At 40.2% G+C, this 138,277-nt stretch overlaps 2 protein-coding genes across 4 annotated transcripts; both read left to right on the top strand.

Annotated features, from left to right (window-relative positions):
- Nucleotides 1-26,694: 26,694 nt before the first annotated feature.
- FBXO30 (F-box protein 30) lies at nt 26,695-44,991 on the top strand. 3 transcript variants are annotated; one of them, XM_080615221.1, is made up of 4 exons: nt 26,695-26,834; nt 31,332-31,436; nt 38,094-40,185; nt 41,039-44,991. In XM_080615221.1, exons 3-4 carry the CDS (start codon nt 38,110-38,112, stop codon nt 41,240-41,242), a joined length of 2,280 nt encoding a protein of 759 aa, XP_080471347.1. In that variant the 5' UTR covers nt 26,695-26,834; nt 31,332-31,436; nt 38,094-38,109; the 3' UTR covers nt 41,243-44,991. The 3 variants fall into 3 exon arrangements, with proteins under 3 accessions (XP_080471347.1, XP_080471349.1, XP_080471348.1); XM_080615222.1 differs by lacking the exon at nt 26,695-26,834 and adding an exon at nt 27,247-27,391; XM_080615223.1 differs by lacking the exon at nt 31,332-31,436 and having other exon boundaries at nt 26,696-26,834.
- Nucleotides 44,992-56,132: 11,141 nt separating this feature from the next.
- On the top strand, nt 56,133-101,675 carry EPM2A (EPM2A glucan phosphatase, laforin). The gene is made up of 4 exons (XM_080616523.1): nt 56,133-59,613; nt 77,430-77,604; nt 99,496-99,737; nt 101,126-101,675. Exons 1-4 carry the CDS (start codon nt 59,352-59,354, stop codon nt 101,404-101,406), a joined length of 960 nt encoding a protein of 319 aa, XP_080472649.1. The 5' UTR covers nt 56,133-59,351; the 3' UTR covers nt 101,407-101,675.
- Nucleotides 101,676-138,277: the final 36,602 nt, after the last annotated feature.

The following is a 138,277-nucleotide window of genomic DNA, read 5'->3' as shown; positions in this document are numbered from 1 at the left end:
GTTTCTGGTTAAAACCATACGGACATATTTTCTCCTATGAGATTCTGTCTGGCTTAGTGGCTGAGGTTCGGTTAACAACTCTCTACTATACAGTCTTTGCTCACACAAAGAGTGCTGTCCTTTTCCATACCATTCTGCAATCCCTATGACTACATTATGTTTTCCAGGAGTCCCAGAATGATGTAATTAGCAACTGGGCCTCAGTTAAACTGGCAGGGGAAAAGTCTATTGGTCAGTCTTGCAGTGACCAATGTAAGAAGAATCAATCTTGAAATTTATTGTTCCCTCAAAGCAAGTAATTAGATGAGTTTCTAAATCTGGTTGTGTGGTTGAGTTTTTCTTTTTTCCCTGGATATAAATAGAGCCCATTTCTGAAGCTTAATCTGAAGAGTTACTGCTTAAAATCTGTGTGATAACCTTTTCTATGGAGTGAAAGGCTATTTGCAGAGCTGCTGTACTGGTGCTTTTCTTCCTTTTTTTAGTTGCCTGAAACAAGGTCTTTACAAGACTATATACTATAAATGTAAATTAAAGGAATTTTATAATGGAGGAAAAAAGGAGGTCCAAGACATCCCTGTCTCTCCCTCTGTGTGTCTTTGTGTCTCCCTGTCTCTCTGTTTGTCATCTCATCCCATTCCATTCCCCCCCAGCTCACTCAGAATGTTACAAAGAACATTTGTGTTTGATTAGTAGAAGTAGAGGAAGAGTCAAAATCCATGGAATGCCTACAGTAAAACTCACAGAAAAAGTGTTGGAGATAAAGGGAATTTTAGCCTGGTATGAACTCTTCTTTTGTACCCATAATGTCTTAATTTACCATTATTCTTCACCACTGTAGAAGCAGATGTTTAATTTCAGTCTGTTAACTGGTATGTTTCTGGGTTTATATTGTACAGCTGACATAAAAAAAAGGGGCCTGGTAATCTACTGAGCAATCAGTGAAGCTTACAAGTTTTTAGTTGTAAAGTTGATAGATTTTGGATTCATAAAGTGCACCTGAACTACTATCACAAGTTCCAGTGCAATCAGTCTTGTCTTCTCTTCTTTAGAGAAGGAAGAAAGAATAGGTAATTATTGACTCACTGTAGTACTGAACTGAAGTTCCAAGTAGATATTCTACATATTCAACAGTCATACACCATGTAAAGGGGACAGTTAGTTGTACTTGTAGCTTTCAAGCACCAGGGTGCTGGTTGACAGCAGGTGCAATGTGAGTCAGCAGTGTGCCCTGGCAGCCAAGAGGGCAAATGGCATCCTGGGGTGCATTGAATACAACAGAACCAGACAGTCAAAAGAAGGGATTATCCAGCGGCATTCAGTGCTGCTGCAGCCTCACCTCGAGAATTGTGTGCAGCTCTGGGCCTCACAATTTAAGAAAAATGTGAAGGTCCTTGAATGCATCCAGAGGAGGGCAACAAAGCTGGTGGAAAGGGTGGAAGGGATGTCCTTTGAGGAGAGGCTGAGGACTTTGGGCTGATCTAGTTTGGAAAAAAGGAGGCTTTGGGAAAAGGGGTTTCCCAAGTCCTATGAATGGCAAATCTTGGTGGCAGAGTTTCTGATCTGTTTATTAATATAAAATCCATTTCCTGCTCAAGAAAGGATATTTGCTCACAAAATGGCAAATAATTATACTAATTATTTTCATCAAAAGGAGCGTGACCAGTAGGTCAAGCGAGGTGATTCTCACCCTCTACTCCACTCTCATGAGACCCCACCTGCAGTACTGCACTCACCTCTGGGGCCCACAACAAAAGAAAGACATGGATTTGCTTCAGTGAGTCCAAAGGAGGACCATGAAAATGATCAGAGGGCTGGAGCACCTGAAAATTGTTCCTGAGAGAGATCTTTGAATTATGTTTGAATTTTTAATTTTTAAAATGTTTATTATTTATGTTACTATAAAGTCTATAAATTGCTTTTTGATAGAAAATTATTTCTTTTATATAATTACATATTGACAAATACTTTGTCAGGTATTTGCAAGCAGTTTGATGTCCTTTAATTCTAGATTTCAGTGTGGAAACAGGGAATAATTGAATTGTTCTAGTAGCAGAATAGTGAAACCAATCGGCTTTGGCAGTGGCAAGTTAATGACTCTTAAGAAAGCAACCCATGGAAGAGAAAAGAGCAGTTTTCAGTTGTGTTCCAAAACTGAAATTTGTGGATGATAAGCCAAGAAAGAATATTATGTTTACCTGCTCTGTTCCCTTACATTATATAGACATTGTAATTTCAATGAGATAATTTATGTAGAAAAGCTGTATTTTTATTTGAAAGTTACCAGGGATGGCACTAATCACACTGTGAAGGTTTGCAGCTATTTCAAAGTCTCTGTGAACGCAATATTTTGTCTTTTATTATCCTGCTACTGAAATAATAATGATTGTTGTAGTAGTCATTAAATATCCTTTTCTTTTGGTCTTTCTGGTTTGTGGAAAAGCAGCTGGTGCCTCTTCTAACAGACAGTGCTTAAAAATTTATGTTCCTGTTCCTTAGTGTGTAACTGAATTGTTTGATAGATGTTACCTGTTATATAGTACCAATTAGTAGGAATGCTCTGCACATGTGAATAATTGTTATTCAAAATTACACTTACAATATAGAATACAAATAGAAGCCCAGGAGTCATAATCATTCTTTTCAGTGCGGTTGGTTGAACCCAGCTCCAAAACTGCTGCCTTCTGGAAACAGCTAACACTTCTCCACAGCAATTCTTCACTGCTCCCTAGAGACTGTGCCTGTGACATCTCCTCAATACAGTCACTTCTGGGATCAGTTGTATCATATTTTCCTTCCTCGAACTGTAAATCAGTCCTGGTCAATCCCAATATACATAGAACTATTTTTAAAAGTGTGGTATAATTGGGAGACCTCTTTGGCCCAATGCTGTATTGCATTTCATGTGTTACTAATTCCTTTTAACACTGTCAGAAATGAATAAAAAATTCAGATTGTGTTCAGTTTGTTATACCTAGATAGAACCTAAAAAATTATGAACATAGATGATGTGTTTCAAAAAAACAAACTTCCTGACAAAACATGAGAAATTGTATTGAAAATAAGGTACCTGAACTTAAAAGTCAGCACTCCAGCAGGTCTTTATTTTTCTGGACACTATACAAATGCTTGGGGTATAATCCAAAGTCCAAATCCAAAATGCGAGATTTTCTATCAAGTTAAATGATCTGTGGACCAGTTACACAGGGAGAGAGAACCTGCAACCAAAACACACAGAGGTTGCAAAGGCTGTGAGGGCAGTGGAGGTGCTTGCCCAAAGCCAGATGCCAGCAGAGAGATGAGAGCCCTGGCCTCATGGGCAAGCCACCTGAGCCTGCAGGCAGCTAGCTCCAGCATGCTGGCACCCGGCTGCCTGTGTCATACAGAGCTGTTGGCACGGTAAGTGTTGGAGCCATTCAGCACAAGTTGTTGTGCGTGGTGCCTGCTGGCACACAACAGGATCCTGTTCCTGCTCTTACTGTGGTATTGTACATTGATGCAACTCCACAAAGGCTCTTGTGACTCTCTGGGTTGTTCCTTGTAATGCTCCCTGTTCCTAAGTGTCATGTGCAGGCAGAGCAACATGGTCTTCTGTGTCCCCAACACCTCAGCTGACAACTTCCAACAGGCATCCTGCACTGTGCAGCAGGTCAGTCTTCCTCAACAGATGCCAGTTCTAGCAATAATGTGGAAGAAAGTGTGACCTTGGAAAAAACACATTTATTAGAGCACCAGAGCATTTTATGACCTGATTGCTGAAATATTTATGCTGGAGATGAAGTTTTTCTATTGAAGGGCAGCACACCAATAAAAATGCTGTGAGCATTGATCAAGTGTTTTACAGATCCATTTTACTCTGGAATAAACAAGTAACAAAGTGCTAAGTATGTTAGAGGAAGGCACTAAGGCTCTTTGGGGTCCATTTATTAAAGGATGATCTTACAGAAAGTCCATGCTGGGGTCTCATTGAATCAAAAGGGAAATGGCTGGTGTGAATGACATACAGACCTGTTTTGATGACACTATCTTACAGCTTCACCTGTACCAGCACTTGCACAGAGGAAGTAGGGGGTGTGTGAGTGTCTTCTTTTTTATTGTTTTCTGCCTTGCCAGAGAGATATCTCTTTGGTTTTAAATACTGTAATGTAACGTACATGGTGAGAAATGAAAGGTAGGATTTCAGTGGAGTCTTCCTGAAAATATCTGTTTCACACTGAGGTTTCACGGTGAAGGAGTCAGAAGACCCCTCTGGCTTTGGAAGCCTTTGCTGGCCAGACCTGGGGCTCATGGGGATGTGGTACCTGTAAGCATATGACCGAAGGCTGGGGAAGAACCTGGGCAGTGGATCCCTCCTGGCTGCTCTGCAGGGATGTTCCCTGTTCCAATTCCACAACCTACTGCCAGGAGACCCTGGTTTGAGGAAATGTGGGTGCACACTGGTGATGACTAGGAGCTGTCATCTTCATTCAGGAAGGCAAAGAACAAGGGAGTGTGAAGTAGAGCTGCAATGAGAGAACTAGGAATGCATGCATAATGCTTTGAGGGGCACCTTTTTCTTCCTAACATACACACAAATAGAAATTATTGTTTATTTCCCTCCCTTTGCTTAGCTATCCATGGTATCCTGAATAAGGAAGATGGTGTGTTAATAGAACAAAAGTTGTTAGGTGTTCGTGTGGCAAGGAAAATGAGAAAATCTGGACATCTGACAGCTAGAAGCTAAACAGAAGTTGCAGCTGGACAGAAAGGTCAAAAGTTAAGGTGAGCCACTGGCCATTCCTGAGATGTTTAAACAAGTTGGTTCCTTTGGGTAAGTTTCAGTATCTGGGGACACGTTTTGCTGTCAGTCAGTCCACTGTAAATCTGGAGCTTTAATGGAGTTTTTCTGTGCTCGTGCCAGTACAACTCAGAGTAAACTTTGGCTCTAGTTACATCCATCTAGAGCAAGCTGCAGCTTGCCTTATCCACAGAAGAATTCCTGTTGACTTCATAAAGTTTTTCATGAGTTGGGACATCTGGATTTAGTACAGTAATACTTAACATTGAGATGTTGCTGTAAATGTTAGGATGTTTACAGAAATGAGAGACAAATCAGACCCCTGCTAACTATTTCAGGTTAGGAAGCATAAGGTTTCTTCCAAGAAAAATATCTGAGCGCTCTAGTGCAGCATCTGCTCCCAGTATTCTCTTCTGCAGGAAAACCTGCATTCAGGAAGATTAAAATTAGCTTCCCTGGATTCCTGCATAAAACTGTCAGCTTGAGAATCTCCTGTGACTAGCAATTGCTAATTGCGCTAACTCCCTTTAGTGTCAGAGAAACTGTAATGGGCGCTGAGCAGCTGTTTCACATCCCTTGGGAGTTCCAGCCTCAAGTCTACCCTGAGTCAGGGCATGCATAGTTTGATAATTAAGCCCTCATCCTCTGTTCCAAGCTCACAATAAGTGAGAAATTGAGGACGGCGATGATGATTATTTAGCAAGGGAGAGGTTTCTTTTAGACACCCTTCCCTTGTACCTGAGTCTGAATTTTGGAGACTTTCTGAATTAGATGCACTGTATGGTTACACTTCTGTTCCTCAGTTAGACCCCTCTTTAAATACAAATTGTCCATCCAAAGCAGAAACTGATTTAGCCTGTTTTTTCTACCTCTGGCAGCTCATGATCCACTCCAGCGTGTAAATTTAAAATGAATAGCCACCATGACAACTTGGAAGGTATTAGCACATAAAAACCTTCATGAGTTGCTTCAGTTACACTAAGAACTTGTCATAAACCAGCAGGAACTCACTGTCTGCAATGTGGCAAAAGTGTTCGCAGGTCTCTGTGCCAGAGGTTAGTTGGCAGAGAGTGAACTGCTGCTGCTGAGGTGGAATTAACTGGCTGCAGCTTACATGGATTGGTCAAGTGGATGCTAAGCCAGTGACTCAGTGGTAAACAGAGAGCTGGGGCTCTCCCTTTGCAAACCCTGTGAGCACAAGAAATTATATCCCCTTCATTTTGCAAAATACCAAAGGTTTTATGAACAATTTCAAAGGCCATATAGAGAACAAAAGGTTTTCCTCAGCCTGGCTGGTGTAATTAAAATGCTCCCTCACATGATTCCCTTCTTGGGATCTTAGCATTAGCCTTGAACCTGAGATGTTGCTGGAGCTCTGTCCCTGGTTTACCCAGCAGTGGAAGGACAGTAGGACTTGCTGGTGCTGTTTTCAGTAACCCTACTGGCATGGCTTCACTTGCTTGGGAACTGAGCCCCAGGTAACAAGTCGCATTCAGGTAAAAATCTCCCCTGGCTGGAGATCACCTCTTCCACATCACCAACTGGACGTATTGTTAACAGCAATGTGAAGCTGAATGTTATCTATCTGCCTATTACTAATCCAATATTCAGCATTTCCTTGTTACTTTCCAGAAAGACTTCATATATACACTAAAGGACGAGAAAGACACAGCAGGACCTTCCTCTACCATATAATTTTTCAGCTTAGGGGCTGCTCTTCCTGCATTGCCAACAGGAGGAGAGTACTCCAGTCTTCTCTGAAAATGTCTGTATGCCACCGATCCAGTGCTTCAGGAGGTGTTTTTCAGATCAGCTCCTCTGGTACTCAGCATTGAGCTGCCTTGCTGCTTGTTCACCTGTGAAACAGGGTGAGCTGTGCATGGGAAGAGGGTATTTCAGAGAGGTGGTTCCAAGGCATCATGTGCTGTCAGAGTAGGCACCTCCAGACCCTTCTGGTTCCAGCAGCTTTTTTTGGCGGTTCATCAAAATTAGCATTTCATACTGAGGAGTAGGAATGCCTCTTCAGTACCCCAGTCTGTGCTAAACATTGCACTCTTCCCTATCCCATCCAAAGATGTCAGTATTTACAAGCTTCTGGGGTCTTTTGGTATCTCTGCATGTACCCAAGTCAGACTTTGCACTGAAATAGCCAAGTGGTGCACACTACCTTCAGCACCAAGAGGGTCATTACAAGGAAGAACCTGAAAAACAAACTACACTTTCCCTAATACAAACTCCACATAAGGATTTGTTCCTTGCACTGTTTGCTAAAAGCTGAGCAGAAGTGTCCTGCATCTTATGGGAAAAACAAAGGATGTTCCTTTCCATTCTGTCTCCTTTCTGGGGACACTGTGTCCCTGTGCTAGGCACAAATGTGAGGGGAGAGGTGCTCCAACTCTTGCACACAAGACATTCTGTATCTCCACGAGCCAACTTCCAGATCCCCAGAATCTATGTTTAGCAGCACTAATGAAACCGAAAATAAACACCTTGAGTTACATTTAACAGGGTTTTTTTGGTTTTTATCCTTTAACTGTTTCTCAGGCTGATGCACTTGTTCCCTCATTAGAATTCCAGGGCCACAGGGTAGCTGAGCTGTTCCTTGGTCAGCTGCTGGTCTCAGCCTTAACTCTGTGCTGTGGCTGTGATGCCCATTGGTAAGCTCAAAGAGAAGAACCTGTGGCATTACTAATACTGGAGTATAGTGCAGGCCTGGCTTCTTGCTCAGTCTTCACTCAGGCTGTTCTTCTCAAGAAGGAATTGGCATTGGAGAGGTTTGCATTGCTCCTATTTAACGTAATATCATTCATTAAGGAACTTGCCGGTGGGTGGCTTGGCTACTGAAAAAGAAGACATCAGGCCATAAAAGTTGCTTAAATTATTTTTCAAAGAAAGTTTTTGGAGGTGCAAGACTTGCCTTCAGGTATTTCACAACTTAAAAATTGGCCTATGTTAAAGAAAAAAGATACAGTAACAGAGTTGTTTCAGTGATGGAAGTTGTTTGCCATCATGTATAAAAGGTTTATTGTATCTCTGTTGATACCAGTGGAACAGGCACTAGGCTGGTCCCTAATTTCAGTGACCATTAACCAGCCGGGTGTGATAAGGTGTGAGGCAGTAATTACTGGTTTTCTGACATATTGTTCCAGTGATCTCTGAGTTAGTGAACCGCTCAATTAAGTTAAAGCATGATAAGATTTCATTAAGATGATCTGAATTACCTACTCAAGCAACCAGAGATGAAGGCTTCCAAACCAAGCTTTGTTCCCTGAGATGTCCATCCCCACTGCATTTGTTTCCATGAATGACAAAAACTGCTAAGAGGTTGGCAAAACAGACCCAAGGAAACATTCCTATGAACTGCTGACTGCTTCCCTCAAAGGGTACATGTTACACTAGTGCTGACAGCCATGCACATACAGATCTTAAATACCTTTCATTGATATAAAACGCTTCATGCAAGTCCAGACTTTGGACTTTGGGTCAGAGATTGAACCAAACATGATCCAAAGGAAATAAGTCTTTTCCTAAAAATAAAACCTGTGTATGACCTGGACTTGTTCTGTACTACATACAGCATCACACATTAGGGGCTCATAAAGCGTAACTTGTAAGTTGAGAGCAGAGTTGTTACTCTACTCCTGTTTCTATAGATGACCTGGGACTTCTAGGAAAAATACACTTTAAACATCATATCCAGTTTCTGTAAAAGTTTTTTCTAGAGCCATTTTCCTTTGAGAGTGCTAATCTAAATGCTTTTTTACTGCTAAATATCCTTTACTTCACAGTAAAGGATTTATGGGAAAGCTGCAGTGAGTGGCAGGAAGTACATCACAGGGAAGAAAACATGGCTTACAGAATAGAGTGGAAGCATTAAGACTCTAAAGAAGAACATTCCTGAGGTTCTTGCTGGAGCATAATCCCATGTTAAACTGACTGGGAATAAAATAAAATAATTCTTAAATTTAAATTTTTTTTTTTTTTTTACTTTTTTTTTTTTACTTTTTTTTTTTCTTCAATCAGCATTTTCTAAAACCTTCCACTTTTATAACGAAGATGCTATTCCCTATTCAGGATGAATATAAAAATCAAAATATTAGGACATTATGAAAAATTGGCATTCTGGCTCTTTTTTTCATTAACTGTACTTATTTCATTGTACTTTTTGTATCTGAGCCTCAGAATAGTTGTGTTTCCACGTGAATTTCAATGCAGCAATCCTTTATTGATCTTTAAGTAGACAGGATTTTGTTACATCTGAATTAGGATATAATATGATGAAGAATTAACCTGCACTAGGCTGTACAAACTCAAATGCTTAATTTTTATGTTTATACAGAAATCAGTGAAAGCCTGCTCTGTACCAAGGATCTGACTGAGATAGAGATTCCAAGTACCTTTTTTTTTCTGAGAAAAATCCTCCAATTCTAGTAAGTTCTCATTCAAATTAAAAAAATGGGTTATTTTTATGCCTTCAGCTGTGGGGTTTTATGCTTGTAATCAGTTTCCTTTAATTTCATCTCAGTAAAAATTACATATTCCTGTAGTCAGGCTCACTGTAATAATGTAAAACTTACTGAATTTGGACAGACAGATCATGCTAGACTGTGGATGTCACAGGAGAAGTGCCCCCACAGTACAGTGGGCCCTCTAGGCTTTAATCTGAATTCAGATGTCTCACTGGACACCTTCATGTCAAAGGAAAGAACTCAAATTATAAACCATTTATCTTTAATTATTTCTTATCCCTCCCCATCCCCCGTTAAATAGTAATTAAAATAGAAATTGGTAATGTTAATGCAAAGAGACTCCAGGCTATCAACATGGCAAAACACCAGAATATGTCAGAACAAAAATAGCAAACCAGCATCCATCCCATCACTTTCAGCTGTTCAGCTGCAAACATCTTCAGCTTAATGTTGTCTGATCATCACAAGGGCTTGACATGACACAGCAAGATCTGTTTCCCATCTGACATAAATCAGCAGGGGCCCAGAGAAGTCAGATGAGGAAGATCTTCCCTGATGGCTCTTTCCAGAATCAGTGATAAGAGGTTATTCTTGTCATTCAGTATTGGTTTCTGAAGGGCTGAGGATGAACCAGCAGGCCTTTGTCACTGTCCCCTCCAGCAGTAGCTGGGAATTCTACTGAAAAACAAAATTTTGTGTGGCAAGAAGGGGAGCAGAAATACACAACTTCAGGTTGAGTTTTGCAATGTGCTCCAGTCAAAACTAAGGAGAACAGAATTGTGAAAATACAGAAATATTTTGCATTGATATTTCAATGACTTGTTTCATGTTGGAAAAGTAAAAAAAACTATTTCAATGTAATCAGAAATAAATACATTAGTTGGCTTTAAAATCACATTTCTCATTTTGCAGAGGAAAAACTGAACATTCAAATTGATTCAAAATATTCCTATTTGTTAGTCTGCTTGTTTTATAAGAGATAAAAATCCTACTAATTTCTATCCAGACAAATTCTTTTTGGTGATTTTCTTTCTTAAGTTTAGAAATTGATTCATAAAAAAGTCTTTAGTTGCCCAAATATGCTGACAACACTGAAGTTACTGGAAATGTCATCTGTTATTTAAGAGTCATGGTTTGGCCTCAGCCAGCAACTATGCCCCACGCTGCTGCTTACTTGCTCCCCACTGGTGAGATGGGGGAGAGGATCAGAAGTGTAAAAGTGAAAAAAGTCGTGAGTTGAGATAGAGAGTTTGATAGGTAAAACAAAAATACCAACATTGTTTTCAGCACAAATCCAAAGCACAGCCCCATACTGGCTACTATGAAGAAAATTAACTTTATCCCAGCCAAAACCAGCACAGTAAGAAAACAGCTTTGCAGCATAAACCAAACAGTAAAAAGGGAGCAATGTTTATACTGGAGCTCTCTAAATCAAGCTCAGAGGATTTTATTATGGCTGCCTTCCAGCTCGGAGGATCCAGGAAGATGATTAAACACAAGAGATTTGCTCCTCACAATTCAGCAGCGAAACTCCGCAAGAAAAAATCCCAGTGCTTCTGCCTGCATTACTCCAGAGCTGTGTACAGAGCCTAAACAGGAGCTCTACTAAGCTACCAAAGAAATTCTGGGTAAATTGGGATACAAATCTCCTGCTACTTAGTGTTCTCCGTCAGTGCAGGTCCTATCCATCAAGTGTGCATCGTGTGCTTCTGCAAGCCAGAGTTCTCCATGCCGTGGGTGAAAGTTTGATTCTAAGAAAAGACCCAAGCCGCCATTTCAAGATTTTGGATCCATGTTCTTTCTGCTGTAGTACACAGCTCTTTATTTACTTTATTCCTTAGGACTGAAATGTTCTGTTTCAGACCCTGGAATACATGTATAGAAGGCAATGACCATCTAGCTATAAAATGAGCTAATGCTAACACATTAATAGGCTGCTAAAAATGATAATTTCATTCCAGATCTCTGATTTACACCTGAATGACCCTGAAAGCCATAGTACGGAAAAAGGAAATATTTACGTGCTCAGCATTAAAACCAATTTGACAGACTGCAGAAGTAAAGTAGTAGAATGGGCAATGGCCTGCTGTTGAAAAGGAACCTTTTTTCCCCCTGCATGCCATGCTTATGTCTTCTGGTGCTGCAGCTGAGGTGGCTTAAACTACAGAATAGCATACATATTTGCCGATGAAGTACAGGTTTCTGTATTTTCTCTGGCTTCTATTGCTGCTGCTGCTACTAATCCCTTATTATTCACTTGAACATCTGTGAGGACTGCAGATGTGCCCAGAAAATTTTATGACCGTGAAGAGTTAGTGTAAACTTCATGTACCATTTGAATAACTAACATCATTAGTAAGATATTAGAAGCATTAGGCAGTGAACGCAAGTATGCCTGTTCTACAAAACTATAAATTTTCTTTAAAAGACTGACAGACACTAAGCAAAAAGCTGATGTTGCTCAAAGTCCATGGGAATAGATATTTGTATAGACAAGAACAGAAACTTCTTACATGTGCAATTTCATCATATACATTCAAGAAAGAATCTCACAGGTATAACGCCAAATTGAGAAAATTTACCAAAGGTGTAACAAAAGAAAAATAAAACAAACAAGGCACAGCAGCTTTCTCCACTTACATTCCTTGGATTAATAGCCATGATTATAATTTGTAATGTGAATTAATGAAATGTGGGAAAAAAACAGGATAAAGAAATGTGTGTCGGGGAAAAGAAGAGGAAAAACACTTTCCCAGAAGCCAGTGCATTCTGCATGTGGAAGGAAGAGGCATGTGAGACTGAGTTTTAGTTTTTGAACACTATCAACAAAAAGTGATGTGTACTTTTGGCTCCACTACCTTACACAGTGTTAGTTTAATCATGTCTGGCACCAACTGTTAGTTTGAAATTACTTTAATGAATGCTCATTTTCTCCTCTTGAGGTGATCTGCTTTGAGAGCCAACAAAGCCTGGCTCCTTATGGATTTGCATGTCACCTGCCGCCAGTCCGCTGCCATAGCACTAGCCTCTGTCAAGCACAAAGTTTTGTTTCCTTTCAGGTTTTCTGGAGCATCTACCTTCTGCCAAGCATTCAGAGAATCCTCCCCAGAGCCCTTGGGCTGGAAAGAACCCTGGAGACCAGCTGGTCCCAGCTTCTGTTGAAAGCTGGTGCTTATCCAGGACCTCATCAGGATAAGCCTGGAGTGTTCCTTCCATAGACATTTGCACAGTGATAACCCCAGCAATCTCTCGTATCTCTTTTGGTACTTCACCAGCCCTCCACGCATTCGCCACCCACACCACCATGATCTGCTGCCACATGGGAGGCAGCATGAGGCTGGCAAGATGCATCTTCACTGGGCTAATGTGCCAATGGGGCTGCCAGCAGCCCACTTCCAAGGGGGAAAATGAAAGGGAGAGAAATGGCCCTTCTCCCTCTCAGCACTCACAAGGTTTCCCTTGTCCATCTGGGTGCTGTCCTACACATGCCATGTGTGGAACCTCACTGTCCTGGGAACTACACCTCTCTCAAAGATGGCTGAGGGTGGGCAGCAGGCCCAAAAGCCACCAGGTACTGGCAGGCTCATGGTGTGGTGCTCTACACAAACTCCCTGTGGCTCCTGTCTGTGTCTTTGGGTGCCTCGCTGCAACATACTGAACTGCCCTTTCAGGTGTACTAGGGTGAGAGCCAAGGCAAGCCTGGAGCCTGTGCCTAAGACCCCCCTCAAACTACCCCATTCCAAACCCAAGCTGTGCTTGCAGAGCCATGTCTAGGCTGTGCCCTAAGGCTGGGGGCCCTGATGAGCAGAGCAGGCACCTGCAGCTGCTGCAGTGCCTGGCAGGGGGAGGAGAGCTCTCTCTTCCCATTTCTGTGCTAACAAAATAAATGTCATTGTTATTAATAATGATTGCTTTTAATGGAGCTGTGTAGTGCACAATGATAGAAATGTTCCCATTATGAAGGTCTGAACAAACAGCCACTGCTGACAAATCTCTTTGTCTCCTAATATTTCTTTACTAACTTTCAGACTTCCGATGATGCACATACTATCTTTGTAAATTCTCCAATATAGTTGCAAGAACCTTTATGAATATTATGTTCGCTTATCAACACCCTATTAGCTACCTGGCACAACAGCCTGATGGGGAGAACAGAATTGTTATTGACATCAGATAATTTCATTTTTCCTCCTAAGCTGAGCTAATGAACTGTTCTGTTTAAAGATCCACTAAAAGAACCAGCAAGATTAATTCTAGGGATGTTCCTCACCTAAAATGAGTGCCTTTGCACATGACCCCTGTAATAAAGAATGAGGCTAGCAGAATTTGTTTTGGTCTGCTTCAAACTGTAAGATCTCATGTTCGATTTATGTACGTATGATGCTTAAGTGTCTTAGCTTCAGTTGTGGCCTCTCTCCAGGCCATGCAGCCCTACAAATTTGGAACATATTTACTGGGATCCTGTAGATCAAAGTCTTGCAGTCAGAAGGCTCTTGAGCTTTGCCTTAGTTTGCTGCAAAGATTGTGACAAACACCTACAAGCAGCGGGTCAGACAATGTCCCTAGGGAAGGGCAGACAAGCCCCACAGTGAAAAGCCTCCCTCACATCCTCAGCATGGCTTCTATCAAAATGCACACACACACTGGCTGCTGCTGGGCCACAGACACTAGCTGGCCTGCGTTAGGCATTTCAGACATGAACAGTGACTCAGACTCACGGGACAGGCCACTTCTTTTTGTGGTGATCTAGTGCCCTGTGGGTTTGAGCAGGGAATTTCTAGGTCATGTGTTGGACAAATGGCCATTGGTCAGACATGAAACTGTTGTACAGCCCATGCAAAACACACTGGGGGCAACTGGCTGTGCCAGACCTACCCTTGAATCTTCAGTGCTGAGAGGACACATGCTTGCATGGACCAAGGGCTTTGGAAGCACCAAACCCAAGCACCTTACAGTGCCTGCATAGAGCAGTTACATGGGGACAGAAAGGTTATGCTGGCTGTATCGCGTTTGACGTGACAGCGTGAGCAGGTCTGGGCCAACTTCCATGTTTCTGTGAAAAGTTCAGCGTAGCCTTTCCCACCACAGATCCTGACTCAGCAGAGCACTGAACTCATGCTGCAGTTGATGTGCACGTGTCCTAGTGACTGGAGTAGGATTTGAGTTTTAGTTTCTGTCTTTGCTGAACTGGGCTCTGCAGCAAACTCAGTTTCATGTATCATCTAGCAAATAGTGGTATTAGAAGAGTGTGGCTGGCACCACTATAGTTTGGAAAATACGCTGGTTCGTGTGATTTTAAAGCCGTAATTTTGTTTCTTAAAATAAGAGACTCTTCAAAGAAACAAGACAGAAATTAACAATTAAAAAATTAAAGCACCAAAATACGGACAGATATAAAGCATGCAAAGAATGACTTTTCAGTTCATGGACTATCTCACTCTAACTGTGTGACTGATCTGAATCATTCACAGAACAATTACATTGAATGCAGAAAAAGAGAATTTCTCTGTCTCAATGCTGCTATACAAAGACCTAAAGTTTGAGGACATATGGACACTATATTCTTTTTAACTGTGGAGGACAACTTTTTTGTTAAAATCAACTTGGTATGTTATGTGATTGTATTGGGTTTCTGTGGCAAGGTTTTGGTAGTGGGGGAGCTACAGGGGTGGCTTCTGGGAGCATGTGCCAGAAGGTTCCCCTATGTCTGACAGAGCCAATGCCAGCTGGCTCCAAGACGGACCTGCTGCTGGCCAATGTTGAGCCCATCAGTGATGGTGGTAGAACCTCTGGGATAACATAGTTAAGAAGTGGGGGAACAAACCAGCAACTGCAGCCAGAGAGAGGAGTGAGAATTCAGTTTTTGCTATACATTCCCATGTAATTTTATTCCAGAATTTAAGAATGCATTAAAATAGTAACTAGCTAATGCAGATGGGAAAGAAACTTTAAACACATTAAGTAAATGTAGATTTGCATTGTGATACCTCCGTAAACCTGCACAGAGCACATACATCTGCAAGGATCTTGCAGTTCATCTCTATGAATTAGTAAAATGAAGATTGATAATAATTTAAATATATTACCTTTTCACTGATGATAATTGGAGCGGAAATGCCAAGCTAATGTGTTTATCTGCCAGTAATGAACGGAATGACAAGCCAGGGATGAGCAATAGCTGGTGCTGCAGACTGCAGTGACAGGGACGTGGGCTGCTGTCTGACAAACTATCAGCTGCTCTTGATCCAGGTTAAGATATTGCTGAATTACTATCCCCCAGCTGCTCATAACATCTTCCTCTCCAAACCCTCATCTCTACCAGCTCAGCTGAGAGCTCTGAGGTTACAAAGGGAAACAAGTTTTTTAGATAGCAAAAGGTACACTGAATTTAAACCACTGTGTAGAAGCAGGTTACTGACCGATAAGCCAGACAGGCAAGTTAACAGAAGCTGTGCCCACCAGCAGGTTTTCTTACAATGTATGCTCTTTCCCTTAAGGCTTGCAGCTGCAGGCATGTAAGCCTTCGTGTAATTTTTGGTGGGAGCACTCAAATACTTTGTGGAATGAATCCAGAAACATGCATGCCAGTAATTTTAGGGTGGCCTATCTTGCAATTTTATTCTTCAATTTCAATAAAATGATCACCACAGCTTTAAGGGACAATTTTAAATTTTACAGTGTGCAGAAAAGCTAACATATAAAGGCTTGAAAAATAAAAAGAGAACCTGACCATTTGAGATACTGAAAAACTTGTTCTCTGAGGCATATTTATTTAGAATAGACAACAGTCACTCTTCCCTGCCCCTCTCCAAGTATACTACTTGTTTCCATATTTCATTAAAAATGCTAACCCATGAAAACTCAAATCCAAACCATTTTGATGCAGGATGGCACCATGTTTCCTGCAGCTACAGTGTGATTACTTTGTAATTCAATTGTCCTCTATAGATAAGATTTTCTGGCTAAGCTGCATTTTTGGGGGAATATGGAGCATATCATGAACTCTGCAATAAGGCCGGAGGGGGTTTATACCTCCCATTATGAGTCAGAGTTGTCAGTAGTCCACCTTCTGATAATATGCCAAGTAGTAATATATAAAAAATATTTTGCCAATATTTTTCCATTAAATATTCTTTCTTTTGTGTCAATCAAATTGTCCCAACAATAACAACTCCCCCTTTTTTCCCATTGATGCTGAGAGCTTACAATACTGGATTCTTCTCTATTGACATGCAATGATGTCAAACATGCTTTATATTTGTACAGTCAAATATTTGCAGCAAGTCACATACAAGAAGTGACTGCAGATAAAATTAACTCAGCATTTCACTTGAACACTTTTTTTAACAAGTGTTAAACCACTTCTGAGGTCTTTGTTCACTCCTAGCATTAAAATATATCAGTATCAGCAGTGCAGCCTCAGGAATGACGCCAAGGAGATAACCAGCTCTAGCCCCTGCTGCAGGCCCCTCAGCCACCTGGCTCCAAGTAAAGGCTGAGTGCCTGGGAGGGATCTTTGAGCACCAGGCGAACAACAGGCAAGAGAAGATGCAAGAAATACTGTACAAACACACCTGAGACAAGCTGTTATACAATAACAGCTGATGGCCAGCGCCGTTAGAAGGATGTTGTACTACAGAGACCACTTTCCCTAGCCATCTTTTATCTAGCTATTCCACCACCTCAAATTCTGACACCCCATGACTTAATTTACCTTAGGCTATTCTTTCTACAGGCAGACACTAGTACTTGATTCCTTTTGGATGTTCCACCTGAAAGGCCATATTTACAAAGGTACATCTTCCTCTATCTGAGGCTGAGCTGGTGTATATTTAGATGCCTCTCAGTTCTTAGAAAAAGATTTTCTAACCCTTCCTCAGGAATTTTCTACTTTTGTTTTTCCATTTTATTCTAATGCTCACAGAAGAAAGAGCAGACATAAGAATGGGAGAAATCGTTTTCTTTGTAGTCCTTCACTTTTTCTATCCTCAGCAGAAACAAAACCGATGAGCAATCAGCAAAGCCTTTATTTCAGCCTTACATTCACAGCTGGATAGCAAACTATTTAACCATGATTAAAGAGGCAAAAGTCCCATCAAAACCGATTTGTGTTTTGCCTGCATTATTTGGACTGATTCTTTACATTATTTCTAGAGCAGCTTATCCAGTGTTGTGCATAGAAAAAAAAAGATCTGTACTGATGGTACCTTACGGGATAAATTACACATTTGTAGTCCCAAAGGAAAACAAATCACAAAGACTTTGTCTCTCTCTGGTAAGACAATGTAATGCAGTACCAGAAAGCACACAAAGCTACTTGTTCCTAGAGGAGTTATAACTAGGTGACATTTACAAGCATTCAGCTAATGAATCATGGGCTCTTGAAACAGGAGAGGAGTTTTCTAATGGGAAAACTGTAATATTCCATCCACGACAGATTCTTTCATGCTGTGGAATACTATATCATTATGATAATAGCAAGAAGATTTGTTATTCAAAGCCCAGAGGGGAAATATTCTGTAGATCAGAAGAGAAAATATTGTATCATATTCTCAATGTTTATGAGATACCATGCCACAAAATACAATTATCTACTTGATAGGTTTCAGGTGGTAGAAGTTTAGATATTAATGACAGCTACCTCATGACAACAAGGTTTTATGAACTAGTTTGTTTCTTTAAAGACATTCCATTGTCAAATGCCACCACACTGACATTAAACAAGGGAAGAAATCAAAGCAGAAGGCAATACAACATTTTGGAAACGGACTCAAAACCAGATGCTAGGTCTAAAAGTCACAAGATTGCAAATGCACTCAACAAGCAAAGTCTGACAAAAGCAATACTAAGGTTTGCTTCTACTTCTGGATATAAATGTCAATTATTGCCGCAGACTTACATAAGTTGTTCCACACAATAGCACAGACTTCCATTAAAAAGACAAAACCCCCAAAACTTTAATATGTGATCCTATTAAATCACTGCTTAGTTTGTCTTGTGATTCAAAACCTTGGCAACCCAATGTCATCTTATTAATAAAATACTTTTGAAGGGCATAAATGAGGCATTTACCATTGCACCAGATTTGTTTTTCCTAACAGGACCTAACCTAGCTTCATCTAGAACTGAGGAAAAGGAGAAGATTATGGCACCATAAGGAGGGCACATTCCATACTAACCATTGCCAATGTGAGAAAAAAAGCCACCTCAGGACACATATAGAGAATTGGTCTTAATTTGATAATAAGGTGTTGTCCAGAAGTGGTTGTCTTAAAAGAATTTGAATCTCTTTTTGTGTGTATGAGCACTAAATGTGTTGTGTTTACTTATCCATATGAATAAAACTGATGGGGGAGGATAAGAAAGCCTGAAAAAATCATGGCCAACCTTAGATCTTCTTCAAAATGTGCAGCCTAATAACATCAGCATCTATTTGCTGTAGTTGATTCCATTTTCTCTTTGTGCAGTAAAGTAAATTTTTGCCACACAGATTTTTTACGTTTTGGAACAGTGACATTGAGTTCTTAGACTAACATTTTGGCAGAGGCTTTCCTCAGCCTTACCCAGTTGTTAGCACTTATGAAGTCTAATGTCCTTGAATTTAAGAGGATTCAGCCCTCCATGTCCAAGCAAGCAATTGGCCTGCTGTAAGAAAATCTTATGGCTACAAATGAAGTCCTGCCTATTGACTCATTCTTCAGACCTCTTTCTTTGGTATTGCACAGTATCTTTAACTGGGGCATTCCCAAACCTCCAGCACATGTTTTTATGAAGGGGAAGAGATAGCTACAGCCCTAGTAACTTTCCTGCACAGCTGTGACTGGAGGAAATTATGGGCTGAGAGCCCGACCAGTGAAGCAAGGTTTTATTTTTGTCTCTGCAGCTGACCTGGATGTTCAGTTCTGGGTATGTTGCAAGGGTGTGAAAGGGGTAGAATTTCTGAATCTAATCTGTTTTATTACAGATGGTGAAAGTTTTTCTTTTATTCTCAGTCTTGTTTTTGAAATTCACTCTTTTTGGAGAACTGGACCAGGACAATGCCATGCATATCAAGATCTTTCTCCAAATGACTGAGCACTTTCAGAATACCCTTCCCCATTCCAACCAAGATGCTGAGAGATTCACTAGTGTTGCCCACTGGAGTTTTCCAGCATCATTTGCAAGAACTTGTTTGCTATATATATATATATAGGCTGGACAGAGGGAAGGCTTTGTTCTTGGAAGAAGGGAGTGTGCAGGATAACAGATTTGATCTGTAATTGGAGGGAGAAGCATTTAATTGAAGGAATGGCCTATCTTCTCTTTGCAGAGAATCTTGGTGAAATCAGCCTGTTTGGAAAGAGTGGAAACTAGGGAAATTACCATAAAAGGCTGATTTTACAAATAGCTTAAAAATATACTGTCACTGTACTTCATTTTAAACATAAACTTCTAAATTCATTGCAATATGAATGGTAACACCCTCTACCGAGTAGAATTGGTCTCTTCAAGATCACATTGACAGCTCTGTGTCTTTCACTGCTATGCCAAAACTGCCTCTGATTTATCTGCTTATGTTACATCTGTCATTTTTATCCTGAAGAACCAACAGTGCACTAGCCATTCTTTGAAATAGCCACAGTAGTTGTCTTGCAGCTGCCAGTCACCAAAACATAATCCATAACTCAGAATTTCTGATGTGAAAATTTGCTCCATCTGAGAATAAGCTCTGACAAACAAAGAATTATCTTTCCATATAACATACAGAAATTCTATGTAATTCTATACAATATATAAAAATTTTATATGAAAAGATATTATATAAAATATATAAAGTAGACAGAAATATAAGCCTACATAAGCAAATATGGGTATTTCTTTTTGTCATATCTACAAATACTAGGGACCAAGAAACAGAAACTTTCAGGCTCACAAAGTGAAATATATGTTTCAAGCCTGAGCTCAATTCCTAAAGTACCTTCCAGTATGTCTTTTATCATCCTAGCATTTCACACCAATATGCACAAGTAACTTTTCCCATTTTCGATATGACCAGCACTGCTGGTAACAGCTCTGAAACATAAGTATGGTCGGGAGAGTCAATACAAACCCCACGGTATAAGAATAAAATGCCGAACTTTAAACCCCATTAACTTACTTTCATTGTTCTTTTGCTGAGTGTATCCCTTGTATAACTAAAAGCACGTGATTAGAAATAAATTCTCAGACAAACTGCTAGTACCTCTTTCTGAATGAAAAACTGCTTAAACACTTTTTGCTAGAATTACATGGATTTTCAGTGGTAGAAAATGAACTCTGGTATAGTTGTACTTGTGCAAGCTGAGCCAGGCTGTCTATAGCTCCAGGTCTCTGCCTGCAGGTTCAGGCCACTATTGACCTCAAATGACTCTGAATGAGCCTGTCTACAAAAAAGTTAAATGTTCCACTACAAGTTCTCTGGTAGCAGATAGTCCTGCTTTGGCTGCAGGACAAGCTATGTCTTGTGTCTCTGGGGTACAAGATGTATTGGTTTGCATATATAGGTGTCAGAGCTGTCTCTTAAAAGAAGATAGTTCGTGTGTGGGGCCCCACAGAGTTGGTAGAGCTGTTCCTTCCTCTATTAGCTTTTGTTTTTAAGCAAGAAGCTTTGTGCATGAATTGATTTTTTTTTTTTTTTTTTCAGAGAAGCACATACAGGCCTGATAATTTGCCATTTCTTTTATCAGAATGGTACTAACTATGGGAGTACAGAGACTTGTCTCCATTCCCCACTCATATGATCTCTTATGGCACTGTTAAGCGAAAGCTAAGGACCAACAGGGAAACACCTCCAAGAGAGTGATTCATAAAGCAGTTCATTAGAAATAAAGAAGTTTTATGTGGCCTGGTGCAAATCACCAGTATGTTTTTAAAGTAAAAAATGTGACACTGCTTAAAAATTTTATTCTTATCACTGTTTGAGGAGACTAAAACTGAAGTCTACTGTAACCCACACAACTTAAATGTACTCATGCACACACATCATGATGAGCTTGATTTGCTTGCCAGTGTACTCTTTTGGATTAGCACGTATGTGCAGAACCCAACCAGATGTTCCTGTATGATTGATAAATATACTGCTTCCTCATCTGTCCTAATGACTGGGAGCAACCATGCCTTCCTGTCAGTAAGCTGTGATAATGACTAAACCTAGGAGTTTTGAGACACATAGAGTTGATAGCTTACTGGGGGACCAACCAGCTGTAATTGCATTGCAGTTAGTCACAACTCTCCTTCTGCCCTATCATGATGCTGCCAAAGCTAGAAATAAGCTATGGGGTTGCATAGCAGTCAGTTGTGTGTAAATATTTTGACCCTTGCTTCCCCTTGTTGCCCTCCATGGCACCCCTAAATTCAATCATCTGTAGTAGTATCACTTGACCTTCAGCTCCTTTCCCCTCTCAGATAAAACACTGAAGTGGCATTTATCACACCACCAATTCATTTTTGTAAAGCAAAAATTAAAAGAAATGAAAAGCACCAGTGGCTGACTGAATCTTGGTAAGTCTTCTGAACCAATCACCTGAGTCACTGCTAGCTGATATTTTACTTTCAAAATACCATAGCTCTCTAATAGCATCTTTATTTCTAAAACAAATGATGTAGTTTGGAATCACTGAAAACAGAAAGGTCACGTGGTACAGCAAGGCTGTCTAATAAGAATGTACCCAAACATATGGAATAAATACAAATATTAATAGATAAAAATTGCTGAAGTGTAGCTATACAAAGAACTTGTTAGTGCCAAAGTGTTAGAAATCCAATAAATGAGTTACATCTTTGTTATTTTTATTTGTCTAATGTAGAACTTCATGTCCCCTAAACCCCAATTTTGTGCTATTAATCCCAGGAGATGCAAGGACCCTTCTAAGCACTGCTGCTTCCAAGCCAAACTTTCCATAAGCTCACGGAGGTCTTCTTGGTGCTGTCATGTCAACAACTGCCACAGCTCCTTGCAAATGTGGCCTCAGAGGGCCCAGCTCTTCCTTCTTTCCACTACTTAGACACAGCTCCACCAGGTTCCCTCTGATTACACTGTTATAAAACCTATGCAGCTTAAGGAAGAATTCAGTCCTAAAGTGATGTCCAGCCTAGCTGCCATCCATAATGAAAGATACAACACCACATGGTGCAAAGTCTTCCCTTCAGACTGGAGACTTTGGACTGGAGGCAACCCCAACCTCAAGAGGCAGTGCTATATCCCAGGTGACTGTATCCTGCATGTGTATATGGCACAAAACCATTCTGGGCATCTTTTATTTACAAGACCATCACTGTCCTTTTAACAATCCCACTCTTTCCTCCTGCCTGAATGACAACTGAAAGTAAATTGAAAAGTAAAGAGAATGTGGTGAGACACAGATAATTTTTGTACCAACTCACACTCTGTCCTAGATTATTAACTGTTTCATCAGAGTTTCAGGTGCAGCAACCCTTCTCCAAGTTAAATGAACTACTATCCATTATTTCTGTACTGTCATTTTGCTTCAGAAAAGGTCTTTTTATAAATCCATTTGAATTGGAGAAAACTGATCTATGCTAAGATCATTTACTATCATTTAGATCTCATTGGAAGAGGCTCCTCTCTAAACAAACACTGCCTATTGTTCTCTCTCCAGATAAAACCAGACTTCTGCCAGTTGACAGCTTAGTCCCTGGGGCAGTAAAACTGGTAGCAGTTTTAATCATAATGGGACTCTTTGGAGAACTTTTATTTCAGCTAAGAGGAGGAAACCTTCTACACCAGTGCAGCTGACTATGACATAGTTTCACAACTCAGAAATAGCCTCATCATCTGCAGATTTCTCTGTAATTTCTCATAGTCTTTGGTTTAGATTATCACAAGAAATCAGAAGATGCCCCCTCTAGTTAACCATTAAGTTTATGGTTTTCATTTTGAGATAGTTGAAAATGCCACAGAACTAATGTTTCAATATTTTATTTCCTTTCAATCAATGAAGTTCACTAATAGCTGAAATATATCACTGTAACTTATTACAGGTATATTGTGGTGTGGGTTTTTTACCTGTGAAAAACTCCTCCAAACATAACCACCATCTGGCAGTTTTCATTTTTGTCTTAAGAAAAGGGTGGTTTTGTGTGAATTCAGTGCTGAATGACTGCTTAAATCCTGGGACATTGATTCAAACCATTAACGGCATTACATTTCAAAGATTGTAATGACATATTGATGTATTCATTAATGCATCCTCTCACGAGATTTGCAGACAAGTTGCCATGCAATAGCACATTATTTTTCTCCACTCAGAGAAAGTATTGATCCTTTCAATCTTGTTATTTCATAAGTCTATACCAAACCAAGGGAGTCCAATTTGTCAGGATTAAAAATTTATTAACTTGAAGGTATTTATAGCCCAGTACCTGGGTCAGAGCACCAAGAATTTCCATAAAACGTATGTGGCACCCACCCAGCACAGCCTTCATAGTGATAACTAGGTAGGTGGGCAATTATGTTGACATTGAGACATCTGACCTGCTGTTGAGGTTGATTTTCCTACTGAAAAGCCTTCTCATGTTAAAGAAAGATGGAGTATGACAAACCACCGCCAACCCCCAAAATTCACATGAGCTTCTTCAGCAGCTTCTTTTATAATCCGTGTTGCAGATGTTCTAAAAGATCAAATGTTACTATCAAAAAAATTCGCAAAAGAGAATCTGATTACTATGCTACTTCAAGACCCTATGCTATTTACGGGCTTTTTAATGACAGGAGAGGTATCTTGTTAGAGAAGAGAGGCTTTTCTTGGAAAGGTATAAACATAAAGGCATTAAACTCAGTATGAGATTTCTTAATGGGCCTTGGTTGAAAACACAAACCCAGGAGGTGCAAAAAACTTCTCTTGAGGTCTCTGTTGTGTGAAAACATCCTGCTCTCAAACTTGTGCAGTGCAAATGGCGTATGTGGCTTTGTGGGCAGATCTCAGCTGTTTATTTTTACACACTGCTAAATACGAACACTCACATATTTGTAAATCTACTTGCAAATGCATTTCGGAAACATTTGCAATTTTTTCCCTCTATATCTCCATGCAAAATGAATTTCCAGACACAAATGCCTGTCAGTGAAAAACTGCAACTGTCAGAATTTTAAACTAGAAAGTGCTTAAATAATTCACATTTATTAGAAAGTGACAGCAACAGATTGCACCTTCTACAACCTTACGAACAAATGTGGTTTATTTCACATACAGGTACCAGCTTACAGGAGATTATCTGCACAACTCAGCAGATGCCTTGGCATTTGATACAGGCTTTGCTTCAGGTGAGAGGAAAGACCTGAATTACATTGCCAAGAATCAATTTACACTTCACTCTTCTGTTGAGTTCAGTGATAGTGTCATGTACAAAACAATACTGGACCAGACACAGACATTCATTTTCCATTTATGAGTAATCAGAATGAAGTTTCATTCATTCTGGATTTAAGCCAGTAGAAAATAGCCTCTCCAGTTGTTCACCCACTGAATCCTCAAAGACCTTCTGGCTTGCAGGTCAACGGTACTAAGCCAAATTGTATGATTACAGCTTGCCCGATTACCTTAAATAGCAGTTCATGAATGGTTGTCAGGTAGGTAGAAGGGGGAGTTTGGGACTATGAGCAAGTGTATGCACTAAAGCATTAGAGAAGCAGCAGATTCTTCCCTAAGTGACTGAGTGACCCGAGGAGTCTCAGCTGAAGTAGGAGAAAAGAAATCCAAGCCACAGGAATTCATTTTCCTCAGTCAAAAGAAGCAATTAAAATAAAAAGCCCCACTTCTGTCAAAGAAGCCCAGTCCCGGCACAGAGTCAGAGACAAAAGCATTGCAACACCCTTTGTAATTAATACTTTACAGCAGGTTGCTCTCAGCTGGAGAGTATACTCCATTGTGGTGAGAATAAGCAGCACAGCAAATTTCACCTGTCCTGCAGAAGGTATTTCCAATAAAAGGCAGTTGCGAAAGCCAGCAACTGTCCACATGGATTGTGCCCAACAATCTATATAATTGCCTGCTGACCAGATGGAATTATTTTGCTTGGCTTCTCTGAGTCACAGAGCCAATCCCTACCATCTTCTGGAGCTCACCTGGCTAGATGATTATGTCCTGATCCTGTAATCAAACCTATGAAGGAAAAAAAAAAAAAGGGCCTGTCCTCAGGATCATGGAAGATCAAGGATGTAGAATAAGGGTGGGGCAAACCTGAGAGTGCTTATTATAGGAAGAGCTGGCAATGATGCCTCATATTAAGGTAATCTTATGCTTTGTCTTACATACCTAACATGGAAATGATGGCTTACAGCTTCCTTTTGTGTGCTCTTATTTTTAGAGTAAGAAAAGGTAAGACTCTCCTAAGATGCTAAATATCCAAACTTCCAACAGGCACTTTTTACTTTCTCCTCACCAAACTTGGGTTAAGTCCTAAAAGATTTTGAGATTATTTTGTTCAAGGCTAGGCTGGATGGGGCTTTGAGCAACCTGGTCTAGTGGAAAGTGTCCCTGCCCATAGCAGGGGGGTTGGAACTAGATCATTTCTCTCAAACAGAAATCTACACAGATGGCAAGGAAATAATGTCTCTGGAAACTTGGTGCAGACAAGCAAGATTTTCAACAGGAAGTTAAATAATACTATTTATTGTGAATTAACAAATTAATCCTCACAGTCTCTAACTTCAGGGGGAAGAGAAAGGGTGAGAAGTTTACACTAGTATCTTCTGCTTTACTCGCAGCATGACAAAACACACTGTACCCCTGCAAAACATGTCATGCCTATCAGGAATATAGACCCTCGCAGCTGTAACACCCTGAGTAACTCCTGCCAAGTTACAGCCTTCTAACCAGCTGGCTTCCATAGTCTGAAAATTGGAACCTGCAAAGGAAGGCTCAAACCCTGCACCTCTGACCTCTGGGAGCAAGTTCAAGTTTTTGGCAGAAGAAACAACATTTTGCTCAGTGACATAGAAGCCTGCAGGGTCACCATAACCCAAACACATTAAGGAAAGTGTTACGCAAACGCTGACAATAACACCGCAGTCCTCATGGGGCCCTAAGTGAGCCGAGGGTGCTGTTCACACACAAGGCAGCAGTTGTGCCCCCACCCGGGACACACCGGGTAACCCTGCTAACATGACACCGCCTGAGCAAGTCAGAGCGCGAGCCACCTTTCCCTAGGACCACTCCCCGCCTCACACCAACGGCAGCCAAAGGAAGCGCACGAACCCACTTCAATCGCTGACACCACCGCGCATGCGAGGACTTCACAGGGGGGAGTAGGCAGCCACGCGACATCCGGGTATTCCGTCCTCGCCCCTCCCGCCGAAGAGCTGCCGCCAGGGAAGAAAGGCCGCGCGGGTGTCCCGCGCGCTCCCTCAGCCTCTTGCCCCGCCCCGCGCGCTCGCTCACTGGCCCCTGCGCGCGCGGCCGTTGGGGGCGCGGCCGTTGGGTGGTGAGGCACGGCCGGGTTGGGAGAGGCGAACGGAGCGCCGCGGCGGAGAGCCGGGCGGGGGGAAGAGTGAGGCGCAGCCCAGTCTTCCGCAGCCCTTCCGCGCCCTGCTGTCTGCCGAGCGACGGGGACGGGTGAGCCTCAGTTGTCTGGGACTGGCGGGGCGAGCCGGGGCCTGCGCCCCCCGGCGGGGCTGTGTCCCGCTCCTGGCCGGCGTCGGCTGCCTGGCAGCCGGGTGATAAACAAATGGCGGCCCGGCGGGGGCGAGCAGGGCCCGGCGCCGGCTCGGTCACAGCCCCGCCGGCCTGACAGGTCACGGCTGGGAGGTAGAGAAGGCCGCGGGGGGCTTGGTGTGCTGCTGCTGCACCCATGTCTAGTTCTCCCTGCCCGGCCCCCGCGCGGCCCTAGGTGCTGAGTGTGTGCCGGTGGTAAAGTGCCATGTAGGGTGACCGGCGTCTGCCCCGCCCCTGAGCTTATTCTGTCCGCGGGCCCGCTGCCGTCGGGACCGGACGACGGCGGCGGAGCGAGCCTGCCGCTGCCTCTTAGCCCGCGGTGCGGCCAGCGCTACCCGGGGTGTTGCGGTAGCACGCTGGAAGGGGTCGGGCCGGGTTCTGCCCGATACTGTAGAGACTGCAGTCGCAGCGTCTCATTCTTCATGGAAGGAGAGGGGAAGAGGGCAAATAAGCCAGAGGTATTGCTGAAATCCTTCTATAGTCGTTCCTGTATTTCGAGTAGCTGTGTCAGACCATACAAGAGGTGGTGGTTTGTCGTCTGGCAATGCTGTTTTTGATGGCTGTTAGTGATGTGCCTTGGAACCTTTTTTTCTCTCCTTTATGAAGATAAAGAAGGTTGCGTAGCTGTAGTCCGGTAACCCCAGGGGTCGTAGGCAGAAGCGTATAGGGAGATGACAGCAGCTTGTTGAGCAGCATGCATGTTTAAACAGTCGTGTGGCCTCACTTCTAAAAGTTCTAGCGCCACTGTTGTTCCCAGCAGGTCTTCTGAATTCTCCAGGGAGAAAACCCGTGGGCTGGAGAGACGGTTTGCTTTTGTTCTGTGAAGTTCTACTCGGATTTGGCTGAGGAGCTTTTCATAGTCCTTTTTTCCCTTTGGCTGATTATGTTGTTAAAATGCCAAAGTAAGTGTGTGTTACCTAGTAATCCAAAACTGGGCCTGTGCTGCTGTAGGAACAGCATCATTTTTGCAGCCACTGCCTTCTGCTGTGAGTTAATGCCATACACTTTAACTTGTGTCGTGGGAGGGTTAAGGTTCATGCATCCCTGCTGATAAGGTTGTTATGCTTATTTATGATATTTCTCTCTCCAACCCTCTTGCTGAAGGACAAAAATATTATTAAAAAAATTTTGTTGGTAAGCAAGTCGCATACCTAGAAGACTGAAAAATGTGCTGGCACCTTTAATCTGTCTTCCAGTCCATATATGTGTAAATATTTGTGGATAATTTCTCCTTAGTGGTCAAATTTCATCCGTAGAAGAAATAAATTGAAAGGATGAATTTGGGTTGTGTTGCAGGCTCAGACTTTTTGTGTGCTCTTTGTCTTACTCTTTTCCAAAGTTAGAAGGTGTTAGAGAACAGGAATCCCAGTAGAGCAGGTGTAGGCTATCCAAAAGCAGGGTTTTACTTTGCTGCTTAAATATTGGTTCTTTTGCACAAAAGTCTCCTTTTACTCAGTTAACTTCTTAAATTTGGATTATATTTCCCTTGCCTCCTACTTTGATGTTAGAAGTCTAATAGACAAAATAAGTGCTTAGTTTAACTAGCAATATCTGGTTGGAAACTTTCTGGTAAGATTTCTCTACAATTTTGGACAACCAATTTTTGACCTAAGACCTGAAGAGTATCTTATAGTACCTTTGCACTTGGAGACTAGTAAGTCTCCACTCCCATAGCTGCTATGGATTTCAGCTTTGTAACAAACCTATGCTTTGTATTCAGTCCAGTTGAACTAAAAATAACAGAATTTCCTTCATACTGATAGACTCTATTTCTTTGGTGAGATCTATCCCAAATGGGACAAATGCTGTTTGCCTCTGGCAGTGAGATCCAGTGATATAGATATGGGAGGAGGGAATAATTTATCTAGTGATTATTGTAATGGTGACAATTCTCTTTTTGTTTCCTTATGCACAATAAGAATAAAGCTAATGAAAGTATTTGATGGTAAGATGGTTATATTGTATAAGGAGTAAGCATTCCTAAAAAGAGCATAAATAAACAAGTAATGACATTATTGACGGTTACAGAAAAAACCTATGTAGGCTGTCCTAAGTATCTCGGCACCATCTAGTCTCAATATTGAATAAAGGAAAAAGACTGAAAAAATCTTGTAATACAGACTGGTCTAAAACAGGCCAAGAGAATTAAAATTACAGGGGAGCTCTAGGTTCTTGACTGATTTTGCAAGCTGCTGTTTTTAGTAATTTCTGAGGTGAGGCTTAATGTCTTGTTTTAAATATGTTGTGATCTGCTAATGCTGCTTGAATCTACAATACCATGAAAGTAGTAGAACATCTGTGTACAAGTCAGTCTGTAGAGCATCTCAGTAGACTGTGCTGTTGTTTACCAAATGCCAAAGATTGATCTAAGCTCTTAATGTGCAATCATGATGGTAAGTTTAAACTTTGGGCATGAGAACAAGAGGTGCAGTGAGGTAAAGTTCTAGTTGGCTTAGATAGGTGGTTCAGGCAGGTCGTTGAATAATGATAACTGATTCAGACTTGGTTACATAGGTGCTGGGAGGTGGCTGGTGTTTAGTTTGTTGAAGTTTAAGCTTTGTATTTGTCTGTTTAGAATCATCTCTAGTAGAAGCTGTAGTTTTACACAAAAGTCCTATGTGACAGAAATCTGTTGGAATGACAGATTCTTTGCAAGCAGGATCTTTTTAGGACTGTGCTTTATTGATGTAGCTGTAATTGCTCTTTCAAAACCTTGTTTTAGCTGAGTCACTATTGTCATCGACTATGGAATGTGTTCGGATGGGAACGTTCAGCTGGAGTCTTCGAGGGAAAAAGTAATAGCATCAAGCCTGTTGACATTTGAAAAAGCAGTCTTAAGTGATACTAGAGATCAGAAATTGATGACTCATTGTGCATCTTAAAATCCTACACAAACTTGTAGTGCAGATCTTTTTTTCTAGTTCTTCATTCAAGTTAAAAACATAATTAAAGAGCTGGTATAACATGCTCATTGAGATGTATTCCCAGCTTTCTATCATCAGCTGTTTGAGATAAGTGAGGTTTTTGTTTAGAAAGTAGTTTTGCTTTTTTAACTGGATTTTTTTTTTTGTTTTTTTTACTATTTTCTTTGGTTTTAAAGCCAAACAGCCTGGAAGGGGAAAAAGCTGAACAGGTGCTGCAAAAAACATCTTGTATTTGATAGGAAAGTAAAATACCTGCAAATAGAATAGGTTAAAGTTGTTACTACTGTCTTTGTTCTTGATCTCCTATTCTTTCTGCTCTACTTATAATTTGTCAAAATATTTTAGGACAAACTTTATCTTTTCTACTTCAGTATTATCTGGTGCAGTATATGTGTGTGTGGGGTGTCTTAAATTTTTTTGCCTACTGTCTGCTACTGCTGTACAGTGGTCAGGCCATCAAGGGTGTATTTTTAATAGAAAATATAACCTTATATGTACAGAGTACATGAGATCTACATTTCAGTCTGGGATCTTGTGGAGAAGTTGGGCTTGTGTTCCATTTACTTTAAAGTTTTCTAATTTTGATGTGGGAACTGGTTAAACTTGTGTAGTAAGACCTGAAGCAGTGTATTAACAAGATTTTTGGCCTGTTCTCTGTAAATATACAGAGGTCAGGAATTCTGTGGCAACATGTATGAATTAAAATATTATGTAAGAAAAAGGATTTATTTTGGGTTTCTTTCAAGTGGCTAAAATTACCTTTTGTAATACAGAATGCATTATTTTTTTGCAGTAATTCTGTTTTTGATTTCTGAGAAGTGGCTTATTTTCTATCTTTCTGAAGGATTTGTGAGACAATATCTGGAAATAAGGATAGTATTGTTCCTTTGGGTATATCACTTTGGTTTCATCTTTGTTAAGTTTTGATGATAATCCATGAGCGTGAACACATAGAAGAAGTTATAGTAAAGTAGCTTTTTACTATTAAGCAAGTACTTAATAAGTTCTTCTGTCTGAAGACTGAAGCTAAACAAATTTTACCTATACTTAAATTGTTTGTTGTTTGCTCTTTGGATTTTTTTGTTTGTTTGTTTTTTTTCTCCAGCTGTTGCAATCTTTAATTCAAGTTTGGGTTTGTTTTGTGTTTTTTTTAAGTGGTTCCTGGTAGGCCAAACCAAAGAATGAAGGGAAGTAGGTCAGAATAGTAACTTTTAATAATCTATTGTAGCCTTGAATATAAATAGGTAATCATCGAGTGTGACTAACAGCTAGCTATAAGCTAAAATGACAGAATTTAGGTTGCACTTGCAAAGGATGTTTAAAACTTGTTTATTTTTCCATAAAACCCGCAAAATATTTTGACATTTGTAGCTCCAGATAGTGTAAGCACATGACCTTTTCAGAGGATTGGGCCATAGGGAAAGCAATCTGTACACCTGAAATGAAACCTTACTTCTGATCTCCTTTCTTGCAGAGCCTGCAGCAGTTGATGAGTTGGACTGAGGTCAAGTTCAGAAGTGCTTTACACATGAAATCTACTGGCTCTATAGCTGATTCTGCCCTGTCACCATCTCAACAGGTAGAGTGCTTTTGTGCCTGAGCCATGCAGTATGTGAAGCTGTTCCTAGTGTGGTTGTCCTGTGTCAGTCAGTGTGACCAAAGGCACACTGAAGCCTTCAGTTTTCTTTGGGGAATGTGTCAAGGAGACAAGAACGCATGGCAGATCTGTCACAAAAGTACTCTAGGGAAAAGCCTCGTAGGTTTGGTTTTGATTTTTAACACTCACAAAGTTTAGTGAGAGAAGAAAGTTTTCTGTCATTCCATCAGAGCTTCTGTTCTAAAATGGAACAAAGATATATGGGGCATTGATGGAGTGTCTACTTCAGTCAAAGCAGTGTTTTGCTTTGGGTTATTTCCCCTTCTGAAGTTCTTCCTTTTTTTTGTTTTTGTTTTCTTGCAGCTTCTGTAATAAGGTGCTTGGGGCAGGAGTAGACATGGAAAACCTTTCCTTTATAAGATTGACATAAAAAGTTTGCTTCCTTATAATTCTAATGCTCACTATTTTTGCTGTAATTAGAAGTCATCTTGGTTTGGTTTTGAGGTAGATGTATAATTTACACTTCAAAAAGCAGTTAGTATATACTTTTTCAATGCTAGATCACAGTTAAAACTACAGTCTTTCTAGAAGTATGTATCTCTCTGAAGTTTTTGCAATGAGAAGCTATGTTTTGGACCTGACCTTTTTCTGCTGCTCTCATGTAATACATACAAATTGCTGTAGACTTATGATGATAATGGTAGTAGTAGCGTACTACTTGTATGGTAGTTTGGTAATTGAAGCTCCTTCTTGTGTTATGTGATTAACAAAAAAATAGACTCATTTTAGCATGTCAAATATGTGCAGTCGTTACTGGGACAGCAGATGCGCTCTTTGTTGTAGATGAATTTATGTTTGAGAATGCAGTAAAAACTCATCTATCCAAAAATTTTGGATGTAGTTTTAACTTTGTTGATCTGCTTTGTTGTAACAGAATTCAGGGCTGTCCTGATGAACCTGACGCTATGGGGCGGTAATTTGTATCCTGTAAGGTTGAGATTTTGTGTGGCGTTGGAAAGAATTCCACTGTGTGACGCAAATTAGCGTAAAAAATATAAGGCTTCATAAAGTTCCTGTCAGGAACTTCTCTTTCAAATCAGAGGAGAAAAAAAAAGACCAATTGCCTAGTATTTAAAATACTAAATTATGGTCACATGTACTACTCTATTAGCTGTGCAACTGAAGCATATGCTTTTAGTCACCTCTTACTCATGTTGTTTCACATTAATGACTAGCAGTTTGTAATGTTGTCTGTTCTTATGAATTTACCATTTTAGAGTCATTGGAAATTAGTGTAGCATTAGGTTAACTTCACCTTATGTCCCTGTTTCTGGCCTTCCCAATGCTATGGAAAGACATTTAAGCAGGATTTGAGGAACCAAGCTCCCTAATATGAGGATAAAAAGCTTCACTGGCTTTGGAGAAGCCTCAGGATGGGGTTGCTTAACCTCAGATTTTGTAGAATCTTGAGGATCAGAGTTAGAGCATCCTCAAGCAGGGATGCCTACTAGTGGTTACACTTGCCATTTACCAGTTGAAGTGGTGTGTGAACCTCCAGTTCATGTTTTTCACTGATTATTTTGAAACTAGTGAAGTCAAAACCACCTCAAACCAGTCGACCCAAACACCAGTATAGGGATGTTGGTGCCAAAAAGGGACCCAAAAAGGCAGCATAACCTGAATAACAGAAAGTTAATGTGACCGTGCTACTGTAGTAATAGACTGAGGTATTGGTTTTTTAGGTATAAAAATGGTCACACTTTTTGTGCAGGACAGGGATGACAAGAAAAGCATGCATGCTAGGATATAGAAAAATCAAATAGCTTGTTCAATAATTATCCCTAGTGCTGGCAATTCTATTTTGGCAGAATATTCTACAGCGCTTTTTTTTTTTTAATTTATTTTTTTATTTATACTGCTCTTTACCTCTTGCCTTATTTTTCCATACCCCATTTCTTTCTTTTTTTTTTTTTTTTAACCACCTATCACTTAAATGACTCTCACTTGGCCATTTGCTCTCTGAAAGTTTCTGCAGACTTTTTAGTCACTCTTTTAGCCAGACTTGGGTAAAAGATGGAAGATTTAGAAATCTGGCACTCTTCTACAATCTCCAAAACAAAAGGGTTTTTTTTTTTAGAATGCTTTGCATATATTTGGCAGCTTGTGGGTGGATTTGGATGCTCCTGGGAGCTTAAACCTGTAGTACTGCTTGTGTCTGTCTCTTCTACTTCCTTGAACATGTAATTTAAGAACCTGTTGGCCTATTTAGTCAAATTTGAGAAAAGGAAGAGTCTCAAAGATACTTGAGCTTCATAGGTTTGGTGAATAACAGGTAGCTGAGTAATAGAGGGTTCCAGGAACAGCAACAGTTGCTGTGACTGCATATCTTATTGGGACCAGAGAATTCATATAGGCAGAGTAAGTAAGCAGAGTTTGGGTTTGATAACACTAAGTACAGCTCCTTATACTTTGTGGCATAGAAGAAAGAGAGAGCTCTCACTTGCAACTGAAATATTGTGTAGTGACTGAAACCCTTCTTATGCTATTTTAATGTTTGTGTTACAACAGCAACTGAAAATCATGTGCCTGTAGCAGCTGGAATTTTAATCCTTTTAATTATGATAGATTTTCAAAGCATGTTCTGGCTGTTTTGGTCAGCTGACTGTATAGTATGTACAATAACATCAAGTGATTGCACAAATTCTGAGAGCAGTGGTCGCCTCACTGGAACGGGATGTATTTTTAGGTCTCTCTGCTAGTAACAGTCAAGTGCATGTACTTAAACATCTCATATGAACTGAAGTTACTTGCTGACACTACACAATCAGAAAAGGACAGCTGTTCATTCTTGCTATGGTCATTGATCCGACACTATCTTCTCACCAAATTGTGGCAAGGAACACAATGGGGCATAAATACATGTTATTGATACGTATATTAATGGCAAGGTTTTTCTTCAGGTCAGTAATGACACTTTGCTAGTTCTTTAAATTCTCTGTATTGGAGGAAATTAAAGCACTTTGTTACCTTCAGCAAGAATTTTCTTTCATCTCCCCTTTACCCAACAGTTTTTTCCTTTACAAGGCAATGTTTAGGAAGAGGGTGTAGTACGACTGTTATATTGGTTATGGTTCTTCAAAGGAAAATGATTAATGTGTGGATGCTTTTAATCAATGAATCCAAGAGGTGCTAAGTTCCATGGTTCAGAAAGTTAGCTTACAAAATGAGGTGACCATTTGTAGATTAATGAATGTGCTAATTCTTGAGGTCTTATCCATTTATTTCATCAGTTTGATAGGGTCTTATTTTCTTTTTTTTTTTTTTTTTTTTTTTTTAGCCTTTGGACGATTTGCAATTTGATAATCGGGTTATATCAAAAGACTTAACTAGTTTAAACAGTCCAGGAACTCATGACTGCCCAAAACAGCTGTTGAGCTTGAAGCCCAGGTATTAAAATTAAAAATGCAGAAGAGGACATTTAATATATATATGAAAGGACTTTGTAGTAATCTATAAATAAAATGTGACATTCTGAGTAAATTGAAGTTCTGCAGCAGGTGCTGTGAAATTAAGGCTTGTAAGCAGGACACATAATTTTACTGAATGTCCTGTTGATGGCCTACTGTTGTCCAAAGATATTTTCAATTACATATTTAGTTAAGGAGTCAAAGGATTTGAATTTTAAGAGGAATGGCAAACTAATATTAAACTTCTTAGTGACCAATAAAATTTGTATTTTTGGAAACTGAAAGAACAGGTTACTTGAGCTATTTAATGGAACACACATAACTTCATAAAAACAATTACAGACATCTGTTAATAGAACTAAATTAGCATCTACATATTGGTAAAACATGGTATTTTAGTGTCTGCTCTGGCTTTCTTGTACTGTCTGTTAGTGATAGATGATGTTTTGGTCAGGCTTTGTCTTCCACACTTCAAAATTCCATTTGCTTGTATGAAGTCATTAAGTTTTGATGAATATTAGCTTATATCTGAAAGGAGTCCAGGAGCCTGAGAAAAGCCAGTATCATCATGCAACTCTGGTTTCACAATCTGACTTGTAAAGACCAAGATAGTGTGGTAGGGAGGAGGATGTTTTACTGTCTTCATAGAATGTTCTTCTGTGTAAGCTCACATAGGCTATTTAAAGGTAGTAATTAATGATGGTTGACTAATTTAGGGTATGTTTACACAAATGGTGCAGGCAAACACGAGCTCAGTTGACTGCATTCTGAGCTGTCTGTATACAGGCCAGCTTTGGCCTAGAAGCAATAGAACAGTGCTAGCATAACATAGCAGTGTGTGAGCTAACACACCTGGCTTCTGCTCCAGAAGTGGTTCACTTCTGGCCATCTTAAAAGTAAGCAGGGCACACAGCTTTTTGCAAAGTAAGTAAAAAACCAAACCAAACAAACAAAAAAAAACCCCAAAAAACCCGAATCCCAAAAGTGAACCACCAAAAAAACCGTTGAAACCACTGAACATATTTATGGATAACTGATTAAATTAAGCCTTAGTGATACCAGACTAGGCTCTGTGAGGGCTCTTTCATTATGAACTAGCAATTGTCTTTGTCAGGGCTGTTTCCATTTTGTGTTAAGCACTTTAAAATACGCACATAACCTAAGAGCTTCCTTTTGATCTCTGCTTACCTGTTGACTTAAGGAAAACTAGAGTTTGGTTTCAGTATTGATGTAAAAGTCTGAAATTTTCTTTGGTCTAGCAACAGATAGACTGCTGTGTTTGGCAGGAATTACATAGAGAGGGCTTTGCTGGAAGAAGTAAAAATATCTCCAGATAAGTCAATTTTCTCATTTTAATTCTTTACTGAAAACATTTCAACTCTTTGCAATAGTTGTTATCTGATTTAATATGCAAGCTGAAAACAAGTTATGTGCCAGAAGGGTTTCATAAAATGTTTATCCAGTCAGTCAGTCACTGAGTTCAGTAACTGATGCACTTGACAATTTATTCAAATCTTACTAGGTATATAAACATTAAGGTGAGGTGAGGAAAACTCAGCTGTGTTTTGCCTGCTAAGTGTATCACATATGCTTCTTTGTTAGAAGTGTTCAGGAGAGTGGGTGGCTAAAATATTTGAGTTATCCAAATTATGATGGATGAGGGGGGATGATGCTACTTAAAGTTGGTATGAATTTCAAAGCATTAAAAAAATACGAGTGAGTGAAGTGTCACATAGATTTCTATTTAAATGCTTTAAATTAATTAAAGAGTCTAAAAGGCAATTTTGTTTCCTCTTACATTCAGTTTGAACAAAAGGAATAATATTAAGCAGTTTTATTTTTACAGTTTAGATTCTGTAAGCATTTATTTTTCAAGGAAATTGCTGGAGGGTGGGAAGTGAGGAAAAGATAGAATTGAGCAATATATTTTTGACACAGTGTTTTGAGATTTGGCTTTGTGCAAGTCATTCTCTGATTTTTTTCTGAACTGCACTCCCTAGTGCTATCAATTCTGAGGAGTTTGTTGGAGCATAGGGAAGAGATTGGTCACTTGTGTGAGCCTGCACTCCAGCTGATGACAGTTCCAGAGCTTCTCCAAGTATGTTACAAAGACGCAAAGTTTACTCTCTTCTCCTTCACCCCATCCCTCCTCCCTGCCTTTTTTTTTCTTTTTTTTTTCCTCCCATTCCACCACAAAGGATTGAATTTTTTGATTGTGTCAGTACGTTTTAATATTATGCAGTGAGTTTTGTTTGGATTTTTATTGCTCTTTGGTCTTGTAGAGTTGTTGAGATACCCTTACACTCAGAACTGCTGGTATTATCAGTACAGGTGTAGGATGCATTAAAAAATTCACCTTTTGTGGGTTGAACTGGACGTATAGATAAGACCTTGTTGGGCAGTAAGTTTTATGTAAAAGATTTCAGTGAAATAAGAGGACTTAGTTAATGCATAGTATAATTGCTACCCTAGGGCAGTAGCTACTATAAAAATAAGGGAGGAGCTATAGGCTATGGATGAAGAAGAATGAAGAGCTGTTGTAAAGGACTTTGTCAGAAGCATGGAACAGGGGACAATGGGACACAACAGGGAACCGAGATACATTCTGAGGGCTGCCGATTGCTTTCCACAGAACTGCATGAGGAGGGCATCAGAAGTTTAGATGGTAGCAAGCAGATCAAGGAATAGGTTGCCTCTGTTTCATTTGGAGAGCTGGAGATGAGGATGAATCTGGCTTCCTTTATTTTGTCTCCTTACTCTGTAAAACTGTGTGGTTTATGATTTTAGGTAGTAGGCCACAGAAGCAGTAGGGGAAAAACAATATTTTGTTTTCATTGAGTCTTCCATTTGTAAGGGGAAGGGGAAAAGAGCTATTCCAGAGGGATGACTATACAGCGTTTTTACCTAATTTGCATGTATTATACCTGGTGAATAAATGCATGGACTGTGTCTTGAACTCTGGTAAATGCGTATCTTTAATTTTCAGGTGAACCTTTAAATACCATTTCTTTGACATAAAATGTCACATTTTCTTAAAATGGCTACTGATCAGCTCACATTGTGTTAATATATATCTTTCTGTACATGCAGAAGATGAAAAACTGCAAATAATAGTAAATATTAACAATATTGAGTTACATTCTGTACTTCTGTCTCCTTTCTTTTTACTCAGAATTGGATTTACAGTCATGGAGGAACATCAGCAACATTTACACTGTGTGAACTGTGTCAGCCGTCGTTGTATGACCAGACCAGAGCCTGGCATTTCCTGTGATCTGATTGGCTGCCCATTGGTTTGTGGAGCAGTTTTTCACTCATGTAAAGCTGAGGAACACCGCATGTTATGTCCACTTGAAAGAGTGCCTTGTTTGAACAGTGGCTTTGGATGTCCCTTCATAGTAGCCCGAAATAAAATTGCTGATCATCTAGAAGTTTGTCCTGCAAGTGTGGTATGTTGTACCATGGAGTGGAATAGATGGCCAGTCAGTTACGCAGACCGAAAATCTTACGAAAATCTGAGTAAAGATGTTGATGAAGTGGAGCAACTAGATATGGCTTTAGCCCTTCAAGACCAACGAATGTTATTAGAATCACTTAAAGTAGCAACTATGATGTCAAAAGCAGGTGATCAAATACCAGAATCCAGAGAGCAAACCTCTGTCAAATCAAGTGCCCCAGATACAGTGCATTCAAATGGTTTAATGCCTGTAGATGAAGAGTCTTATGGTGCTCTTTATCAAGCTACTGTAGAAACAACAAGGAGTTTAGCTGCTGCTCTGGATATCCTGAACACTGCTACAAGGGACATTAATATGTTAAGTTCAAGCCTCTGCAATTCACCACAGGAAATTGAAGAAGATACTGAGATTAAAGAGCAAGCTTCTAATGGCATTATTAAGGATAAGAAGTCTGACCATGAATATCCAGATGAAGATAACATAGGAGCAGTTGGGGGGATAAAATTTGACAGCCTGAGTCAAAACTCACAAATGGAGCAAAATGGTTCTAGTGATATTTATTATGATGTAGTGCAAAAACATGACTTAAATCTAAACCTCAATAACTCCTCGGTTTTGTGTAATGGCTTTCATGTAGAAAATGAATGTTCAAAGGTGTTGGACCAGAATGAAGATCTTGGTGTATCTAATTCAAAACCATCCAGTGTAGCAAATGGTGAATGTACTGCTTCTCATGATGATGAAGCATTACAGTCTTGCAGCTCCCTCCCTGTAACAGCACAACTTAAAGAAGTAGTATCAGCTGATCACTTAATTAATGGCAGTGTTAATCATGTACTACTTCCCCATAATGCTAATGAAGAAGAAATGTTAGAAAGACAAGTGGAGCAAGAAAGATTGAGAAATGTAGATGCATTTTCCCTTTTACGGCATCGATCATACAACTTCATTGTTAACAACTATTGGTCTACATTAAAAGAAGACAAAGCTGTTGATACATCAGATTTGGAGATAACAGAAGATCCTATGGGTCTTCAAGGGATTGATCTAATCACTGCAGCTCTGTTGTTTTGCCTAGGAGACTCTCCCGGCGGTAGAGGGATATCAGAAAGTCGTGCTGTTGATGTGTATCGCATTGACTTTGGGACCCAAACGTTTTCTCTCCCATCTGCTATACTGGCCACGAATACCATGGTGGGGGAAATAGCGTCAGCTTCTGCATGTGATCATGCCAACCCACAGCTCTCAAATCCAAGTCCATTCCAGACCCTTGGACTGGATTTGGTATTGGAATATGTGGCTAGATACCAAACAAAACAGCGTTCAATGTTTACATTTGTTTGTGGACAGTTGTTTAGGAGGAATGAATTTTCATCGCATTTTAAGAATGTGCATGGTGACATTCATGCTGGCCTTAACGGCTGGATGGAGCAGAGGTGTCCTTTGGCATATTATGGGTGTACATACTCTCAACGAAGGTTTTGCCCTTCAACACAAGGGGCAAAAATTATTCATGACCGCCACTTACGGTCATTTGGAGTTCAGCCTTGTATTTCCACAGTATTAGTAGAACCAGCAAAAAGCTGTTTAATTGGACTACACAATGACCATCTGAGTACTCTACCTTTTGAGGTTCTGCAGCACATTGCTAGTTTTCTAGATGGTTTTAGTTTATGTCAGCTTTCCAGAGTGTCGCGTTTAATGAGAGATGTATGCGGAAGCTTGCTTCAAGCACGTGGAATGGTGATACTACTATGGGAGAAGAGAAGGTATGCAGATAGAAGTTCCTGGCAGATAAAAGAAAAGGTAAGTTATTTAATTCTGAAGGTGAAAGGGAAAGTGTTAAATTGGTCATGTCTCTGCTTTTTGCCTTAATGTTTTCCTTGATCACTGTTGTTAGTCCTGTTTTTTTGATGCAATATCCCTTCAAGAAAGAGCTTGTTGTACAGAACAGCAATTTGTTAAAATTGATAGCAGGTTTGTTCAGTCTTTTCCACACTTGAAGAATTAGAAGTACTGCTGGTCTAGTTTCTGCTTGATTTAAATAAATGAACTTCTTTTTCCCAAGATTTATAAATACTAGGTGATTACTCTTTAATATCAATATTCCATGAAAGTGCAAAAGTTGCCTACAAAGTTTGCTTTTTTTGCCTTACGCTGTTTACAGCAATTTTAATTTTTGCTATCCTGTTGAGATCCTGTCCATTGCTATGATATTGAGTGCCTTAAGGATGTAAATAATTCTTAAAACCTTTGGGTGACCTTTGTACAGTGCAGTTTTCACCATCCCAATCTCCCCTGACCTGCAGTGTTATCTGCAGCAATCCTTTAGAATTGCAGAAACTGATCATTTCAGAATGATTGTTGTGACTGGTCATGCAATACTTAGTCATTTAACTCCTGATTGCATCTACTTTGTAGATGGTAAAATTACTGCCTGTCTTTTTTTGCCAGTGTTCAGAGTTGACTTGGAATCTGACTCGGGCAGAGACTGATAATACAACATTTAGCATTGTATGTTTTGGTCATGCTGGTTTTTAGTATCATTTATAGTAGATGTAAAGCATTGCCTGAAAGCATTACAGCATAAGGATTTAAATCCTGCTCTGAGTTCAGGTACCTTAAAACATTGTGAGCCTAAGTGCAACTTATTTTCTAGGTTTGGCGCTTCAGTACAGCCTTCTGTACTGTGAATGAGTGGAAGTTTGCTGACATCGTAAGCATGGCTGACCACTTGAAGAAATGTAGCTATAATGCTGTAGAGAGAAGAGAGGAGGCTGTTCCACTGCCATGTATGTGTGTAACAAGAGAACTCACTAAAGAAGGACGTTCACTGCGCTCTGTTTTGAAACCAGTACTTTAAATATTGCAACCACTCCAATTGCACATACACTCAAGCACCTGATATAACCTCGGTAATCTTATGTGACACTTTATTAATGTACTAAAGATACTTTCTAGCTAAATCTACTCTTGTCACTGTGTATATAAAGTTTGAAGTGACATTTATTTTTTATAATACTGTTTAGCTGGAAAGTAATGAAAGTTGCCTTAATGTTTGAAAAATTCGGAACTTGCTGGACAGGGTAGTTTTATCTAACTTATATAATTTAAGAACAAAATCCTAAGGTGTGTTTTCTGGTTCACTGGTGCCCATGTTGCTGTTGACAACATTTCAAAAATGGCCTCCAAATGGTATGCACATTTAGATAGGAAACACTGAATTGTACTTTCTGTATTAGGTCTTTTTTTTTTTTTTTTTTTTTAACAAATTATAATCCAAATATTTGAAAGATAAGGAAGAATTCAAAACTTTGTAATAGAGATCTCAAACACAGCTTTTAAGCACGTCTTTTCTCATTACATCAGTGTTCTAGTGCTCTTCCTAGTTGACAGGTGATCTAGGATGAGCTTTTTTCTGAAGTTTTTGTTCGTTGTTTTTTTTTTTAGCAGCAATCTAAGCAAACTCAGATTTAAAGCAGCTCAATTTTTAGTACAACTTTCTTTTGACATGTCAACAATGATTATTTCTTTTCTGAACTATTAACAAGTTACTTCACTTTTGGGAGCAAAACTTTTAGAGCTAAAAACATGGAATACTAGTTCTGCTCTTGCACCTACAATGATAACAATTTAAAATGTTTTTCCTTGTCCTGCAGTTGGCTGAGGATTAAATTGCTTGAGGATTCAGAAATTCAAAGTATGTGATGAACTGTTACGAATTTATAATGCAGCTAATGAAGCAGCTTTACTTGTTCTGTGGTGTTGTGAGATATATTGTCTCCTTTTCTGTTAATCTGTCTATAAAAATGCTGCTTTTTTTGAGGAGCATTTTAAATTACTGGCATATATAGCAAATGTATCATCTTCATAAGATGAGACATAATTTGTTAATTGCATAAGGCATATCAGAAATACATGTTCAACCACATCTGTTAAGCAAACAATTCCAATTTGCTTCCAGTCTTCCGTAATAAAAGATCTCACAAAGTGTTTGCGAACAGAGAAGACATGCTATGAAAAATGGCCTGGTATAGCAAATCTGTAATAACTTGAACCGACTTTCCAACTTGTGTATTAATTTTGGTGTCTGTAGCCTGTTGCACTTAGCAACTGTGCCACAAAACTAAAACAGAAACAGACCAGAGCTTGGAACAGAGAAATACAGATTGTATTTCCATTATAGGACAAAATAAGAGATTAGTAACGAGGAGATGTTTACAAAAATGGCTAAATTTATTACTCATAATTTCTGTACTGGACACTTGTTTATGGCTACTCTGGCTGCAGTTCGCAACTTTGGTATCTGTGCATTTCCCATTCTGGGTCCAGTCCAGCTAAACATTCACTGCCTTCTATCCAGAGTGCTACAGGTGCCCAGAAAAAAATCAAATCTACAGTGCCATGAGTTGGAATTAGAAGAGCTTAAACAGCCTTGGCCTTCAAACTACATGTTCTTTTTCCACAATTTCTCTTTGTTTATTTTGTTTGGAGAGAGGAAAGGAGAGTAAACCCTCTACAGAAGTTAGCAATATTTGCAATAATTCTTAGCTGTTACCACAGCTATCTGGAAAGGAGTATCTAGATTCATGTGTAAATCTGACTACATCAACTGCGTTTTAGGTAGGGATTTTAAACACACACCCTACCCCCATGCTTGTTGTCTTGGTAAAATGCTCATTACCCACAAATTCTTTCATATGTGGCAGGAGGGAGACTTTCATCAGTTCTGTTCTTTTAGCTCTAATGGCTCCTTGCTGCTGCTGTCCGGTGTTTAAAAGTGGTTGTGTGACTGGAAGGATCCTGAATGTTGAGGAGTTTATGCTTGCGTTTATGGCTAAATCTACTTTAAAACATCTGTTTTGGGTTACTGGTATTTTTTAGTCAGCAGGGTGGTGGTTTTGGTACTTGGCGTTCTTTGTAACTACCCAGAACCCTGGTAAGTATGGTAGGCAGGTGTGTGTCAAGGTCGCTTGGGGGAAGAGGGTGTTAAGTTAGAGGAACTAGCGTTGATAGAATCTTGCTTGTAGCACAGTGCAGTTCTACATCTAAAGTGTCATCAGTTGTTGATCTATTAAAATGATTTTTTTAACTACTTGGTGTTCTTCTTAAGAAATAACACTATTTCTCAATACATGCACTTTTGTTTTCAAATGTAGATACAGGCTTTTATGTTAAATTAGTTTATTTTTTATGAGAATCCAGAGCTATTAAAATACCAGTGTTGTAAACAAAATCTCTGCCTTGTAAACCGCTCCAAATGCAGGAATACAATATAGTTAGGATAAAAACTTTTTTTTATACTGCTATGCAGTTTGTAAAACATCTGTGATATATAGTCTATGAAAATGTGGCTTGTTCACATTTGCCCTTCAATTTTAAAAATGTTGTATCCCCTTCCTGGTACATCTTCCTTACAGCATATATAGACAGCTGTTCCAGTTTTTCTTTTACTTGATACCACATTGCTACTTTGTTTAAAATACTATGTTTTCAATCATTATGCAATATTTTTTTGCAATGTCTGTTGAAATCCTAATAAAACTTTTGGAGTTTCTCTTTTAGTATGATTGTACTTCTTGTAAAGCTTAACGTCAGCCTCCCAGTGTTCAAACATGGTGCTCAGTGTCTGTCTCTAGGATTTCACTAAGTACTCAAAAAATCAAGTTACACAAAGGAATCTTATTTTCAAACACTTTAAACATTGCACAGTTTGGAAGTGATAAATATATGTTCACTTCAGTATGAAGATCAGTCATTCGTTTTTATACTGTACACCCATTTCTACTGCTTTGGTCCATTATGCAGCATAGATTCCCTTCCACATTTAAAGATTTAACTATAACACTGAAGACTTATATTGTGCCTTGTAGGCTTGTTTTAATTGTTTTTTTTTTTTTTTTTCTGAGTAATAAATTAGAATATCTGATCAATATGAAGAGAACTGTTATGCAAAGAACATTTCCAGTATGTTGTCTCATGAGTGAAGTTTTCTACAGAAAGTTGTTGCTTAAAATGGTACAAAAGATAATAGTTGTAGTTCAGACTGACTGTGGGATGGCAAAACCAAAACCTCATTAAAATAGAAGACTGTCCAGAAATTGGCCTTTTGCCCTGCCAGTTGCTAGTATGAGTATGCTAATAGCCTTTACAAATAAAAATGGACCTATAATACATAAATTTGATAATAAATTAATCTAAACTCAGTGTTGTGGTGTGACTCATGTTTTTATTTCAGCTGTTGCAAACTTGTGACTATTTTACTTATTAGGCCATGTTAGCATTTTATTTTTCTCTCTCCATAAGTGGATTAGATATTCTGCTGTACAAGGAAATATTTTTTTGTTTCAGTTTAACTTTCTTGATGCTTAAAGTGTTCTAGAGGATCTGCATGTGTGCTGTAGCTTGGTTTTGTGAGAGAACTGCTGCTAAAGCTATATTCATAGGCTCTTACCTGCTGATTGTACTTTCCTAAAATGAGATTTAAGTTCAGTGGAGAATTCAGTACTTGCTGTAGTATCAGAAAGGTGATTTAAATTCTTTCAGTCAGTATTTTTTCCAGATGGCTTTGGTCATCTTCAGATGAGCAAAATCTAGTGCTTATTTACAGCACTGAGGGGAAAAATGGCATTTGGGTAGTGTTTATAAAGAGTTAAGTCCTGTAAAGCAGAGACACTTTGAAGAATGGAGTTCTCAAAGTATGACTGTGCGGCATGTGGTGAATATTGCAGCAATAATCCAGACTGGAGGGGAAAAGTGAATGGAGAAGTAGGCTTAAAATAATGAAGACATCCAGTCCTAGCGTAGAGATGCTTCTGAGGGACCGTGTGTGTGCTGGAAGTTTGACTTGTGCATGCTGCAACTGTGTTTTACTGATTTATCAGTCTTTCCATGATAGCAAGAGTTATCATGTTGCTGCTGATTGATCTCTGATGTACTTTAGTTGTAAACTGTTTCCAAGTGCTGCCTGCATTCCTGAATCAAGTATTGAGTAGGATTCAGTCCTCTTTACTGAATGTGAGATATGTTTTCGTTGTAGCTTCTACATGCTGGTGGTGTCAGAGGCAATATTTGCTAAGAATAATATTAAAATAAGGTCCTTTGGATATGGAGGATTCATCTGTGTGGTTTCCATCAGTATTTGCCTGAAAAAGGGAGCAAAAAATGTGTTAGGGAATGCAAGGAGCAAAATAAGAAGACTGCTAGCATTCAGTACAGCTTGCTAATGGCCTGGCAGTCAAGAAAATGTTATTAATCATCATTAGATGCAATATGAAATGTGACAGCAAAACTCCATGCCTCTGCCATTTTGACAAAACAAATTCTGCAACACATGCAGTAGTAGGTATGCAAACATAGCCTCAGGAGTAGAAAAATGCATACAGAATGAGCATGTATGATTTTAACAGCAAAATATTGGGGAGGAGGGGAAGCTGGAATTTTGTGAGTATGAGTTCACATGAGGCTAGATTTGTACAATCAGAAAATGTGATTTCTGCCTTGAGGATATTTAAATGTTCTGGTGCTTAGTTTCATACTAAACTCTGCTGGTATTTATTTAGAATAATACTATGAATGAACTGTAGAAAAATAGGAAAAGTTGCAATGACCATACAAAATTATTTGCTTGACAGTGTCATCATGTAGTATCAAACTGAGAATTTTACAATATAAAAAACAGAACACAAGAAATAAAAGCATGTTTTATAATCTAAGATTTACTTTCCCCCCCCAAGATATGTTTTCAAGCATGTAACAAAAAAGCTATCTTCGAGCTTATTGTGATTTAAACAGAATTCTGCTAGCAATACAAAAGCTGGGTTGCATTAGTATTTTCATGTGAACATCCCAACAAAGGGGTTGGCTGCAGAACAGAACTAATCTGCTTATGTGACTGGTTAGCAAATGAACAGTCAACGACCTGGCAGGAATGTGTGTTGGACTTTGTTCAGAAGTGTTAATGTTTGATTGTTATGTGTTGTGTAATCTTCTGAATATTGTGTACTCTTTAGTATTGTAATTATATAGTTGTGTTCCACCTGTCATTCCAGAGGCCTTTGCAGCAGACAGGAAATAACGTGCTGCTTATAGAGTTTTGAACCTTGGTTAAGGTAAAATATGACTGTTATGAACTGTGGCAGTTGTTCATGAGCATCAGCCATCTGGAGTTTCACATCATTGCATATCTCAAGAGTGAGGGATGAGTTGTTGCGTAAGCAAGGTGGCTTACTTCTAAGGAAGACTAATTTTGTGTGGTATCTTACTGTGCACGTTTTTTGTTCATATGCAGGTGAATAGGATGTTCTGGAATTAATGGTGCCATAACATTAACTTATCAAGTAGGATACTTGAGTGTTCACATTTCAGGTAATTTGGAATGTGTGCCGGATGGGTATCACAAGCTAATGTTAGCCAGTATTGAAACCATTATCTTTTCTATCCAAGGTGGGGGCAGATCTCTGGATCATTAAATCTGTTTCTGATCATCTGATTAGGATACCTGAAGGAAGTCTCTTTTTTCAAAGTGATAAAGAAAGAGGCAGATTGTAACAAAAAAAAAAAAATGTTCTTATTCTGGCTGAGGCAAAAAACCTCTGCCTTATCTGTAGAACTTCCTCAAGTCCTGCTCCTTAATTTAATCCATGAGTTCTTCTGTGGGTACTTCTCTCTGAGCTCAGCTCCTCTGGAGAGTGAGTCATGGCAGCTGAGCTCATGTTGAAAGAGTTAAGTATGCCTGTTCTTCGCCAAAATTATTAAATGGAGACTAGTAGCTTGGTTTACTTTGGTTAAATTGAAAAGTTTCTCTTCAGTGCTTAGGTATGATACAGTCCATGTGATCCTTGGTTATTGGTTGTGGTCTAAGAATGGGAAGCTCGCCAAAGAGAGGTGGAGGTTAGGAGTGGGAACCTCTGTGAGAAGAGACTAGAGGCTGCCCCATGCTAAACACAGTTGGTTCTAGATGACTCTGCAATGGACCCACTACTGGCTGAAGCTAAACCCATCAATGAAGCTGGTGATGCCTCTGAAAATGTATTTAAGGAAGGGTAAATAACAATGTGCTGCAGCTGTGAGAGAAGAGTGACAAAAATAAGAGCAACAGCTCTGCAGACACCAAGGTCAGTGAAAAAGCAAGAGGATGAGGTACTCCAGGTACTGGAACAGAGACTCCCTTGCAAACTGATGAGACTGTGGTGACTTGTTTCTCAGGTGTGGTCATCTGCAATCAAAAGGAGAAATGTGTATGGAAAAAGGACTCTACTGTAGTCACTGGAAGACTCCTTGAGATGTATTGTCCATATGCATGTTTATGCCATTTCCAATGGGGCTTGGAAGCTGGAAGGAACACAGAAGGGCTTGGGAGGCTGACTACTGTGTTGATTTGCACCATCTATGAGATGAGGAGGTCCTGTGACTCTGCAAGGTAGGTGGGCACCACCCCTGCTATGTGAGAGAGTAGGACCTGACCATGTTATGAAGGTCCTAGCTGAGACTAAAAAGTACTTGGTTTTAAATTATTGAATGCATATGCACTCACATTAATAATTAACAATAATAGCAAAAAAATTTGCTTCTAATAGCCAAATTTCTTGATTCCTCTTAAGTGGTTGAACAGTTTTGACTTGGGGTTTTGATCCAGAGTACGTGTTGAAGCCTTAATTGGATCTGTCATCAGGGTTGCAGTGTTAATAACAAAGCGGGTTGTGTGGTTTAATGTCATTGAGCAACATCATTCAACTGGAAAGCTGTAATTCTGTTTTCAGGGAAAAAAAACAGGTTTTCATCTATATTTTCCTTCTGCTTTGGAATGAAACACAAAGATTTTGGTAGGGTTTATGAACCCTAGAAAGCAAGGAAGCAAGATGCAGATGTTCAGAGTAACAGCTGAATGGTCAGGTCATTTCATATGTAGAAGATCCAGTCTCCAAATCATGCAGTAAAGGAACATTCAATAGTAAGTTGCTGTTTCTCACATCATAATCACTGAGAGCTGCTTCTGAGTTCTTTCTTGCTTTCACCTTTCTCTCATCATAGAATTAATGATGTTAAATTATTCCACTGCTGTCTTACACAGAGAAACCTGTCTGAAATAGTTACCATATATAGATGTGTTAAACAAGGCTGGACAGAACATCCATAGGTGAAATAACAGTAAGAAATCTTCAAATTTGGCAGAGATTATGGAATAGTTTATGCTTTCGCAATTAGTCAAGATAAATTTTAAGTGGTCTTTAACTTTGCTCTAACCACAGGTACATTCTCAGCAACAGTGGGCTTGAGAAGTACTACTAAAGTAGTTAGAGACTTACATTACAGCCGGTGTTTGGAGCATTCTGTTTGAACTTTGAGCTGCTCTTACTAAGACAGAAGTTAAATGAAAAGCTTTAGTGTTAATTAGTTCCTCAGAACAGCACACAATGTGGTCGAATATTCCCTGGCAGTTGTGGTGACCTGACAAGAGCGCAGGGAAGAGTTTACAAGTGGTCAACTGAAGCATGCTGTGCTACTTTGGATCTTGAGCCAAGTACCTGATGTTTGCATGAAGATCATATTGAGAATGTTTTTCCTCAAAGTTTGATGCAGTGTATCAGGTTAGAGCAACAACTTGTATCCATGGAGGTAAAAGTTTAGAGTTGCACTAAAGCTGAAACTAAACTGAGAGACCAAAGAAAGCCGGGAAAACCTTAGCAACTGCACATCATTATCTGGAGACTCATGCTTGATAAGGCAGTTAACTTCTAGACACACCTGACTACATAGTTTATAATTGCAAGCTATTGCATTATAATGAGTTACCCATTAATCAGCTGAGACTTCATGGTAGTGTTAGCAGATGTGTTATACTTTGCAGCTGGAGCAGATTGAGAGACTTTATCTGGTTATTCACCACAACTTGGCTAATGATACACTATTCAACAAGTAATTTGATTGAGGAATTGCCACATGGTACCCTAGGAGCCAAAATCTGGTCTGCACTGTCAGTGATCCCATCGTTGCCAAATGCAGTCTCTCACCAGATTCACTGCTACTTCTGTTTCCCTCTGTGGCATTAAATGCTAGTCTTGGTTTTTTTTACATCACTGTAAATGGGATTAACAATAGAACTAATGTTGGTTTGTTGTTTTTGGTTTTTTTTTTTGTTTGGTTGGTGGTTGGTTTTTTATTTCCCCAAAACCACTTTGATACTGATATTAGCAACCTTTAAAGTTACTGTTAGTCTTCAAGTGAATGTTCTGAGACTCATCCATAATGCAGCTTGGGTGAGGAAAAAAAAACCAACCCTATTTATTTATTGCTCCCTATGAACCATATAGATGTAATCCCATTGAAATGAAGCGAGATGCTAAAGCTCTGAGTACAGTAATTCTGTGAAATTCATGTAGAGTTAATTACTTGCATAGTTGGATCAATATATCTAACGTTGCTTTCTACTTCTTTGAATTTATGCAGGTAGTAGTGTTTGAGCAAAGGTGTGCAACAGCAAAACAAGTATTAATAAATACAGTGTAATAAAAGCAATACAAACCCACTCATTCTCTAGCAGTATGGACAGAAACCTTACTGGAACTTGTTTGCTTAGGAAGGACTACCAGCAACTTGTTTATATGACTTAGGAGCACTGCAGTGAAAACTGACAGCTGGATTTGTTATGTAAACACAACTTTTACAGAGTTTTTGAGTTTTTTTGGTCTCAGGAGAATAGTCTGAAGTTTGCTAGCTACAGGGAAGTAAGTGCTGTACATACTCATGTTCTGGCATGAGGTAACACTCTTACTAAATTTACACAGAAGAGGTATTTGAGGGAAAATTACTAGATTCAGTTGACTTTCATGTGACTTTCAGATTGTTCTAATCCAGGTCATGCTGGTTGCTGCTTAAAATGTCTCAGTGTTATAAAAGTATGTCTCAGTTCTTGAACAGAGTACTAGTTCTCCAAGTCTGAAATAAGTCCTTCTAGGTGATAACGTGCAATTCATCCATCACTCTGCTCAGCTGCCAAGTAACAATTCAGCAGCTTTCCCTTTTATAGTTCTCTGGTTGATTACATGTCCCGACAGAAAAAGTTGTATTTGCAAGCATTTGTGAAAGGCAGAGAAGAATTGCAATGTTAAAAAAAAAAAAAAAGAGAAGGTATAATATCCAAATCAGCAGCTGAAGTTTAATTAGACCTTTAAAATTCAAACTGATTGTATGTGAACTTCAGTGGAATTCAGAGAGCTTTGCAAAGCACATGGCTGAGAGCAGCAGAGGAATGATTAGCCTGTCTTGAAGTATACATAGTCTGGACAGTGAGCAGTTTCTTTGCAATATTCCTTTTTTCTTAATTTCTATTCTTTTCCTTGGAACATTCTAAAATAATATCCCATTGGCTGTCCACAGTGAGAGTCCTAATTTGCAGTTGTATTAGCCTAAATTACCTATGTGAAAGACCATTGTTTTTTAATAGCTTTATAAAGGGCAATTAGTTTTGTTTTCATAAAGCCTTAAGTTCAAACTTGCACCAATACCCAAATAGATGGTTTAAAAGGCTAGAAAATGAAAGGTGTATTTCCAGAGGGACTTAATACTGTATGCGCTGATAAAATCAATAGAGGGTTTATCTGTTGGTTCATCTGTTATCTAGTTTATCTGTTATCTCTAATAATTAAAGTTTTAGCTTTAGGCTTCCAAATTTGAATGCTTTTGCTAGAGATAGAATCACTTTGAATCATTTTACTGGTAATTGAAGGCACTGACACTCAGTGGTTTCAATTTTATGCTTTTTAAAGATGAAAGAAACACCTGCCTTCTAAGGTTTAGTGTTTAGAAATGTTGGAGAACCTTATTTGGTAAGACAGATTGATTTAACTTTCCTACAAAGAGAGGGAGACCAGAATGATACAAACACTGGTTTGTGCTGTCTTCTTAAAATTATTTAAAGAAAAAGCATTGGAAGATAAATCTAATTTAGTTGTTCCAACAGAATGTGCCACCTTAGCTCAGTTACTTTGGCAGGCAAACAATGTTGGGTGCAGCTTTTGCAGTATGAAGTCTAAAAAGATGTAAGTCTTATGCTTGTTTGGCATATGATCTTTCTGGAATAAAATAACACTGAACGTGTTCTTTTTCAGATGGTGATTGTGTATGAACATGGATAGGGCAGCGATTGCTATCTTGCCTACAAGGCTTGGCTTGGGTATGCTGTACCATGGATGATTCTACAGGTCACACGTGGCAGCACACTTGGGGTTTTTTAGAGGTATCAAGGTTGACAACTTTGCCAGACTGTTTACTTCTGTCCCACAGTAGAATCGTAGAACAGACAAACTAGTATCTGTAGTTGCTAAGGGAGCATGCAGATCAACATGCAAATAGTGAATATGTCTCTTGTGTGCATAATCACTTCAAAATACAGTTGAAGAAAGCCCTGTGAATTATTTTAGCTTGTTTATTATTACATATCGATAGAGTTTATGTAGCTTGGAAGAAATGGGTGTATAGTTGAGGTAATTCAGAAAACCAAAGTAAAGTAAATTGACTGGTCTGTTATACTTGAAAGGCATGGTCAGTAGCTCACTTAATGAACTGTTCCTGGTGTGGAGGAACTGTGCAATAGTGTTCACTAGGTCTGGGCTCATACTCTCAAAAGCTCCCATTGTGGAAGCAATTGATTATCACTCTGATAGCTTTTTGAAATGCTGAAGGACAGTTTATTTTGTGTGCCACTTAATGCAGTCAGGGTAGTAAATATTTACAGTATCAGTGATCACAGAGGTAAAAAGTTACTTTATTTGTAGATTCATACTTACAGTAGAACTGAAAATACAGTACTTAATTGTTGCTTTCAGTTTAAGTAATTAGAAATGTGGATGCTTACAAAGGAAATCTAATAACTGCTGCTCATCAAGCACTTCACTGTGCTGCCCTATCAATCCAGGCTGGCCATCATGCCAGTTTAATAGCTCTATTCCCTTTCCATTTTCCACCTTAAAAATATTTTAACCACTGGGATAGCTGTAATCAGTGATAAATTAAAAATAATCATAAATTTATGCAGTGTAAAGAACTTTATTAAACAAGATTAAGCTCTTGAGCATTTGGAACAGGCTATTCTACTACATGTGTTTATTAAAGAGCTGTTACATGCTGCAAAGAATAGTTGGTTGGCTGGCAGGAAGTAAAAGAGGGCTTGAAATTTGCATTGAACAAGTTCCATGCAAACTAGTTCCAATAATTCATATATAAATATATCTTTAAACACTCCATTTTATTGTTTTATGGGTAGGAACCTGAGAAGTGAGAGATCAGATCAGGATTTACCCTGCAAGATTCCCCGACCATGAATTTGTTGTCAAGTAAATACCAATTCTAATAATTTATGAAAATAATTCCACTTGCCTGGAATTTGAGGTCATCAGTGACACACTCAAAAACTATTAAAATTTTGGCCAAATCAGTGCCTGTTATTTATCTATGAATCTATGAACTTTTCTATTTAGGTTTATCTCAGAATAGGAAAGGCTTTTGGCAACATTTTATATAGCAGTAAACCTTCCATAATGATCTTAGCTTGAGAAAACAGTGTCTGTGTAAGCGCACAGATGACTTAATGTCTACAAGTAAACCAAGAAGGAATATAAGTGGGACAGTTTAGATCTAGGTGCTAACTTTCAGTAAACTTAAAAACACTTTGGGGGAAAAAAACACAAGAAGTTTCAAACAGCTTGTATATTTTCATGCAGTAAGGAGCAAAAAGTACTGAGAAACATCATGTCATTTGAAGATGGAAATGCTCACAGCTGTTCAAGACAATGCAGTATGCATGTGTAATACAAGCATAACTAACTCTACAGTGTGTGCCACTGTACTTCAAAGGCTATTGTAATGTTGTTTGTTAACATGACCGATCTATTTTTAGGCTGATCTCCAAACTCTGTTATTCCTTCAAAACAGGTGAAGAAGGAACTGCAGAGTGGTCAGCTGGTGACTTTGGGGCCAGCTGTGGCTTCCATGTTGGCATTGCCTTGAGGGATGGGCTGTGCTAATGGGAAGGCATCTCTGTGTGACAACTTGAGCTCCAGTGGAAACAGGTCACTATGGATCTCAGCAACATACACACACCAAATTAAGTAGTCGGAGTCCCCTGTCTATGATCTAGTCTCCAAAGTATGTCATACACATCTTCTGGCTCTTGGCTGCAGGCTGTTGCCATGACCTGTGGAAGGTTGCTAAGCTGCAGGCTGTTTACACACTCGCTCTAGCCTCCAATCCCTGTTTTCAGGGGTTTCTTTGTGGCTGGATGAAAACAGTGTTTGTTCCTCAGCAAGGATTATTTGTGTCAGGTAAGTGAATTCAGTGAAGCTTGCTAAAGCTCTTAAAAGAAAAGCAAGAAAGGTACAGTTGAAAAAATGGTAAAGACATGAAACCAAGAAGATGAGGGGGCAGCAACAATGCACTGGATTGATACAGTGATACAGCAAAATATTCATACAAGGAAATAAACTATTTCTGAAATATTGTTGATCATACATAAAACACTTGCAAGAAAAAGTCTCTGTAATGAAAACTAAAGAATATATTTTTCTTAAAGTGGTGACAGGAGTATAGCATACTAGAACTTTGTATCAACCAAGAATTTGGTGGGGGTCCAAAGAACACTGAAACTGTGCTTGATTACAGACGGTGCACTAGACTGGAGGCACAGTTACTTGGGTCTGAGTGCATCTGTTTTTGAAAGTGGAAGGATTATGTAAGTCTCCACAAAGAAGGCACATTCTTCTACTTAAAACTTCACCTGTCATGTTGCACATCAATTTTGGGTCAGACTGCACCCTACAAACTAATGGAATAAGTTTTTGGTATTCCACACAGCCAAGTGTCTGGTTTTACACTAGGTCTTGTTTCGAAAGGGCTGAAACACTTCCCCCCCCTCCACTCCCCAGCAGGTATTTTAATGGGAAACTTAATATGTCATTGGTGGTAAAAAGCTGTTTTCAAACAATGTACCGTATAATGAGTTGGCATTGTAACAATTTACAGTTACATACTGTTTTTCACACAAGCAGCACAGTGCAAGGTACTCTGCAGTCACTGAATCCTTCTTCTCCTATAGGAGTTTATGCAAGCCCTCTTGAGTAAATCCTTGGTCCCTCTTCTGTCCCTGTGAGCCAGACAGAAAAGCCACATTGCCAGAACTCTAGTTTGCTTGGGCACATACTACCCTCATGAAGGCACTCCACAGATATGTGAGGCTGGCCTGGAGCACCCTTCTAAGAACTGTGTAGGTCACTTTGAAGCAGGGAAGGAGCTGTGTGCTGGGCTTGTCTGTGGTGTTTGTTGATACCTGGACATTGATTGGGGCTGATACAGCATACTGAAAGGGCCCTCTGTTTCAATATGTTGGGACTTTCTCCAGCTCCCAAAACATTTCAGGCTGGGGAGGATGAGAAATAGGTTTATGTTTTTATTAGGTTTTGAGAAAAAGAAACCTACCAGAACAGTTATTCCTGTATGTGTTCTCATAATGTTTACTGTAATGTTATTGCATACTCATGCTGCCTAGTTACTTCTAAAAATAACAAACTTATTTTTAAGGCAACAAGCTATATAGAACTCCGTGCAAAAGTGAAAATAATCTCCTGTAGCATCCCACCTATTGTTACACTATAATTTTCCAATGCAATTCCTAAAATGGTCAGTCATGTCAGAACTTCTGTAGCTTTGTCTGCATAAAAGGCTGCTACAGGCACTAAGCAGCTAAAACAGTTCATGCAGTTATCACTGCTCTGACACAGCACCGCAATCTAAAAAGTAAGAACAGCAGTGCTTATCTGATAACAGGTTGTTAAATTGCTTAGTCTTCACGCTATAAAAATAAAATCTCAGCTTTCTTTTTCTTAGCTGCTGTACTGTCCAATTAGAACAAACAGTGGAAGTATTAGTTCATACTCCTCTCTGAATTATCACAAGGACAGTTAGGCTTGAATTAGAAGGTTTGGATCCACACATCACTGATTAGATTTACTAATCATCATAATAACTTTCACTTAAAACAGTGGTCTTAAATTATTTGCATTAGACTAGCTGGTTTTTTATTTAGTTCAATCTGAAGAAACACAGGCTGTGTAAATTTTTCAGCAATGAACATTTTGCCTGAATCACTAATACACCTAAATCAGCTTATCACGATACAATGTTTTTCCTTTTTGCAAGCAAGTCTTTACAGTATGCTGCCTTTCTCTCTTCTATAATTAGCACAAAAATTTGGAAATTGCAGTAACACTTTGTCTGTATCTTCGTAAGAAAGAAAATTACCTAAAAAGGGAAGAAAGGCTAGTCTAGGAAGGAGCACAGCTAATCTAAACATCACCCACAACTGGCAATCAGGGGCACTCCCCCACTTTCCCTCCCTCCCTTCTCCAACCAGATCCTTTCAGTATCTGTGTTTTGGTTTTGTTTTTCAAACTCTGTCTTCACTACACATTTCCCTACTTGGAAATATCATTTGAAATCACCGTACAGCAACAACAGACAAAGCTGTGCCAAGCAGCAAACCGGCCCACAGTGTAAGAAGGTTTGTCATCGGTAAAGAACATGTACTCCACAGACATAGGCTACCCCAGCATGGAAGTATTAAGCTCATTGGTCGTTTTAGTTGTATTCATGCTGTTCTGTGTGCTATTGCTATACCTAGTAGGCACTTTCCAAATAACAAAATTATGAAGAAAAATATGACTTTCCACTTGGAAAGCTGAATTGTGGACTCCTGCATACTGTTTAACTTCTTAATTAGGATTTTTGTTGTAATTTCAGACAGCAGTATTTTATCCAAGTTTCCTGAATGTAACAAATAATTCAAAACTCTTAAGTTTACAAAAATACCAGAGCAATTTTATGGCAGGAAACGACAGTATTACAGGGACTCCTGTAGCATATGAAAGCCATAACCATATCTTTCCTGACTGGTCAATCATCCACAGCAACGAGATTTGTATGAACGCCGATCTCACCATTAGCATTTCAGTAGGGCCCTATGCAGAAAGTTAGATTTCTGATTCTGCAAAAATTTAGCGCACAGTAATAGAAAATGCCTTTAAGCATGTTTTATGTGTACATAAATATAATCACAGCTCCGATTTTTGTACATTCAAAGTTTTCTTTAGAACCCTCTTATCTACAGCAATTAAGCAGAAAGTGAAGATGTAACTGTTAATGTTAAGTTGGTACACAGCCTCAGTGATTACTACTGTGAAATCTTCACTGCCTGCACACAATTTGGATAATAAACCAGACATAAAGGCTAATTATCTGGAAATTACATAAGGCTAAACCTCTCAGTACGAATCAGGAGAAATCCCACAAAGCAATTGATTCTTACAGAGATGCTAATGCTATGGAAAAATAATCTGGTTTTTCATACAATTCCTCCTATGTCCCTGCCCATGGCAGGGGAGTTGGAACTAGATGATCTTAAGGTCCTTTCCAACCCTAACTCGTCTGATTCTACATAGTCAGTTAGAAACATAGTCAGAATTGCCAAATAGCTGGTAAAATACCAGGGCAAATAAATTGAAGGCTTTAAAATATATCTGGCACTAAGCATCAGTGCATCATTTACTTAGATTTGTGGTGATTTGAGGCTTCCACTCCAAAGATGCTGTAGGTTAAGTACACTGCTAGACCCTAAACAGCTGTCAAGGATACAAAGGCACAATGTTTATTATTACAGTTCAGTCCTACCACTAAGATGGTAGCTTGTTTCTTCCCACAGGAATGAACAATTAACAGTAGTTTGAACAGTTAACAGTAGTTTCTGGAACAGTTAAAAAGCAGCTTGATCACTGGGGTTTGGGCCCCTTTATGCTAGATCTTTTTGATGGGACCTGTAAGGCTTGCCAAGTTGTAAGCAGGACTTAACAGAGGAAAAAACTTAGAAAAGGAAATGGTTGTATTTAATTTTGTGGCTGTAAAAGATGACTGGATTCTAGGGAAGGCTTTTAGGTTTCAGAATTTTGTTGAGGACTGCAGGGGAAGAGCAGAACACTGGTCTGGCAGTACTAGGATAAGGAGTCACTTCGACAGAGGAAACTAGCCCAAACCTTATGGTAATTACAGCTCACCAGTCTCAGATGTAATGATAATCCGTTTTATCCTGTCTACAGCTCTCAGTCCACTATTTGATCAATAAAAATTGCTCTTCTATTCCCATTACCCCACAGCCACGGGACTTCTGAGTCCTAAACTAATATCCAGTTCTAGTTTTTAATCCCAGTTTTGCAGGATCCAGAATTAAATCCAATTTTTCAGCCGTTCTTGTTTGATCTCTCAATGCTAACCCTAATCTGAACTAGGGTTTTTTTTAGGAAAGAGCAGGAAGTCAAGCTTGTCAGTTTCTGTCATCTTTAACTGTAACCTAGCACTCAATGTCGGCAGGCACAAAATGGATTAAGGCAGAACCTGGAAAAGAAATTGGCCAAATTATTTATAAAGCTAGTATTTGGCACATCAGAGTCTAAAGAACAATTTTTTATATCATTCAAAATTGTGTACAGGTCTAAGATGAGGACTTGGTACTTAAGGTTTGACTAAAGGTACATAGGTTGCTGGTTTTATTTTACATTGAGGCTTAGCAACAGCCAGGAACTAAACTATCAATCAGATGTATTATTGGATCCTAAAGTTTCTTAGCTGAGACTGTGACTGGAATGAACAGAAGCATATGGTTTTATCTAGACACAATATACTGGGGTGCTTTTATTGCTACTGGCAAGCTTGAACTGTGGGATAAAACCCCATAGTTTGTAGTTACATTCTGTATTACCCATAACACTAAAATTAAGGTGTATGGTAAAGTGGTAGAAAGACAATTCTAAACAGGTTATCTGTAACTCAACTGTCACGTTATGGAAAAGGGAAGACAAAAATGTAATGTTCTGTTCCACAAAGACAGCAGTGCTACAGTGAGGGCTGGTACTAGCAGAAATGCATGGAGCACAGCCAGAATTCCCTTAGCTTTGGTGATGTCTGAACAAGCAGTGGTGTGTCGCTCACACAAGTTCAACGAGGGTCACTGAAAATGAGCTAAAGCACTCTTAGAAATAAATTTGGCAGTACATACACTTCAGTGTGTCATTGCCCCTGAATGCAGGAAACAAGCAGGCGTCATTTGAGGCAGGATTCCTTTTGACTCTTTGAAAGGCCTTCATCCTGTTCACACAACTTGACCTGAAGTTACCACTCCTCTGTTTCTGCCCTTAAGAAGTTCGTGAAATGGGTGTATTCGCACAATGGACCTATCAATGGCTGGATTGCATCCTCTTTCTCAGTCATTCTTTGCAAGCCCTTAATATTGCTGCAAGTAGCAGCTGCCAAATTACAGACAGAAAGGCAAAACAGAGTACTTGGGAGTTAAAGAATTCTTTAAAAAGCTTTCTAACCTTCCCAACATTTCACGTTTCCGATCTCACAATTGGCTTCCCCGCCTGCCGAGAAGATACAAACATCCTGCATACCCAAGCGTTGAGGCTAAACCTTGTTTGTAACGCTGCACATATGGTGGTTATTTAATGACATTTGCTGTGCTAAATTAAGTCTGGGCTCCCTAGAGTAACTGCAGTAGGTTCATTTAACGAAGCGGTAACACATGCAAAAGCCCGTATACATAACGTGCAGCCACTTGCAACCTGGAATCCCAGTGTGTACTCGCAAAGGTAATCTTCCACTCCAGTCCCAACTTTAGGACCCTATCCGGGGTGGGTATCGGTGTAACTGCCAAAAGTGTTCTGGGAGGGAAGTCCCCTCTGCTACTTGCGCGCACACACGAAAACCCCTGAACGACAAAACGATACGAACCTCAGCCCAGCCCCACCACCACCGCCGCCTGCCCCAACAACCGGCGCTCCGGATCCGGCCGGAAGTGCGGGCCCGACACGACCCCCTAGCGGCGGCGCGCCCCAACGGAAGAGGCTCCGGTCAGACGGAGGCCGCTGCCCGCCATGCTCTTTCGTTTTGGTGTGGTGCTGCCGGCGCGGATGACGGAGGGTGGAGGCGTGCTCCTGGTGGCCGGCTCCCGGCCGGAGCTGGGACACTGGGATCCGCAGCGCGCCGTGCCCATGAAGCCGGCGCGGCCGACCGCCCCGCTGGCCGGCCAGGAGCCCGCGCTGTGGCTGGCAGAGGTGATGCTGCCGGACCAGGACTCTTCTGACCCCTTCTGGTACAAGTTCCTGCGGCGGCAGGGCGGACACCTCATCTGGGAAGGTAAACACGCGCACTCGGGACGCGAGAAAGTGTTTGCGGGCCCCGGTGGCTGAGCGGTGCCACCGCCTTTGTCCCGCCCAGGGGAGGGGTTTGGCCTGGCAGGCTGAGGCGGTGGCGCTTGGTCGTTACCTTCACGTCGTAGGGCGGGATGGGCCTCAGAGCTGGGCGGTAGGCTTCAGCAGCGCCGCCTCGTGCCCGGCGTCCAGGAGCATCGCTCAGGGGCCTGCTTGTCACGGGCAAGCAGGCCGTACTCTGTGCCTCCGGCTGTCGAAGGAGACGGCCTCCTCCTGTACAGTGGGTGGCCTAAAGCCTGCTTGCAGGTAGAACCTCCTAGCCTATCGTGTCGCTAATAAAACCGTTTTTAACGATATGATGCGGGAGAGTGAATGTGGAAGGCAGCTGCTGTTCTAGGTTAGTAAAAGGTCTTGGAAACGGTTTCATTATCTTTTCGTTACTTTAGGCACCCGTTGTCATGATGAAGTTTTGGTTCTTTTTCCTCTTTGTTTTCCCACAAGTAAAGATGTCAGAAGAGCCTACTTAATACATTAAGGTGTAACTTTATTTCAGTAAGCTGAAATGTGCTGGTGGCATTTTTGGGCTGGTTAATTTTGCTATTGGAATTGATTAAAACAAAAAACAAAAAAAAAAAAAAGGAGAAGTTCGAGCCTTTGTGCTGTTTCAGTAGTACTTCCACGGAGATTTTCTCCCGTGTTGTCAAATGTTGAGTAGCTTTAGTCAGGTGTATTTAAGTACGATAAATAAAAGAGAACATGCATACAACTGAATGCTAAGTCAAATAAAGCGCTAAATATACCTCTTGTCACAGGAATGGATCTAACTCAGTGAAAGGAAGACAGATGACTAGGTAATTTGTGAGTGGGTTTTTTTTTAACTTACAAAATAGTTTTATAATCCATATACAAAAATAAAACATTGTAGAGCAGTTGCTCTTCAGCTGTTTCTTAGGAATATATGTCACACTTTTAAAGTGCCATTCTGTTGCATAGACTAAAACATGCATGTCATCTTAACTGTTCCATTTGTTTTTTCTTCTCTATACTAATAAAAGACTGTGCTAATAGTGCATTCACAGAGGTTTACATCATGAAGTACTGTTTACACCATGCATTAGTAACTATTTTATTTTGCAGCTAAAATAAATAGCGTACTCTGCCTGTTTAAACCATGTTTTTCTTTTGCAGAAATGCAGGAAAAGTGACTTTATGGAATAGAAATCTTTACATCTTTCCAAGGAAGCAGAATTGGGTCTCTTTTGAAGGTGCTGTTGTACATAACATGCCAATGATACTGGTATATAAAAGAGGTCCTCACCATTCAGAGTATAGAATTAATAATAGAGTGTTCCAGTCTGTAGGGAATCTGCAATTGTAAGGTGATGGTTACTGTATAGTTTGGAAGCAATGATACCTCAAGGTATTGTCCATACCTGTGACTGCGTTTTGTAAATGCGGTCTGAATAATAAATATACTCTGTTTTGGCAGTAGTCCTACTGCTGCAGCTTTAAGATTAACCTGTGTGGAATTTTGTTCTTGCCATGGTGAATGCTTAGCAGTTTGAGCTTACTTAGCTACAATGATGGAACACAAATGGGTGTATCATTCAAATGCAGAAGTGGTTTTTAGGCATTCATATCAACTATTGTTTTCTAAGTTGTTATTTACAGGAAAAAAAACAGTGAAATTTGTTGTTCTTCATGTATTATATGACGGGAGCATAAGAATGTTTTTCTGTGCAACAGTTAAGCAATATCTTGCAGTCCTTTTCTTATGTTATTTTAATGATTTTTTAAAAATTATTTTTTCAGCTGTAGATCAATAAAAGTTTTGGCTGTCATCTGTTTGTTCTTGAAAAACTCACAGTTTGCAAAGGCAGTTGCCCTTTCTAAAATAAGAAAACATTTTGGTGATACACAAATGCTCTGCTTTGACTTTTTAGTATCCTGTGTGTTTAGGATTAAGATGTGCTTTGGGAGACGTATAGCAGTTATGGAACATCTGCAGTTTTGAAGACATGGTTGTGAGGGATAGAGGAAAGTGCAGAATGATACTTGCTCTAAGTTTATGAGTTGAGGCATTCATCTGCAACCAGAGAAACTCCTGTCCAGTTATGGATATCAGGTGTTTACTTATATGGATGTGAAATAATGTGCCATGTTTAAGAAAATTACTCCCCAAGTTTTTTATTAGTATGCCTTGTGTGAGAATTCCACTACTAATGCATATAATTTTTATAATACTACAGTGCATGTTGCATCAGGTGTTTTGCATATAAATTTAGTTTGTCCTTAGAGCCGTTCATGTGCAGTGGGGAAACTGAAAGATGAAGTGAAGGTATTTGTTTCTGTGCTCTAGAAGAGTCAAAGTCATGGGTCAGTGTTGTGTGGCTTTTGGGTTCTGTCAGGTGGTTTGGTAGGAGCCTTCAGGTGAGGCTTGGCCTGTGGGAGGGCTTTGTTGCTTGTGTCTGGAGGGATCTAGTTCTATAGGAGGAGGAGGTGGGAGAGAAAACTCTTGTCCTTCTGAAGGGTCACGTACTTACTCTGCTGCCCCAGGTGACAGTGCCAGTCTTCGTCCAGAGCCTGTCACTTACAGCCATTGGGCTCTTCTGGCTCAAATCACACAATTTCTGTATGGGCTCTGGCCCAAGTGATGTTTCTTCGGGTTTGGTGCTTTGCTTACCTGCTGAGAGTTAAGCTGAAAGGCCTGTTACCCAGGAGGGTTTTCAACTGCTACAGTATCTATGGAAAAACAGGTTATGTTGAACTTCAGAATCCAGGAATAGGCTTGCCCATTAGAAAAAATAAATGAATGTATATACCCTGGTTTTGGTGTGTGTTGTTTTGTTTTGTTGTGTGTTTTGTTTTTTTTTTCCCTCTAGCTACATCCCATGTATCTTTCTGTGTGCTTTGTTTTTGATCTAGATTCTTCAGAACTGGTTTATTTCTCCCTTCCAGCATGGAAAGTGAAGGTATATTGTTCTTACTGTCAAACCTAATAAACACAAGATGAAACTTATGTTTAAATTTGTTTTTGTGAGTTTGTTTGAATGCTTGTCAGTGCCTTTAATCCCCTTTAGTCTAGTCTAAATAAACTGCAAGTACTATACAAGATACATGCTCCATAAAAGAACAGGAGAGTTACTAAGGCTATGCCACAAACTGTATTTTGAGATGCTGGAGTAGAGTCTGTTGACACCTTATGTTTTGTGAAGGGGTAAAATATATATATATATATATATATTTATATATATATAAAAACAAGCTGATATTCTAAAATATTGATCCACTTTCACATAACGTAGTTTGATGCAGTTGGTGCTTTCTTGAAGCTAGACAGATGCCGTATTGCCAGTTAAAGATGAAAAACATGGGCAGCCTACCTTGTAGTAGTTTGTACAGGTGAGCAGAGCCTTATGCATTCCAAAAGACCCATCTCTAGTTTTGGGTGGGGGAAGGAGAAAAAAGGTGTTTTGTTTACACTGACCTGCTGTTGGGTTCTTGGGGGCCCAAAACAAACAGTACAACACAGTTCAGTTTAGAAACAGCTAGGTTACGCAGCCTGTGGCTTGGTATCTTGGCTTTCCCACATCTGCAGTTCATGCTTCTCTGAGCTCATTCGTTACATTTTAAGCTGTCTGTTGGACAACAAACACTTATGATGGTAGTTCAAAAGACTTGTACATTTATGGAGTAACAGAGCTTTTAATGATACTGTAATTAGTGAAAATATCAGAAGTAAAATCTGATCATGGCTTTCAAGGGTTGAGCACTTGATTGGCTGAAAACATCTGTGATAGTAAAATATTTCATTTTTGAAGTGGCAGTGTGTTGAAACTGAAATCAATCTTGTTTCTTGGCCTCAATGTGAAACTAAATGTGTATAATTCTTTGAAAGCTGTATGGGAAGTTAATACAATGGTGAGATTGTAACAGAATAAAAAATTATCTATGGCTAAGCCATTAGCAAAAAGTAAAAACCCTTTAAGGCTGTTTTGGAGAAGTACAGTTGGATGCAACATTATTTTTCTGTAACTGAGATACATCTCTCTTTGTTTCTCAAAGCTAATGTACAGATACTCAAATTAGGTAGCAGTTCTATTATTAAAAAAATGGAGAAAAGAACCTGAAGCAGATAACATTTCTTCATACCTCTGTTAATGCAGGTATTTTATGTAGTGTTGTTCCCACTGGGTGTCGCCGTTTTACCTGCCGATAGCCAGTGAGTGCCTAGGATTTTGCAGCTACTTCTGCGTTTCATCAGTATCCAGTGTAATCTGCTCTGCTTTTGAAAATAATGCAAAAATTGCTTCCCCCATCCCAGTCTTTTTCCGAAGTAGGTAGTGACTAGGAAGGAACATAAAGCACAACTGGGTGTTGATAGCTGAATAATTGTGCGTAATATCCATCTTATCCATGCAAGGCTGTTGCTTTGTGGACAATACTAGATGTTTAACACTTTGTGAGTGAGGAAACTTTGTGCGTAAAAGTGGATTACTTTGAAATTTACTACCCAATATGTCTAATGAGTAGATAGAAACTTTTGTTTACGAAGTGCAGTAGGTCCTGATGTTTTGTCCTTCAAGCCCCTCAAGACATATACTTATTGTGGATTATAGTATAATTAATTGGGAGCAAGTTTTTCATTACTTCCTTTCTGTGTGTCGACATCAACCAGTTTATACTGAGCAGACTACTGAAGATCAATAAAGCAAGAGAGTTGCCTATGAAACTGCAAAATTAGAAAAATAAAAATAAGGATACCTACCAAATCCAGAGGAATGCATGTGCGTATGTGTCGTTTCCTACCCACAAAGATAATAGGAGGCCTGCTCTGACTGCTGTGAGAACCTAATTAGAGCACTTGTCGTTATAATGGTAAGGTTAAAAGAAATGTGTTATTTATTCAAAGATTTAATTTACCATTGTTCCCATCCCCCACTTCACTCCCTGCCCTCACTTCCAAGTGCCAGCAGCATGCAGTATGGGTTGAGAGTTTATTTTCAAGGGTGAGAAGCACTAAGAAATTATAAGTAAAGTAACTGGGATAATATGTTGGTTAAGATTTTTGTGATGGTTACTATTTTGATGTAGCTTGTTTCCTGCCTGTAGCTCAGGTCTTTTCTGGTATGGTAGAAAGTAACAGTAATAGACAGTACAATGCCATAGACTGTTTCAAAGCAGTTAGGAAGACTGTATTACATTAAACATTTTGTTGCTATCAGGCATTTTTCTATCATCTGTTTCCTTTGTTATTATTTTCTACCATCTCTCTGAGAAGAACCTCTTTCTTCTGTCTGTCTGTTGGGTTTGGGTTTTTTTTACACTTTTACATGAACTGAATTCCCTTTAATTGCTTTTCTCTGTCTTAATCTACATAATTAGATTGGGCATTTGCTTAAAAAGTGTTAGTACAGTAGCAGCTCCCACTCAGAAACACCTGTGTCTAAGCAGACCTAGAGAGAGGAATTCTTATTTTCTCATCTCTGCTTTAAAAAAAAAAAAAAGCCAAAAATGGAAAAAAGGCCTTGATTAACAGCATTAAGCACTGAGGAGGGCTTTCTTGTAAGCAATTTAGTTATAATTCTGGCATACTTTTGAAAATCCATAAAAAGAATTCTCTTAGGAGTAGACTAATAGACTAAAAATCTTGAATTCAGCCTGGATTTTCGTACAAACAAAAAAACTTGTTTCCTTGGTTATATATATCAGCCCTACCAAATGAGAAGTTGAAAAAGTCTGCTTTAAGTCTGGCAGAAAATAAACATGCAGTGTATGATGCGACTCGTCTTCTGCTTTTTGGAGATCTCTTTTGGGCTGGCGAATGCAAGGAAACATTTCTGAAAATCAAACCAGTCATGAAGGAGGAGTTAGTGAATTAGGTGCTGCGAATTAACGATTTTGTCTTATAACAATATTAGGTATTTAAGTAATACAGTAATTTCACTTACTGTGCCAGAATCTAATGGGAAGATGGTTTATTAACAGCAGGAAAAGTAGCATTAAAAAGCAAAATAAGTACGCTTTTATTAAGCATGCAGGTAAGGGTTAGTACATGGCATACAGAATTCAGATGTGTTATTTGGCGCTATTTATCTGAGGTGTAAAAACAAAGGGCAATTATTCAGGGGCTTTGCTGAGACTTTGGGAAGTGGGACTCCAGTCTAAGAGCCTGTGGCAGACTCACGCTGCTAAAATATCTGGCCTCACTCAGTTCCAGTGAGGGGAATCCAGCCTCCCCTACTTCTTTTTTTTTAACAATCAGCAGCAATTTGGCCTTTGTGGGATTGAGACAGGTCCCATTTCAAGACCTCAGAGACTGAATTTCATAAAGACAGTTAGGCAGCAGGGAGACTTCTGTGACAGAAGCTGGTGTAAAGGTTAAGTGAATTTTAATATTTTGAGTATAGTGAAGGAATCTCAATTAATGTCTGATAATGACACCATGCAATAGCACATTCAGGTAACCGAGCTGTGTCCAAAATAGGACTTGAGGATATTCTTCACTGTAATGTTGGTATGAAAGATACGTAAGCTAGCAAATACTTACTCTTTTAAATCCTTCATTTCTGAGATTTTTTTTCCACGTGTTTCCTTTAGTTCCTGTTCTATTACTTTTTTTTTTTTTTTTAAAAATCTTCTATTCCTTGAGCTCTCCCCTTTCCTCTGCCCCCAGAGTGTTGATAGTGCTTATGATGTTACTAAACACCTCCAGGGGAATTTCTAAGCATGAACTCAAGCTGTTCGTTTACCTCGTTAAAGGACCTTGTTTAATACTGCAAATGTAATTATGTATAATATTTAGGCATATTTAAAAATTTTACTTGTCATATAAAGTCTGCTGCAAAATGAATGACAAGTATTGTAAATTTTTCCTCTTACTGATTTGTAAATAAGTGATCTGAAAATTGCCTGGATACGTGCTGTTTGGGTTTCTTAGTTGCCATTGAAGCTAATGTACATATACAAGGTTATTTAAGTAGCCACCTGGTTTTTCGAAGGTAGCAGTGAACTGTGAAACATGCTGGCCTTCCTGGCGTTTGGAGGTTTGGAAGTTGTACACCTGTGGTTTAGGGTCTGCTTAAGGCAGGGATAAGATACACATCAGCTCTGTGGCTGTTGCTGTGCCCTGGAGTTTCTATATACCTTCCCTCACACAGTAGAAAACAGACAAATATTAAAACTTCCAGCAAGGTATGCAACCAGCCAGTGGCTGAGCAAGCTGTGACTGAGCAGTGTACTAGTGCACTCTCTGCAAAGGAGACAGTGAAAGAGGCAGTCTTAGTTATTTTTTCATTCATTTTTTCGTTCACACTCAATGGTGCTGAGAAATTTCATTGACCCAGATTTTGCTCATTGTCTTTAAGATTAAGCTGATAATTTCACCACTGAGTCTTCTATGCAATCTGTGTGCAGCTGTCCTCTCTGTCAAGATGAGTCTGTGCTGTTGGCAGAATGCTGGATTATACTTTTTCATCACTGCAGTAGAGCTGTAATAAAATACTAAGTGAAGGTTTTTCTTTGCATTCTGTAACTGTGATTTGATCAAATTTCAGAAGAGCCTCTTTTGGTCCCTGCTTATCTTTCTTCTAGTCCTTGGTCTTTGGACATCTTTTTCTTTCTTACTGTATCTTCATGTTTTTCTTCTGTTTTGTTTTCGTCCCTGTCTTTTGCCTGTGCCATGTATCAGTTATGTGGTGATCTTTGATTTTAATCTTTTTTTTGGTTGTTTGTACAACCAGATTCCTTCTTATGCCACTTTGATCATTATTCATATGCATTAAAGCAGGAGCCATACGTGCAGTCATGCAGGTTTTGAAAGAACCCTCTGTGAAGCTTGAGCTGCAAGTGGGGCTGCTTGGTTACTTTGAACTCCATCAACAAGTGGGTTGAAAAGCAACGAGAAACTTTATATTTTAATACCTAGAAACTTACTTTTGTGTTTCTCTTTTAGATAAGCATTTTTGCTGTGGAGAGTCACAAAGATAGAATTTAAATAAAATCATTCTGGGCTTTATTGAAGGAAAAAGGTGATACCCTATCGATTAAACTAGGACCTGTATCTTTTGACAAACACTTATGAATTCTTTCTGTTCTTTACTTAGGAAAGTCGACATGATCAATCAACAAGAGAATTAGTACTGTTCAGATATTTAACTTACCCTTTTTTATCTTTGAATTTTACATGTTTTTAAATGATTGTGTATTTGTGTCCCCAAAATAATTAAACCAATGTTTTGCTACTTGGAATGATATGAATAAAAACAAGATGAGGAAAAAATACTGATTTAGAAGTGTCTTGAACTGTAAAAACTTGTATTTCCTGTTGTGTATTGCCCTTTCTCAAAGGGCATTTGTGCTTGTTTTCATTTCTGCAAAGGTGAACAGGTGGGTGGAAAACATTTGATTTTCTTTACTAGGAAAGAGGAAAGTTGAAATGCTGTTGAAATTCCTCCAAATCTTTGAGGTTGCACAATGATTTCTTGACTACTAAAAAAAACCCCCAAGCTAATCATGCAAATAGTTGTTTATTTCATATTAGAAGTGCCTGGATGCCTACCCAGTGGTCTTGTGGTATGTGCTGTGAGCAGCATGTGAGTTCTGAGACAGGAGATCTTCCTGTCTCACAAGATGCAGGTGAGGAGGTGCACAGATGCTGTGCCTGAGCAAAGTGTTTAAATGGGAGTTGTGATGAATTTCTGCTCTGGAGAGTGGTAGAGTCATGGAGGGTTTATTCAGAGTTTCTTGAAGTCTTTGTAAAAGGTTTGGGTAAGGTTGGGGACAGTATTCAGTGTAAGGGGACAGATATATTTACATTAAGAATTTATGCTTCAAAGGGTTCGTTTGGGTGAGAATTTGCCTTGCAGCTCCCTCAGGGATTCTGCAGTACATCCTCACATTCAGCACTCTCTGTTTCAAGCTCTTGCCCTCCTAATGAAATCTAAAGCACCCAACTTGTAAAAGGGATGCGAATCCCTCCAGCCGTTCAATCTCTGCATGAGTGTAATGTGCCTGGGACTGCCAGCGGTGCACGCTTTGTTGTTGGTTAAGATGTGATGTGCATTTGTGGTCCTGGAAGCATGTTGAATTGCAGCAAATTATACCCTGCACCTTCTCTGTTTGCGCTATGCCAGACAGTGGTGTGGAGGCACCATGGCAAATGTGGTTTCCTGGCACAGTCAGGATAGCCTTCCCAGCTTGTAGGTGGGGCCGTTTCCAAGCTTCAGGTGCAGAAACTAAACTTCAGCGCTAGGTCTTTAGTTTTGGTAACATACTTTAGGAAACACTTTGTGCATTTGAGAAGTGAGCAATAAAGATGAGCATGGTTTCTGTGAGGAAGGGCTTCTGTGTCTGACTTCTTAGCAAAGTCACTTAGAAAATCCATAGGTGCAGTGCCTTTCCAGATAAAGCAGATAAGGGGGATTTTTTGAGTACGACAAATGTAAACTTTAAGTGGAGTTAGAATCATAGAATCATAGAATAGTTAGGATTGGAAAGGACCTTAAGATTATCCAGTTCCAACCTCCCTGCCATGGGCAGGGACACCTCCCACTAAACTGTGCCACCCAAGGCCTCATCCAGCCTGGCCTTGAACACCGCCAAGGATGGAGCATTCACAGCCTCCTTGGGCAACACATTCCAGTGCCTCACTACCCTAACAGTAAAGAATTTCTTCCTTATATCCAATCTAAACTTCCCCTGTTTAAGTTTGAACGCGTTACCCCTTGTCCTGTCACTACAGTCCCTGATGAATAGTCCCTCCCCAGCATCCTTGTAGGCCCCCTTCAGATACTGGAAGGCTGCTACGAGGTCTCCACGCAGCCTTCTCTTCTCCAGGCTGAACAGCCCCAACTTTCTCAGCCTATCTTCATACGGGAGGTGCTCCAGTCCCCTGATCATCCTCGTGGCCCTCCTCTGGACTTGTTCCAACAGTTCCATGTCCTTTTTATGTTGAGGACACCAGAACTGCACACAATACTCCAAGTGAGGTCTCAGGAGAGCAGAGTAGAGGGGCAGGATCACCTCCTTCGACCTGCTGGTCACACTCCTCTTGATGCAGCTCAGGATACGGTTGGCTTTCTGGGCTGCGAGCGCACACTGAAGCCAGCTCATGTTCATTTTCTCATCAACCAACACCCCCAAGTCCTTCTCCGCAGGGCTTCTCTGAATCTCTTCTCTGCCCAACCTGTAGCTGTGCCTGGGATTGCTCCGACCCAGGTGTAGGACCTTGCACTTGGCGTGGTTAAACTTCATCAGGTTGGCATCAGCCCACCTTACAAGCGTGTCAAGGTCCCTCTGGATGGCATCCCTTCCCTCCGGCGTATCAACCGAACCACACAGCTTTGTGTCATCAGCAGACTTGCTGAGGGCGCACTCAATCCCACTGTCCATGTCACCAACAAAGATGTTGAACAAGACCGATCCCAACACTGATCCCTGAGGAACACCACTCGTTATTGGTCTCCAGCCGGACATCGAGCCATTGACCACAACTCTTTGCTTGTGACCATTCAGCCAGTTCTTTATCCACCGAGTGGTCCACCCATCAAATTGATGTCTCTCCAATTTAGAGATAAGGATGTCATGTGGGACAGTGTCGACCGCTTTGCACAAGTCCAGGTAGATGACATCAGCTGCTCTGCCCCTGTCCATCAGTTCCGTAGCCCCATCATAGAAGGCCACCAAATTGGTCAGGCAGGATTTCCCCTTAGTGAAGCCATGCTGGCTGTCACTAAGCACCTCCTTGTTTTTCATGTGCCTTAGCATGCCTTCCAGGAGAATCTGCTCCAAGATTTTGCCAGGCACAGAGGTGAGACTGACTGGTCTGTAATTCCCCGGGTCATCCATTTTTCCCTTCTTAAAAATGGGGGTTATATTTCCCTTTTTCCAGTCGTCGGGAACTTCACCTGACTGCCATGATTTTTCAAATATGATGGCCAGTGGCTTAGCAACTTCATTTGCCAGCTCCTTCAGGACCCGCGGATGGATTTCATCAGGTCCCATGGACTTGTGTACGTTTAGGTACGTTTGGGAGTTGGGAATTGGTGTGGATATGAGCGGCTTCAGGTATGAGCAGGCATATCTGGACTCTGCATACAGGCAGTCTCATGTCACTTCTGTCTGCACTGGCTGCTTTTATCTCTGGTGCCTAAGCGGAAGGTAAGAAATAAGAAAGGGCAGCCACACATTTATGAAGCACTGAGAAGAGTCAGATTCTGCTGAGCTTGGTCCCACTGCCTTCATCACTGTCCTGGTTTAGCAGTAGCAGTCATTTTTTTTCTGCTGGTGCAGTGCTGTGGTTTTGACTTTTGGCCTGGGAAAAATATTGATAAAGCCGATGTTTTCAGTTGCTGGTCAGAATGTTTACCCTGACCAAGGACTTTGTGAGTCTCATGCTCTGCCAGGGAGGAGGAGAAGCCAGGAGGAAGCAGGGACAGGACACCTGACCCAAACTAGCCAAAGAGGTATTCCATACCATAGCACGTCATGCGCAAGATGTAGAACTGAGAGTTCCCGGAAGGGCTGGATCATGGCAGGGTGGGGGTGAGGTACCAGTTGGTGAGCGGTTGTATTCTCTTCCTTGTTATTTCCTTTATCATTATTACTATTAGTGGTAGCAGTAGTGATTTGTGTTATACCTTAGTTATTAAACTGTTCTTATCTCAACCCGTGGGAGCTGCATTCTTTCGATTCTCCTCCCCGTCCCTCCAGAAGCAGAGGGAAGAAAGGTGGGGGGGGAAGTGGACTGTATGGTTCTGATTTACAGCCTGGGCTTAAACCACGACATTTCTTTTTTGGCGCCCAACGTGGGGCAGGAAGGGTTGAGATAATAACAGATCTGACTGAGGCACAATGCTGATTTATGGGCTCTCAAAGTTGTTCGTTTTGATGTCACAGTTTCTGTATGTCGTAGCTTGCTTGGAGCCGGTATTTGCTGTGTTAGTGTTTATCAAGTGTGGGCCTTGGGCTAAGGTTCTTGTTTCATTGTACTTTCTGGTAATGGCTTGCGATACGGGGGGGCTCCGGCAGCAGGGCGGGATGGACGTGGCTGTGGACTTGTACCTGGCCGTCCTGCTGCTCTTCACCGTCCTGGCCCTCATCCTCGCCTCCGTCTGTGTGAGGCTGCGGGGAGCTGAGGGGGAGCGGCCCCGGGAGCCGGCGGCGGCCGAAGCAGCCCGGGAGAGCGGCCCCGGGGACCAAGCGGCGGCGGGAGCGGGGCCGGAGGCTGGGAAGGAGGCGACTGCCGAGGAGGGGAAGGAGGCGGCCGCGGAGCAGCGGGAGGAGGCGGCGGAGGAGCCGAGCCCCACAGCCGAGCCCAGCCCCGCGGCGGCCGAGAGCATTCCCCAGCAGACGTCTGCCGAGCCCCGCGAGCCTGAGCCCCAGGAGGATGCAGGAGACCCCGCAGCGCTTTCCAGCAAGGCAGAGGAGGAAGATCTGGACTCGGAAAAAGAGAAGCTGGTGGTGAGAGAGCCTTCAAGCACAACAGCTACACCAGCCCCAGTGACAAGTACAGCAGCATCATTTGAGAGTTTTGAAGGTTTTGAATGGCCTTTGGGTACCCTTGGGACCTGCCTGCTGATTGTGATGGGGATCACCATGTTGGCACACACACAGAGTGTGTTCTACCCACGACCATTTTGTCTGATCCCGAGAGTTAAGCAGAGTCAGGTTTGGGTCTTGTCTGGGTTTAGACAATACAAGGGGACCGAGAGGTTTTCCCCAAGGCTGGACAGTCATGAGTGTCATGGTGTGTGGGACAGTATGGGCGAGTATCTAATCCACTGGGCCCCTCCAGTGCTTTGGAAGCGTCGGAGATGGAAGGCAGCTGTGTGGAGTCCCCGACGACAAGTTGCAGAGACTGCTGCAGGGGAGGGTGAATTATTTTGAACCTGATGGGCCCATGACACTTCAGGCCATCAGGGCAGAGATGCAACATAGAGATGGACTCATGATCGAGGGGTGGACTTTGCAATGGGCCTCTCCTGCTCTGAAAGACTGTTACAAGAGATGGTATATTGAAAATGTGGGATCTGAGCATGACGTGAATGGTATGGAATAAGGGGTGGATACTGTCCTGGTTTAGCAGTAGCAGTCATTTTTTTTCTGCTGGTGCAGTGCTGTGGTTTTGACTTTTGGCCTGGGAAAAATATTGATAAAGCCGATGTTTTCAGTTGCTGGTCAGAATGTTTACCCTGACCAAGGACTTTGTGAGTCTCATGCTCTGCCAGGGAGGAGGAGAAGCCAGGAGGAAGCAGGGACAGGACACCTGACCCAAACTAGCCAAAGAGGTATTCCATACCATAGCACGTCATGCGCAAGATGTAGAACTGAGAGTTCCCGGAAGGGCTGGATCATGGCAGGGTGGGGGTGAGGTACCAGTTGGTGAGCGGTTGTATTCTCTTCCTTGTTATTTCCTTTATCATTATTACTATTAGTGGTAGCAGTAGTGATTTGTGTTATACCTTAGTTATTAAACTGTTCTTATCTCAACCCGTGGGAGCTGCATTCTTTCGATTCTCCTCCCCGTCCCTCCAGAAGCAGAGGGAAGAAAGGTGGGGGGGGAAGTGGACTGTATGGTTCTGATTTACAGCCTGGGCTTAAACCACGACAATCACACACTCGTTTCCTCCCAAAATAAACAACCACATCAACAACCCTGGACTAGAGAGAGAGCAAGGAAGTGGTGGTCTTTGGACTGTGGTGCTGCTGGTCACTGCCTCAAGCTTGCTGTCCTAGGCATGGGAAAGTCCCCATGCTCCCGGGATCCAAATCCAGCAAGATTTTTGCATGGCCTATTATGGTGATGGAGGGGAGAGTAAATGTTTCACTTTGTGTGCCAGATTTTTGTCCTGCCTCTGAAAGCTATTTTGCTTTTGGCAGGAGCTCTTCCAGGGCTTGCGAGAAGTCTTGGGCTGACTGTTCTCAGTCAAGTCTGACGGAGTCACATAACTTTACCACAGATGAGATGTAAGGAGTCTACTCCATCAGCAGAGCTAAAGGGGCTAAGATGAGATTAAAGCATATCTTGCCTGGATGTACATCATACCATGAGGTTGACCGTGTCTTGCTTCAGACAGAGGAAACTGGAGAGTAAAGTTTAAAAAAGGTAGGGGCAGACCAGCTAATGATTTCTGCTCATCAGCTGGGCTGTGCCCATTTTCCTAGCTGTATACATTCTGCAGATATATAACAGAACATGTAAGTGATGCTGATTGTTTTCTATTTGAAACATGGTTTATGATTAGTTACCCTGAATGAAAGCTGGTTTCATTGGGTGGCTTTTATTTTTATATTAAATGGTTCTGGAAGGTGAAAGAATGCAGTCTTTAGCTCTTTTGTAGCAGCTCGAAATTATTGATGAATTCTACATTACTCCTCCAAACATGTCACCTGGCTATACTTATGAAACTGTTTTCTTGCATTGTGTTATGGAGTCCAAAATATTATGGTTTTCCTGTGACAAACTGTGCTAGCAGAAGCCTGATATGAACTGATACAACAATTTCCTCCGTTTTTAAAACTTATTTGTTAAATGTGTGTTGTGAAACATGCTGTGTAGAGAAGCACCTATGTATCATTTGGATGATACCTGGGTAGTGAGATCTTGATCATTTGTGGTAATTGCCTTCTTTCATAACTCTTGCAAGGGGAATAGAGAATTTGGCTTCCTGAACACAGTTCAGTGTGATCATACTGTTCTCTAAATTAGTATTTCTTTCAGATGGTAGCACTCTCGCCTTCCTGTCTGAAATTATAATGTTGTATTTGTTGAGTATATATTTAACTATATATATTCAACAAGTAAATGTCTATACAAAATATATATACACAGCATATATATCTGTATGTTGAATGTATATTCATATACATTCTGTTGCACAGACATTTCAGTAAGAGGGTTGTTAATTTATAGATCAGTATATAACATAAGGAGTAGTGAAAAGCTATGCAATTCTCATTAAAAATGTTAGGAATGCAAGTAGTTAATCTTTACCTGAGTATCACAGGCAAAACAGAAACTTAACTTTTTGAGATTCCTGTTTGAATTTAGGCCACAGTGGCAAGGTGAGGTTGAGTGATACAGAGTAATCAACATAAATACCAATTTATAAATGACAATTAGAGAAGGAAGCTTTTCAGAATGAGATTTGACAAAACCTGTTTGAGGGAACAAATCAAACAAGCATCTCTTGGTAATTTACTCTTGGCCCCGCTTTTATGGGGTGTTGTAGGCTGGGTAAGGAATGAATGGTGGTGAAGGTGAAAAGGTTACAAAGCCAAGAGTTTTCTGCCATTTAAGAAGGCAGATGATAGAGAAGGAAGGGGAAAAAAAAAAAAAAAGCCAAGAATTAAAGCTGGAGAAGGAGAACGGAGAGTAAAAGTGCCAAATGATAGAAGTACAAGCACCTCAAGCAGCCCCAGTTGTAAATGGGAAAGTAGGAATTATGTACTGGTGCAGTTGAGATCATGAAAACAAAAGAGTGAGGCTTTGTTGTCTTGTAGGACTGACTAGTACCTTGAGGAAGGAAGAAATTAAGCAGGAGGAAGAGGTCATAGGTTGTGATTGCTAACATTTATACAGGAACCCTTGTGAGAGAGGAGGAAGAGCTGTGAACAATGGAAGGAGCAGTCCTTGAAGGAGCCAGAGTGGGTACAAGGGCACCCACATGCAAGATAAAATAGGGTTGGGAGTAGCAAAAGAGGCAGAGATCCTGAGAACATGGTTCAAAACTGCCAGCGGGCAGTGAGGGCTGGCAGCTGCGTGGGGGCTGCAGGACACCCCGTGGGGCTGGCAGTCCCAGGCATCAGGCCACCTACCTGGAGCCTGGGGATGGGACCGCAGCTGGGATGGGATATCTGCCCATCAGCAGGTGAGGGTCAGGGTCAGACACAGCCTTGTGATGACAAGGCAGGGCCATGGTGATGTGCGCTGCTACAGACAGTTGTGAGAGAGTAAAATGAGGAGGGCAAGATGTGTTATTTGTGGTTGTAAAGATTTTGAATATGACAATTATGAATATTATTTATGACAAATGTCATAAACATCCATAGGTTTTGTTACACTGTTGTATTTATCAATGTAAACTGCTGTCTTTAAATACTGTTTAGAAGTGCTAAGAATGTGCAAACAATTAGAAATGTGAGATAAAAATACAACGGTGATGTTTGTAGCTTCAGGAGGTATATACTTACCTTGCTCACCGTATTTATCAAAAGCTGTGTCCTACTATTGCATATGATGCCTAGTGGTTCAGCAATACAGAGAAAATAGTTTTCTGCTAAGTATTTTTTTTTCTTTTTGGTAAATAATATGTCACAATTATGATAAAACACTCTGTGTGTCATTTGGAAATAAGGAGGTTGAGCTTCAGTATTTAATATCAGTCTTATTCTCTAATCATTGCATTAATACGTCTCCCAAAATACACTTGCTCTAGCAAATTTCCCTAAATGTGGTGCTTGGAAGCGGGTCATGTATTCACGTGCAGTGTGAAATCGAAGATACTCCTTTGGGCTTAATTTTACTCAGAAATGTTCTGACATCATTAATAATGTATAAGTGTGAGAGTCTTACATAAAAAGAAAGCCATAGACTAGGTCACTTATAATCTGCACAGTAATTCCTACGTGGCAATTAGTATTACAATAAGTATGTAAAAATGGGGGAAGGGGGAGAATATATATATGCTGAATTTTTGGAGGCTAGATAACCTTTTATTGACACAGCCCAGTTCAATTGAAGATGCTTATTCTGTCATGGTTTTAAAAATTGGTTTTCTGTACTAAAGCTCACACTATTGCTGAAAGAGTAGAAGAAGGGGTAATGGATATTAGGTTATGGAAAACTAAGTAAATATTCTTACTTTAGACAAGGCTGTTTTAGGCAATTGTGATCACTCACAGATGTGACCATCTCTCTCTGGGTCACTTTGGGCAACTTTTACTGTATATGAACAAACTCTGTAAGTGGGACATGTACATCTGAAGAGTACAAAGCAGCTGTTTATTGGTTAGCAAACATAAAATATGGTAGGATTTAATGAACTTCTAGGCTAGGCATCAGTGTGTGTCCTGTGCAAGACAAGACATCCAAGAGTTTTTGCTGCCAGTCAGCTGTGGATGAGGTGAAGGAGGACCAGTCTTCTCTGTTCCCTGAAACAGATCTTCATCGCTTCTGGGTTGCTGTCTGCCACCTGCTTGCTTTTCTTTGAGATTTGATCCCTTTCCACAGAGGTGTTTTTCATCCTGAACCCTTAAGCTGGTAACAAATCCAGTGTCACCAGTCCTACCTTTGTTTATGGTTTTACCTTTCTGATCTTGAACAGAAAAACTCTCTGCTTTCTCTGATGTCTTTCTCATAGCTTGGCAATTTCCTTGGGAATAAGCCTGAGGCAAGGTGACACTGCTGTACTGTGTCAGAGCTAGACTGTGCCACAGCAAGCTGGACCCCCCCAACGGAGGTCAAACAGCAGAAACATTAAACACCGAAGTCACATATTATCAGACATCAAGTGAGGAACTGAAATGAAATTAATTATTATTGAAATTTTAAGTGCCACAGTTGATGATTTGAGAATTTTATACAGCTTTAATGTTTGGGATTTTAAAAATAATTTGAAATTTTGAAAAACGCTGAACACTTGCTTTGTGGTAGTGCTTCTGTTACCGCTGTTTCAGATGTTAACAATGTGTTATGAGAAATGCACTTTGAACAGGCAGCAAACACCACTCCTCAGTTCGTATCTCCTGCAAATCTTTCGGAAGATGTACAGCCTGCAATTGTCCTTTCTTCTGTTTTAGGTGATGGGCCCCATCATGATCGATGTTGTGTTTACAACCAGAGCAACATAGTAGATGGAGTTTATTGCCTCCCAATAGCACACTGGATTGAAGTCTCTGGACATACTGATGAGATGAAACATACAACTGACTTCTATTTTAATATTGCAGGACATCAAGCTATTCATTACTCCAGGTAAAAAAAAAGTGCTGGGCTTGGCTGGTGTCGAGCATTCAGACAGAATACTAATAGAGTAAAGTGAATTTGAAGTACTGAATGGCAGTATATATGTAACACAAAAGTTTAACAGAGATTCAGCACCTCTTTGCAATTAAATATATCTTTTGGCAATAAGAAAGAGAGATTCTGAGTTCAAGGGTACCTGCAGCCTGTACAGGTTTTTTTGCATCATATCTGAAAATAAGTAGTTGCAATTTATGGATAAATTTCTGAAAACCTGTCATTTTCAAGTGCTTGTCCATACACACATGTAAATCTGCATGTATGTAGTGTGTTTGGTTTGAGATTATTTTGCTGAAGATCATCTCCTAGGAAGCAAAAAAAATAAATTCCGGCACCAGAACTTTAGGGCATTACATTATCGCTCATGTGCAGCAGTAACTGCTCTTATAGATGATTTCTACTTCTATGCATGCCTTTAAAAAAATACTGAACTTAAACAAGTCTTAAAATGTTTGTACTTCCATGCTGTTCACTTGAGTCCACTGCAGCACCAGTGCAACATCCTGACCTGAATTAGGAGACAGTAAAGCTTAAAGAGAAGAGGGCACCTACCCTTTAGGGATGCAGATAAAGCACATGCTGTATTTAGAGCAGCAGACTTAGTGCTGGTGTTTAAGAAAGAGGCACTGAAGAAGTTGGGGCTATTTGTAATTTTTTCCACATCTCCCATCATGGATGTGGCAGCAAGTTTGTTGGCTGATAATGGTTGCATGAATGCTGACAGCCCTGATACACCATGTGCAGCTGGTGGTGGTTACAGAGGAGTTAGTGATCCCAAAGGGGTATGTATTTTTTAAAGAAATCAAACCACCTCTGAACTTTCATTAGGTCTTAGCATTGTGTTGTGTGAATGCCTCCAGATTACCATTGCAGCTACACCAGCCTCACTGTCTCCTCTTTCTACTGTTTGGTCTCTACCCTCCCACAGGGTAGGAAGCAGAATTGGCTGTTTTCTTGTCAGAGTTGCAGTGTATAAGGGAAAGATTTCATGCCCTTACTATCTTTTGGAATAGTATGGATTCATGAACACTGTTAGGCATATGTAGGTATTCTTGTGGCTTGATACCTTTTCCCTGAGGCTCCTTCAAGCTATATAATACACCTGACAGACTGTACTATTATCTGTATCTTAAGCATCCATTTCCAGCACCCTATCAGAGAAAAGATCATGTTTATTCCCAAGCACAGATTTGTCAATCCCAAATAATCTTTGCTTGGCAGAGGAAGTTTGAGAGAAAGAAGAACAGCTGTCAGAAAAGGAATATCAAAACACCAGAGGCTAACTTATCTTTCTTTCCAGAGGCAGCAGTGATCCATTTAATACTGCCTTATCTGCATGACTATATGTTTCCAAGATTAGGCGAAAAGCTGCAGATTCTGCTAAAGAATATCTGAAGAAAATTTTCTGAGTTGTGTAGTCTTTTCCGGCTGAGGATCCCCTCCTCCGTTCCCCTCTCACACACACATACCTTCATTGCAAGGCAACCTTTTATGTACATCTTCAGTAATTCTTATCTCAGTTCTTTGAGCTATATTAAGTGAGCATATCCGTTAACAGTCCTGCTGCATAATTATTTTTAATACTTTGAAGATATGCAGCCTTAAATGACTTTTTAATTATTAACAGTTTGGGTCAGATTCACCTTTCTGCTGGTTATAAACAGCCTCAAAATTACTGGTTAATTAAGATTTATATTTTTTTTTGGCAGAGCAGCTGCAGTGAGCTGATGAAAATGCCTTTATTTTGTAATAGATTTATTGATTCAGAAGAGAAATATGCAGATTAATATCACCAGAAATAAAATAATAAACCTCAAACAAAAAAAACCTACCAGAAAATCCCCAAACAGAAGCAAAGAGCCAGTCCCTCTGCTTCTGTGGTTAAAAGTATGATCAGAGCGAAGTTATCCAGCTAAGGTAACTTTTCCCCATGCAGTAACGGAGGCAGCAGTACCACGGAGAGCTTTATGAGCACAAATTCTGAGTCCTGTCACTGGCTGTAGGATCTTTACAGAACGGTGGTAGCTGGAAAGAAATGATTTATCAATGGAAACTTTTGAAGTAAGCCCCTTCCCTATGTTGCTCCACTTAATAGGATTGCCATGTGTGAATTAGCTGGAGAGGAGAGTTTATCTCTGTGAAAATGGCCTTCTGCATGAACCCTTGGACTGATTTTACTTGTCGGCTGTCTGCTCACAACAATTAGAAACAGTTGCTCAGAGCTTCACTACCACCTTGCTGCTTCAACTTGAAATGGGCTGCAGCAGGATGAGGAGAGCGGGCTCTCTGCTGTTGCCAAAAGTAATTTTGAATCATGCTGGGGGTGATGGGAATGCTCTGAGGAATCAGATTTTTCTTGCTCAGTATAGATGTATTCACTCATTGAATTCAGTGAGTAAATTCAGTGAATTTATGTTTAAAGTTATATTTAGAGAACTCGCTTTGTGTTGGTCATTTGGGTTGGAGAGTGTATGGTGCTTTTTTTAAGCATAGCATGATCTGAATGATTGTTTTTTTTAATGTGTGATATGGAGCTTGCCTGCAGCTGCAGAGTCATGACTGATACCTCCCTGGTGTTAGTGTTCACTTGTTTCGGACATATAATGGCACACATCACTGAAATCTGATTCAGAAAAAAAAATAACAGCTCCTTTCTCTTTTGTGTTAGATATTACTGCAATAAGATGCCTCCGAATTACCAGAGAGTTCACTTAGGTCACAGTAATTTTCCAAATTAAATTAGACTTATTGTAATCTTTTCTGGGAGAAGATAACTTCAGAAAATTTATAACTCTGGGGCATGTTAGCTCTGTTCCAGTTCCATCTGTGAAAGGTGGAACTTCCTAATTTATAGCTGTTATATGCCTTATTATTTATATAAAGAACGTCTGCAGTTCTTAGAAAAAAGGTATTGCATGAGAGCAAGGGAGAGAGTGACAGCTGAAAATAAAAAACCTCAAAATAATATTTGGAGACAATGATGCTTGATGGCAGAATTAAGTTAGGCGTTGTGGGAATGAATAGTACTGATAGGGAAAGACATCTTCTTACAGTTTTCCATTTTCAGACTAATTTTAGATTTCTAAATCCACCTCTGTTAACTAGTGAGTTTGCACAGTTTTTGCCTACTCATTCAAATATGCTGTATGACCACCACCTCTTCATTTTAGGAGATACACTTTGATGCCATCTATGGTGTCTAATTTTTTAATAATACATGTTTCAAATATACTGTCTTCATAACTGTCATTCATTGTGTATGCTTTTTGTGGGTCATGTCTCCTAAATCTGAAGAGGAAAAACATTTTTTACATCCTTTGCGTGTAAAATGCCGCTAAGCTAGATTCTGTAAGTTCCCCAGTCTGTTCCTCAGACAACAATGACAATTATCTCTAACTGAAATATTATTAGAGCTGCTAAACATTTCAGAGGAAAATACACGATTAGCTTTAAATGTGAAAGCATGTAACAGAGGAGTCGCTGTATGAGAGTAGCCGTGGGACCTGACAACAGTTTTATGAGGTATGCTTTTTATAGTAGCTTTTTTGCACTTTAAGTCATTAAAGCTATTAAATACTAGTATTTCATGTTTATGGAACGAGTGGAATGTTCCTGTAACTGGATATAATCCAAGGAATCATGAAGTGTATGAACGTGTTGCTCTCATCAGTGTTTATGTGCCTTTCCATTGAAACAAAATAAAGCACAAGATAAAAGAAAATAAACCTTTGTGCTTGGAAATACTATTTTTGTTCATTTGTTTCTTGATGCTTACAAATCAAACTTAATATATGATGTAGTCTTTGCAAATGCTTTGTAGCTTGGTGGTAAGATGGTTTCCTTCTACACTGCCATAGTAATGCAGGTTATAACCTAAGTTAAATGTTAAGTGGGGATGACCAGGAAAGTCACATAAAAGGTGTCCTTTTGTTTTATATTAATATGTTAATGTAGATAGGTGAGTGGATGAGGAGTGATCCAGGGCAAAGTCGAGATATTTCTTGTTTACCTTCTGGAGGCACTAAAACAGCATTCTGCTGATGAACACTGAGTTTCCTTTTGCCTGTAGTAATAATTCTGTGAATTACTTTATTGACATGCATCTTTCATTGGGGTGGAAAAACCCCAGCTGGTTGAGTATGTTTTTGTATGAGAATCACTGGAGAAGGGAAATAATGTAACTTCTATTAACTTATTTGGGTCATACGAGGCGCAGTTATTGCTATTTGAATGTTAGAACACTGCTGGTATTGATGAACATAAAGATATACTTCAATGCATCTGTGGTAGGACTCAGCTTGAGATTGACATCACTAGATTCATATGTCTGTATACAGCAATTCAGCTCACTGGTAACTAGATGTCTACTTTAGAATGAAATGAAGAATTGAGTTGCTGGCGAGCTCCACTGATGATGCTTATGAGATCTCAATTGGTTTGTAATGAGATATTAAAAATCCTGTCTGATTGCTTGAATGTTGCTGTCTAGTGTCATCTGAGATACTCTAGAATTTCCTCTCTGGACTCCAGCTACTGCGCAACAGGAACATAGTTTCTTATAGCTTGTTGACCATACCTGTAAACCCCATCCAGCTGTTCCAGATGCTATAGGATGTCTCAGTTGTGAGTGGGAAGCTGCCTTTAGGCAATGCATTGAGCATTGCTGTGCTAAAGACACCCTTTATAGATTACCAGGGCTTGGTGTCTTCATCTTGATCTTGTATCCCATCCCTCAGCTCTATTAATGAATAATGTCCGTCTTGGTGCAGTTTAAATTCAGAATTACCTTTGAATTGTGTCACTGGAAAAAATATTTTTATTTTTACTCTTTAACTTCTCTTCTGACTTACCAGTTTTAATTCATTCACAAAATAAAATACCCTTCAAAGTGTAATTATGAAATAATTTTTTTATTACTGAACTATAAAAAAAGCTTTAAAGAGGAATCTGTCGCAAAAAAAAGCCTACAGTGCAGTGAACTATGCTACTGTAGTAGAAAGCTGAACTGATATTTTATGCCTACATTATGAATTAAGTGAAGAGGTGATGATGTCTACAGAGATTACCATAATTAACATTAAAAGCTGAGAGCTAGCTGTCCCCTATGCCTAAAAGATACTTGTGGTATTAGAGCAAAAAATAAGAAATAATGAGCTCCTGAACAAAAGTCTTCAGTTGTATTCCAGTAAAATGATCCTGATTAAAAATACTTAACATCAATAGGAGTTTGCCTTTTCATTTCAGTACTTGGGGTTCTAACTTTAAAGTTATCTGCCCATTTTATACTTTAAATGATGAAAATATTTTAAGGTACATTTCGTGATACGTTTATCTCATAAATGAGGACATTGGCCACTGATTTGAATATTATTTTTTTTCATACTGAGCTATAGTCTTAAACTTAACTAAATTAGAGCCATTGTTTACTTAAAAATGGGATTCATCTTTTATAGAATGGTTCAAAGATTAACTCTATTTTTTTGTCACTTGTATATCTTCATTTTTTTCCTATATCACCCTCAACTGGAGCTGTGAACTGCTCTTACTAGTCTCTGCTGTGAATAAAATGGATTTTATAACAGTGTAAGAAGTGACTTTTAAGCAATTTTATTATTTAAGTTCTTGAAAATTAAGACAGCGTGAGGAAGTAGGAGGAGAGAAGACAAATTATAAGCTCAGCATTTCATCTGGTTTTAAAGTCCTTATTTGTTTATTTAATTTGGATGTATTTCTGTGTTGGGTAACAAATGCTTTTTTCTTCCACATTTGTTTACCATCCAAACAAAAAGTTTCTTCTTTCGTGATCTCCCTACTCTGTGCCCTCCCTAACAATGGCTAAAAACTTGAAAACTGGTTCTGCTTTCTAAGGGTTGTTACATTGCATGAACACGATGGCACCTGGCTGGGATAACCTAAGCTGGACTATGAAAGAGTTAGCTACAAATCTCAGTCCTGTGAACTGTGAGCAGAAATAGCATTGTAGGCTGTACATCAGTACAGTCACAAACCCTGGTGCCTGCGTAATGCTGTGGGTGAACTGGGTTGTGGGAATCCACTTTTCAGTCATTTTGGTTTTCTGAGTGTTATCAAATAGCTGTTCTCAGCATATCTCTTGTTCCCTCACTGTGACCTACAACCTAGCACTTGAAAGGAGCTTGAAATGGGATCTCCTGGGATGTCAGTTACTCATTTCTAATTGCATTTCTTGTGAGTGCCATAGTAACAAGCAAAATCTGGCTTTAGAACAGGTGATGTAAATTTTGCCAGAAGAAGAAAGTCAGAGCTTTTAGATTTAAGATTTTTACATGACTGTCTTCAGTGTTTGAACTCTGAGTATGACTTCTACCTACAGTGACTGGTTTCTTAAATCTCATGAATGCCTGCTAACCAGCATGCTGCCAGGTTTTTTGTGTACTGTGTTGGCTGAGGGACACAAAATATCATCTAGACTTTGGAATGACACTGTTGAAGTAATGGCTGATGAACAGTAAATTATCTATGAAACAGTGATAAAATTGTGGGAGGGAATGATTTTGCCAGCAAATGGGACTGAAATATAGCAAACTTGTGAACTATTAATGTTTTTATGTCAGTGATTTTTTACATGGTGGGCATCATTAATATTCATCAGCTTTTCTGGGTGTTTACTCTTCTTTCTATAAAGCTACAATGTATACTGTCATTATTGATGAACTAATAACTTTGAACAGTTCATACGTATAATCTGAGTAACAGAACATTTTATAAATGTTTTAATGTGGTATTTTACGTTGCATTAGATTATTAGAGCAATTAGAATAATACGTGATTGCGCAGTAAGAGTACAGTGGATTTCACTTTTGATGAGAACTAATGTGTTTGTAATGAAGGACAGAATATTTTCATGGTTAAGAAATTACTAAATCCACCAAAGGAATGTCTAGCACTCATCTGTAGTAGAAAGAGATGGCTTCCACAGCACCTTCTTATGTCTTGTTTGCCTTCTTAACTCTGTTACACTCCTCATGAGGGAGAGCAGAGTTGTGAAGTTCTTTCCATGCCTTATCCTTGCAAAGAGAGAGAAAGGAAATCTTTTGGATGTTACAGATCTGAAGAAGATTTTTTTCTTTCTTAATCAATTCTGAGTCAGACTCAGAAGTAATGTCAAGGACCTTCAAGCTGCCCTGTGGCTCAGCCAAGGAAGAACCAGTTGGCATCCCTGAACTCTGAAGCAGTATGAGTGTGCAGTAATTTCCTGAGAGTATTGCTATAAACCCTAAACAATAATGCCCACGAGGCAAAAGAGTTTTTGCAGCAACAAAGCTCCTCATGTACTTCTTTCTCACAAGTTAACGTCATTTTGTCAGTCACAGGGCTGAGCTTTATGAGGTGTGTGCAGTGCTGCCCCTGGACTGTCCCAGTGTATGTGGCAGCAGGAGGAGGAATGAGACCACAGCCACAGTCCTGCTGCTTGGAGCACCACATTGGCACAGAGCTCTCTGAGGCAGCATTAGACATGTAATTTCTCTGGAAACCAAATAATTTCTATGTATAAATTATACATATAAAGTACACTGAGCATGGCTCAATGTGCCTCTCGTCAGCTCAGTGAATTCGGGAAATATAAAAAATTTTTGAAAACCTGGTAAAATGTGGGTAGCTGAGTTGGACTGAGCGTTGTGAGGTGGCAGAGGGAAAGCTGGAAATACTGGCTGCTTCATGGAAGCAACTGGCTTTTATTCCCATCTGAGGAGCTTGTGGCTTGCAAGGTGCTTTAGAAGAAAACCTGAAATGAGGGCTCAACTCAAAAGAGGTAGTAATTCAACCAAGTAATTTCTAAACAGTGAGTGGGCAACAGGACACAACAAGCTAAAGGGGAGCTTAACATGCTGTCTGGATAGTCTTGTGAGTTTTATCTGGATTTTTTCCTGAAGTTTTCTGTAGCATTCTGCCCTTCATATGTGGCATATGGAATGGGCATTTGATTGAGAGTTATTTATTTAGAGGGATAATAATTTAGGAATAAATATTTAATTAATAAAAAGGCAGCAAGCAGAGGCTGGCTACTGATGGGAAAATGAATGCCTTTCATCAGCTAGCTACAATGGGTAATACTTGCAAAGACGCTTGGTCTTTAAAGTAGATCTTTTCATAGGTGTGTTGCTGCATGAAATTTCCTTGCTTCCTAAGAAAACCTTACAGTTCTGTTGACACAGGTAGCAAAAGCTAGAAGGAAGATTGGAAATCCTTTATGGAAAAACCTTGAGGAGTAAACACACTTACTTGTTCTGTTTTTCTCTGTGGGATATAACAGACAAATGTTGATAGTCTAGTAAATATGAATTTTGTGTGGGGTATCACTTTTAGGGAGCAAAAAATGTTGTTGCTTCTAATTTCTTTTTCTGTTTTACTCTGCTTCCCTGCCCCTTGTCTGTATTTCTTCTGGAGGTCTTCAGCCTTTTTTCCTGCCTTTTCACTGTTTAACATTCAGGCTGTCAGCGAGGGAGTAAAGTTCTGTCTCCACTGGAAAGCAATTTGCCGGTGTTGCTGACTGTGAATGAAATTGACTGAGATTGTGAAATCCTGGGCAATTTAGCTCACAGCTGGGACATTGGGGAAGGGGCACCATCACTCTTTCACCAAAGATGATGTTCCAGTTATGTTGCAGATACTTATTTCCTCTTAGCTTTTTCATTCATTTGTTAGGTGCTCTGTAATCACTGGCATTTCTTAATATAGTTTATCTAAAGATAGCAGAAGCTCTTTCTCAAAAACAGAGATTGTGTACTCAACCATATTGCTATTTAGGTTACCAGGAGGGAGCGAATTCAGGTATTTGGTTGTTACCAGAAAAACTTACTAGAAGAACTCCATAATTTACAGCTGGTGAAACTTTTGAACAAGGGACTTGTGTTTCCAGTGTGGACCCACTCTGTCTACGCTTCCCATGGTTTTTAGCAGGCACCACTCCCAGCTTGTTTGCTAGCCCAGCAAGCCTGTAGCTGACTTTTATGGAAGAAAAAGCTCAAAACAAGAGAGTTTGCAGTTCCCAAAAGCTGATAGTTTATTACCATCAGATAGTTTATTACCACTGGCTGGTTGGTATCTGCTTGCTCAATGTATTCCCTATTTCTGAAAGAGATAACCTGTAAGTCAGAAAAATTGGAAATAAACAACTGCATAGTTGTTTCAGCTCAAATGAAATGGGAAAGTGTAAAAGATAGCTCAGTTAAACCAGTAGCAAGCTGAAGCTATTAAGTTATGAATTCTACCTCTATTTTCACTAATTTTCATAAATGCTAAGAGATATAAGTGCAAGTTATTATGCTTAAATGCTTTAGATATTCACAAGATAATTTAAGAAAGCTCCACTGTATAAAAATACTCAGAATCCTGTTTAAAGGATAAAAAATTATTTATTAGAAAGGAAACGTGAATGTAGCTCTAGTTTCTTTGAAGTTTGTCTCAGAGACATAAGTGTTTTATTTCCCAACAGCAAATAGAAATTATCAAATTGCTGCTGTATTTTCCCATATATATTTCTCTCTCTGCAGGAAAAAACAAAACCACGAAGAAATGAACTGTGTCTTCCCAGGGAACATATTAAGAGGCTGAACTGAAAATCTCTTTTGCCCTCCTTTACTGCTTGTACTTTGGGAAATTTAATTTCAGGGAGTCAGGTACATAATTCCTGCTATTGTTCGGAAGTTTAATGTATGCCCTCTTGTGAACTATGATAAAAATTGAGTCAAATGTCATAGACATTGCCAAGTTATAAGAAATATAAATTTTCCTTTATTAGTTTAATAGATCATGTTTTGTAAGTTTAAGTGGAATGCCTTTTTTCTTTGAAGTGAAACACCTAATAGTAGAATGATGATTTTAAGCATGCAAGAAGAGGAAAAATAGGAAATATGAAATTCAGTTTCAATACATAGACAAGAAAATGTAGAATCAGTAATGAAGTAGAAGCTTCCTTCCTCCCTTCCCCTTCTCTTCTCCCTGCCTACCCGCCCACCTACTTTCTTACCTACCTACCTGTAACTTCAAATGAGTGATAAGCAGCAGGAACAGGATGGTAGCATTCATGCAGAAAGTCCATTCATCATCTGTGGGCCAGCAGCAAGACTCTCCATGGCTGTGTCTTTCAGTTCTGGATCTGGATGCTAGGAACTAGTATATACATGTGAGTGTTGGTGGGCTTCTAGAGATTTTAGTTTAGTTTATCTAGCTTCTCCAGGACTGCCTTTTCAAAACCCTCCAGGCACTTATATCCTGTGCCTCTGCTGTCCCAAGGTGAAGATCTGATAAGGAGGATATACAGCTTCTCTAATTTCTCTAGCATTCCCTCTTTCTGCAGTCCAGCTGCCAGGTTGAAGGATTGGCTGTGTGCAAGCCATTCCTAAACCCAGTGTTAGCTACTGCTCTCAATACAGAAGACTGAATTGCTCAGCTCCCTGTATTAATGAGTTGCTTTGATCTGATGAGATGAAAGGAGGAAAAAGCTTCTCAAATATATTTGAGTTCTAGGTAATAAGGCTATCCAGTCTGAGTAACGATTTACAAATTTACAAAGTCAAGCTTCAGCCAAGAATGTAAACACATTTACATAAACTTTAGTGGCAGTAGATCACTTTAATACATTCGTTCAGATGCCTGCAATTTCAATTTCCAATCAGGTGGGATGATATTGCTAGGAAAAGAAAGAAATCTTAAAAAATGTCCGTTTAAAAATATAGACAACCCTTGGTAATCTTTGGGCTCCAATAAAACCCACAGCATTGCTCATTCATGGGATTTATGTCAAACGGGGTTTTTTTTTTTTTCCCTTTAAACATCCCAGACTTCTTCAAAAGATCCCACTCTACTTTGCAGTTTTGTGTTAAGAAGTCTTACACAAGCCCTTCTGAGGCCTCTCAGTAGCACTGTTATAGTCTCAGCCTCAACCTTTGAGGCTGGTAACTCATCCACAAGGGTTATTAATTTTATGTTTATAATCTAGTAACCAGTTATGCTGCTAAAATGAAGTTTCCTGACAATTTTATTATGGTAGCACCAAGCAGCTGTTGTCCCTTTGATTTGACTTTATTGTGGGAACACATTATTTTAGATATTTATGTAGCTGGCTGTGGTGTGTATTGATTCCTTTTTTCTCGGTATTTCTAGGATGTTGTTCCCAGCCTGTGGTACTCCAGAATATGTCTGTCCCTCATTAAAATTAATGCAAATGAGCTTACATGGGCTTAGAAATTCTGATAAATAGCCTAGCTGGATTGAACACAGATACAGAGCCCATCAGGACTGTTGTATTTGGATGGTACCAGAAGGGGTGGATGTGCTGCTTCCTCTGGCTGTTGCAGTTCTGACGGGATTGCAGCATTTTGTGCGTATGTGCATATGCTGCCATGTGGATCACAAGGCCACCTTGCTATAAACTGTGCTTTGCAGTTATGCAATTTTCATGAATATGTGCTTGTTTCTGAAGCACTGGAATGCATTTCCATTGGATCTGTTATGCTGCATTTTGAAAAGTGGTCTTTTATTGTTTTCACAGTCTAGGTTTCTAAGCAGCTGCTATAAGTAAACTCTGAAGGAAGACAAAAGATATTTTTACCAGCAATTCCTGAAACTTTTCAGGCACTAAAGTTCATGGGTAGCAGTTTAAGTTAATTTTGTTAAGATGCTTTAACTTTAGGATGCCAGCAGTGGCATCATTCCCATTGCTAAGCATTAATGTCAGAAATTCTCATTCCTAATGCCAAGAAATTCATGGCTTATTACGATCTGGCTTAGTTTAGCAGCCTGTTGTTCTTGTGTTTCCAAGTATTCTAATTCAAAACAAATGGGAATGTTGGCAGCCTAACAGAGACCTATGTAGGAAGTAACCATTGGCAACCATGACTGCATGAGACAGGATTCTGTAATTGGAGCATTTAAGTATTAATCCTCACAAGCCAATGGAGGAGTCCTTTCCACGTTGTTCAGTGCAAGCCTTGCAACTTGATTCTCAGGCTGAATTTTTGTGATTGGGACATTATTTTCTTCAGATAATGTTTATACAAATGAAAGTATGAGAAGAGTAATTTCCTACAAAGGCAAATCCTGCTTTCTACTGTATTCAGTCTGTTCCTTAGGGATCAGTAGAAACCTCAGGTGTATGTTTGAAAATAAAGTCTGACTAAGTTCTGTAGGGCTAGATCGGGACACCCTGTCCTACAAAGCACTGGTATGCTTGTGAATAATTAGTTTCTTATCTCCACAGTAGAAATATGTAGTGAAATATGACATAAGATGTTTCACTTTGAATACAGGGAGGTTAAAATTTTATCTTCCACAGTTTAGTTTTGGCCATGTACTTAAAATGCTCTGAGACCAAGTTATTTTAGGTTATATCTAGAGTAGAGATAAAATAGATTATAAAGAATGTATAAGATATAAATTCCTTGGCTTTAAGCTTTTTAATGGGATGAGGTGAATGAGAGGGGAGAACAATTTATAGCATGTTTTTTTTTCCCTATATAGATTCAAATGCACTACAAGCTTAATGAGAGCAGGTCCATTGAATCTATTGGAGCATGCACACTTATTCTAGAGACAGAATTAGATAAATTTGATCTTTTGTCTGAAGAACAAAGATGGTTTACAATCCCTTTTGCACTTCCATTTCCCAAGGGGGCACAAGTCTGGAATATGTTCTAGTCCTGGCATGGAAGAGATCAGCTGTATCAGGCTGGTTTATCTCATCTATCAGTAACTGACCAGGCTGTGTAGCTTTTAGGACACTGCAGTTGAAGCTAAATAAATTGGCTTGTAAGGAACTCTGTGGCTACCATTGCTTGACTTCTGGTGTCTGAGATAGGTAGAAAGCATAGTTAACTGAGGACTGAGAAAGAGGCTATATTACTATTTGGAAAAGACATTCATGAATTAGTACAAATGATGACAAAGAATTATTGAAATTGAACCTGCTTTAAGATCAATGGATATTAATTGCTTCTGAATGAATTTAGAATGTAAATTAGAACAGGGTTTCTGACATCAAAGGAATAATGTCTGAATTCTGGCATGACCTTTCAAATAAGGCAGGCAAGACAGGGAGGGTAAATTATTTCAAGATGGAGCTTGATAAAGTAATATAGGTGGTGAGCCCAAAGATGGAAATTAAAGTTTATGATTATAGTATCATAGATCATAGTCTCAAAGAGACCTCGGAAAACATCCAGTCAATTTCCTTGCTCTGCCTTAGTCTCAGTTACATTTAAATCATTCCAAGTTTATCCTGCCTGATCTTAAATATCATCCCATCTCAGTGATGAGACTGTACAGCCCTGATAATCTCCATTCAGTTACCTCACTATTCCTACCATTAAAAAGCTTTCCTATTCTTAAGTTTTCTTAGCACAATGTAATTTCTTCTTGTCCTTTCCACAGCAGACTTGGAGAATTAATTAGCATCCAGCCCCTTTATAGCCATCTCTTAAATGCTTGGAAACTCCTACCCTGTCTCCCAGAATCACAGGGTGCTTGAGGGTGGAACATCTCAGTGTTTTCATTTTGATTTTAACCCTTGGTTCTCTCAATCTTTTATTTGAAAACTTGCCTTCTAGATTTCTGATTGCTCTGGAACTGTCTGCTGGGCTCTTGAGGTGTTTCTCTTCCTTCTTCGCATTTCTCATGATGGTGGTCTACTTGTACTGAATACAATAGAAGGATTATTTTGCAACTCTCGGGCGTTGTGCCACTGCTTATATGTCCAAGTATTACTGTCATTTTTGCAGTGTGGAATGTGGTTTCCGTCCGAGTTGTCTAGGTGTTTTCATGAAATACGTTCCCTGCTGTGGCTGGGTGTAGGGTGTTAGACATGCCCTTGGTCTCTGCAAGCTCTCCTTATATGGTGTTTTTGTGAGTTTCTTCTAATAAAGCTGTAATGCTCCCTCTAAAGGAATGTTTGGGGTGGTTGTGAAAGGGGAGAAGGGTTCATAAACAGAAAACTTTGGGGATCCATTTAGACTAAACTTCTTTTATGTGGCTCGTGTCCTTCGTTCCCCGTATCCTTGGGGCATTCAAGGCTAGGACAATCCATAAAGCAGACATAGCCTACAGGCCTCCCCCGAGTAGAATCCACCAGAAGGAAAGAGTAGGAGAGCTGGGCTGTGCTTAGGCATTAGCATGGTTCCTCCTTGTCTCGTAACCTGAAGAGGGCTCCATACCACCTGCTGTAAATGCAGATCAGTGGGTGAAAAGGGGTCAGCCAAGCCCTTTTGTGCCATCAAGCTGTTGCTATGGAAATCTCATCCTAAGACAGCAGAACCTGAGGGCACTGTACCACTGCTTTGTAGCTGGATGTCTGGGTAACCTTGTATTTCAGTTATCAGTTTGATATTATTCTTAACTGGTTTTATTTAGGACATGGTCAGCTTGAGGTCGTATCTTTATGGCTTATTTGCTCTGCGTATCAGCAAATGAGGTAGTTTGATGCCATATTCATGCATAAACTTGAAAATGTGAAATAAATCAGATCCTATTAAGCATAACACTCAGAATTCAAGGGCTTGAGAAACTTTGCGTATAGCTAAGATGACAAAGTGTTGTTCTAAAGTGATAAAAGCAGGTGTTTCTTTTTAGTTTCCAAGTCTGCTCCCATGTGAGAGGCTAGATAAGTGGTCCAAATTATATCTAAGAAGAAAATTTGCCAGAGCTTAATTACTTTTCATCACAGTGCCAAATAAGAAGAAAAAAAACCCACCTTGGAACTACATTGTAGTCTGTTTAATTCTCCTCATTTAAAGCCCTGAGGCAGAATTTTTAACTTTACAGTAAATTGCACTCTTTCAGTGGTAAAGCAGAACGAATTTGTAAGCAACAACTTGTGCTCCTTCTACATTGCCATTGAGGTAAAAGCGTTTTTTTTTTGTTCGAAAACATAAGGAGTTTTTACAAGGTCTGCAGCTGTGTTGTTTCAGTGTAATATGGTTTTATCATTAATCAACACTTTCCTCTGATGACTTCTGCTAAGGTTATGGACATTTATTCTATCATTATTGATTAAAGTGATTGTATTCGGCCTGGGCTATTAGATCTTGGTGTCCTGTGAGTTAGACGGTGGTATCATCTAACTTTGCTTCCTACTCTGGCCAGTAGTGCTTTTCTGCATGCTGGGCAATTGAGTGCATCAGACTGTGCTCAGTCAATCCTACTTAAGTCAAGCCTTTCATCACAAAGCCTCCATCAGCTTGTCTTCTGCAAGGAGACTTTATCAGTAAGTCAGCAGAAGGGATTAAGACCACAGCCATTTAGCCAGGTGTGCTGTGCAATGTACAGTGAAATGTCAGTGTTGTAGCCCCTCAGTTCCACATTATTATTTCATTGGTAAGGAGTGTTTTGCTGAGAGATCGCTCTGTCCTTTTTTTAAAGCAAATGTAATGAAGCCAGAATTCTTGTACAAGCCCAAACCTCTGTTGTAGTATCTGTCTATGTTGTCAGTATCTTAGAGGAAGATTGCAAGAATTAAAAAATGGGGAAAAAAAATCTGCCGTTTTTCTCAGCTGTTGGTAGTTGCTTTTTTGGTGAAACTCTATGGAAGTTGCGATTCTTTACTTCTTTAATGCAGATAAAGCCAGTTGATTTGCCCGTCCCATATATTTTACCTTTAAGCAGTCATCTAATTCCCTCTTAAAGCTAACATCTCACTCTGCCCTCATATGAAAGTATTTTCTCAAGAAATAGCTGGTATCTACTGTATTTTGAATGTTTTAATTTTTCTTTATCTTTTTTTAATACAATAAAAAAGTTAATAGAAAGTTCAAAGTTTGAGTGCATGGAATGAGATCATTGATTTTCAGAAGGTTACTGTAAATTTTCTGTTATTTTCAGTTCACTTCTTTGTACAGGCAAATATTACCACTTTCACCTCTCTATAAAGCAACACTTTCACCAAGCGTCACTGCAAGCATGTACTGTTTCCCTTTCTAACCGTTTGTAGTTAGCTTAAAATCCAGTGATGTTTATGAGTGGCTGAGATTATTTATTCCAAGTGTGCAGTAATGCATGATGCATTACTGAGATGCATTCATCAACTGTGAATCTCATTTGCTCCTTTGCTGTATATTCATTTAGTTTTATTTGATACCACTGGCAGCAGTAACTAATAAAATCTTAAATAATTCTGTTTTGGGCAGATTTTACTCTCTCCTTGAGTAGGCTCGTCTCTTGTGAGAGATCTTGAAAACAGAATTCCATATTGAATGTAGGCCAACAGTGTCATGCTGTAAAAGGACAGTCAGGGAACTGTAAAGAGGGATGTAGCCTTTGAGGCACAGGAAGTAACTAATCTTCAGTTGTTAGAAATGGTGAGACCTCTTTCCAGTGCTAGTCATAACATCTTAAAAAGATGTTGACCAGCTGGACAGTCCAAAAGCAAAGAAAAATCATCTGGTGCTTTAAATATGATGAACAAGTGTGTGTGTGAAGAATAGAAGACTGTGTGGATGTGTTTTAGTAATTTTCAGATAGGTGAAAGGATTTTGCATAGCAGAAAGTAATAATCTGTTCTTTTTGTCCATTATGGAGACAAGAAGATGTCAGTGTGACCCGTGACTGCACTATTCATGTTGGACTTTTAAGAAAATGTTCCTGAAGGTGAGGATAGTCCTCAGTGTGCTTTCTACGTGTCAAGCAATATTTGGAAGTTTTCAGATCTTCCACTGGAGAGCAGAATTTGGTTGTTTGAAATTCTTTCTGTGTTTGTAGATGCTTTTCAGGACATTAGATAGTAATCTAAGTAATGTTTCTAGGTTGCTCTGACACAAGTACAGGAATCTCATCTGATTTCTAGCAGGTGCTCTTAGTATTTTTACTGTCACAGGTTCAGAAGAAAAGAAAAAGAAAGGCCCAGGAGTGAAATGTCTAACTTGGTTCTTCAGGGAAGGCATGTATGTACCTAAGAATAAGCCGTTACATGTTGTTAAAAGGATGCCAATGACAAAAGAAGGAGCACATGCAGGATGGTAGTTCTGAGTCATCATAATCCAGTGGTATCAGTGTTTAAAGTGATGTGTCTTGTAACAAGGCAGAGAGTACAGAAAAGACAAAAGAGCATCTTAGCTACAGCTGGTAGGATTTCCTATATTCTCATTTTGATTATGTCCAAAGCAACACTTTTGGGGAATCTCTTCTGTGTCAAATGAGAGAGAGGGAAAGAGAGATAAGAGGTTTTTTTCTGCCATCCGTCTGCCTCCCTTTATTTCTCATCAAACATTTGGTCTTTAAAGTAGTTTAAATTTAGTTAAAAGTGAAAAGTGTCAATACAAGCTTTTGATTAAGACAGATCATAATTTTCTGTTAATAATCTAACTTATGAAAACATTCTGAAGCAGTTTCTATTCTAGTACCATCAGGGAGGGGAAAAGGAATGCACTGTAACTGAAAGCAGTCCCCAGTAGTTACAGTGCTGCAAAAACCAGCTCTGCATTTTGCTTCAGGCCTACATTCCCCTTAGGCTGCTTGCTTGTAGTGGTGTCAGGGTAATAGCACCCCATAGTGCAAAAACCACTCTGTATGCATATGAGCATCACAAAATGCTGTGGTCAACTGAATTATGTATGTTTCTCTTCTGGGGATGCAGAAGTTTTCTTGCAAGATATATGCAGCTATGGTTGCATGCTACACCTTAAGGAAATAAAAGCATTAAGGGAGGACACAGCTAGTGTTTCAGCTAAATTGCTCTATTATATGTATATATTAGCGCTCATCTTGCTGTCATCAGATGCTTAGTGAGATCTGAGGAAGGCTGGTGAGACAACTAAAGTGAGTTGGAAGCTTTAACATCAGGCTGCATCTTGACCTGGCACTGAAGGATGAATCAGTCCATCTCTTCTTATTTAAAATAATATGCTGGACCTTGGTCAAAAATATTACTGATATAAACAAATGGCATAGTTGATAGATCATTCTGTTGCTAATATAATACCTGAGTATTTTTCCTTATTTTGGTAAAGTCCTTTTTCTTGATTAAAGTTGGCAGCTATAGGGATAAAAGGATGTCTGAAATACTGTAACTGATAGGTGTTCTAATGAAATATATTCCCCAAAGGCTTGAATCCTACCCTTTTCTGTGAGAGCTGTGACTCTTCAGAAGGGTTGACTGATTTTAGGAGAGATTGTAAGACACCTGCTCCGAGTACGCTGATGATTGAACAGATCTGGAAGCAGTACCTGAGCTTCCCAGCTTACAGCCCAGCATTTTAAGGAAATTTGAATTTGCTGCTCATTTGCCTTAAACCTTTATCAACAAAAGTAACACAGGAGGTGCTTAAGCAGCAGCACAAGCATCTGCTTCGTTGAGGAGGAGTTTTTTGCCCGATGCAGTAACATGGTGTCTTCCCTGAGGCAGGTTACCCTCCCTGTGAATTAAATCCCTAAATCTAAAGTTGCTGGCCTGGTGATCATGAGGTCAAGCATTGACACCTCTCCTTGTCAGCTCCTCTATTACTTGCAAGAGGAAGTTGTCTTCTACACAATCAAGGAACCTCCTGTTTTGCTTGTACCGGGCCATACCATCCCTCCAACAGATATCAGGGTGGTTGAAGTCCCCCATGAGGGCAAGGGCCTGCGACCGTGAGGCTGTTCCTATCTGTCTATAGAGTGCTTCATCCACACAGATTCCCCTTGATCAGGCGGTCTGTAACAGATCCCCACAGTAATGTCTCCCATCGCTGTTCTCCCTTTAACCCTGACCCATGAACTCTCTGTCGACTGCTCACCTGTCCCCAGACAGAGTTCCATACTCTCCAGCCTATCCCTAACATAAATAGCAACTCCCCCTCCCCGCCTGCCAGGCCTGTCTTTTCTAAAGAGCCTGTAACCTTCCATTCCAACACTCCAGTCATAGGAGCCATCCCACCATGTTTCTGTGATGCCTATTATATCATACCCCCATAGACGTGCACACATCTCTAATTCCTCTTGTTTCTTCCCCATGCTATGGGCATTTGTATACAGACATCTGAGCTGAGCTCCAAATGAACCCGACCCATTGGCTGGAGTGGCTGAAATAGCTCTGGATCACTCCAAGCATTTATTGTAGGTGCTGGCAATTGAGTGGGTGTGCTGGGATGGAACGATGCCCTCCTCCCCCAGCACATCTAGTTTAAAGCTTTCTTGACCAGCCTGGCAAGCCTCCTACCACAACTGCTCTTCCCCTTTGTCGTCAGAGCAGCTCCACCAGTCCCCAGTAGACCTCGCCTCCCAAATCGAGTCCCATGTTCTAAATACCCAAACCCCTGACTATGGCACCATCCTTCTATGCATTTATTAACCTGGCCAATCCTCCTAGCCTTTTTAAGGTCCTCCCCTTTATCCTGGAGAACTGACGAAAAGACCATCTGAGCTCCAGAGCCCCTAACCACCTCTCCAAGGGCTCTGTAGTCCTTCTTAATGATGCCCAGGCTAGTGCTGTTAATCATGAGCACCCACATGGACCACGAGAAGTGGGTAATAGTCAGCAGGACTCACTAGACAAGTCAGCCTCTCAGCAGCATCCCTGATCCAAGCCCCTGGTAGGCAGCACACCTCCCTTGAGACTGGGTCAGGCGGACACATGGGTGCCTCTGTGCCTTTCAAAGTAGAGTCACCAACTACTTTGACCCGCCGCTTTTTCCTGGAGGCGCCAGTAGTGATCTTCTTTACTGGTGCGTCAGCTGGTTGTTTATTTGTCAAGGTGTGCGTTTCCTTGTTAACCCCCTGCAGAACTGCGAAGCGGTTCTGGGTGGGGATGTCAGATTTTGGAGGAAGCCCCTTGCTGTTAATTGTCCTCTTCTCCTGTGCCATTAAAAAATAAGGATTGGGATGCTAATCTTCCAGTGCCTCAGATTCATTTTCTCCTTAAGGATGGGAAGACTATTTGCATCTACATTGATTAAATGGAATACATTTGTTGTTTCAGATGCATTCACAGTGAATTGTTATAATTCAGTCTAGCGTGTGTAGGGTCCTGGGGGAAAACAACCAAGTGCAATATATAAATACATGATTAAAAATAATTTAAGTGTGGTGACAGCTGGAAAATAACCATAGAAGTTGAATCTTTGGTAGATTTTGTGTAAAAGGGGAAAGGTGAAGAAAATCTGAAACCGAATTCTGAATTGCAGGTTAAACTGCATGCTGAGTATAGGAGGAAAAAATTTTTATTTGACCACTGAATTACAATTATTTTTAGGAGCTCTCATCAAGAGGCCTTGTTTATAGAATGTAAACTTGTAACTGAGTAGTCCTCTTTTTTCTCCCAGTCCTTCATTTTTCCTAGGATTTAAAGCGAGATCAGATTTAATCAACATTGTCTGTTACCACTGAAACTAAAGTAGAAAAGGGCAATTGAGTCATCCAGTCAGATCTCCTCCTAAATAACCTTTGATTAACTTTTTATTTGTGGGTGCTTAAGAAAACAGTTTGCTTGCGTCATTTTTCTTTGACTACCAGACCCCCCAGCAAATGAAACCCTAGAAACCAGCTGCTGTGACATTGAGGTGTTTGATTTGTGTGAGAGGGTTGTGTCAAACTTCTGCTACTCTGTTTTTTTTAGTAATTATGCTGCATTTTAGAAGCTGCCAGTCTGCAATGCAAGGTAGAGAACAGCTGAACAATTAAAACTTGGCTGTAGTAAAGCACTAATGTGTTTGTAACACATATGTTCACCTTTCAGAAAGAAGCGTTCCATATTTATTCCATGGTAACAATAAATTGTTGTTGGTTTTCTCAATTTACAAGTCAAAAGGCAAGTTTTTAGTACATCGGCCCTCAGTCTGGGCTTCACTGCCCACTTGCCATGTACCAGCCCCATGGCAAATGCCGTATTCAAGGCGCAACACCACATACTGGTAGAGGAAAGGTCCGTCTCAAAAATGCCCAAAATCTAGCACAACTAGCTCGAGCATTCCTGCTGACCAGAGAGGTTAGCAAAGGTGCAGATTAGAAAACTTAATTTGAAAACAAGCCTCTTAATATTCAGTTTATAGTTATGTCAAAATCTGTTGAGACATACGATAGTTTTATGATAATTAACAATGGGAAATGATAGAAGTCTTGAAGTTTGATTTAGATAAGTACCAGAAATATGGATGTTTATCCATCCTACACATACCTCTTGACCTTTGCAAAGTTTCTGGTTCTTCAGACCTTGAGGAAAGCTAGGCATGTATTCTCATTCTGCATTTTGTTCCCGCTAGACTCCACGAGACCAGAGAAAGAAAATTACTTATTCATTTTTGAGTTTCCTCACAGAAGGGTACTTTTGGTTGTGAGTGTTTTGGTTTGTTTTGTTTTGGGTTTTTTTGGTATTGTGGTTTGGTTTCTTTTGGGGGGGGGGCAGTTTGTTTTGGTTTTTGTTTTTTTTTTTTTTTTTTTTCTGTTTGCTTTACTCATTATTTTGGTAGCTACAAAGCTGGAATAGATCTATATGTTTGGTTTAATAACATAATTCAGGTCTGGATCATGTGAATCTTTTAGGTCTATTTTTTTGGTGCAAATTGCATGAATTTTCAGAGTTTTCTTATTCTAGTCTGTGAGGTTAGTAAGCTTCTGTGGCAAGCTTAATGATGGATGCCTTGGAGACCTGTGCACTAATTACGCTCTAATTTTTTCTCAGACTGTCTAGCTCTTTGTGGTAGGTTGTGAACTTGATTCCCAGCATCAAACGTTACCAGCTCAACTGTAATGAAATAAGAAGCTGCTTACTGCATGACATGAAAAGGCTGCACTTAGCAGTTTTCGTGTGGTGATGGTAAGCAGGTTTGGAGCCGGAATGATGCTTGGCAGTTTCCTTGTTCAGATATTCTAATCAGTACCACTGCAACTTTTTCTCAATGCCAGAATTCTGCCAAACATCTGGCTGGGAAGTTGCCCTCGGCAGCTGGAGCATGTGACCATCAAGCTGAAGCATGAGCTGGGTGTTACAGCTGTGATGAACTTCCAGACCGAATGGGACATTGTTCAGAATTCCTGGGGCTGCAACCGCTACCCGGAACCCATGAGCCCTGAAATCCTCATGAAACTGTACAAAGAGGAAGGTCTTGCCTATGTCTGGATGCCAACCCCCGATATGAGCACTGAAGGTGATAATGCTTAGGCCATTCTCGCAGTAAATTAATACTGCTCTGCCAGTTTAATGAATGTTTTGGGGCTGTTGGTTTTCTTTTGTTTAAGTTTTTGCATAAAAAATATGGCTAACACACAAGGTACAATTTCTCTGTGTATTGTCTCTAACAAATCATATTTTCTTCTAGGCAGAGAGGCCATTTAAAGTACTCTGTGTCTGATAGTGTATGTGTGTTTGGGTTTAAAGCCATGTGACATTGATAACTGTTTGACTGGTTTTGCTTTGAGCTTGAATTCAGCCCATGTAATGAAAGTATGCTCTGTATGTGGAAAACTGCAAGCTTGCACAGCAGGACAGCTTGCTATCCTTGCTGGTTAAAAATGAAGAGACAGTGCTGTATGTCTGTCTCTGCTATTCCCTTTTCCCCTAGAGTAGTTTTTCTTTAGCTGTAGTACCCCAGTCTGATGATTTTCCATACAGTTATTTATATAATTATTTGTAATTAATTTACAATATGCATAGCACCTGATGTTGTAACATAAATTACTATTTTTAATTCCTCCATTGGAATGCTCAGTTCAAACTCTTGTTTCCAACCAGCAGGTTAGAAAGTGTGCATGTTGTCAAATGAGTAACCTACCAGCAGAAGAGAGTGCTTTCAACGGAGTGAAATACTGCTGCCACAAATAGAGCTGTCATATCGGTAATAGGACATCAGGGGAGAGAGGAGCCCTTAAAACAGGGATTTGAAAGGGCTTAATGTCAGTGCTAATCTGTGCCATGAGGAAAAGTTAAGCTCTGATGTTTCAGTTCCCAGGGTAACAGGGAGAAAAGGCATCAGAAAATATGGTATATTCATCCATTTGGGAGTGAGAAAAACTGTGCTGTGTTGTTTAACCATATGCTTAGTACACAATTTAGTTGTATCAGTATTAGGTTGATAGGAAAATACTCTTTTGCTTTCCCTCCCTTATTATTGATGTAAAGGCCTTTATTGCAAAGTTTTGAAAAGCAATAGTACATAGGTAGCTTCACAAACCTCTGGTACTAAAAAAAACATTTCATTTTTGGCTTGCTAACTTTAACGCTATGGAAGATGCGCTGTTTGACATAGTTCGCTACCTTGTCTCAGTTCCTGTGAAAACAAATATGCCACCCTCCCAGTGTTAATCAGAATGTATATTTAGAGACGACTTTGGGCATTTTATAGATTTTTTTGTGATCTATGTTGCAAGAAAATACTAAGTTAGGGTAGAAGGTCATTTGAAAAAAAAAAAACCCAAACCCCTAAGTATGTCAGGTTTGCCATTACAATTCACAGTTTGTCAGGCTGTGCAGGCATAATCTCAACCATGAGCCTAACTTCCTCAAATGCAAATCAACATGTCTTGTTTTTAACCTTAGGAAGAATACAGATGTTGCCACAAGCTGTCTGCCTCTTGCATGGGCTACTGGAGAACGGACACACTGTCTATGTTCATTGCAACGCAGGTGTTGGCAGGTCTACAGCTGCTGTCAGTGGCTGGCTGAAGTATGTGATGGGATGGAGCTTGCGGAAAGTTCAGTACTTCTTGGCTTCCCGGAGACCTGCTGTCTACATAGACGAGGAAGCTCTTAATCGTGCTGAAGATGATTTCTACCAGAAATTTGGGCATCTTCGTTCCTCATGCAAAATACAAGAGTAGAAAAGCAGAAGTGGAAAAGGAAGGTGAGGAGGAATCCTTACATTTGAACCCCAAGGACTTAGAAATCATGAGTCAGACACCTGCCTCTCCTCTTCAGATTATAAACTTGTCATAAAAGTCGTGAGAACTTTGTTAAATAAGTGCCTTTGAGTTTTTTTTATTTGCTTTCTTTAAGCTGATATGATTCATGTTTTTAAGCCTTTTGCTGCAAGTGTGAGACTTAGAAACTCTGCAAAGGGTAACTAAGATTTACTTTAACTGCTTGCCTACAGGAACTGAGGTTTTAGGGTATACACTGAATAAGATATGAGGTGAAATAGCTAGGCTTGGCAATATTTCAGTGACAAGAAAGAGAAGGCATTCTCAGAAAAACAGATACAAAGTTTGACTAGATGAAGGTTCAAATTAGGATGGATCTGATCATTGTCAAAGCTGCTCAGTTGTTTTAGGTGGAGTGTACACTATTGAAGTGTTTTCTGTTGATTTTGTAGACAAGCAGTGTTAATGAAATAGACCAGAAGAAAACTCATTTTTTAACTCAGTTTCTTAACCAAAGCTAATGTCTAATGCAGTGAATTAAAATTTGCTCTCTGCCTATCTAGATAATGTTAAATACTATGAGTTATAGATATATTCTTTTATGCGATCGGGATTATGCTGGGATGTGTCATGAAGAGAGGAATCAGCTCCATTTATTGCAGTCCACTCTGGTGCAGGCAAGGACTGCTATTTATTACATTATCCTAGGCTGTGAGATATCTATCTTAAAGATATATTTTGCTGCTCTGGTCCTTGCAGTGCTGTACAGTGGTTTTCCTATGTGCTAAGTCAATCTCAGCAGTAACCACTGGGCTAAACCAGGAACTATTAGGAACTATATGACAAGCCTTGGCACATGATTGACACCACAGCCTCTGTGTTGTTGGTCTAGATTAATTTATGCACTATAGCAAAAGTCTCTCCTTGTGCAAGCAGTGTACAGATGTTCACAGATGCTAGGTTTACCCAGTTGAAACTATCTCTGGGGTGACTGAATGAATACCTTCCCCTATAGGAGCAAAGAGCAACTCTGAGGAGGTTTTCTTAGGAGCTTAGCCTCAGTAGGCTAATGCTGGCTTTTGGAAGATCCCTAATGTGCTGCTTAGTCCCTTAGCTAAACTGAGCTGTGGCACCAACGCCTTCCAGCCCTACTCAGGTAAACCCAATTTGCTGTAGATTAAGTCTAAAGAGAAGGGAGAAAAAGCATTTCCTAGGGAACAGAGGGTTAGCAATGTATAAACATTAAGAAACCTAATTTCTATAGGTTTATTCTTCAGTGAAATCTCATTTTTTCCACCCAACTTATTCCTCTAAAGACCCAGTCAGTGCCAGGGTAGTTTAGGTGATATATATTGATTATCTGAATACTTAATGGAGAAACTATTAGATATGAACTGCTTATGGAGAATGTCCAGAATAGTATACTACATTTTATTTATCCTATACTTCAATCACCTTCAAAAGGAAGATATTTATTTAAGTTATTCTATGTGTGTGGTTTTGATCATGACTTTGTTTCTGATTTTTTGAAATAATACTTCCTGTTTAGAAGATGGATGAAAGTCATTCTCTGTTAAATAAATACATTATGACAATTTCAGGAGCCTATTTTTTCATATATCTTTGTTTCCCAATTTCATGAGTAGCAAAGAGGGTTGTGACTGATATTTCTATATAAAGGTAGGACCAGCCACTTTAATGGTAACAGCTCATTTCTTGTCTGCTGTGGTATGCCAGTTTTGATGGGCTGTTGTGGAGGGACTCTCAGAAAACAGCACAGCAAAGATGTGTGAATGATGTGGCACCTCTGGCACCTCCAAAGGCAAAAGAAAGAGGTTTCTTCTCCTAGCCTGATGCAGAGAGCAGAGGGAATGCATCAGTGCTGCTGTCTGATTGTTGGGCTCTTGTGTGAATGTGCAGAGCTACAGTTGACTGTGCAGGAGTTACCTTGTTTTGATTGAGTTTAAGGTAAAAATGGTGACCTTTTGCTAGCACTTCTCCAAATCAAGTGCCAAGAGGAGGATGATGTCATGAGAAGTACAGAGTAGAATTTGCTTAAGTTTATATTTCTGTTGAGATGGATTTGAAACCCCAAGCTTAAAATGTGTTTCCAAGCATCACCAACAGACAGCCCTTTCCGTCAGATGCAGCTTGTAATATATGCTGGGACAAGTACTTGTGGGTTTGGTTCTTGTTTCACACCTAACTATATTTCTCTTTTAGGCCTGTTGGGACTGAACAGTGCAAAACCTGGCACAAACAAGTAAATATATGACTAAGTAGGTATAACTGTGCTGTGTCAGTTATTGCCTAATTCTGATTTTATTGGAAGTGGAAGCAGACTGGTGCGTTTTTTATAGAGCAGGAATTCAGACAATACGGAAGCCACAGATTCAAGGAAGCCCTAGCACGAGATTGTTAATTCGTTGTTTATTGTCATTTCAGCGAGAAGTTGTTGATTCATTGTTTATTATTATTTCAGTTTGCTTGACTGCTGAACTGCTGGGGGCTATATCATATACAGATTGCATTAGCTGGTGAACTGCATGAAAACAACTTGCCAACATCATGTTAACAAAGAATGCAAAGAGATACCATGGCTTGAAGCCCCTTTGTGCCTATTTGTACCATACTTCTTTTCATGATGGCCACCTTCCTGCCTTCCTCATTGGAGGCCACCCTGTCGACTAACATTCATCCAAAGCCTTTTCTGTTGAATGCAACTAGGAATATAAATGCTAAAGAGATCATTGCAAGAGGCTACGGCAACAGAAAAAGCAGTCATATAAAAATATTCGATTTCTCCCACTGTATAATTAGATGATAAATCTACATCTAGAGATTATCTATTAAAATTCCAATTTGTAATATGTTCTTATGCTGATTGGATCATTAGCTCTTCCCATAGACTAGTCTCTTGATGCGATTTGGATGAAGGGATGAAAACAGTCTGTTGTTTATATACTTGTATATTCCCTTGCTACTTTAGTCATAAAGTGCTACAAAATTTAGAGAAGAATAACTCTTACAGAAAGAAGCAGATAAACAGTAAAGGTTTTTTTGGAGTAGGTCCAAGAAGCCAAACTAATACACAGATGATAATGGGAACCAGGTAGAAATATTTTGATAACTCATCACTGAAAAGCATCACTTGGGAAAAATAGTTTTCTGCTGGTATGAGCATCTGTATTCTCTGCCCTGTTAGAGACAGGTTTTTATCGCTGTGAAATTAAAGAAGAAAGTGGCATTTGCTGCACAAACTGGGAACATTTATGAGTCCAGGTACTTAGAGTATCTCAACGTCATTGTTAGTGATTTTGTAACAAACACAGCCTTTGAGGTATGAGTTGGACTTTGAGTTGTGCAGTTTTGTGAATATTTTTCCCTTTGACTGGGCTGGCTGGCATGACAGTTGAATAACTTCCTTTCTCCTTTACTCCTTACTTATTTCACACTTTCAGCTTTGGTCCCTTTGGCACTCATCTGCTCTAGCTGCTTAGGTTGTGAGTCTATGATCTTCTTTCTCTGTACCACACCAAGCATGGTGAAACTCTGAATGTGGCTGGAATTGCAGGTTTTATACCAGGCTGTACTCCAGAGCAGTTGGAAAGTCTGACACCAGAGTTGTGTGTGCTGCATAAAAACATGTGCAAAACAATGTCTGTGATCTGGAGTGGAATTAAATTTTGAGACTGACAGCCAAGCATTTTTGTTCAAAGATAAAGGAAAGAGGTTGGTGCAGGAGGAGGTAATAAAATCCCAATTTAAAACAAGAATGCAAAAAACCAGACTTACTCTATTGCCTACTATGATGTTCTTTTTGAGTTCTAATTTATAAAACCCTCTGACTTCACTGGTCTGTAATTGAGAAAAAAAAATTATCTGAAGTAGCCATAAACACTTGCCAAAACTGTATTATCCTGTTGCTTCTTTTATTCTTCAACATAGAATTGCAATGAGAGGTTTCAAACTAATGATAAAGTTAAAAAAAAAAAATAAATTATTCTTTAAAAAAATACACTGGGGCTGTGCAACAGGAAGCATATGAAGAAATATTTAGATGCATAATAACTATTGCAAAAGCATATATTTGGCAAGCAAGCCCTACCTTCTTGAGGGATAATGAACCTCAGGCTGCCCTTAGCTAAAATAGAATTGGATTAATGTAGCAAAGGACAGAATATAGATGACTCTGTCCAACTCTAACATTCTCAGTGGTAAATCAACACCTCTGCAGTATTTCTTTAAAAATACTCTGCTGGAAAATAATGTGGTTTATTTTCCTCATGTATATAACTTAAAGGGAAAGGGGCTGCTCTGAGGGAGCAGACTGTGGAGTGGTGAAAATATAACGGAATTCTTTTTCTGTTGCTCAGCAACACAATGACATCACCACCAGCAAGACCAAGCAATATGACTTCATAATTTACCTTCTTCCTAAATTAACAGAGGAAAGCAATTTTTTTTAAGTGTAATGACATTATCATATATTAGCATAATTGCATGATTGTGATATAAGCAACCCAAAATACATGTTGTTGGCTCTTCAGTTTTGCTAACAGTGAATCTATAGGGTATTTATTCTTAATTAGACATATTTTCCTCTTGGACAGCCCTTTCACCTCAAATTCCTTCATTGAAGTCTTGACTGGTTGACAAATGGTTTTGTGGCTAACTATTGTCACATTTGTAAAGATGAGTAATAAGTATTTTATTAAAACTTTTTGTATATCAAGGCTTGTCTGAGGATAAAGAAACAAGATCTGTTATACTCTATAAATCAAGGATGGTGACACTGTGAACCTTAGCCCTATATAATTCAACCTTTTTGTGCTTAAACAGGTTGTCTTATTTGGGAGATTGAATTTATAAAGATTGCAGGATAATGCCTGTGATTTAATAATTACTTCAATGCTGATGTTATATTTGCATGAAGAAAAACAGAAGGCCTGTTTATTCATGAGCTGGTAAAACATCAAATGATATCTCATTCTTGATTTAGATGATGTGAGGAAAAAGCATAAAACAGCAGCCAAGAAAAGATTTCTAATGCTGGGCAGGTTTCTATGGTCTTACTTAATGTCATTATAAGAAAATTTATTTTGTGGTAATGCAGTTTCAGCAGGGAAATAATTAACAGGCAGGCCATCATCCAAGGGTAGCAGCCATTGTTAAAGCTGGGCAGCCAGCCCGAAGTCACTGCAACAAATCAAATGATGAGAATGAATCCAATTTTCAGAAATTCAATGAGATACATAAACACAGAGGTTAAAAAAATGTATCTAAAGATTGCATTTTATAAAGAAAAAAAAAAAGTAAAGTATAAAGCTAGCTAATGTCAAAGGAAAAAATATTTTGTAGTGGGATAGCAAATACCACAATTCACTTGAAAACATAATCAATGTGTTAAAGTATAGCTGTTATTTAAAGTTCATTAACCAGTTAAAGGGGTACCACCAAACTATTTAGTTACAACATTTAGCTATATAAAGAAAGAAATGTGGAAGGGTAAGCTCTGAAGAACATAGACCAGTTGGATACCCTCTCTTGGACAACTAACTCATGGGATATACTCAAGCTGGTGAAGCTTCATGAGCACAAAAGTGGTTGATGGTGCACTGTAGTTTGGCAATTAAATGCCTCACATAGAGATGTGTTCTAGTGCCTCCACCCACAGCGGCTGTGTGGGCATGTGTGAGCACTTGGTCAGATGCTATTTCAAGTACTTTGCAACTCCATGTTAACATAGTCTAAATGGTTGGCTGAAATTTCACTGTGAGCTCCTTGCCCATGGCCCCGATGTACTTCCCTGGCACGTGTGTGAGTATTGCAGTTTGATGGCACTCACAGGCAACACACAGTCTAACAATAAGAACCAGAACTCTAATCCAGCCTTATTCCCAGCTGGGGAATCTTACTCAACTGGAACAGGTTATGTGAACAGATGCTGTCATCTTCAGTCAGACTTACAGTTTTCTTGGTGTCTTATATGCCACTTTCCATCCAAGTGATCTCTGCAGAGAATAATGATAGCAGTCATGATAAGGTGTTCTCAGCACCACGGAAAATCTCATTTGTGGTGTGGTTTGAGGTTTTTTTTTATTTTTTTTTTTATTTTTTTTTTTAATATTGCTTAATTTAGATGCCCAGCTATGGGCAACTAAAATAGGAAATGCTGTTCTGAATTTTTTACATCTTCTACTCTTCCTAAATGGTTAAATAAATGCATTGTTCTGCAGTAATTTTCATGCAAAGGACTAAAAAGCATTTGATAATAAAAGCATTTCATAAAAGCATTTCATCTTTCAATAACGAGATGTACTGGACCACCAGAGAAAGATTTAGAAGCAGGAGTAGGAAAACAAGTGAACTGCAGAAAGGAGGTAGTCTGCTAAGATGAGACAGAGCAAGTGGTCAAGTGGCCTTCGTTCCAGTGGTCTCATGTCACATGAAAAGCCAAGGAGAAAGTGAGGGCTGGTGATGGAGCCTGAGGACAGGGAGGAGAGGCAGTCAAGGCAGAGCTGTGTGATCCAAGAGTGTCTGGGAAATAATAGCCAGGAACTGCGGCAAAGGCTCCGAGGTGAGCTGTGAGCAGGGCTTGCTCCCTGGGGGCAGCAGTGTGACCGCTGCAGTCACATAGAATCATAGAAGTTAGGGCTGGAAAGGACCTTAAGATCATCTAGTTCCAACTCCTGTGCCATGGGCAGGGACACCTCACACTAAATGATGCCACCCAAGGCTTCATCCAACCTGGTCTTGAACACTGCCAGGGATAAAGCCTATGCTTTCAGAGACCTTCTTGTACCTTTTGAGAATGCTTGCCAGGAAAAGAAGCTTTATTGGAGCACCCACTGCAGTGCAATACAAAGAAGCAGACGAGAGGACACTCATGCAGCAGCTTCTGGCTGACAACTCTGCAGCCCAGCTCTTAAGATATTTTTCTTTCATCCCTGGAAGACAGGATGCCAGGGCCCTGACACTAACATCATTGCTTTTATTTCAGTGCACTTGGAAATACCTCATTCAGCAGTTAGCAGACACAAGCACAGGGGCTGGGGAAATGCGACAGTGAGATGCAAATGCATCTCAGCACCCTCGGATCACCATAAGCACGATATCCACAGGAACAGCAAAGCCTGGCAAGCTATTTTAAAAAATCTGCCAAGATCATTATTTTTGAGAGGAAAAAATTTGATTAGGTCTCTCTTGATTGCTGGGAACATGACTTGAGTACACTTTCAAAAATGCTGAGTTCTGCCATTCGTGTATTTCTGCTTATGGAATTGAAATCAATAACTTAATTTTAGCTGTAAACATGGTTTTATTTTGGTTTCCTGAATAGCAGTGATTTCAAGGTGTCTTTCAGTGGCACCATGATTTAAAGAGGAAAACACCAAAAAGAATCATATCAGAAGTTGATATAAATTATATATAGAGAGAGGGTAATTTCTGTGTTTTTAATGATGATCATCCCGGTTTATTTGGCATTACTGAGCTTAGAATGTGCAGTTACCTTCTTTTTAATTAACTACTGTTTTATATTCCAGACTAAAATGTATGCTTGGGTAGCACAGAAAACATAAAAAATAGCTAGTTTGAAATTGTTCCTGAAACTGCTATGGTTCTGTGCTGCTGAAAAGATCCAGGGTTCAGTATGTTAAAATTGGTGTTAAAACCCCCACACCTGTAAAAAAACACATTGGTGAGAAATGCAGAAGTTACCGGAATGTTTATCATCTGCTTTTCATTTGACAGGGCAGAAGAGAAAATGATTTGGAAAAAGTTCTTAAAGAAGACATGCTTACACACATCAGCATTCCTTTTCTTCCTCTTTTTAGCAGTGGATTTGGGCAGAGGATCTGCTGCTTCTCTTCCTGTTCTCTGAAAGGCTGTGCTAAGGGGACGCCTCCTTAGATGGAAAGTGATCTAACAAAACACTTAACTGCTTGTGGAAATTTAAGGTCAAGAACAGTCCTGGGGATTTCAAGTTGAAAACTTTACCCTTGGTGCCTGAGTGGTTTGCTGCATTCTGCACCTTGATATTTGATGAGGCAAGTTCTAAATTGGTGCATTGCTGCAACCAAAATGTCCCCAGCAAATGCTGTGGAGTTCTGAGCCATTAGAAAAGGATAAGGGCACTTGCTTGTTACATGGCTGTGACTGAAACAAGCTGTGGAAGGTGGTAAAGTGAAATCACTTCATTTGTCAAGGGAGTGGGTGATAATAGATGTTGGAATTACATTACAAATACAATATCTCACAACTGTGTTGTGCACACCAATGGAGTTGTTTGAGCATCTGTGTTCATGTGCCACACACCTGCCTAGAAAAGAGATAAAATGAAGAGCAAGCCTACCAAAGATCAGAGTTATCAAGACTGCAGATTACAAGAACGAATGTGTATGTGTCAGATACAAAATGGCTGGAAACACAAATGAGCTCTGCAGTGTCTTGGGGAGAGCCTGCGATTTTCAGCAGTATTTCTGTTGTGTTACGCATGAGTGTGGTTTTATCTAGTCTGTACATATTTAATCTTGCACTTTTCTACTTGCTTTCTGCCTCTGCTTCTCCTCTTATTTGAACCAGACTCAAATGCTACATAAATTTTGAGGAAAATTCTTTGACTTTTGGCATTTTTATTCTCTGTGGGCTTCCTTACCCTATCCTGGTAACTGCTTGTTCCAGACTTGACAAATACCATATCAAGACTGTACCTGCTTCAATGCCACAGCTCCTTCTTTACACCTGTTCCTTCATAGTTCTTTAAACCTGAAGCACAAGACCACATAATGATTCTGCGTGGCTCTGGATTGCCTCCTAGAGATGTGCAGAAATCATAGTAGATAGATAGATAGATAGATAGATAGAAATCTCCCTACTGAAGAATCTGAAAACTACAGCTGAGCATTACTTTTCCATCAGTCCTTCTAGATGTAATCTGAACTAATGTGCTGTTTCTTCCCACACTGGTTGCTACTCAGGAAACCCTTATGTTTCCTTCTCCTTCAGTGAAAAGACCTGGTCTTGAAGAACAGTTGGCAACTTGCAGTGGTTGTGAATGATCTTTTGGTCTCTTCAGCACACAAATTCTACCAAATTCTGATATGTGCCTGGGAGCCTTTAGGAGCTGCATACTAGATACCAGAGCTACAGCAGTTTCTTGTGAATGGATCTGTGCTTATTTTTATATTTTTCTATATCTAGTTCTTTCAGTGCCTATGTTCTGGCACAGATGTGTTGAAGCTGTTCACTGATTACAATTAGTAATCAGTATGGCTGGCAATACAATTCCTTCAGCTGGTGTTCATGGCAGTTCTGCCACCAGCAGAGTCCCTTGGCTGCACAGGAGCAAATTCCCCAGCTGCAGGCAAGTAGGCGCATAAGTGGGTACCTGACCCTGACAGAATCAAGCTCAAGGTTATTCTGCTGTTCATAAAATATTGACTCGGGTTTTTAACAGTTAACACAAATGCTAAGATAGGCAGTCCTGTTTACTAGAGGTGTGTTGGCATTTTATAACCTAGTGACTTCTGAGAGGCGTTCCAAAGTGCTGCACACAGTAAGTGGGCTGTGTTGAGTTTGCTCTATATCTCAGTTATCTGTATTGGAGGGAAAGTGGCAGAAATCCAAGGACCTCTGTTTCATGGTGGGTGGAGCTTCAGCAGGGCAGTGGCTGGCTAAATGAGGATAGTTGGTGAACGCTGATTACCAACAGCTTGAGATTGCTTTGATTTATACTTGGTGTCTTCCAGGGGTCTGTAAGAATGGGATTTCTGACTTCTGGGGTGAACCCTAGGCCTACCTTGTTTGTTCGGCACAAAACCATGAGTTGTGTCCATGGGTATCCTGGAAACAGTGTCTGAGACTTAATCTTGTTTTCTGTGTTTTTAAAGCAAGGCTAATTATATTCTTGTCTCACAGGCTATAGCTGCACAGGGTGGTTCACTTACAGAGCAGCCTGCATGAACACTGAAGGTTCACCCAGCCCAGCATCCTGACTTAGATGGTCTGCTACACACTGTAGCACCACGTTATTTTGGTTGTTCTGCAGTGCATCTCACATCCACTGGTTTTTTGTAGTGGAAGAGTCAAAAGTATAATTAATCTCTTCTCCACCTTCTCCATCAGAAAAGCATGTGCTCCGTTAAGCACAAGCATAGCAGAATATTAAGCACTTGATGAAGTCCAGTGGGAAAAAACCAAAACCTCAGCTGAAACCTAAACCCAAGCTCATTTGCAAATGCTTTGCTGAGTGTGAAGGCTCAAACAACATTGCTGTGTAGCTAAACTCATTTTGGTTTGTTTTAAAGTGGAACGCCTTGCTCTGAGCCTTTGTTTAGGTGTTGACATTTAAAAGTTCGCTTCTAAACCTCTGAGTTCCTTGAGACAAACTTTCTCCTTCTATCCCTGTTTGTTATCTGCTGCCTCAAAAACCTTCTGGTTTATTACATTATTAAATAAAGTGTGCATGCCATTCCCACATAGTTTTCATTCTTTTAACTCTTGCTTACCTTTGATTTCCCTTTGTTCACTGCGCCTGGTCGGAGGCCACCAGCATGAAAAAGGAAATGGGCACCTGCACTCATCTGGACATCATGCAGAGGTCTGAAGATGCCAAAATCCTGCAGGCACCAAATGGTGCTTCTGAGTAATTAACCAACGAAGTGAAAGCATCATTACATTAGCATTGCCTTGTGGCTTCTCTGGTGCTTGCACTACTGTAATTCTGGAGAATTGTTTTATTTATAAAAATCTTGATGCATATATGCATAGATAAAAGACCTAAAAGGCCTATGGAGGTTAACTTGAAAGAGTAAGAGTCCTGAGGTATGTGCCCAAGCATGTTTCTGATTAATGCCTCCTAAATGCCTTATTCCAATCTCGATCGCTTTCCCGAAAGCTTTATTTATATGTAGGTGACCTGTAGCAGTTATGTGACCCCAACCACAGAGCAGGCAGAAAGAAGTTTCTTAATAAGCTTTTTTTTGTGTTGCCAGCTAAAAGCTGAATAAAACCATGTAAGTTTTAGATGAGGCTATATTGCTGGGTGTCCCAGCCCCCATGTGCCACCTGCATGCTGACTGAATCCACCTGGAGATACCTAATAGAAAATTGGAGGGCAGAGGGAAATCTGATTCCTGCCCCTAGCTTGGGAGAACTTCAGATAAGCACCTCTGCCTGCCTGGGACACTTGTCTTTCGGGGTGGTGGGGCGTGGTGTGATGGCTGAAGTGTTAATTGTGATTATCCAGGGCTTAAAATAGGCTTAATTCACTCTTTTGCCCAAATGTTTCAAGAACATGTCTCCCAGGATGTAGCCCTAGGTGCTGAGCTGTATTGTATGTGAAGAAAATTCATGTTAAAGAGCTTTAACAAACCAGAAACATCCTGGAGAGCAGGAAGGACATTACCAGGTTCCTTATCTCCAGTCCCTTGGTCTCCAGATCTCACCATCAACATCTCTGATGTCATCAACATCTCTTTCTGGCCCAATGAAATCTCAAATCTATTCTGCACACTGGTACAACTCAGGCATGATGCTGGGGCTGGTGGGGAGTGGGTGACTTGATCCCACCATACAGCAGTCTAGCCTAGAGCTTATTGGTAAAGCAATGTTCAGATTTTATGCTCATTTCCAAAGGAAGCGTTCTTATGAGTAGACTATTATGCCAAAGATATCACAATAATCTCTGGTATTTCAGAAAAAAACAGGAGAAGTGGTAGCATATGCTCACATCAGCATTTGAGATACCCACAACCAGTAAGTGATATTTGTGCTCTGAAGCGTAAAGTCTCTGAAGTGTCTGCAGTGTTGTAAATCCTGTCGCTTGTGGCTGATGTATACAAGGTGTGGAAGTGCTCCATGCTGGCACTGCTGGCACCCTAAGGGAATTTTTAGATCCTAGCTCTTTTTGAGGCTGTCATCTGTCATGAGAATCACAGAATCACAGAATCCCAAGGATTGGAAGGGACCTCAAAAGATCATCTAGTCCAACCCCCCAGCAAGAGCAGGGTAACCTAGAGTACATGACACAGGAACTTGTCCAGCCGGGCCTTGAATATCTCCAACGCAGGAGACTCCACAACCAGAGCACAACCAGTGCTCTGTCACTCTCACAATAAAGAAGTTTTTCCTGATGTTCACATGGAACCTCTTATGCTCCAGTTTACACCCATTACCCCTTGTCCTATCACTGGACATCACTGAGAAAAGCCTAGCTCCATCATCCTGACACTCACCCTTTACATATTTGTAAACATAGATGAGGTCACCCCTCAGTCTCCTCCAAGCTAAAGAGACCCAGCTCCCTCAGCCTCTCCTCATAAGGGAGATGCTCCACTCCCTTAATCATCTTAGTTGCCCTGTGCTGGACTCTCTCCAGCAGGTCCCTGCCCTTCTTGAACTGAGGGGCCCAGAACTGGACACAATATTCCAGGTGCGGCCTCACCAGGGCAGAGTAGAGGGGGAGGAGAACCTCTCTTGACCTACTGACCACATCCTTTCTAATGCACCCTAGGATGCCATTGGCCTTCTTGGCCACAAGGGCACATTGCTGGCTCATGGTCATCCTCCTATCCACCAGGACTGCCAGGTCCCTTTCCCCTTCACTACTTTCCAGCAGGTCAACCCCCAACCTGTACTGGTACATGGGGTTGTTCCTCCCCAGATGCAAGACTCTACACTTTCCCTTGTTATATTTCATCAAGTTATTCCCTGCCCAACTCTCCAGCCTGTCCAGGTCACGCTGGATGGCAGCACAGCCTTCTGGTGTGTCAGCCACTCCTCCCAGCTTAGTGTCATCAGCGAACTTGCTGAGGGTACATTCAGTTCCCTCATCCAGGTCGTTGATGAAAATATTAAACAGCACTGGTCCCAGCACTGACCCCTGAGGGACTGCTCTAGTCACAGACCTCCAGCTAGATTCTGCCCCATTGACCACAACTCTCTGCCTTCTTCCTTTCAACCAGTTCTTGATCCACCTCACTACCTGATCATCAAGCCCACACTTCCTTAGCTTATCTATGAAGATGCTGTGGGAGACAGTATCAAATGCCTTACTGAGATCAAGAAAAACCACATCTACTGCTCTACCATCATCCATCCACCTAGTTACTTCCTCATAGAAGGCTATAAGGTTGGTCAAACATGACTTCCCCTTGGTAAAACCATGTTGGCTACTCTTAATGACCCCCTCATCCTTGATACATCTAGAGATGGTGTCAAGAATAAGTTGTTCCATCACCTTTCCAGGGATGGAGGTAAGGCTGACCGGTCTATAATTACCTGGGTCCTGCTTGCCCTTCTTATAGACTGGCGTGACATTTGCCATCCTCCAATCCTCAGGCACCTCTCCTGTTTCCCACGACTTACCAAAGATGATGGAGAGTGGCCTAGCGATGACCTCTGCCAGCTCCCTCAGCACCCTTGGGTGTATTCCATCCGGACCCATCGATTTATAGATGTCCAGATTGCTTAACTGATCCCTAACCCAATCCTCATCTACCAAAGCAAACTCCTCCTTTATCCTGACTCCTCCTCGGCCTATAGGAATCTGGGGCCCCCGGGGAGAGTCTACAGGAGTAAAGACAGAGGCAAAGAAGGCATTCAGCACCTCTACCTTCTTTATATCCTCTGTCTCCAGGGCACCCACCTCGTTCAGCAGTGAGCCTATATTGCCTCTTGTGTTAGTTTTATCCGCTATGTATTTGAAGAAGCCCTTGTCCTTGAGGGACAAAAAAAAAGTGTATTTGGTGAATCCCTGTTTTATTCAATAGATTTCAAACATTAGTAAGAAAGAAGAAAAAAATACCCAACAAACAAACAACCAAAAAAGGAGAAGAGGGAAGGTTGGGTGCCATCTCCCCAAGTGGGAAATGTTTCCTTTCTTCCCCTTCTTAGCCCATATAAGATACTCAAATACTGCCAGCAAAAGCTATAGTTCAAAATGAAGAAAGATTATAGGTTTGTAATGTAAAGATTTTGATTTTCCTATTGTTTTTTTATTCTTCTCCCCAAATGAACAAATCATTTGAATGAAAATTTAAAGGAGAAAACTGTGTCTTTAGTTGCAGAGCAGTCATTGGAAACATCAGTTCACCTGTGGTTTTCTAAAAATGGCAGCCACAAGAGAAAGAAGAAAAGGAAAGAGAAAGGGCATGTGCCTTTGCAGCCATTCCCACACTCTTCATCTGCCATCCTCAAACAGCTTGTGCCATGGTGGGAGAATTCTGAGCTAGGCTGAAGTCCCTCAGGAAATGTGTTTATATGAAAAAGAGGCCATTCAAAATCATGACCTGAAAGTGGATGTCAAGGTGAGAGACGGTTTTTTTTGGTTGCTGTGGGAGTTCATTGCAATCTGGGAGAGCTGTGCCATGCACAGATGGGCAGTGCCGTCCTGGTGAGAAGCACTGGTGCACCAGAGGAACAGATTTGAGGGCAGCCTCACAGCAAACACTGGCTCCTCATCTCAGAGCTCCAAATGATTTTTAAATACCGTAGGCCCACTCTGGCCAGCTCCCAAATGGGGAGAGCTTGACAAGGGAGCCCAAGAAGCTCCAGTAACATTTTTCAGGGAAAATACTTCACTGTGGAAAGGGCAGGTTCCTGGAAGACCCATCAAAAAGTGCCTTTTTCTTGATCTCACTTTATAGAACAGATTACAGTATGTTAGAGATTGTGCCAGGGCTACATGTCCCCAGGGCACCACGTGGTGTGAAAGCAGGTTTCCTCCATCCTTGTTCATCCTTTTACCCTGAAGATTTCAGGTCATTGACCTCAGCAATGCAGGATTAATTTCCTTTTTCCTTTTTACATTTCCAAAGCTGGGTAAAAACAGTACCTGTAGAATTCCTGATTTCCTTCTCTGGTTTTGAGCAAGGGCAATTTGTTCAGCTCTCTATCTACTGAGCAGCCAGTGCAATGAGCTCGCCTTGCTGCTGGAACTGCATGGCATATCTGTAAAGCTGGTGTGGGGATGTTGGGAATACAAACACTGAGTATGTGTCAAGTGCTTGTGGAAAAATCCGAGCAAGCCTCTCATAATCTGAAGTATTCTGTTTCAGTCAATATTCTCTGCACTTGAACTGGTCATTCCTGGGCATACTGTCCCTTATCTGTATCATTTCGTAGTCAATTCACATGAGAATGTCAAGCTGGCAGACTGGGAATCTTCTCTGTAATATGTACGCAAAGGAGAGATCTGTAAACCTGACAGGAGGCAGTTCATTGCTTCTGGCTTGTCTAGAACTGGTGAGTTGAAGAGTTGCTTACTGCCGGGATAGGGAATTAATACCCTGCTACAGGTAGTTGCTTTGCTCAGGATCATAAAGATTAACACACGGAAACATAATGATACCCTGTCTTGTAGTTTAGGTTAAAACTTTCATTGATCTCACTGGACTTTGTACTGCTTTGAATGGGCAACATCTGGCCTAAAAGAAATAGGAACATATCCATGTGAAATAGATGCAGTGTAAAAACTGAAAAGTAAAGGATAAAGCTAATAGTAACACTTTGCCAAATACATTATGAGTTTGAATGTTGATCTACACATCAACACCTTCTTTTATTACTGACTAATGTGCAGAACTGGGACTCCCAGAACTGTTGCAACAGTGTTTATATTCTTTTCTTAAAGCATCTTCCAAATTAAGTTGGATTCATCTCTGTCTCCTCTCTCTCTTTCTCTTCTCAAATGTTCCCTTGCTGTACATTTATTGAATTTTTAAGTCACTGCAGTTTTTTATTGGTCTTTGAGAAAAAAATTATGCAGCACCCACATATGGGTTTGAACAGCCTAACTCGTAGGGCTTCATCTTTTAAGGATGTGACAGTTTTAAAGAGTTTTACTTGTAGGGCTGTTGAAGGTTTTTTTCCTGCCTTCATGACAGTGTTCCTCTTTTCATGTTTTTAAAATGGAGTTTTCATTTTCATTTCTACTGCTTGAGGAAAATGAAATGGAGCACCGGGGAAGGTGACTTTCCTCGTTCAGATTAGATTGGTGCAGTTTCTCATAAAAAAGGAGAAAAAAAAAAGTGGCAAGCTAAAAAAGGATAGAAATGATGAAGTACTTGACAGTGCACCCATATCAGTCCTCCCAGATCTTAATTTTTGGGACGATGAGGAGTTTCTGAGTTAGTCTTTCGTCAGACTGTCAGGACATTATTTTCCCTTATAAAGGGTAGTTTCTGTTTGCATGTCTGTGGAATCTTCAATCCCAAAGGACTGACAGCGCTTCACCTTCTATCCATCTGGTCTGTCTTCACCCTCTATTGAAGTAAAGCTGCCACAGTCTCAGAAGCACAAATTGGAAATGTGTTTAATTGTGTATAACAACACTGTCCCACAGTGAAGGACAGCAGCAAAGCAGAATCCAGCAGTCGACCTTCAGATAAAAGTGTAGCTAAAAAATGAATATTCAACTAATATAATTTTCCAAAACTAGATCTCACTTGATCTCATCCGTTACCTGTTTTAAGCTTTCTTGTGTTACCGGTATCATGTGGAAGGTGTATGGTCCACCTGTCACAACTTATAGCTAGTGTTTTTCAAAATTTTAGAGGCAACTCATTTCTAGTTGCCTCTAAATTTGCTTAGGTAGGGTATGGTTTCTGAGTCTCAGAGGTGCTCATGTCCTTGCAGAAAATCAGTGAGTACTGATGGAGCCCAGCTCACATACTCATCCCAGCGAAACACAAGGTTCCCAGATAGCCCAAGTCAGGAATGTCAAATGAATGGTTGCTCCTGAATATTTTGACCTTTACAGCAGTATCCTGCTAATGCATGATGGACACATGTAATAAAATTGGTCAGGACCATAACAGCCTGTTCTAGCTAGGAAGGTGGTTCAGGACTGGAGGTAATGACAGGCATTCAACATAGCTGTAGTTTACACCTACTGTAAATGACAGAACTTCTAATGGCATAATAGCAACAGTATTCTGTGACTTTAATTCAGCAAGTGGATGGTGAGTGATATAATTTTGTGTAGCTTCTGCATTGCTGTCTGCAAGAAAACAGGGCAGCAAGCAAAGCAGGCCAGAATATACTTTCGATGTGCTTGCTTTTCTCAGGTGGAGCCTATTTTAGTAGTGAAGGGAAGAAAATGGAGCAGTGGTGTGTTGACAAGCATGGGCAGGGCTTCTTGGCAAACAATCCCCAGAGTAAATGGCTTGTTACATGGAAAGATTTCAGCTCAACTAGCTGAAATTGCAGGGAAGAATGTTTAGCTAGTATAAAAAGAGTTTGAAGGACAGAAATTTGTTGAAGTCAGTGAAGTGCTATTTGTATAAGGCAGGTTAAAGTAGTAAGGTCATTGTAGGTAGCTTCTTGAGAGTCCTGTTTTCACCAAGGCTATTCTAACTTAATAACACCCTGCACATTCATGCTGAGGCCATGTGTGTGACAGTGTGTGCTCTAGAGTAATCTTTAGCATTGTCCATTTTTCTAATTGTTCCTGGACGTGGTTTTCAGGCAAATCAGTCTGCTGAGGAGATTTGGTATTTGTGGTAGCAGTCCCCTTCCCTACCTTCCAGTCATCTCTAAGGACTCATTTGGTGATGTCTATCACATACAATTATGTTGGAACCCCATTAATTAATTAATATTAGTTGCTAATGGTTAGGCAATTAATTGCATTTGGAAGAATATAAAATTGAGTAAATAACTTCAAAGTGTTGAGTCCTATTTGGCAAGCTAATACAGCTTATCCTGCCCAATTACACTGATAAGATTTTAAACTAATTGAGCTCACACTGTGCCTCTCCATTACCTGACATTCAGCAGCACACAAAGATTAAAGGGATTCAGGGAATGGTGTGCTTGTAAAACCAGCAATAGTCACTCCTAGTTCTCATTTAAGCATAAATGCATATTAATTCACAACTGAACAATACTTTATATGCAGGTTGCTATAGAAATGAGTATTTTGAGAAGTTTGGGACTTTTGCTGGCATTTCAGGTTAAAACTTACACAGGACCTCATTACACAATGGCAGATGCATATCCTGGAATCCAACCGGTTGCTCACCACAGCCCTATAGGAGCAGAGGGCTCGCCATACTGGATTAAATCATTTGTTCATCTAACTTGACATTTTGCCTTCTGCACTGACGTTCTTGAGGAAGGTGGAAGGCTCCCATAATGCCTATTACCTATCCAATTATGTGATGTGGTGTAGAGGGAAGAAATCTTCCAGAGCCCTGCAGGCAATTAGCTTACACCCAGAAGAGTGATATTCAATTACCCTTATTATTTCAGCATGCCAAGCAGCAAGAGGTGGTTAATGATTGCATGAAATTATCCATCCTTTTAAAAAATTCTACTAAGACTTACCAGAACATTACGTTGCATGCCAGTAAAACCTGTATGAGGCCAACTAGCAGCAGTAAAACTGGGGGAAGGTAAATGACAGATTATTCACATGCATGGCAAAATTTGGTTTTTTTGAGCTTCTTGTTCATACCCACACAATCAGTCCTGAAGCACATTTTACAGGATGATAATTTTCATCCAGAAGCAAATCTATTACTCTCCCCTACTGCAGCTCCTGGCGTGTCATTTGCTGTACAGATCTGGCTATTTTTCAGAGCAGGTTTTGGGCTGCCAAGCTCTAAGCTTCTGGTGCAGCACTTTGAATTCAGAAGTTGATAGTGACCATATCCATGGTATGCTGGTGTCTTGTGCCAGTCACCAAACTCCCAGTAAAACACCCTATAATAATGGAGAGGATCTGATAAAATCCTTCAATGTTGTGAAGAAATGCTTTTGGAGGATTAATTACTTTTCATTTAATAAGAATGGGCAGCTGAACTAATTAACAGATAACTCCTTTGAGAAGAAAATGGAAGTGGCTTAGCCAGAACAAACTAAACATTGAAAATTGAGTTATCTTTCAACAATTGTCTTTTAAAAAATTTTGCAATAGGATTTGAACTTGGACAGGCTTTTCTGCTGTCATGTAAAACGAGGACCAAAGATGCCAAGCTCCATGTAAATTACATAGCAGGACTGTATAAAAACATCGATCAACAGTGACTGAGTACTATATCAGACCATACAAGAGAGGAGGTAGTAAATAATGAGTATAACTGCCATGAGAAATTATACATTTGATACCTATTTAAACCAGACAAGAGATCTGGGCTGGTAACTTTGTGTCCTTCAGAGAAAGCATAATGGAGATGATGACAAAATGAATCTGCATTTTTGATGGTACTAAACAAGTGAACTTTGTCAAACTGACATTAGAAGTGGGCTGCAGGTGCGATTTCACAAGAACTTCAGTCTCTGAAGGATACGTACTCTGATTAAGATGGATTGAATCATTACTTATTCAGTAAGAGACAGTTAAGTTCTTCCTGCTAAAACTTCAAGCATAAAACTTTATCCTTAAGGCTTAAAGAAATTAACTTCCTTTTAAGTGTAAAACTGTCTGCTAAACCAAAACCTTGGTGCTGGTAGGATGGATGCGTCTTATGGCTGTGGATCATCAACCAAGTATTTAGGGTGTCAGAATGTTAAAATGCAGTCTCACTCACCAGTACTGATTGGATCAAGTGTGTACTCTATAAATATCTCTCCACTGATGTCCTTATTTTGGCCTTTTTCACGTTAAGTAAGTAATCATTTAATTCTACAGCCTTTACAGAAAAAGACTATTTGACTAAATGTACTTTCAAAATGGACTATTTTCAACATAGGGAATGTGAATTTTAGTCTCTGAAGCGGATGATGGTGTTTTGGGCACAGTCTTGGGATTCAAAAAGACGGTGTCATAATTTATATTCCCCAATGATAGAACTATTGTTCATGGCAAGCAAATGCCAGCTGCCTCTTCATGGGTCCCAGCAAGCACAAAGACAAAATATCACTTTGCCACACTCCATTATTGCAAAATTATTTTCCTTAATATCTCTGTTTCCTGTAGCAGGGGTAGGAAAAGTGAGACTCATCAAGTAAAAATACTTTCTTTTTCATACAGGGATTAAAATTTCAAGGTTTGTTTTCAATTGAGATAGTCTTGAATACCTACAACTGTAGCTTATTGAATAAAATTAGTATAAACTAGAAAAATGGGTTGTCTTACTTCTCTTATTAATCAGAGGAATAAATTGCATTAAGATGCTGACATTTCCCTGGAACTGAAAACAAATAATTCTGTAAAAAATTTGTAGGAAGTAACACTGAACTGCTGCAGCCTTCTAGCAAGAGCCACAAACATCAGAGGTAAATGAATAATCACCAACAGAGCAGAACAGCCATTAGACATAATGATAGAAAACCTCCTTTCACACTAACAGACATCAACCTTTCTGTGCAATTATGAGTTGGCAGAAGCAAACAATTGGTTTTAATACAAGATAAAAAACTATGAAAAGAACCCGACTTTTTGCTTTGAGTGGACCGCGAGTGAATTCAGCTTCTCTGCTTGGAAAAGGGAACGAATGAGAGCATGCCCTTTGTGCACCCTTCAAATAAAATTCAATGTCAGAAAAAAATCAAACTGTTTTAAATTCTTGCTTCCTAAATTAAGCAAGAACTACTGGAAATGTCCAACTCGTCTGCAGTGCTTTTGAAGCAAAGCTAGTAGGACCTCTCAAGAGAGCCTTTAGGTTTATGTCCCTCATGAGGGGTGAAGAGAAATGGGCAGGGTGTTGATGAACAGCAAGAGCAGGATAAGGGGAGCACTGCAAGTCTGTGTCTTCATCCATGGTATCTATTTTACTATTGACTTCTTTCATATCCCTCCAATAAGAGAAGAGTCATTTCATGTCCTGTGTGGCCTAACATGCTTGAAACACTATTTGGTTTAGTATTTAATTATAGGCTATTTTTGTTCTGTGAAAGAAGTTGCCAAAGAAAGTGGAAGATGTAATTTGATGGGCACATGGTAAGAGATACTGGCAAAAGAAGGGACAACTTAGAAAGGGAGGAAGTGTGCTAGAGGCAGAGAGCAATTGATCTGCTCAGTGTCACAAAATAAAACCAGGGTGATTTCCCTGTGGGTGCCTTTCTTTGTGTGTTTGAGATATGGAACTGTGGAATTTACCTGGTTTCCTTTTTTGTTGCTGTTCTAAATTTCTTCTAAATTCTAATTCCCACATCCTAAATTCCTCCAAAACCAAGTGGATAGCAGTATTTCTCTGATCGCCATCTTTAACTGGCTTCAGCTAATTCATATTGAGAATCTTAGAAAAATACAATCTGTATATAGAATCGCTGAGCCAATATATGGCATATACAATCCATATATGCCATCACTGACCACAAGAGGGGTCAGAGCTGCATTTTCTCTTTGCTCTTAAATGTTGTTTGGTTTGGTTTGGGTTTTTTTTCGGAGAGAAAATAGACTTTTAGTTGAAGTCCTCCCCATAAAAATGAGAATAACTGGACTTTTAGAATAGAAGAAAATAAATTACATAGTGCCCTTCAGAAACAGTTTCTGATTTTTGTCATTCCAAGCTAAAATGATGGTACTGTCAGTCTTCTAAATTTTAATTGAAACTTTAGGGCATTTTGAAATTTCAAAGTTGGAATTTATCATCATAAAATTCCTGCAGGGAAACAGTTTCCCATAGAATGATTGACAGAGAACAATGCGGTGGCCTCTCAGAAGTCAGGCTATTCCATAAATTACAATGGAAAAGGAGATACCTTTTTTAAAAAATAAATGTATTTTGACCCTTCTTGCTTTTTGTAAGCTGCATGCTAATCTCTTTCAAACAAAAGAGAAAATGTTACCATATCATATAGCTGTAAACCATTTGTTCTATACTGAAAGAAAATATACAGGGTTTTAGTTCAGATATTATATTATTTTTCAGCTCAGTTTCAGAAAAAGAAATAAAAAGGAAAAAGTTATTTTTCTCTGCTTCTAAAGGTTTATCTTATTATGCATTAATTTATTCTCTTGAAATCCAGGCCATTTTGTTGTGTGGAAGGTTTAGTTTCAGGACTTCAATAAAATGGTAGGTTGCCCAGATGTTTTTCAGTCACTATTTGCATAGTAATATTTTACTGATGTAGGTCCTGTACTCACACAGCTAAACTCACCTAATAGTATATGGAAATGAAGAGAAATATGAAACTTGGCTTTTTAGGCAATCACCTTCAGAGTTTCTAGAAAATTCAGGGGATCTGCAGTAACCTGAAAGTGTTCAAAAAATGTCAGCATGACAGAGGTGAGACTTTGTCAGAAAAGCTGTAATCTGTATTTCTAAAGCACTGACTGGTAGAATAAGCTAAAACAAACCAGACTTGTTACAGGCAATTGAGGAAATAATATTCATGCCTGAAATTACTTTATGTGCTGAACTGCATCTTCTGACAGCTGTGCTAACAAGAAGCTATTGCCTGTCAGGAAAGTGGTCATTGTTATTTCTACCTCATCCCTAAACAGGACTAAACAAAGTCTTCTTGACTAAGTATATGCAATAAGAAGCTGCCACAGAGTTTCCTGACAGATGGTTTTGGAAGCTCCATCAGTCCTGGTGTGAGAGGAGTATCCATCCGTGTATCTTACTAATTTCATATCCAGTATGTAAGGTATTTCCACACATGTATGAAACTGGTTTATAAACTTCCAAATTGTATATGCAGTTTTATGTGTGTATAATTTTTCAAATTATATATCTGGAAATTCTCAGTGGTGCCAGAAGAGCAGTGAAGTTTTCTGTTTTCTGTGTAGTTCTCACAGCCTGATACCTGAAGACCCAGTGCAGTAGCTGCTATGTAAGAAAGCAATTTCTACTGATGACAGTAGATGAGTTGAAATCAGGGCTACTTGTCTGAGCTGTACTTGGCACAGAGATTTATTTGCAGGAGGGGAATCTGGGAGGAAAAAAAATAATCTCTTTATATAGACCTATCATGCAGTTTCTGTTTGAATGAATGTACATTATTTCTAAAATAAACTAACATTAAATAACTTTCCTGTTATACAAAATTATCTTTCATGCCATTAAATGTTTTTGTCAAGTTGAAGAAGTGTAGTGAAATACTGTGGAATATGTAATTTGATTATGATTCTTTATTAATGCTTTTAGCTGTAATTTAATAGCATGGTGAAAAGTGCTTTATTGCCTAACTATGCAAAAATTACTTTTCTTGGTTGGCTGGTTTGGCTTATAGTGTTCACTAAAGGAAGTTCTAACACAAGTGCTTGACTTAGCATATTAAGGTATTGCTGTATGGGAAAGCAGTTAAACATTTAAGCATTTCATTGAACTGAAACCACAGTGTAAAACGATATTACAAATTGCCATAGGTATGTACATAATGCTGGAGTGGATGGAAACGCTTAGAAAGAAATGTCTCAGAAGAAGTGGGAAAAGATTAGATGATGTTCTTTACACCAGAAAATAAGGAAAGATAACGAAAGATAGAACACAAATTAAGTGGTTGCAAATCACACTCTGTTAGCTGGGATTTCTGCTGCAGGGATGCCAGCCAGCTCTTACCCACCTCTGGTGTCAAAGTCCTTTTAAAATGCTGTTGAATATTAAATAGACAAACTAAAAAAGTAAAATTATTTGGAAAATTAATTTATTCTGTTTATGTTGAATTCAGTGAAGTTTTTTCAAAAGGTAGGCTTTTCATTCACTATACCTTCTCTGTTAGGTTGCAGCAAAGTCTCTCACAGTGAGCACTTGCGTTAATCAGGTACGATGGGTAACTGACCTGTCTTTGTGAAGTCTGACACTGGAAAAACACAAAAGAGAAATAGAGAAAAATAAAATGGGATAGAAATAAAATGTAAGAGCGGGGATGACAGTGAACCTGAGATTTTAAAACCTACTTGAGTTTTAATAGGTTGGGCATCCTTGCAGTCAGTTTACTTTGTGGGTGCACTAAGGGATGATGCCAGCACCTCTGAGAAGGAAAACTAATTGTCTGAGCTCCCTGGCTGTCAGTACTTGCCCTAAAAGGTGATCACTGTGACCCTTGTCATAGCAGTGTCAGAGAAAGATGTGGTCCCTTGTCACTCCCGGCTGACCACAGTGGCAGCTGAAGTAGTCACCTCTGTATCAAGGCAATGTTTAGGTGCATCAAACACAATTTGCAATTCAAAGATTTTCTCTTCCTGCAGTTGCGCTAAATCAGGACCCCAAGTGAATCCCTGGAGTTTAGTTTTGCCATTGAATTCTCCCTGTATCGCCTAAACCAGAGAGAACCACTTTAATTCTGCTTTATCAGGAAATGGCTTTATCAACAATTTTACAGGACACGTTTGCAGGTTGAGCTTGATTGTCTATTGCTTTTCACATTTTCATTCAGCAAGGCATTTAAAACTAGAAAATGTTTATAGCATTTGCATGCCCCAACTTCAGAGACTTATGTGGGGATTTATAGTGTAAACAAATACTGAAGATCCTGGCTAGAACCCCTCCTGTGAAATTTTACTCTTCTTCTACTCTCACATTGCATTTAACAGTATGTAAGCTCTGCACAAAATCAACTTCATGCAGGTTTTGAGCTTGGTTCTTTTATTGGAGAAAAAGTATCTTACTTTCCCTGCCAAATATACGACACTTTCCTTGTCAAATATAAATATGTGTAAATATATGAATCCATATTTTATATATATTTGCTTATAATTTTTTCATATTGCTAATGGATGATGTAATTTCTTACTTTATGCAATAATTCCCATGGGGCCAGATGGGATCCACTCAAGTGTTCTGAGGGAGCTGAGCCACTGAGCCACTTGCAGTAATCTATCAGCAGCCCTGGCTAACTGAGGAGGTCCCAATTGACTGCAGGTTAGCAAATAACTCCGATGTCCCATCAGAAGGGCCAGAAGGAGAATCCGAGGAGCTAAAGGCCTGTCAGTCTGGCCTTGGTGACCTCCGTGTCTTGCAACAGATCCTTCCTGATTGCTGATGATTTCTGAGATAGATTCTTTTCCCCATGAGAACAAACTCTTCATAAATAGCTTTTAAAGATTCAGAGCTCTTCAAATTTCAATGGTGTGCAAGGCATCTCCTACAATAAGGAGTGTTTTGTGTATCTCAGGGCTACCACTGGGTGTGCCAGGAAAGAACACGTAAATGCTGTGGCCGGAAATGAGACTTGTAACTTCTAAAAATGAAGGCTGCAGACTTCTCTTTTTTATGTGTTCTCACTTTCATGTGTGCTCATTCTCTTTCTTTAAGCCTCAGCCTCAGGATCTTAGAGGTTTAGCAACACTTTTGCTAATCTATGTTACCTGGCACTTTCTCCATGGTAGGTATTGACATCACCCAGAAACCAATAGGAAAGTAGTTTGATATTTGAAGTTAGATGTGTTACTCATATCAGTAGCTCAGAGACATTTGGTAATAAGACATTGGTGCAATAGATTTGAAAATTTTTAGGTTGCTGATGGCTTTAATTTCAGAGGGACTGAGCAGTAGGTGATTTGGTGGTTTTGTTTTGGTTTTTTTCCCTCCTGCTTTTGTGCATGTTAAAGGTTTTGAAACAAAGATCTCTCTGGCATTATACACTCAACTATGATGGCTCTACTTTCCACAAACTGGCAGCCCATTTGTCTGTCACCATTTGCTGGTTCACCGCCACATCAAGAGCTCACTGCTAGCCCAAGAACCAACAATTGTCAGCAGCATCAGTTCTCCTTGCTAAAGCAATCATGACATTGGAAAATTCCTATTGCCCTCATCTGTCTCTAATTTCTGCATGATTTAAATGTGCGCTTGGCCCTGATGATTGGCTGGGCTGTGCTGCTGCCTTGGGCACCAATCCCTGCAAAGAGCAACAATTTGTTCTCAAGATCTCAATAGCCCTGGGCTGATATTTTAGAACCTGTTCCAAAAACTGTAGCGTGATGACTCTTTTGAAGGTCAGTTTTCCTGAAACGGACACAATACATTCCTAAATCTCTGTGGAGCCATGGATATAGAGATGAAACATGACATGAAATTAAAGAACAATGTCACCATAATTAAGGCACCATAAGGCAATACATGTATGTAAAGCTGCCTTCTTGTCTGTTTCTGCTATGACTGATTTACTTTTGAAATCTCCGACTCTGTTTCCCAAAGTAAATCTCTTAGTCAATATTTTCCTTCTGTTGTTTCCTGCAACCTCCGTAAGTGCTGGACTAAATGCAGAAATATCGTTTTCCTCATGGACTTCTTGTATTGCTCACCTCAGTATATGAATACATCATATATTTATTGTCATAACAACTGTGTAAAATTGACTGCTGTTGTCACCCTCGATTTACAACTGGGATGCTGAAGCAAAAGGTAGTTAAAGTGACTAGAACAGCTAGCAATCATGTAAGGTCTGAGTGATGAGGGGCACTCAGGAGACACCTGGGTACTAGTCTTCAGCACTCCTTGCTTTCTGCCCCTTCTGTTGCTCTGCTGCTAAGCAGAATCATCCTCTCCTATCAACTTTCACATCTTGCTTCAATCTCTGGTGGCTGCAAAAGCCTCCCTCCTAAATGTAGGCTGTCCACAAAGGCTGCGGTTTGATAATCTCTTGTAAATTAAAGCTCTCCTTATCCAAGGCAATCCTACTGACTTCAGTAAGAGTAATTGGACTTATTATTAATATTATTAATAAACAGGAAAAAAAAACAAACAAAGGAGTTGGAAATATATTTTGTATTGCAGCTTGGCTGTGAAACAAATATGCATTTTATAGCAGTCAATTCATATTATACTGACTACTAAAGCAAATGAATCAGATGACAAGACCTGCACACAGGCTCATATTTGCAGACAAGAAGTCTAAGCAGGGAGTGAAGAACTGTTCTTTACTGTTTCAAGAAAACACAATGATCAAGCTTCAGGGCTTGCTGTTGGATTAAATCCACAAGTTCTGAAAAATAAGGCATTTCTTGGGCCCAGAATTCATCTTCTTGTCTCATTATTTATTTGCAGTTTGTATATGCTGAGCTGAGCAGACAATAAGGAAATGATGAGTAGCACTGAGTTGCAAAGAGGAGCCTTCCAAGGCTGGGTTGTGCTACTGTTTGGATGTGGGAAATAAGCAGGAGGAGTTGGAGACCTGTGTTAAGTCAGGAGATTATGATCTGGTGGCAATTACAGAGACGTGGTGGGACAGCTCACATGACTGGAATATACTCATGGAGGGCTATGTCCTTTTCAGGAAAGACAGGCCAGCCAGGCGGGGTGGTGGGGTTGCTCTTTATGTGCGAGAGCAGCTGCAATGTACTGAGTTCTGTCCAGGGACAGGGGATGAGCGAGTTGAGAGTCTGTGGGTGAGAATTAAGGGGCAGGCTGGCAGGGGCGATACTGTTGTGGGTGTCTGTTACAGGCCACCAGATCAGGGTGAGGAAGTTGATGAGGCCTTCTACAGGCAGCTGAGAGCAGCCTCACAGTCACAGGCCGTGGTCGTCGTGGGGGATTTTAATTTCCCTGATGTTTGCTGGAAGGACTACTCAGCAACCCAGCCACAGTCCAGGAGGTTCCTCCAGTGTATGGATGATAACTTCCTCATGCAAATGGTGGATGAGCCAACCAGGAGAGGAGCGCTGCTGGATCTCATCCTCACTAACAAAGAGGGTCTGGTCGAAGCAGTAAGGGTTGAGGGCTGCCTTGGTTGCAGCGACCACGAGATGGTGGAATTCAGGATCTTGTGTGGTAGGACCAGTACAATAGCAAGTAGAATTGCAACCCTGGACTTCAGCAGGGCAAACTTTGGCCTTTTCAAGCAATTGCTAGGGGAAGTCCCATGGGCAAGGCTGCTTGAAGGTAAAGGGGCCCAAGATAGTTGGTTGGCATTCAAGAATTGCTTATTCCAAGGTCAAGAGCTGAGCATCCCGACACGTAGGAAGTCAAGGAAGAGGGCCAAGAGACCTGCGTGGCTAAATAAGGAACTGCTGGGTATGCTCAAGTGGAAGGGCAGAGTTTATAGGTCATGGAAGGAGGGGCTGGCCACTCGGGAGGAATATAAGGCTGCTGCTAGAGGATGTAGGAAGGCAGCTAGGATGGCTAAGGCCTCCTTAGAATTAAATCTGGCCAGAGGGGTCAAGGACAACAGAAAGAGCTTGTTCAAATACATAGCTGATAAAACTAACACCAGAGGCAAGGTTGGCCCACTGGTGAATGGGATGGGTGCCCTGGTGACAGAAGATACAGAGATGGCAGAGTTATTGAATGCCTTCTTTGTCTCTGTCTACTCTGCCGGAGGCAGTCCTGAAGAACCCTGTACTCCTGAGACCTCAGATGAAGTCAGGTCACTGGAGCGGTTTGCCTTAGTCCATGAGGAATGGGTTAGGGACCAGTTGAGCAATCTGGACATCCATAAATCCATGGGTCCAGATGGGATGCACCCGCGGGTGCTGAGGGAACTGGCGGAAGTCATTGCTAGACCACTCTCCATCATCTTTACCAAGTCTTGGGAAATGGGAGAGGTGCCTGAGGACTGGAGGAAAGCAAATGTCACTCCAGTCTTCAAAAAGGGCAAGAAGGAGGACCCGGGTAACTATAGACCGGTCAGCCTCACCTCCATCCCTGGGAAAGTGATGGAACACCTTATCCTTGATGCCATCTTAAGGCATGTCAAGGATAAGAGGGTTATGAGGGGCAGTCAACATGGCTTTACCAAGGGGAAGTCATGCTTGACCAACCTCCTAGCCTTTTATGAGGAAATAACATTGTGGATGGATGATGGCAGAGCGGTGGATGTGGTCTACCTTGACTTCAGCAAAGCATTTGACACAGTCTCCCACAGCATCCTCATAGCTAAATTGAGGAAGTGTGGTCTGGATGATCAGGTAGTGAGGTGGACTGCGAACTGGCTGAAGGACAGAAGCCAGAGAGTTGTAGTCTATGGGGTGGAGTCCAGTTGGAGGCCTGTATCTAGTGGAGTGCCTCAAGGGTCAGTATTGGGACCAGTATTATTTAATATATTCATCAATGATTTAGATGAGGGAATTGAGTGTACTGTCAGCAAGTTTGCTGATGACACTAAGCTGGGAGGAGTGGCTGACACGCCAGAAGGCTGTGCTGCGATCCAGCGGGACCTGGACAGGCTGGAGAGTTGGGCAGGGAGAAACTTGATGAAATATAACAAGGGAAAGTGTAGAGGCCTGCATCTGGGCAGGAACAACCCCAGGTTCCAGTATAGGTTGGGGAACGACCTGTTAGAGAGCAGTGTAGGGGAGAGGGACCTGGGGGTCCTAGTGGGCGGCAGGATGACCATGAGCCAACACTGTGCCCTTGTGGCCAAGAAGGCCAATGGCATCCTGGGGTGTATTAGAAGGGGGGTGGTCAGTAGGTCGAGAGAGGTCCTCCTTCCCCTCTACTCGGCCCTGGTGAGACCGCATCTGGAATATTGTGTCCAGTTCTGGGCCCCTCAGTTCAAGAAGGACAGGGACCTGCTGGAGAGAGTCCAGCGCAGGGCGACAAAGATGATTAAGGGAGTGGAGCATCTCCCTTATGAGGAAAGGCTGAGGGAGCTGGGTCTCTATAGTTTGGAGAAGAGGAGACTGCGGGGGGACCTTATTAGTGTATATAAATATATAAAGGGGGAGTGTCATGAGGATGGAGCCAGGCTCTTCTCAATGGCAAACTATGATAAGACAAGGGGTAATGGGTATAAACTGGAACACAAGAGGTTCCACTTAAACTTGAGAAGAAACTTCTTCTCAGTGAGGGTGACAGAACACTGGAACAGGCTGCCCAGGGAGGTTGTGGAGTCTCCTTCTCTAGAGACATTCAAAACCCGCCTGGACGCATTCCTGTGTAATCTTATCTAGGTGTTCCTGCTCTGGCAGGGGGATTGGACTAGATGATCTTTTGAGGTCCCTTCCAATCTCTAACATACTGTGATACTGTGATACTGTGACACATTAAGATCAGCAAAACTTTGGTGTCTCTCTTGAGGGGGCTGTATCCTACATGAAGGACTGGATACAAACTCTGCAATAGGGCTTGGAAGACCTACAGGGGCAAGGTTCATGCCTTATTTAGCTATTTTTTATAGTTTTCCCCTAAGCATTTTTTACCTTTCACTGCTGGAGTTGGGACAGCACACTAAGCGGACTCTGCATTTTATATTGTGTTTGGAGGTAGGGTCAATGCCTGCATTTTAGTCCAACCTAAACTGAAAAGTCACAGCTATTTTTATAGCTACATTAAAAATAATAAAGCAAAAGTGTAGTCTCCATATCCCTTGGTTTATAGCCAAAGTTTTAAATATTTACCAAAGCTATTTGATTCCTGTATTAGATCATCTACTTCTGATGAGAGGTGTGAAAAGGCACTGCCAAGATAATGGCAGAACTGTATGCCACAATGTCCTTAATCAATGAGAGGGGTTTTGCTTCCCCCTAGACTTGCATGATTGAGTTACAATTTAATAGGAAATATCTGTCTCATGATTCAGAACACACATTATTCATGAACAAGTATGATTAATGACCACAGTGATCAATACAAACTTCTACAGTGAATATCCATATATTCTGATGTTTTCCAGTGCAGGAATGGGAAACCATCTCCTTCTAACCTTTTCAGTAACATGCCAGTCTCTCGGATATCTCAATGCTAGGTGAAAATGCGTTGTGGTTTTTCAGGTCAGTCAGGTAGCCCAATAAGATACTTTGTTTGGCTGAATTTTAAGAGCTCTGATCAGGTAGCGATCTTAATCTTTTATTTCCATGCCTGCAACTCCAAAAAGACCTGTTGTTTTAATTTTTACTGCCTATGTAAAATCCAGTGTGCTGTATGTAATCAAAACCCAGGAATTTACACTCAGTTCAAATATAGTGATTTTCCTTTTTAAAAAACAGATGCAAGTAGGTGAACAGTTCAACATTCAAATAAGGGAAAAGACTCTACTGCTTCCAAGAAAGAAAAAAGTGATTGACAAGAAGAAATAAGAAGAGGGCAGGAGAAGAAAGGGGTGGCTACCTTAAGATTTAGATTTTCAGTTTTGTCTTGTTATATATTTGTTTGTTTGTTTTAAGAAGTGATCACAAGCAATTCGGAAACAAACCAGAAAACAAGACACCCTTTCAATTACATGTTCCCACTGTTGCCAAGTCCTTTCATGCTAGAAAATGCTTCAGACATTTAACTCTCTACCATTTCATACCTTAGACAATAAAAACAAGGCCAGAAACAGCCAATGGCTGTGCTATTGTAAAATGGTTCAGCAAAGATTAGAATGGGACAAAAGCTCCCTCTAGGTGAATTTCTTCTTTTTGCTTGGAAGGACCATGGCAGTCTGCTTACCTCAACATACCTCATTTGACAATGGTAAATTGCTTTTCTAAAAGAGGATTTCAGAGAACAAGAAAGTGCAAATAGGGTCTTGTGAAAATAAATCTGAACTACCAGCTTGGAGCACATAAGCTTCTCCAGCAGCACACTGAGTTTCGCTGTGGTCTGTGTGCCATCTGCACACCTAGGAGATGAGGCTAACACATACCCATATAGGCACGGTGTCTCCTGCCCTCATTTTAGAGCAATGGAAATCACTTGGAAAGAGCAACTGATTGCACACTGCAGGTCTTAGTTAACTATATTCCACTTTCCTCCCACCTGTATGTTGTGTACCTCTACTAACCCATATGATCCCATGCTATGCCATGTCCTGGGGGACGTGGTGCAAGATGCCTGCTTCTTCACTCATACCTTCCTCCATCCCTCAGCTGCACGCTGTTGAAAAGGTTGAGGGGGAGCAGTGGGTTTCAGGAAAGTGGTGATAGCTCTTTACTGTGGGGAGGTTAAGCAATGTTAGGACCTTGTTTGTTCAATGTAACCTTCCAGTTATTTGAGAGAGACTGCTACTGTATTTTAATAATGTTTATGTAAACAAGTCTCATATCAGAAAGCGTGCCTTCCCGCAGCTATGAAATCGTTTTTTGTGTTTCTAATTCTGAAAAAAAGCCCTCAAATCCTAAAGGGAGTATTTTTAAATTTAATAAGCTGGTGAATTTTAAAAAGAAATAAGGATTGAATTTAGAATATAATTGAAAACTGTCCTTTCTGAATCTGGGAACTTGACACTATCAGGGGTTCTAGGAGAGGAATGATAGTGAGTAGCTGACCATGTTTTAAAATTTATTGTGAGCACAACTGAACTTTGCGCAAAGGTATAACCCCCATCTCCGCATGCATGTGAATAATCTGCTTTTCTCAACAACAAGGGATCAAGATGCTGCCTACCTTTAATAATTAAAGACCCAGTGACATTTTCTACAAGCTTAGTTTTAGCATTTGTGTTCTGGCAGGGCTCCACTTCAGCTAATCCAGCCTGACCTATGTTTTCTGCCACTTTACTGAGCCCTGTGGCTCTGTGGTATAGTAAGACTGCCTTTGTGCCAAAGTGAGAAGCCTTTGCAGAGATGTTTTAATTTTCATTTTCTGTTTGTCCAATGAAAGGTAGAGATGATGGGAAAAACAAAATTTTTACCTTGAGGGAATGTCCAGTATTTGGGGTTTTGTTTTTTACCTTCGAGCTATTTCATTATTAATAGGTGAAATAGAAATATTTGACACAAAGGTGCTCCTGAAATGAACTGAACCATTTTGGAGCAATGAGCAATTCTGGCTGTGCTATAACAGTGGGCCATTGGATATATAGTTTAGGCAGTACATCCAGAGACCATAGGGTCATCAAGTACTTAACAGTGGCACTCATGAAGCACTGAACAGCTGAAAAAGATGCAGAAATTAATGCTGAAGCCATGCAGATAAGTCGTAGGAGAAGAATAGAATTTACTATTTTCATCCAATAATAAAAATAGTAAATCAAAATCAGAATTTTGGTAAGGGAGTTTTTCTCTGTAACCCACATCTCTTTGGAAAAATGGCTTTAAACTTTTTTCCTGTTCAGTTAAGAAGCCTATTACCCTTTCCAGGAGAACGAGTCTTACCCACGCTCCAGCCCACCTTCAAGAGAGAAATAAACACTTGCTGTGGCAGGTGTCAGATCCCATAAGACACACTCAGTCATGGCCTTCTTTTTCTTTATCAGAAAGGTCTTGGTCTTTGTTTTGTTTCTGACTCTTTGAACACAGCCTTGGGACTTAATAAGTCTTGGAGACCAACCAACTCTTGCAAATGCAGCCAAGAAAGCTCTTGTTGAATATACGCACCGAAGCTGTCTCAGGCAGGATGCAGAATTTACTGTCACTTTCAGAATATGTTGGGGAGGGGTTAACCTTTTGGGTGTATTTTAGTATTTCTTCAGCTTTCTTTGAGCATCTGTCTAGACAGTGTACACCAGTGGATTGTTAGGGGATGCTTCGGTCATAGGGCTGCTCACTGGAGGGGACTGCACAGACCCAAGTGATGTTTTGCCTTTTCACCATCTCAGTGGGTCAGTCTCATCAAACCTGGAGAAGCAGTGGGCAGGGAACCACACTTTGGCCACAATCCTTTCAGATTTATTCTGTTGTAGCATGTTATCCCCAGAGGCCAATAGGTCTGTAGTCTGGAGTTTGGTTCATTTGATTGTCTTGCATGCTAAAGCAGGGCAGCAGGGTGGTTTCAGGAAGGAGACAGGCAGTGTGCTGTTCCTCATCCCCCCTTTCTGTACTCAGGGTGAAAGCACATGTCTGCAGTGAGAAGAATGAGTGCAAGTTATTTTCACGTCTCTACTTTTTGTCCAGCCAGGGTACCACATGGTAGTCAGAATAGCCTGAAGGTTGGATACTGTGCTGTACTCAGAGAGTAGGAGTCTGATAGAGGTTAGCTTTGCTTGCTGTCATGGTTCTTGCTGCTCATGTTGTGTAACTTAAAAGCCTTCAGACAGCATTATAGTTGGGTCTCACAAGGCTGTGAAAAAGTCCCTTAAAAAGCTGGTAGGTGTCCTTCCCTGGAAAGGTGTGACAGAAATTACACAGGAATGCCAGAGAGAAGGCTCACTTTGTATGCTTCGGCAGCTGGCACCCACCTGCTGTGAAAGCTCAGCCGTTCTGCTTGTGCTACTGGGCAGTATTGAGGCATCTTAGCCTCACAGGACCATCAGGTAATTCAGATTGGAAGAGGCATCAGGAGGGCTCTAGTCCAACCGATGTGCTGAAAGCAGGATTAGATGAAGTCAAAGCAATATGCTCAGGCATCTATCCAGGCAGATTGCCAGAAAGTCTCTTGTCGTTTTTGACAAACGAGTAACTCTTGTTCAGGCACTTCTGTTTTTGAAAGCAGTAATATTCTCAGGATGCTGTGACATAAAAAGCAACAGAAAAATACTTTAGTGAAAAGTCCTGTATAAATACAACCAGAAAGTACATACATGACGTGGTTACATGCTTTTTCTTCCTGTGCTTTCCTTGTTCCTGCGCTTTTCATAGAACTAGCTAGAATTCATCAGAGCCAGGAGCGGCAAGAAAACCAGTGGGAAACACTTGTATTTAGTAGGTAGTTTAGTAGCTAAAGCCATACTACCATAGTCAAATAATGATATTTGTTTGAATCATTTTTGGAGAAGTGTTCTGATCCTCTGTCCTGCTTCCTTTCTCCTTATAAGTAGTATCCATTTAGAAAATACCACATTTGATTTGGGAGATTTCCTAAAAATAGCTCACAGATGCACCTACATCATGTACCAAACCTTGTTTCTGGCCTGGAGATTACTCCCACTACCTTCCCATACTCATTTGGAACCCTTCTTTAGTTTTGTTCTTTCCTCCAGGGACTAGCTTTAATTTCCATATCCTCATTCCCATTCTATATATTGCCTTCACTGTCAGTGCATTCACACTTATTGAAAATCTGGGTAAACTGTTCTTTAGTTTTGGGATCACACCTAGAAGATCTGTAATCTACAGGTTACCAATCATCAGGACTAGAAAGCAGATTTTTTCCCTTGTTTGCTTTTGCTGTATATTTCGAAAAGGGCATTTTGTTGTTTGGTTTTGTATCCTTGCAGGGTCTAGCTGAGATCTATTGGCAGTTTCGTTTTTTTGACCTTGTATGTCTTAACCTATGAAATCTAGCTTTACTTACTCATCTGTCCTTTTGCCTTTCTAGTTCTTGCAAGATTTTTTTTATATCTTTTGCTTATATCTTTTTTCAAGTGTATAATATATTTTTAAGTATCCTTTTAAAGGAGGATATTATTTACATAAGTGTCAAATCCATGTCTGTAAGTTTTCCTTCTGGCTGAGGATAAATTTTGCTGTTGCTTTTAGCTCTTCAAACAGTTGAAAATTCCTTTCTCCTTCTACAGTCAAGCTGCTGTATCACCTCAGTCCAACTGATTTTATTAATCAGCTTTCTTAGCTTGTTTAAATTTGTTTTTCTGAAATCCAAATCCTTATCTGAAGACCTACTCCTATTTATTCTCTGATTTTAAATGTAAGTTGAATCAATTTGTGATCATTCTGCAGTTACTTTCTATTATTCTGTTCCATTAACCATCTCTCTCTTAATGCCCTTTTCATTTGCTGAAATCCCACAGTGTAACATCTCATTGACTGCCTGTAACTGTGATAAAGAAATTTGTTGGTTACTATATCCATGAATACCTTGTATTCTGGTATTCATATAAATACTGGTATTTATACCTTCTGTTCTTCAGCCAGTATTTTGGAAATTCAGCCTTCCTATAACACTACAAGTACCTGTAGTATTTCTTTCTGGAATGGAATGAAAGCTCTCTGTCACAGCCAGTCAGACCAGTTTGAAAGCGCAACCTCTTCACTTATATTAAAATTCAACCTAAACCCACCAAGCACCTTGACTGCTGAAGCACCACTTCCAGTTCAACTTCCAGTGACCTTACCTACATGTAATTCTGTAGCACCAAACATTGTACAACTTGACTGCTCCTATTACTGAAATAGTGCTATCTCCAACACCTGCAGAAGGTCTCCTTCTGAGAAGAGATTTCATCTTCAGCAGAAGTGTCCAACTGTTGAAAAAAAAGACAACAAACACCCCCCCCCCAGGAGGAGGGGGTCTCATCAGCAGTACCAGGGACTGGCAGTCCTTGTTCATGCTCATGTGTCTGTATGAGGACTCACGGGCCTTCTCGGTGCACCCTCCCTCTTTTTTGCCTTGCTGTGCTAGTTGCAATAAGTTTCTGCAGGTAATGGGCGGTGGTGAATTTTTGCAACACATTACAATTACAGAAACACATGTGCTCAGTTTTGCTGTGCTTAGACACTGAAAATGCACACGATTTATTATTGTAGCTACCGTCGTAATTCACCTTGTAAGCCTGGCAGTGCTGCTGTCACCCATAGGCTTAAACATGCGTCCTGGGCTGGTTAATGACCTTTTAAGTGGACAAATCCTGACAGATCTGTCTCTGTGCTTCACAGCAGGGTGTGCCATACTTTGAAAACTAGCTGGCTATCCACTATGCTTCAAGGGTTTCTTTTTCTTGTCTCACTCATTTTTCCTACATGTAAAAAATAAAGCTGCTTACTATCAGAAAGAGACATTAAAGCTTTAGAGAGGGTCATTTGGAATGATGAGTCCAGGCAGAGCCTGGGTTGAACCCTGACCTTGTTCATCAGTGGCAGGTGGTTGCCATGGGCATGGGTCTCAGAGGGGCTGGAACTAGATGATCTTCAAGGCCCCTTCTAACCCAAACCGTTCTATGCTGCTATGATGCTATCAGATATATTGCTCGTGTCTTGCTTGATTTAACTTCCCCGTGGGTATTTAATTGTGGAACTGCAGATGGCATAAGCAACTTAAGCTAAAACAGAACAGCAAATGATTGATTTGTTCAGCAAACACTTTTCAGTTGATTGAATCAGTGTTTAGAAAGCCTAACTATAAAAAAGGTCACAGAAAGATGACTTGAAAGGTTATAATGCATCCAGATTTAAGACAATTGTAGTTGGATACTTTTTAGGATTGTACACGGCTGCAAAGAAACTTCAAGAATTTTG

Source organism: Psittacula echo (genome assembly GCF_963264785.1).
Source record: "Psittacula echo genome assembly, chromosome: 4".
NCBI lineage: Eukaryota > Metazoa > Chordata > Aves > Psittaciformes > Psittacidae > Psittacula > Psittacula echo.
The sequence above is the reverse complement of the archived record's forward strand: the minus strand, read 5'-3'. Positions and strand labels throughout refer to the sequence as shown.

What these genes read in the sequence shown, in the direction of transcription:
- EPM2A (XM_080616523.1), top strand. Translation starts at nt 59,352, where the DNA reads ATGCTCTTTCGTTTTGGTGTGGTGCTGCCGGCGCGGATGACGGAGGGT. An exon ending in CGGACACCTCATCTGGGAAG is followed by an intron (nt 59,614 to 77,429) that starts GTAAACACGCGC and finishes CTTCTGTTTTAG; the next exon opens with GTGATGGGCCCCATCATGAT. An exon ending in CAAGCTATTCATTACTCCAG is followed by an intron (nt 77,605 to 99,495) that starts GTAAAAAAAAAG and finishes TCTCAATGCCAG; the next exon opens with AATTCTGCCAAACATCTGGC.
- FBXO30 (XM_080615221.1), top strand. Translation starts at nt 38,110, where the DNA reads ATGGAGGAACATCAGCAACATTTACACTGTGTGAACTGTGTCAGCCGT. An exon ending in CCTGGCAGATAAAAGAAAAG is followed by an intron (nt 40,186 to 41,038) that starts GTAAGTTATTTA and finishes CTTATTTTCTAG; the next exon opens with GTTTGGCGCTTCAGTACAGC.